The 111,516-nt window shown below is 37.8% G+C and overlaps 3 protein-coding genes across 4 annotated transcripts; all 3 read left to right on the forward strand.

The window, feature by feature from the left end:
- Nucleotides 1–21,843: 21,843 nt before the first annotated feature.
- On the forward strand, nucleotides 21,844–24,337 carry LOC129925762 (mucin-2-like). The gene is made up of 2 exons (XM_056026242.1): nucleotides 21,844–23,264; nucleotides 24,142–24,337. Exons 1-2 carry the CDS (start codon nucleotides 21,844–21,846, stop codon nucleotides 24,335–24,337), a joined length of 1,617 nt encoding a protein of 538 aa, XP_055882217.1.
- A 5,460-nt stretch (nucleotides 24,338–29,797) lies between these two features.
- Nucleotides 29,798–35,519, forward strand: LOC129926072 (uncharacterized). The gene is made up of 3 exons (XM_056028018.1): nucleotides 29,798–30,118; nucleotides 31,987–32,143; nucleotides 33,392–35,519. The coding sequence occupies exons 1-3, from the start codon at nucleotides 30,049–30,051 to the stop codon at nucleotides 33,564–33,566; spliced, it is 402 nt and encodes a 133-aa protein (XP_055883993.1). The 5' UTR covers nucleotides 29,798–30,048; the 3' UTR covers nucleotides 33,567–35,519.
- A 12,210-nt stretch (nucleotides 35,520–47,729) lies between these two features.
- On the forward strand, nucleotides 47,730–108,056 carry LOC106056608 (protocadherin Fat 4-like). Of its 2 annotated transcripts, XM_056027340.1 has the most exons (22): nucleotides 47,730–47,898; nucleotides 51,497–51,762; nucleotides 60,187–60,406; nucleotides 60,755–60,951; nucleotides 61,908–62,037; nucleotides 65,213–65,428; nucleotides 67,944–68,093; nucleotides 70,154–70,311; nucleotides 74,673–74,790; nucleotides 75,226–75,453; nucleotides 76,396–79,522; nucleotides 86,031–86,172; nucleotides 86,930–87,296; nucleotides 88,905–89,064; nucleotides 90,372–90,569; nucleotides 92,625–92,735; nucleotides 92,862–92,961; nucleotides 93,890–94,104; nucleotides 95,008–95,030; nucleotides 95,727–95,885; nucleotides 102,622–104,026; nucleotides 106,884–107,014. In XM_056027340.1, the coding sequence occupies exons 1-21, from the start codon at nucleotides 47,838–47,840 to the stop codon at nucleotides 104,013–104,015; spliced, it is 7,740 nt and encodes a 2,579-aa protein (XP_055883315.1). In that variant the 5' UTR covers nucleotides 47,730–47,837; the 3' UTR covers nucleotides 104,016–104,026; nucleotides 106,884–107,014. The 2 variants fall into 2 exon arrangements, with proteins under 2 accessions (XP_055883315.1, XP_055883316.1); XM_056027341.1 differs by lacking the exon at nucleotides 102,622–104,026 and having other exon boundaries at nucleotides 106,884–108,056.
- The last annotated feature ends 3,460 nt before the right edge of the window (nucleotides 108,057–111,516 follow it).

Below are 111,516 nucleotides of genomic sequence, written 5' to 3' on the forward strand. Positions count from 1 at the left end.
AGTATTATGCGAAAGACATTCTCGATAGGGCTACATTTAGCGCAAGGGCGGCTAAAATGGGCGTGATCTTTTTTTAATGTCATCTTCGTGCTATATGTCGCGGACCTTTTTTTCGCACAAAAGTGGATACAAAATAATCCAGAAGAATCACACTAGCGGAGACTTTTTGAACTCTTTTGTTTATGTTGTAACTCTAGGTTAGGCACTCAACGAAAAGGCAGGCCACTCAACACAGTTTAACAGGAAATAAAGACAGGTGTTTATTCACTAGGACAAACACATAACATCCTTCAGCTTCCTCAGAATCTTGCTACTAATTTACCAGTCCTTTAGACAGCAACCCGAATGTGGACCAACGACAGCCTTCCCCGCTTCGCTCCAGGTCCCTTCTACAACCTTCAGGCAGCACAAAAGCTGGCTTCTTAGTTTCCAAAACATTTAGACTCTTCACAATCCCTGATGCACTGTTATTCTCTCTCTCTCCTAGTGTCTTCCTGTTTACGTTCACTAGTGCGCTAGTGCGCATCTCAAGCACTGGTGCAAGGCAGGGTTACAACATTTAAAACGTTTTGACCTACATTGTTGTATACACTTCTGGTAAAAAAAGGTCTACATTTGACAAGGTCTTATAAGAAGATAAAATGGCGTCTCTCCTTAAGATACATTAGTAATGTATTTTTACTTATATTTAATCGCTGTTTTATGTATTTGTGATGTCACCATGTAAATGAATATCTGTTTAACGGAGTCAGGATCGTATTGTAATACCTTAAGTGAGGCAACTCAACGAGATATAGGCGTTTATTTACACGACATCACAGGTACACAAAACAACATCTATCTTAGGCACAATCTCTCCATATTGGCTCTCAACTTGGGCGGAAATCGTTCTCCTCTAATGTTGACATCCTTTTCAGTCCAATCTATAACTGTGCGCACCATTAGCACTAGCTTGGATGGCGGTGCGCACGCAGGGTTATAACAGTATTTCAAAATGACATCTTTGAAACGGCTTGACGAGCTGGAATTGAAGGAACTGAAAGAAGAGCTCAAATGGAGGCGTCTGAAACGCTTTGAAAAGAATAAAGACATTCTTAGAACACGTCTTCTGCAGGCTCTGGCAGACGAAGGTGAAGGTCTCGTAATTTTTTGTATGTGAATCCAGATATTGGCGAGCTTCTGATAAATACCTTTTCTCATGATGAAAAGCAGCACACTTTACGCAGACCACTCAAAACATAATTCAGAAAAAAAAAATACACGAACGATGGTGGGAACGTAATTACAGAAACTATTCATTTTTCTCATTACTAATGGTCAGCATTATCTCCTTTTTTTTTTTCTTCAGAAAAATTTCTTTAGTTTTTATCTCGCTTATATCCTCTCGTTCCAGTTTAATGACATACAAGTCTGGTCAAAATCATACACACGTTATTTCTCCAGAATTCCTATTCTCGGAATAAGTTAAAGCTTTGCACAATTAGTCATTGTTGATTAAAAAAATGACTAAATCAAAAAATTAAAAGAAAAGCATGTTTCCATGAGTAAAGTAGCAATTATTCATAAAACACGGAACCATAATCTTCAAATACAAAGCACAATTTAATCAAATACTCAGAAAGACACAAAGGCTACCCTGCATATATAGCTCCATGTGCTAGGACAAATTTGTACAAATGCTCTTTCTTCCCTAGCGCTATTAGAGCATGGAATGGGTTGCCTGAGCTAGCCAGGAAAACCAGTGACTTGGCAGAATTTATGTCATTGGTTAACATGCATGACGCGTAGGACGTAATCATCTTCTATTTTGAAGTAACGTGTGTTTTATATAAGATTTACAATATATTTAATAAATTAGTCATAATGAATTAATTTTGTTCTCTATGGAAAAACGTACTTTGCTAATGAGATTTAAGCCTTACAATAATGAGAGATATAGGAGCGATTGAACTGAGCTCTCTCCCATAAGCGCAAATGGGATTCTTGTCAATATGCAAGACAGCACACGCGTTAAAGTCGCAAGACCAGGAAAGTAGATCAAGCAATTGTATTTAGTTACGAATGATTCAAAATAGTTAATGTCATTTGACTCAATATTATTGTTGTAACCCTGCCTTGCACCAGTGCTCTAGATGCGCACTAGCGCACTGTTGAACGTAAACAGGAAGACACTAGGAGAGAGAGAATAACAGTGCACCAGGGATTGTGAAGAGTCTGAATGTTTGGAAACTAAGAAGCCAGCTTTTGTGCTGCCTGAAGGTTGTAGAAGGGACCTGGAGCGAAGCGGGGAAGGCTGTCGTTGGTCCACATTCGGGTTGCTGTCTAAAGGACTAGTAAATTAGCAGCAAAACTCTGAGGAAGCTGAAGGATGTTATGTGTTTGTCCTAGTGAATAAACACCTGTATTTATTTTCTGTTGAACTGTGTTGAGTTGCCTGCCTTTACGTTGAGTGCCTACCCAAGAGTTACAACATTATCAAGGTTTGTGTGTGTGTTGTTTTTATTTAATGTATTGTTACGACCCTACATTGCGCACTGTCATTAGGTGCGAGACTGTGCACCATGAGACACAGGACAGAGACACGCTAAAAGATAGAGGAAGTCGAAGATGGCCGATAATTAGATCTAGGGTGTAAACAAGAAAGAAGTGTTGGTATCACTGAGTACTCTAGTTGGATGTTTGTTATCGCACTACTGTTGTTCTGTTATTAAACTAGTGTTGTCTTATACTCCTTTCGTTGAGGCTCTTTGAGCTCGCTGTTGGCTAGGTTAATGCAGTATTATATCTAACTTATTCAAATACGTTTGCTCAGTCATTGTATTATAAAGTTTTAGAGCTTTGCTTTAGACATTCAAGTGCCAGACCTCGAATATTAACAAGCATTCAGACAAACCATTAATACTAACTGATGTCTGTAAAACAAAACAAACAAAGATTTTAAGTCTAACCCTACATGTCATGAGAACAAGGTCACAAAGTGACTACTTTCCTCTCTCTACAAGCGTTTCCTTGAACTTTTCATGCTTTTTGGGTCTCATAAAAAATGTTGAACTAGTATTTTTTTTTTTTTTTGGAAGCCTTCGTCTATGTATCTACGGTAGCTCGGTAAGATCATTTATTATATTTTCTTTGAAATTTCCCAACAACGACACTGAGATACCGAGAAGCTGTTTTTATGTACAAAGCTTATCATGGGCGTAGCCAGGATTTTTTGGGGGAGGGGGGTTCCCCCTGGCTACGCCCATGAAGCTTATATCAACTCACTCATCTGTCTGTCCTGTATAACGTGTGTAGACGTCATCCCTCCAACAACTATTCTCGGATCAAGTTGAAACGTCGCACAATTATTCGTTGACGTAGACTAAACATAAATCAAAGTTTTAAAAAAAAGGAACCAGACAATTAATTACTGGTAATTAAGTTATTTTGTTTAATTCCAACAAGGGAAACTAATACTTCAGTATTTACAGATATGGCTACATTTGTTTAGTTTAGTCCACTTAAATTATTGTTAACGCTATTTCTCCATTTACACATTCTCCGATCAAGTTGATAATTATAATGATTATTTATTGTACCTAAAAAAAAAACATAAACAAAAAAACTCAATTAGTCAACTATTAATTGGTAATTGATTAATATGCTCCGATATCGAATAAAGGAAATAACGTGTACATTATTGATATAGTTTAAGGGCGGAGTTCCTTCCCTTTATATAAGCTTCGTTACTTTTTTAAAATGAATTTTTAATATTTAGCTTGTTTATATTACATTCATGTGTTAAAACGTCAATACATCTTATAGCGTCATTGTGCCTTCTTTTATGAGGGCTTATTTTATTCATATGATTAGCCTTAGTCGTCTTCTACTTTTGCCTTTTTCGACAGAGGAGCTCATTTAATTAATGTAGCTTTCAACACTACCATCATTTCACTTCATTACCACTTTACTTTTATTTTATTACCTTCCTACTTTGATATCATTACCTTTATACTTTGACTACATTACCTTTATACTTTGACTACATTACCACTATACTTTGACTTCATTATCACTATTAGTCGACTTCATTACCACAGGACTTCGGATTCATTTCCACTATGATTTGACTTAATTAGCACTATAATTTGACTTCACCCTTACTACTTGACTTAATTACCACTATACTTTGACTTCACCCTTACTACTTGACTTAATTACCACTATACTTTGACTTCACCCTTACTACTTGACTTAATTACCACTATACTTTGACTTCACCCTTACTACTTGACTTAATTACCACTATACTTTGACTTCACCCCTGTTCCTTGACTTAATTACCACTATACTTTGACTTCACCCTTACTACTTGACTTAATTACCACTATACTTTGACTTCACCCCTGTTCCTTGACTTAATTACCACTATACTTTGACTTCACCCTTACTACTTGACTTAATTACCACTATATTTTGACTTCACCTCTGTTACTTGACTTAATTACCACTATACTTTGACTTCACCCTTACTATACTGTGATTTCACTACTTCTGTACTTTGGTTTTAAATCTACTCTTACTTTTTTTGTTTCTATTTCCAAACACTCGCTTTCATCTTATTTTTTGTTTGTATTTCGGCCATACTAAAGCCCCCAACCAAATGACCTACACTCAGTGTTACCAAACAGAAGAACAAAGTTGATGGAAATGTCAAGGATGTTGAAACAAATGAAGTAAAGGAGTCTCAAAATGTTTTGAACATTGACAGTTTTTGTACAAGTCTGGGTATTCTTGAACATTACGAGAAACACTGAGTGACCCTTTGGTTTGTAACATAAAGCATCTTCGGGAAATGGTTAATGTGTATCATATCTTATCTTATCTTATCTTATCTTATCTTATGAAATACAGACGTAACTTTAAAAGAAGATGATTACGTCCTACTCATGTTCCTAGGTCAAGCTAGTCATGCATGTTAACCAATGACTTAAATTCTTCCAAGACACTGGTTTTCATGGCTGGCTCAGGCAACCCATTCCATGCTCTAATAGCAATAGGAAAGAAGGAGTATTTGTACAAATTTGTCCTAGCATATGGGACGAGGAATGTGCCTTTATCTTTGTGTCTTTCTGAGTATTATGTATTAGATTTTGCTTTTTCTATTTGAAGATTATGGTTCAGTGTTTTATGTATAATCGCTACTTTACTTTTAAGTCTTCTATCCTAAGGCGTTTATAAGCTTACTTTATACAAAAGTTAGACAACATTGTTACATACGTCTAGCTGTTGTCTCTATCACCAACTTAAGCTCCAGTAGTGTTTGTACAAGCCCAGATTGAGATCCACCAGGTGTCAGGTTGTTTCACATTCAGGAAGTGACGTACAGATAAGAAGTTAGTACGCATGAATCAAGAGGAAAACGCACGAGACACACGTCTGGCTCAGGTTGACATTGATTAAGCAACCACTATCTGGTGATAGATTTAATTTTTTTTTTCCTGCTTTTTTTTTTCTTTTCTTTAACAAAAAAATTTTTTTTACGTACTCAGCGAAAGAATTCCGCTGCAATGACAAAAAAAAATGGTATCATCATTGTAAACCATTTTTTGTCTTGTTGCATAAAATATATAAGAGAAATCCATGTTTTCAACCAACAGTTGTGGTTTTAGCAATAATCAGAGTCAAGCGTAGGTCCATGAAATCCAGCGCGTGCTTCCATTGTGAGTACTGGGTAGACTTTTACATTGTAGAATGCCCAGTTGGTTTATTCTTCTAGATCTATTTATTGCCAGCTTTAACCAGTAGAGCTTCTATTTATTGCCAGCTTTACCCAGTGGAGCCTCTATTTATTGCCAACTTTTTTACCAGAGGAGCTTCTATTTATTGCCAGCTTTACACAGTGGAGCTTCTATTTATTGCCAGCTTTTTTACCAGAGGAGCTTCTATTTATTGCCAGCTTTACACAGGGGAGCTTCTATTTATTGCCAGCTTTACCCAGTGGAGCTTCTATTTATTGCCAGCTTTACCCAGTGGAGCTTCTATTTATTGCCAGCTTTACCCAGTGGAGCTTCTATTTATTACCAGCTTTACACAGTGGGCTTCTATTTATTGCCAGCTTTACCCAGTGGAGCTTCTATTTATTGCCAGCTTTACCCAGCGGAGCTTCTATTTATTACCAGCTTTACCCAGCGGAGCTTCTATTTATTGCCAGCTTTTTACCAGAGGAGCTTCTATTTATTACCAGCTTTACCCAGTGGAGCTTCTATTTATTGCCAGCTTTACCCAGTGGAGCTTCTATTTATTGCCAGCTTTACCCAGTGGAGCTTCTACTTATTGCCAGCTTTACCCAGTGGAGCTTCTATTTATTCCCAGCTTTACCCAGTGGAGCTTCTATTTATTGCCAGCTTTACCCAGTGGAGCTTCTATTTATTGCCAGCTTTACCAAGTGGAGCTTCTATTTATTACCAGCTTTACACAGTGGGCTTCTATTTATTGCCAGCTTTACCCAGTGGAGCTTCTATTTATTGCCAGCTTTACCCAGCGGAGCTTCTATTTATTACCAGCTTTACCCAGCGGAGCTTCTATTTATTGCCAGCTTTTTACCAGAGGAGCTTCTATTTATTACCAGCTTTACCCAGTGGAGCTTCTATTTATTGCCAGCTTTACCCAGTGGAGCTTCTATTTATTGCCAGCTTTACCCAGTGGAGCTTCTACTTATTGCCAGCTTTACCCAGTGGAGCTTCTATTTATTCCCAGCTTTACCCAGTGGAGCTTCTATTTATTCCCAGCTTTACCCAGCGGAGCTTCTATTTATTCCCAGCCTTACCCAGTGGAGCTTCTATTTATTCCCAGCTTTACCCAGTGGAGCTTCTGTTTATTGCCAGCTTTACCATGTGGAGCCTCTTTTTATTGCCAGCTTTTACCCAGTGGAGCTTCTATTTATTACCAGCTTTTTTACCAGAGCAGCTTCTATTTATTGCCAGCTTTACCCAGCGGAGCTTCTGTTTATTACCAGCTTTACCCAGCGGAGCTTCTATTTATTGCCAGCTTTTTACCAGAGGAGCTTCTATTTATTACCAGCTTTACCCAGTGGAGCTTCTATTTATTGCCAGCTTTACCCAGTGGAGCTTCTATTTATTGCCAGCTTTACCCAGTGGAGCTTCTATTTATTGCCAGCTTTACCCAGTGGAGCTTCTATTTATTCCCAGCTTTACCCAGTGGAGCTTCTGTTTATTGCCAGCTTTAGCCAGTGGAGCTTCTTTTTATTGCCAGCTTTTACCCAGTGGAGCTTCTATTTATTACCAGCTTTTTTACCAGAGGAGCTTCTATTTATTGCCAGCTTTACCCAGTGGAGCTTCTATTTATTGCCAGCTTTTTTACCAGAGGAGCTTCTATTTATTACCAGCTTTACCCAGTGGAGCTTCTATTTATTGCCAGCTTTACCCAGTGGAGCTTCTATTTATTGCCAGCTTTACCCAGTGGAGCTTCTATTTAATGCCAGCTTTACACAGTGGAGCTTCTATTTATTGCCATCTTTACACAGTGGAGCTTTTATTTATTGCCAGCTTTACCCAGCGGAGCTTCTATTTATTGCCAGCTTTACCCAGCGGAGCTTCTATTTATTGCCAGCTTTACCCAGCGGAGCTTCTATTTATTCCCAGCTTTACCCAGCGGAGCTTCTATTTATTCCCAGCCTTACCCAGTGGAGCTTCTATTTATTCCCAGCTTTACCCAGTGGAGCTTCTGTTTATTGCCAGCTTTACCATGTGGAGCCTCTTTTTATTGCCAGCTTTTACCCAGTGGAGCTTCTATTTATTACCAGCTTTTTTACCAGAGGAGCTTCTATTTATTGCCAGCTTTACCCAGCGGAGCTTCTGTTTATTACCAGCTTTACCCAGCGGAGCTTCTATTTATTGCCAGCTTTTTACCAGAGGAGCTTCTATTTATTACCAGCTTTACCCAGTGGAGCTTCTATTTATTGCCAGCTTTACCCAGTGGAGCTTCTATTTATTGCCAGCTTTACCCAGTGGAGCTTCTATTTATTGCCAGCTTTACCCAGTGGAGCTTCTATTTATTCCCAGCTTTACCCAGTGGAGCTTCTGTTTATTGCCAGCTTTAGCCAGTGGAGCTTCTTTTTATTGCCAGCTTTTACCCAGTGGAGCTTCTATTTATTACCAGCTTTTTTACCAGAGGAGCTTCTATTTATTGCCAGCTTTACCCAGTGGAGCTTCTATTTATTGCCAGCTTTTTTACCAGAGGAGCTTCTATTTATTACCAGCTTTACCCAGTGGAGCTTCTATTTATTGCCAGCTTTACCCAGTGGAGCTTCTATTTATTGCCAGCTTTACCCAGTGGAGCTTCTATTTAATGCCAGCTTTACACAGTGGAGCTTCTATTTATTGCCATCTTTACACAGTGGAGCTTTTATTTATTGCCAGCTTTACCCAGCGGAGCTTCTATTTATTGCCAGCTTTACCCAGCGGAGCTTCTATTTATTGCCAGCTTTACCCAGCGGAGCTTCTATTTATTGCCAGCTTTACCCAGTGGAGCTTCTATTTATTGTCAGCTTTACCCAGCGGAGCTTCTATTTATTGCCAGCTTTACCCACTGAGCTTCTTTTTATTGCCAGCTTTACCCAGTGGAGCTTCTATTTATTCCCATAGCTTTACCCAGTGGAGCTTCTATTTATTGCCAGCTTTACACAGTGGAGCTTCTATTTATTGCCATCTTTACACAGTGGAGCTTCTATTTATTTCCAGCTTTACCCAGTGGAGCTTCTATTTATTGCCAGCTTTGCCCAGTGGAGCTTCTATTTATTGCCAGCTTTACCCAGCGGAGCTTCTATTTATTACCAGCTTTACCCAGCGGAGCTTCTATTTATTGCCAGCTTTTTTACCAGAGGAGCTTCTATTTATTACCAGCTTTACTCAGTGGAGCTTCTATTTATTGCTAGCTTTACCCAGTGGAGCTTCTATTTATAGCCAGCTTTACCCAGTGGAGCTTCTATTTATTGCCAGCTTTACCCAGTGGAGCTTCTATTTATTGCCAGCTTTACCCAGTGGAGCTTCTATTTATTGCCAGCTTTACCCAGCGGAGCTTCTATTTATTGCCAGCTTTACCCAGTGGAGCTTCTATTCATTGCCAGCTTTACCCAGCGGAGCTTCTATTTATTGCCAGCTTTACCCAGCGGAGCTTCTATTTATTCCCAGCTTTACCCAGTGGAGCTTCTATTTATTGCCAGCTTTACACAGTGGAGCTTCTATTTATTGCCAGCTTTACCCAGTGGAGCTTCTATTTATTGCCAGCTTTACACAGTGGAGCTTCTATTTATTGCCATCTTTACACAGTGAAGCTTTTATTTATTGCCAGCTTTACCCATCGGAGCTTCTATTTATTGCCAGCTTTACCCAGCGGAGCTTCTATTTATTGCCAGCTTTACCCAGCGGAGCTTCTATTTATTGCCAGCTTTACCCAGTGGAGCTTCTATTTATTGTCAGCTTTACCCAGCGGAGCTTCTATTTATTGCCAGCTTTACCCACTGAGCTTCTTTTTATTGCCAGCTTTACCCAGTGGAGCTTCTATTTATTCCCAGCTTTACCCAGTGGAGCTTCTATTTATTGCCAGCTTTACACAGTGGAGCTTCTATTTATTGCCATCTTTACACAGTGGAGCTTCTATTTATTTCCAGCTTTACCCAGTGGAGCTTCTTTTTATTGCCAGCTTTGCCCAGTGGAGCTTCTATTTATTGCCAGCTTTGCACAGTGGAGCTTCTATTTATTGCCAGCTTTACCCAGTGGAGCTTCTATTTATTGCCAGCTTTACACAGTGGAGCTTCTATTTATTGCCAGCTTTACACATTGGATCTTCTATTTATTGCCAGCTTTGCCCAGTGGAGCTTCTATTTATTGTCAGCTTTGCACAGTGGAGCTTCTATTTATTGCCAGCTTTGCACAGTGGAGCTTCTATTTATTGCCAGCTTTACACATTGGATCTTCTATTTATTGCCAGCTTTACTCAGTGGAGCTTCTATTTATTGCCAGCTTTACACAGTGGAGCTTCTATTTTTTGCCAGCTTTAACCAGTGGAGCTTCTATTTTTTGCCAGCTTTGCACAGTGGAGCTTCTATTTATTGCCAGCTTTACACAGTGGAGCTTCTATTTATTGCCAGCTTTACCCAGTGGAGCTTCTATCTATTGTCAGCTTTACACAGCGGAGCTTGTATTTATTGCCAGCTTTACAAAGTGGAGCTTCTATTTATTGCTAGCTTTACCAGCGGAGCTTCTATTTATTGCCAGCTTTACACAGTGGAGCTTCTATTTATTGCCACCTTTACCCAGTGGAGCTTCTATTTATTGACAGCTTTAACCAGTGGAGCTTCTATTTATTGACAGCTTTACCCAGTGGAGCTTCTGTTTATTGCTATCACTCGCGTTTACCTGTAGTACAGGGGTTCTCAGCCTGTGAGTGGCGACCATCTTTGGGGTCGAATGACGATTTTCCTAATCCCATCCAAAATAAGGATTTCTTTTTCTATTTCAATTTGTAAGACTTGACCTTGTTCCATGTTTTTCCATTGAAAGTTTTTTTTTTCTATTATCTTTTGATGGTAGATGCTGCAGAAAAATTAATCAGAATAATTCAAAGATTTTACGTTTACAACATAAATGTTGTTTAACAGTTTAAATTAATGTAACTTAATGCATAATGCAACTCTAAGCCATTGTGGAATCATAGATATTATTTCTGTTGTAGACTCGTGACGAATTGGAAAAGACAAAATCGTTTATTGTTAATAACATGCCATCGTTTAATGCTCCATGTTATTGAAGGTAATATTTTCATCATGGAGCAACCCATGAAAATGTATCTTGCACAAAAGAAAGTAAAGAAAATATAAAAGAATATAAGTACTACTAGTCAACAGGGCTGGTAGCGTAATTACAAGCTCTTCATAGAAAGACCATCAGGAGACGGGTGTAACAATGCAAGAACTTCTCATAAAAAAAATACTAGTAAAAAGCTTAAAGTACAAATAAAAAAAAAGTTATCAGCTCTACTAGCTTCAAAAAGATGATACTGGATACTTATCCGATATTTGGAAACATCACCAGAAAGTTTCATATTGTTTTTTCATCTTCATATCTCGATATAGTGTAAATAGTTTCAGCAAGTTTGTCAATCTTATAATTGAAAAAAATCCGACATCACAAACCTAGATGTTTTAAAAATTAAACCTAACTAGATTGACGCTATATTTTGAAATTTTGTCAGGCCACTATTATGTGTTTACTTTTTGTTTGGTAAATTCATGTAATAAAAATTTTATTTTGCTTTGATTTAATTAGTTTTTCTTTAATCAATATATCCTACTTAGCAATCATCATCATCATCATCAAACTCCATTAGAGTGAGGGCTTGAGAGGCTCAAATCCTCTCTTACAAAAGCCCTGGACAGAAACCCTGCTGTCTTGCGTAGTGCATAAATGTCGCCATACAGGTCGAGAATTTTGGGTTTCCCAGATCTGTCGAGACGGAGATCAGCAAGTCTGGGGCAGTCAAACAGAATATGAGGCACGGTTTCCTCTTCTTCTCCGCAGCGAGGGGCACCGTGAATCAAAATTTGGCCATAGCCGCGAGAAATATGAGCCAACAGGTCAATGACCTGTCCTGCACTGTTCTATAATAGCTTGCTCAGGCCTGGACAGCCTCCACTACAGGGAAGTGCGGTCAGGGCGCCTCATGTGCTCCCAGACTCCAAGGGCTTTTTGGGACTTGTCCCAGCACTCAAACCACTTTTCCATTTCTGTTTTTTTGTATTATAGCCAGGGATTGATGAAAGCTTACAGCCTGTTCAGTGGGTGGAATTTGCCCTCCCTGGTGGGCCAAAGAGTCTGCGATTGTGTTGCCAGTCACACCTATGTGACTCGGTACCCACTGCATTATTACAGGGGTGCCATAGCGTTGCTTAATGTTATGTGAAGCCATGATGACAGTGTTGATATTAGGGGGCCATGCTCCGGGGCTTTGGAAAGCCTGTAGTACAGTTTGAGTCAGTGATCACAACAATCTGTGTTGCCCTCAAATGACCCTCGCCGAGTTGAGAGTCAATGACTTTTAAGACTTCTCAGACTGCCACTTTCTCCGCATCAAAACTGCAAACACTACCACATGGTCCAAAGACTTAGCAAATAGTCATTAACACATTTGAAATCAATGAATTTTCAAAAATACATAATTAGATAAGCAGTGGTCTACTAAAAACAGGAAAACACGGCAAGGGGTCTACGAGACAAAAAAGTTTGGGACCCACTGTTCTTCAGGAATATTTATTAATTTTCACACATTTAGTATTCACCAGACACAATAATATAGCTTCCTCATATTTCATAAGTAGTGTGTGTGTGTGTATTAGATGGGGTGTGTATATGTGTGTGTATATGTATGTGTATGTGTGTGTGTGTGTGTGTATGAGTATGTGTATTCTGAACGTCTCTGGAGAATGAAAGAAATGTTACTTCGCTCCAGGGCTGGACAAGAAGCAATTTTGTCTCTTATTTCCTTGTTTACAAGTATACTGTGTTTTGTTCTTTATCTGCTTATAATTAATGTACCACATAGACAACTGATGCATTCTGGGAACAACTTTTTACTTGGACTAACTTTCAAATAGACACGAAACTACCATTTAACAAGCAAACTATGAAAAAAAAAAGTTCCTTTTTTAAAAAAAACAACAACGTATCTAAGGGAAAGAACTTTACACTTAAAGCAATATATATCTCATAAATGTAGAAGTTATTTTCCTTAATCAATATCAAACGAAAAAATTAATTACTCATAATTAATTGGCTAATAGTTTGATTTTTTTAATTGGTTCATATTTTGTTAGATACAAATAATACAAGTTTAACTTTTCAACACTTGATCCTTGAATGGGTGTGTGAGAGAAATGACGTGTTTAAATATCTAAGGCGACGAAACCCTACATATTTAGCCGTGTCTGTGAATACTGAAGGATTCATTGCCCTTGTTGGTATCCAACAAAAAAAAAATTGTCCGTAATTAACTGACTAATTGTGTTGTTTTTTTTTAGATATAGAGTCATGTTTTGTCTATGCCCAGGTATAACTGTGCAAAGTTTCAACTTGATCAGAGTTTTGGGTCTGAGAGAAATCATGTGAGCAAACTTTCTAACAGTCAGACAGCATGAGTTGACATAACCTTTTTTTTTCAACATGCTAGGTACAATATTGAAATATATTGCCTATGTGTCAGCGGACAGGGTTTGAACCCGGGACAATCGAATAGCAATACAGTGCGCATACCACACGACCAGGCAGCCATTCATGCATACATCGTCCGAGAATCATAGTCGGTAGAATATTGCTTTAGAGATCATTTACTCAACAAACTCAAACTTTAGTTGGCAGCAATGTTCTCTAATACTCTTCTTGTCACATTTCTTTCTTACTTTTGTTACATCACAACGATACTTATATCGATATCTGTAATAATTTCTTTATTTATATAACTCTAACATAATCTTTAACGATACTTCTGTTAATACCTACAGCGATACGTAGAACGATACATTTCGTTATACTTTGCTGTATAAGTTATACAATATTTCGATGGTACTTGTAATGCTTGCTTATTAACACAGTCTACTTCATGAGATCTGAAAAAAAAAATTAATTGTGGTCGTCTGCTAAATGAACCAATAAACTTGCCCTTAATGTCAAGCTAGACTTGAATTTACATTGATATAAGCCCTAACTATCGCTAAAGCTTGGCTCTCTTCTTGTGAGACGCCGTCTCAGTTTTAGGTCAGGAGTTGATGTATGGAACAAGTCTTTGGAGGGTTCACCCAGAATTGGGGGGCAGGATTTTGTTGTCAGGCAGACAGGTGACACTGTCCTTTCGCTATCCTTTTGATGATTGTACTTTTAAAGTTGCTTAATATACTTTTTGGCTGATTCAAAGGACTCTAACTTATTGACAGAATACTGAAATACTCATGCCAAAACGTTCCAGCTACCTCGGTCTGGTTTAAATTGTCCTCCTGTTTATAAGTTGACTTTCTAAACGACTAGTTTTCACGTGTGATAGGTCTTGTCCTTGTAGCTGTTGATGGCTGTCTGACTTCGACAGATTACTCTGGAGATGTCTGGGTTTCTTATACGGGTGTATTTGATGTACTAAATTTAGAAAGCCTTCAGGACAGAAGACTCAAAAGTAAAGTAGCAATTATACATAAAACACTGAACAATAATCTTCAAATACAAAAACAAAATTTAATAAAATACTCAGAAAGACACAAAGATAAAGGCATGTTCCTCGTCCCATATACTAGGACAAATTTGTACAAATACTCCTTCTTCCCTAGTGCTATTAGAGCATGGAATGGGTTGCCTGAGCTAGCCAGGAAAACCAGTGACTTGGCAGAATTTAAGTCATTGGTTAATATGTATGACTGGATGCATGACGCGTAGGACGTAATCATCTTCTTTTTTGAAGTAACGTCTGTATTATATAAGATAAGAAGATAAGACCTACACATGTAACAAATAGAAAAGACTAAGTCCAAACCGTTATATAAATTCAGAAGACACTTAATATTGAAAAGGCCACAGTTGAGTCTCTGTCTTATAGTATCACGTTATTCCATCTGAAGTTCTTTAACACCAGCTGCCTATATTTACATAAATTATCTATAACCAACTAAGTCGTGACGTCACTAAATGTGGCGTTCAATGTCCGTCAACTATGGTGCGTCTGTATACAAACTAATAATACCAACTAAGTGTCTCACGCTGGCAAACGAAAATGTTTTCAAGGCGGTCAACACGAGAGGTTGGACAATAAATCGAATAGTTTTCACAAAGATTCTGATATCGAGACTTGTGGCATGAAAAAGGTTAGGGTTGGATGTCTTGGTCTCTGCTTTTTTAAACATGATTTAACTCTTTCTCTCCTAATTAACGATACTATCGTTGTTTTGACCCCCATTAAATTAAATTAATGTTTGATTTTATAAGCTTTAATTTGTGACTTATAAAAAGAGCATGCGTTCTCCTAAAACAAAAGTAAAGTTTTCTGGTTTACCATGGGCAAGGTATTGAAAAGAAATGGAATCTCGAGGAAGAAATGGTAATGTTCATTGAAGGACATTGACTGTGACTGTGTAATTAATATTTTTAATGAAGAGTGGAGACAGACTTTAAGTTTTCTATCGCGACCATTTCAATGTCTTTTTGCATATGAAAGCTTTCCCATTTCTCCACGCCGCAAGTGAAAACAGGTTTTGTCATTTCCTTTGCTAGATTTATTTGGATTCCTTGAATGTAGAATTTGAAAGCAAATTTTAAGACGTCAAGATCTTAGAACAAGTTTTCAATACCCTAAATTCACCATTTAGTTCTGAAGCTGATTCAGCGCCAGAGGACATACCTCCAACCAAATTATAATCTGAACATTTCTAGTCCGTTTTTCCAAGGGAATTTTATGGTTACTAGAAACTGTAATTTCACACTTTAAAAAACAACAACTTTGATGCCAAACTTTCACATTAGTTGGTTCCACATACATCTTTGAACGAATATTTGTATTTTTTTTTATAATTTTAACTAAACGTCGATGTTGACTGACTGTAATTTGTTATCAGTCACAAGGATAACAACTAGTAAGCTAGTACCACAGTTCGGGAGCATTAAGCCCGATTGTAAACAGATCTGAATACTTCACATTAGGTACAGCTACACAACTGAAATGTTGTGATGTAAAAAAAGACAATTATGAAATTTAAACAAATATTCGTAAAATTAGAATTAGCCATCTCTGAAGGGTTACAGACCTATTTACGAACGGAGCTGTAGGACCTACGTCGTAGCGAGTAAACCCGAAAGATACCAAAGTAAATATGTAACTTACAGTTAGGCTGTTTTAAGACGCACATTTCCTCAATGGGACATGATTTAACGTCAAGAAGTAGAAAGTAGCAGGAAATCATACAAAAAACGCGTGACTATAAGAAACTATAAGAAACGAAAAGTCCAAATAAATAAAACTTTGATTTATAAATATACACAACTACATGAAGTAAAAAAATCTAACTGGCTACAAATACAAGTGTTTTACTACTTTATTAATTTGTAGAAAAAGGCAAATCTGTTATTTATTTTGAAAATGAAGAGAAATAACAGAGAAGTAAACTAAAACTTTTAGTCTATGACAATGAGCTTTGTGAAAACGAGTTTTACAATCTCGAAAAATGCGGGATGTGAAACTGGGAAGCCACCCCGACTCGAGCAGAGTTGTGCTTGCAGAGCCTAGAGGCAGCACGGAAATCTTCCCTAAGATGCCCTCCCCCCACACCCCCCACTGGTCCACAAAAGAGAGTGCCATCGCATCCAGCATGATATTAGTACAGATGCTGCGCTATACAAAGGCACGTTTTTGAAAATTAGATCTGTTTTCTACTGAAATATTCTACTTTGAAACAAAAAAAGTAAATCTATTAAATTATTTTTTTTTAAATCATGCGATCTAACTGATATAGAATCACGAACTGAAATGTAGATGATTGACTTAAATTATGTGGACGCATATTTAAAATTATTAATAGGGTCACACTGTTAACTCTGAAAACATTGTTGATGCACTTGTTAATATAGTGTTTTTGTTTTCTGGTTTCAACATTGAGTAGACAGCAACCTGGTCATTTTGCACCTTAAGTCCAAGGTTCGTGACTAAATGCTCCGGGGGGGGGGGAACCACATAACAACACCTGTACAGCAGGGTTTAAAGTTTTACCCAAACACAAGGTGCTAAGAAACTGTGTCGTAGGTGTGGAAGTCCCTCACTCCCAAGAGTACAACTACTAGAGACACAAAACACTACATACGTCATAGGTCGTGACTGAAGATCTTTTCTCTACGGACAAAAAAAACAACTAATGTGTTTATAGTGTTGGTTGTTTTGATAGACTAGATGATAAACACTGCCCCATGAATAAACATTTCATTAACAACATGACCCATTGGTCATACTCTGCAGGTACAGTTTACACTTAAGGAGCTAAGCGGATTGTAATGAGGGCAGATGATTGGTTAATATTTTAAATGGTAATAATTAGGCAGCTTCGACAAACTGGTTGGTGGTGGCATTTTGTTTTAAACGTTAGTGTTATTACCGTGTTAAGGTTTTGGGCATTGAATCAAAGATATCAGAAATCCTCTCTCAAAAACCTGTGCTGCAACCGATAGTTCTTTCCAGAAGGGAATCGAAGACAAAATCATTTTTTTTAATTTAACAATTTAATTTATTATTTTTTTGCCACGAAGAACAAAGTCTACAAAAGCAGTCAAGATACGTGACTAGTCTGTTGTATTTATGTGTATTTTTATGTTATGTTGTCTTTATATGAGAAAAGAGTCCTTGTAATCACAACACATTTTAGTAAGGATCAATAAAGCAGTCTTAGTCTTAGTCTTAATTTCAGATCAGAATACTTACAACTAATTAGCAGGCAGTGGCGTAGCTAGGAATTTGGGGGCCCCGGAAGGAGGTGGAGGCTTGACCTTTTCTCCTGGGCCCTTGCATTTTGACATTCAACATTATGACATGAGATAATGTACTTAATAATTAAATAAGTCTAAATTCCAATTGATGCAGTAAATAAGTAAATCAACAAAAATTAATCATTTCGACTGTTCTAATGAGTAATACATTTTTTTTAGCGAAATAATGCTTATGATAATGAGTGAAAAATCTCTCAATTCATAAATCCTCACGTCGCGCTGTCTGTGCTGCAAAGGCATCTATATCTAGATCAGTGCTGCCTGTGCAGCAAAGGCAGCTATAACATTATCTAGATCAGTGCTGTCTGTGCTGCAAAGGCATCTATAACATTATCCAGATCAGTGCTGCATGTGCAGCAAAGGCAGCTATAACATTATCCAGATCAGTGCTGCATGTGCAGCAAAGGCAGCTATAACATTATCTAGATCAGTGCTGCCTGTGCAACAAAGGCAGCTATAACATTATCTAGATCAGTGCTGCCTGTGCAGCAAAGGCAGCTATAACATTATCTAGATCAGTGCTGTCTGTGCAGCAAAGGCATCTATAACATTATCTAGATCAGTGCTGTCTGTGCAGCAAAGGCATCTATACCATTATCTAGATCAGTGCTGCCTGTGCAGCAAAGACAGCTATAACATTATCTAGATCAGTGCTGCCTGTGCAGCAAAGGCATCTATACCATTATCTAGATCAGTGCTGCCTGTCCAGCAAAGGCAGCTATAACATTATCTAGATCAGTGCTGTCTGTGCAGCAAAGGCATCTATAACATTATCTAGATCAGTGCTGTCTGTGCAGCAAAGGCATCTATAACATTATCTAGATCAGTGCTGTCGGTGCAGCAAAGGCATCTATAACATTATCTAGATCAGTGCTGTCTGTGCAGCAAAGGCCTCTATACCATTATCTAGATCAGTGCTGCCTAGCATTTTTGACTCTTCGTGAATAGCATGTTTACATGGCAGTGGCGTAATATTTAATGTAAAAACAATGTAGGATATTAATTTGATGGGCCTCCCCCCCCCCACAACCCTAGCTCGCCACTGATTGCAGCCCTCCTTAAATAGTAATAGAACTACCTTAATTGATTCGTCCCATTCACAACAAGGAAAATGTCGGACAACATTACGTCACAATAACAAAACCTCTCAAGACAATTAGACAAATGCGAAAGACAAACAGCCAAAAAATCTCAACGTAACTATGTCGCCAATAAAGAAAAAAAAATGCAACTCGTAGCTTACAGTCAATTAGCATAAAACATTGACTAATTAAAATCTTAAACTATTTATTCCGCTGCGAGGACACACCTAGTCCTTCATGCATTTCTAAATATAATTGTGTAACATCTAGTCAATGTGTTTTTACATCCAGCCTGGCAATACATAAATTTTTAAGACTTTTTTGTTTTGGTTGTAAAACCAGAAACAAAAAAAAAATCTGGTACAGTCTCAACTTTGGACGTTTCCTTGTTGATTGTTGATGTGTTCCCCCCCAAACTGTTCCACTGCTTCCCCTGTCCACCCCCACCCACCCCCCATACAACCTAACACCATTTCATTTGTACAGACTTTTTTTTTCCTCCTGGCAAGGTAGACTGATGCTCTAGTCACAGAGGTTCTCACAACGGACAATGTCAAAAAAAATGTTTATTGGTTGTAATGCATCGTTGGTAAAGGAGAACTAGATCTATCGCAGTATGGAGGAACTTTGCTCAGCTTATATACTGTTACTGGCTCCTCTTTCTTGCCAAATAGATATTGCAAACATATTAACTCTTTCTCTCCTAATTGACGATACCATCGTTGATTTGACCTCATTAAATTAAATTAATGTTTAATTTTCTCAAACTTTTTTTGAGTGTGTTCTATATAAAAAGAGCATGCATTCCCGTTTAATTCTATACCAGATACAACATTTTCTGATAACAAACGACAAAGCAATTGAGGCTTAGTCATAACAGGGGAGTGAAATAGTATTGAGCAAAATGAAAAAAAATCCGTCGTAATGTGGAAAAAAATAATTACGGAGAGAAAGAGTGAATTCCGCATGAGCGGCCTCAGAGAATAAAATGAATGTTAAATGGCAAGAATAAATGAAAGATACTGAAGTCCTCGGAAAAGCGGGCCTGCAAAGCATTCACACTATCCTGATGCAGTCTCATTTGCGATGACCAGGCCACGACTGTAGAATGCTAGTCTTATGTAGCTCTAACAGAATATCCATCATAAGTGGGCTCGGTGGCTGAGTGGTTTAGCGCTTTAACAGCTGGCCAAATAAACAGATCACCTTAACAATTAACATCAATCGCAAGTTCTGAAAGGGAAGCGTTACTTTTATATCTATCATAATTGTTGAATTACTTCTAATCGTATGCATAGGATAGGGTACCTGAAAAAAAAACACAAAATAATAGATAGCAGACGTGAGCTGGATATATTTTTGTTTTCATAAACACGAATCAGTCAAAATTATCCCAGTATCACCAGACCCGTAGCACTGTTGATGCTTTTAAATTGTTTGTCTCCATTACTTCCCCATAGACCCCAAAATACGTGAGCCCCATGGAGCAAATACAATTGTTATAGCTAAGATGAAGATTAGGTCTACAATATAGAAGGGAAATAAATTAAATCTATTTGATCTGATTTTAAATTTAAATTGAGCAACCACTTTTGTTTTCGAAAATTGTGTCACTTCTTAGGCAAGTGCCATAGACATATATATATAGACTGGACGATAAAGAACAAATTATTATCGGAAATATTTGGGAAAAGATCAGTGTGTAGATCCACATCACAAACCTATATATATTTGCCTATGTCTATGATTATAAAACAAAGACAAAATATTGGGAATATGGCAGTTTTGCACTTTTCAAAACTAAAGATCAAAGGTATATATTGGCTGAAATGTTAGTCCTAGAATTTATAGCTCAATCGCCGCCATTTTTTTTCACATAGATATAGTACATAAAACATATTGACTCCCCCCAAATAAAAATAACTTCCTACTTCCAGTCTATATTTATTTATGTCTATGGGCAAGTGCAAAGTTTATTTCCTAGGGCCTTGCCTTTAAAAGGGAGTGTTCCTTCCACAAACTAAAACCAACAAAAAAAAACAGTAAAAGATATACAAACTTAACTTTTAAAAATTGTGGGAAATTAAATTCAATGCATAATGACTCTTATGTATCGTTGCCTAAGCAGTAATTTGAACATTTTGTCTTCAAATTAGTGTAGTCTTCAAAAAAAAAAATCCTACCCAGGACCTCCATTTACAGCCGGGCCTGGCCTTATTATCGCACTAGCTTTGATTGCCGGCTGGTTGTTATTGAGATGGCCAGAGATATTTGTAAATGAGAGCCAGAGGTGATCATACATTTGAAATGACGAGATGTACATTTTATGTTAAATAACTTTACTCTGACGTAGTAGCCATTTTGTTTTGCAGGAGATATGCTCGACAAATATGCTTGGCTTGCTCATCTTTGACCCGCAGGACTGTCTGGCAGGTCAAAGGTCAACGGTTACGTGTCTACTGTGCTTGTGTGTCTGTGTGTGTGAGAGAGCAAGAGAACAAGTGTGTGTTTGTGTGTGCATCTGTGCGTGTGTATGTGTGTGTTATGTGACAGATTTGATACTTCAGTCTTTCCTTATATATTCATCATACCAGAAAGACAAGTTTAAGCCTAGAGAGTACAGAAGCACTCGACACGTAACGCGTGAACTGAGAATTCTGGGATCAGGGAAAGGACTTGATGTATTAGACTTAGTGACGACTTCTCTCCGTAATGGGACTAAAAGTGTACACATTTATCTCTTTTATGTAAATGAAAATTATTAACAGAGAACAAATTTTAAAAAAAAATCGTTTATAAGTTAATAAGTCTAATATTTGCCTGTGGTCTCATCTGGAGCATTGAGCACTAACCAGCTTCCTCAGTTCTGTTCAAGTCTCTCCAACTGTTCACATGTCTTATAGTTCTGGTCAAGTCTCTCCAACTGTTCCCATGTCTTATAGTTCTGGGCAAGTCTCTCCAACTGTCCCCACGTCTTATAGTTCTGGGCAAGTCTGGATGGCTGCCTGGTCGTGCGGTTTGCGCGCTGGACTGTCGTTCGGATTTATCGACGGTCGAGGGTTCAAACCCTGCCCACTCCCATCCCCCGTCGTCCTGCGGGAGGTTTGGACTAGGAAGTAAACTATCTTCAACTCTGAAGGAACATCCGAAACATGTAAAACATTTTACAATACATTTTACAAGTCTCTCCAACTGTTCCCATGTCTTATAGTTCTGTTCAAGTCTCTTTAACTGTCCCCATGTCTTATAGTTCTGGGCAAGTCTCTCCAACTGTACCCATATCTTATAGTTCTGGGCAAGTCTCTCCAACTGTACCCATGCCTTATAGTTCTGGGCAAGTCTCTCCAACTGTTCCCATGTCCTATAGTTCTGGGCAAGTCTCTCCAACTGTACCCATGCCTTATAGTTCTGGGCAAGTCTCTCCAACTGTACCCATGTCCTATAGTTCTGGGCAAGTCTCTCCAACTGTACCCATGCCTTATAGTTCTGGGCAAGTCTCTCCAACTGTACCCATGCCTTATAGTTCTGGGCAAGTCTCTCCAACTGTACCCATGCCTTATAGTTCTGGGCAAGTCTCTCCAACTGTACCCATGCCTTATAGTTCTGGGCAAGTCTCTCCAACTGTACCCTATCCTTATAGTTCTGGGCAAGTCTCTCCAACTGTTCCCATGTCCTATAGTTCTGGGCAAGTCTCTCCAACTGTACCCATGCCTTATAGTTCTGGGCAAGTCTCTCCAACTGTACCCATGTCCTATAGTTCTGGGCAAGTCTCTCCAACTGTACCCATGCCTTATAGTTCTGGGCAAGTCTCTCCAACTGTACCCATGTCTTATAGTTCTGGGCATGTCTCTCCAACTGTTCCCATGTCTTATAGTTCTGGGCAAGTCTCTCCAACTGTACCCATGCCTTATAGTTCTGGGCAAGTCTCTCCAACTGTACCCATGCCTTATAGTTCTGGGCAAGTCTCTCCAACTGTACCCATGCCTTATAGTTCTGGGCAAGTCTCTCCAACTGTACCCATGCCTTATAGTTCTGGGCAAGTCTCTCCAACTGTACCCTATCCTTATAGTTCTGGGCAAGTCTCTCCAACTGTACCCATGTCTTATAGTTCTGGGCATGTCTCTCCAACTGTTCCCATGTCTTATAGTTCTGGGCAAGTCTCTCCAACTGTACCCATATCTTATAGTTCTGGGCATGTCTCTCCAACTGTTCCCATGTCCTATAGTTCTGGGCAAGTCTCTCCAACTGTCCCCATGTCTTATAGTTCTGGGCATGTCTCTCCAACTGTACCCACATCTTATAGTTCTGGGCAAGTCTCTCCAACTGTACCCATGCCTTATAGTTCTGGGCAAGTCTCTCCAACTGTTCCCATGTCCTATAGTTCTGGGCAAGTCTCTCCAACTGTAACCATGCCTTATATTTCTGGGCAAGTCTCTCCAACTGTACCCATGCCTTATAGTTCTGGGCAAGTCTCTCCAACTGTTCCCATGTCCTATAGTTCTGGGCAAGTCTCTCCAACTGTACCCATATCTTATAGCTCTGGGCAAGTCTCTCCAACTGTACCCATGCCTTATAGTTCTGGGCAAGTCTCTCCAACTGTTCCCATGTCCTATAGTTCTGGGCAAGTCTCTCCAACTGTCCCCACTTCAACATTTGAATGAGTGTAAACTCTTTAAGGGAATAATTGAACCTAAATGAACAACGTCATGTTAATATAATATAAACTATTTAGTCTTAACAAGTAACATATTTTTTTTTGTTTTAAATCGATCCTCCTTTAGGTCTACAGTCTCATGAGATATCTATTTCTTGTAATGCTTTAATATTGCAATGAGTCTCTCCAGAAAGCTTTGCATAATCAAGTTCTTCTATTGACAGTTCAGCTTATGATTAAAAGGGGGAGCAACTTTATGTGTACCTAAGAGCCGCTCTAAATATTCATGTATAAGTTCCCCTTTCAGATCAATAAGGAAGATGATGTTAAGGGCATCTGTTTCTTTGATCAACACTTAACTCTTTCTCTCATTAATTATTTACCACATTCTGATGGAATCAACGTTTGATTCGTCGGTTAGGAGAGAAAGAGTTGACGAGCAGAGTGTTATCTGGCCAGTACAACGACCAACTGCCTTTACTTTCCCCAATTAAAATCCGGTATCCATTAGAGTTGGATAGACTCAGGGGCTCCCTAAAATTCCCAAAATTCGAAATCCCAGCACCCACCGAGATTCAAACCCAGGACCCCAGGAAGCAAAGCACTTAATCACTCAGCCACCGCGCCCCAAAATACTCAAGTAGGCCTATGTCCTTTTATTTATTCAGCACTTGACTGAATACAAAGAAACCGTACAAGCCAAATTTAATTTAATTATTTTAAATAATTATATTTGGGAAAAAAAATAAAACGGTTCAAAACAAAGATTTCGCAGTGTGGTCAATAAGTTGTTTTTTTTTCCAAAGATGTCAAATTTCTTGGAAAATTGTTATGTCCTTTTTAGAAATGCTCGCCCACCCATGGAAAGAGTACAAGCTTATAGTAGCAATTCTTGTCACTCTCATTTCAGTCTGGCCAATATGCACAGCATCTATGGTCTTCTGACACTGAGAAGACTACGCAGGCTCGGATATGTCATCCGCATGCCAGATGAAAGAATCCCTAAAGACATTGATATGCTGAGCTTGCGGAGGGAGTAAGACCAAAGGGCCAACCTACAGAGATGCCTGCAAACGAGACGTGAGAACCACAGGCATTAACGAAAGTATGTGGGAGGAGATAGCCCAAGACCGGACAGCAAGGAGACAGACTCTACGTGAGGTACGAACCTCGCCGAGAGCAAATGAAACGAAGCTGCCTAAATCATGAGAAAGAAAACGAAAGCTGCCATATCAGCTAGCCCTAAAAACGGATGTATATACATGCATGAACTGTGGAAAACTCTGCCGCGCTCCAGAATCGGCTTGATAAGTCACTCCAGATTCTGCCCCCATCTAAAGACGAAACCAAACCCAGTGACTCATCAGGGAGCCTCCATCGTCTTTCGAGACCGAAGAAGCCTCAATATTAATTTGAGTCTAAACTACAACCTATGACTAATTACTGGCAGAGTATGTTTATGACATATGCACACAAAAAACAACAATTTTTGTTATAAGTCATGTTCCTTCCCTACTGTTAATTAAATTATTTCAAATTGGCTAACAAGTACTCTAAATTGTATAAACAAAGAAAAGCTTTAAACTGACTGTATGCATTCAAAACTATTGAAACTTTTATTTAATAGAATACTACTGTAGCATTTCCAACAAAAATAAGTATAATTAATGAATTTAGAAAAGCAAAACAAGTCGGAAAAACATTTTAATCATGCACTTGACTAGGACACAGGATCCAATCCAATAGATCTAACGTATAAGCGAGACAGACGGCAGTGTCATTGTACTGTTGGCGTGTTTGCCTTAACAACTGTGCATTATTTACTTGTAATGCTGATATTATTTTGACATGCATTATTTACTTGTGTGCTGATATTATTTTGACATGCATTATTTACTTGTAATGTTGATATTATTTAGACAACAACTTATTCGCTTATTTGTTTACTGTTGCTCTTGTTAGCTTGCAAACAAACTCGTCATGGCTGGAACATAAAACGTACCTGGAACCAGAGGCGTAGCTAGGCTGGGGGGAAGGGAAGGGGAGAATTTGAAAATCCCACGGGCCCCAACTTGAGGGGATGCCCCAAATGAGTGTTTTTTTACATTAAATATTAAATAAGCAAAATGCAGGGACCCCAAAGAGGTCAAGCCCCCCCCCCACTGGGCCCCCAATTAATGGCAATTTCCTAGCTACGCTACTGCCAGGAACCTGGTTGGACCGTGACCTCCGTATGTCGAAGGCGCCGGTTGGACACGGATCTTGAAAACGGCTTTTACGATTTTCCTAGCAATTTGAAAGTGTATGTATATCAAAAACAAATTACTAGCTAATTGGCCACACGGGGAAAATTCTGGTTTGATCGTTATAATTTTTAAAAAAAATTATCATCCTAAAATTAAATTTGGCTAACGATTTACTATTCTGGACACAAGTCAGTGGGAATTGCAAAATGTATTCAATAAAGAGTTGAATTTTAAAACATAGATGATCAGAAACATTTTTCGCACCGTTTTATGTAGAAATCATGGGCTGGACTGCTAACATTAATTTATGACAGTGTATATAATACTCAATTAATTGACAATATAAACCCTATATCTCAAAATAAATCCAGTATTCTAGTCTAGACTTCTTTTTTTTTTAATGTTTTAAAGTCTTGCTCTATACCACAAAACAAAAATTCTCTAAACTCAAGGTAGATGTATACATGGGCGGAACCATGAATAATTTTTTCGAGGGGAGAAAGGGTAATTGGGAGTCACAGTAAAAATACTTCTTTTTTTTTTTTTCATTCATTAGTTTTTAAGAGTGAAGTAAGCGCTCCTACAAAATGTCGTCAGCTGCATGAAGGAGAAGTGGTCTTCACACGCTACAAAGACCATGACGTATGTTTCTTGTTTTAAAGCCGACTACTCTGCGGCTTAAGTTTCCCAAACCAGACAGGCACAGTGAGTTTATATAAGCTTTTTTAAAAATATTTCTAATCGCACAGGTTTATAATTGTTAGTCTAGATCTATTACACATTTAATTACATGACTGATCCAAAGTAATTGAAGCAATTACCCTTTAAAGAAAAAAGCTTTAAAAAAAAAAAAAAAAGAACACTATTTTTTTTAGGTTTTTCTTGTTACCAATTGTTTTTTTAGCCAATTTCATGCTTTTAGCGTTTTCAATGCGCTATGATCCTATCACTTGTCTGGACCAGTTGCGAAAAGGGGGTATCAGCGTGAATGTTACCGTGATCGCATTTTAAATGCATACAAAATAAAATTGTACTTCTTTAAATCGAGCTCAAGCCTCCTCAAGGGAACTAATTCAAGTTATACCACCACATCTGTCAAGTACAATTTATTTCCCTTGTTCGTTACCAAAAATAATAATTAATTACCAATAGTTAATTAACTAATTGGTTTCCTTTTTTTTTCTTGTTTGAATATGTACAAGATATAATTGTGCGAAATTTTTCATCCGAGATGGGTGCGGGAGAAATAACGTGTACGAGCCTTTTACCAGACAGAGTGGGTTGATCTAAACCAGCGGTTCTCAACCTTTTATGCTCGGCGACCCCTTTTTACAATCCCCCACTCTGCCGCGACCCCCCCCACACACACACACACACAAACACACATACAGCAAAAGAAGAATAGACAATAACCATCCATATTTTCGATGGTCTTAGGTGACCCCCTGCCAAATCGTCAATCGACCCTCAAGGGGGTCGCGACGCACAGGTTGAGAACCCCTGATCTAAGCAGTTTGGTGCTTTTCATTTTGCGACCTCCATTTTTCACATAGATTGAAGCGAAATTATCGAAACCAAAATGCATATTTTAGATTGTTTTTAAAAAGTAAATATCAAGTATTAATAAATTACTTAACTAGATCTAATTCAAAATATTGCTGATTTTGAAAATACACTTAAAGATAAACAGATTGAATAACTGTAAAAAAAAACAAAAAACATGCTAATGTCGTAAATAGACACAACAGATGACTCTTATGCTATAAACATGCTAATGTCGTAAATAGACATAACAGATATGACTCTTATGCTATAAACATGCTAATGTTGTGAATAGACATAACTGATATGACTCTTATGCTATAAACATGCTAATGTCGTGAATAGACAGAAAAGATAAGTTGGTATATATACACAAGACTACTATGCTAATTGCAAAGCATTTATAAATGCATCTTTTTAACCAGGATTCTCGGCGTTAGAAAGAATTATAGAAGCCGCGCGTGTTTCACACATTCTTGACTAGAGCTTCCTCCTGCAGAGGAGTGTGAATTATTGGTATACACTCTTGACCAAGTAGGGTAGTGGGGGGGGGGGGTATTGATAGAGAAGGGAGGGCGAGACATGCACGCATGATTTGTATGAAAGGGAGGCAGACCTAGAAGGGGGAAGGGAGGGAAGAGAGGAAACACCAAGTGTGTGTTTTCATACAATCGTAAGTACTGTCATCATTAATTTAACCTGTCACCCCCTGACGGACAAAAGCCATATTATCCATCAGGTAACATTTTTTTTTATGTGTGCTGCATAGACTTTAAGCTGAATGGGGTCCCCCCCTCCCCCTCCCATATGAGAACGTTAGTTAATTCAGACGGCTCAAGAGTAAGCTTTTAATTTCGCTGTCTCCAGATCGTAATGTTCATAGTCAATTGTTCTCAAAGCCAATTTAGTACATAACACAATCAAGCGATTGGACTAAAGTCTTCGATGAAATCGTAATATCGTTCATCATTTAAATTGTAGTCTTCTTCTTTTTCTTCTTCTTCTTCTTCGTTCTCGTTTTACATGTCGGAGGGTTCGGATCAGTAATCCTATATCTGATTTGACCGCGCAGTGGTTTCCAGATCAGGCAGTTCTCCGTAATGTTTTTCTTCTATAGGAGGCTTTTTGGGGCCAGAGTCTTATTCTGGCTTCTTGATATAGTATACAGCTTTGAAGGACAGGGTCAGCATTCTCTGGTGATGCTCCACAAGGGCAGGTTTCGCTAGTCCCTACTTTTAGCGTCCGGAACATATGATGTCTCATTCTGTTGTGTCCCGAAAAATTATGCGTTGGTCATGTCGAGATAGCTTATAATAGGCGTTCTTTTTCTTGTAATTGGGATGTGAGCTGGTCTAATTCTCATTTATTCTCCACAAATGTAGAGCACATCTTGAGTTTTGCTATAATTCATGTTGAATTTTATTAGCCAAGTTATAATTATAAAACGTCTAGATGTAATGTTTTATAAATGCAAGGGTTCTTATTCCTAAAATATGGACATTTTATGATGTCTAATAAGAGACTCGAAATCCCTTATAAAATAATATATATATATAAATAAAAGCCCTATAACAAAAAGGCTTCTCTTATGTGTAATAGTATAGGTAAAGGTGTCCCTTTCAGACCTTGCGATCTGCGATCTTTGGGGGCAGATGAGTTAAAGATTATCTGTTTCTGTGGCCAGCACAAAGACCAGCCACCTCAACGTATGCAGTGTACCCATTAGACTTGGGTGGACTCAAGGACGTCCTGGTTCGAAACCTCAATCTTCGCCTGGATTTAACTCGTGATTCACTCAGACACCCCCGCCGGCCCCGTTTCTTCTGTCTTCGATATTTTTGTAAGTTGCAGTAACCTCTAGAACCATTAGATGAATGCCTTTAAATAGGAGACACATCACCTTATCATTTATAGTGTCTCATACGCAAACTCACACATCAACATAAGCAGGGCCGGTCTTAACTATTGCAGGGCTCTATGCGAAACGGATTGCGCGGGACCCAGTCTGGGCGGGGATAAGCATAAGGTCAAAATTAAGATTCTGTATAGGCAATAAATTCTTATTAAAGGAAAGCTGACAATGACTTTTTTTTATCGCGCGTGGGATACGCACCCCAAAATGATAATTTTGTCCATTTTTCAGGAGATTTTAATAATTTGAGGAGATTTCCAGGACTTTTCGTATATTTTGAAATTTCAGGAGATTTCTAGGAGGTCCTTGAAAATCAAAAAACCCTGTTATTATAGTTATTATAGTTATTATAAGTGATAATGGTTTAATTTAAAAATTTACACCTCGATTAAGCGCGGGGCCTATGAAAGTGCGGGGTTCACTTCGGCCGCATAGGTTGCAGTGGCATAAGGCCGGCCCTGAACATAAGCATCATTGACGTCTATTATCACTATACTTTAATTACAGAGAATAACATCCCTCTCTTTCTCATGATGAGATTTGAATTTAATAACAAATAACTCGTCTCCACATTTCTAGACATGACGGTTGATAGTCATGAACTTTCTGGGGACCACTGTCGATGACAAACCCCTTGACATGTACAGACCTGGTGGAGGTATTTTGCTGACCTTCTCTGTTGCAAAGGTAAAAGGAAATGCCCAGCCCTTTTCCCTCACGGGTCTGTTGTCAATGAGTTTTCACCTGCGTGAACTTTTGTCGTCCGGTATAAAACGCTGTGAACCAGCGCGCTAGCTAGCATACAGCTACTACACTTAGCACTGGACGGTGATTAATGCGTCTTTCAAGTTTTGTTTCGCCTTTTTAACGTCCGCCAACGTCATTCAGATTTCAGTAATCCGCCATACAGTCACAGAGTCGGGTCTCCGTCTTGAATCTACTGCCTTATGCCTCCAGCAACTCCAGATACAAACTAAAGGACTATAATTAGACATTTGTTCTAAAATTGTGTTTTTTTTGTTTTTTTTTACTTCGATCAAAATAAAAAAGAATGGCCAAAATGATTTTTGAAATTTTCAAAGATATGCTAAGGATTTATTTGGTTTTGGCTGCGTTATATGGTATGTATCAAATAGAAGATATTTGTATTTTTTTCTCATAATGCTTTATCTTTGATACGCTGTAGAAACATGTTTCTATTTTTAACTCTTTCTCACCGTAATTATTTTCTACTTTCCGATGAAATTATTCCTTTTGCTCATCAGTTTTACACTATCCCCTATTAGGATTAAACTTCCAAAACTTTGTGTATATCATCAGGAAATGTTATTTACGAATATAATTGTAGGAAAATGCATTCACTTTTTTATATAACAATGATTAAAGTTTATAAAAACAAAAAAAAATAATTTAATGGGGTTAAATCAACGTTAGATAGGAGAACCAACATTAGATAGGAGAGAACGAGTTTCCTGTGCCTATTAGCATTGGCTGAAGTTTAATCGTAAGATTTTAAAATTTCTAATTCTGAAGTAGTAGAGGTGTGCAAAATATAGCATAGAATAATTAGGCAAGAACCATTATAGAAAGGGCATTTAACTATTATTCTTTAAGTAGTATCATATGATTAACTAGAGACCTTTAAGAGTGGCCTTTCACGAAAGGTTCGTTCATTAAAACTCTCGTTCCCTGACCAGGACGGTTCAATCGGTAATTTTTTTTAGAGAAGGACAATATTTGAACCAAAAATAATAATAATAAGGCTTTTCTTCGAGTCCGAAGATTAATGAGGAATGCAGTATTTCCCGTGGCTTTACATCCCCAGCCGCGACCTACAACTAGCCCACAATTGTAAATGAACCACAAATAGTACTAGTAGTAATAATAAAAAAAAAAAGGACTGTTAAACCGAAGTAACATAAAACAATGCTTCGCGAGCAAAGACAAAACTGAGCTTTACAGTCGGAAATAAAAAACACTAATTACTTTTTGTCTTAGTTTTAAAACTCATATCTAGCCGGACTTTCCGTTGTGCTGGCCACTCTTTAGGAGCTCATAAATGCATAAATTACGTTCCTGTATTAGATTCTAAACTTTGTGAATAAATATTACTTGCACGTCATTTAATCGCAAAGAACACCAACCGGATGTAAGGAGTGTCTTGACAAGGGAAACTCCACTCTGACGTCATTGCTGAAAGAAATAGATGAACTCTAGTTAAACTAAACGCAGTGATTACACAGTGATTCAAAAGACAGTCTAGCGGCTTACATCAACGCCAAAAAATGAAATGCCACAATTAACAACAACAGAAAGTTTTCCCCCGACATTGTTGCATTCTGTTCTTATATTGGAGACCATGTTACATAAAGTTTCGTCCTCCGCCACTGATGGTGTTTATATTGAAGTATTTAAAGTATGTATTTTACACAATCTATTCTTACCTTGGTTTCAAATACTAGATCTATGTCTCTTTATTTTACAAAGCTCATATGGACTCACTCTGTCTGTCTGTACACATTATTCTTATCACTTCCCTATTTTCAGATCAAGTTGAAACTTAACACAATTATTGATTGTCTCTAATGAAAAATGAATCAATCAGTAATAAATTTACTAATGAAGTAATTAATTAGTGATAAGTAATTAGTTTTTTTTTAATCTAAAAAAAAATAAAAAGAAAAAATTGTACAGTACTTTGATATGTGGCTGTAAAGGCGCAGTTCTTTTCCTTATATAGGCTTCGTTAGTCTGATTTTTTAAAAGTTTTTATTTGCGTTTTTTGTTTTGTGGTTTTGGGTTTTCGAATTGTAGTGTTGACTAAACCGAAAGTATGTGCTAACATCATGACTTAAAAACCCTAAAATTAGCTATGCTCCAATGTCCAGCCGTATATATGCTTTCATAAAAATAAATATACATTTGAATTGTTTCCCTTGAGTGTTCTTAGCGTCAAACATTTATGCAGTTGTCTTTCTTTGTGTCACAGCTGCAGTTGAAGGCACTCGCTGCTCCTACAAAGTACTGCCACGGAACGACAAGATCGTTGGCGCCAAGAACTTCTACATGGCCACGGAAATGGCTCACAAGGACTGCCAGTGGGGATGCTGCTTTGATCAAAAGGAAGACGTCTGCTGCTCTTTCCCGTAAGAAGTTTCCCTAATAGAATTATTAGCTACTTAACGCTTAAGGAAATGAAAGGTGAAATGAAAGGTTTAATACTTAAACAACGCTATCCTGTAATTTAATCTACACTAAAACTATTATCTTTGGGCTTGATTTATATTATATTTCTAAGAAGGAATATCAGAATTGGTATAACTCCTGTAGAGAGCATCTTTCGTGCTAAAGCATGCATTGTCCATGGGCGCCCATGGCATTGTCCAATCCCTTTTGTGGATCTGTGGGGATTAGGGAGGTTGTATCTGGCACTAGGTTTCCATGCTACTTTTAGGCGCTAAGCAAACACAACTCAGCTCGAGTCAGGATTCGAATCGAAGCCGTCTAGAAAAGTAGCCAAGCGATGTATACCACTAGGCCGTACATTACTTATAAATGTGACGTCGTGCTATTTTTTGGATCACCTTTTTATTTCATTAAATTTAAAATTGAGAGAATTATCTTCATCACTGTTATTATCTGAGCTAATAATTATTCTCAACTAACATGTTAAAAATAATAATTTAGAAAGACTTTTACAATAGTCATTGTTTATTATTTTTAAACATGACATACCAGTCACTTTATTGCACTGCAAGGACATTGTATTCATTCTAAAAGGGGAAACAGAATTCATTGTAGTTTACCATTGTGCAATGAGACATTGTTTAATGATATGTCAAGTCTGCAGAACGAGTCTCCAACAAAGAATCTTATTAGATGTATTCAGGGCCACGTTGATCTCTGCAAGTTGCATGCCCCTGAATAACTGTATCTATGCTCTTGTAACAAACTCTTTCTAGAGACTGTGTTGAAGAGATAGCTGGGACTTCGCTCCCGTGCTGCATTTAAATGACCAGAAAACACAACGCAATGGTTTAAACCTCAAATAAAATATTCGTTGAGGAACTCTTTCACTTCTCTCCTCTTTTTTCCCGGTTCTTTTACATAAGCGGTTTATGTTTTTAAACGTCACATTCCCATACAGTTCGTTCCGTCACATTTGCACTGTTGCAATTTTTATAATGACCAATCCGTCAATTAATTGAAACAAGCCAATTGAAATGGAAGTTCATTTTTAAATGTGCTTTGTTATTGTTTGGAAAAAAAAAAGAGAGAACTAATTGAACTTGTATAATTACAGAAATGCTATGCAACAATAACTTAATTTTTAAGTTGTTTGTTTTTTTTAATCTGTCCACTCAAAGTGCGCTTGTTTATTGTTTTCCCCACAGAATGGATGCAGTCGTCTTCGCCTTCATCGCCACCATCGCCATCATCATCGTCGTCGCCTTGATCATCATCCTCCTGTGCTACATCCACTCGAAGAAAACCAAAACACACATCGAATGCAACGGACCAATCTTAATCAAGGACCGTGACCAGCCGAAACTTTTGATTCTCCCTTGAACTTTAACCCCGAGTGAAAAACTTTTTGGATTCAACTGCCGTCCTCTACAAAGCATCTCATTGTAACATCTGGCTGTATATCGTCATCTCAAACACGACAAATATTTGTTTTAAAGCTGACTTGATTTAAGTTACACATTCTCCATACATATGTCCTTTGAATGGCGTTGAAAAGAACAGTAGCATACACCTGTGGCTTTATACAACACTTTTTCAAAAAACTAAGGAATCAACTATTAGAAAGCTGATAAGTCCTATGTGACAACCAAACGCCATGGATGCTCAAAAAAAAAAGTTTAAACCTAGAAAACAGCTGACTTCATGTATCTATTTGCTACACCATTTTTTGAAAGTAGCCTTAGAGCTAAAAATAATTCTTTAACATTTATCGAATCTTGAAGTAATGTGGCTCTTACACTCAAGAATATGTATATATTATATAGTTCTCATATGTCATATACCAGGGCTGTAAAATTAAAATTTATCAAAGGATAAAAAAAGGAAATAAGGCTCTTCTTTCAGAACTTGCTATCTATGGGGCAGATGATGCAATGGGCATCTGTTTCTTTGGCCTATGGTAAACGAGGATGCTATGTGGCCAGCACCACGACCAGCAGCCTAAAATTTTTCCCAACTAATGTCAGTTACCCATTTGAACTGGGTGGACTCAGAGGCGCCCTAAAGATCTCGAAATTAAAAAGTTCCAGTCTTCACCAGGATTCGAACCAGGGACCACTCAGCCACTGCGCCTCACTTATCAAATGATGCCGCTACATAAATGTCAAGGCTTTCATCGTATACAAAACTCAACGAGATAACGCAGCTGTTAATTCTTTCTCTCCGTAATTATTTACCACATTCTGGTGGAATCATCGCTGGTATCGTCAGTTAGGAGAGAAAGAGTTAAGCAACTAATGGCGACCAAATAGGTAATGACACATGTACAAACTTGTACAATATTCAAACATTCTACTTTTTTTCTATTAAGAGTTCGGCCTTTTGTCATCTACCGCATGATTGGTTGAAAATTACCACGCATGCGCAATACTTACAGCGTCCTTGATTGTTTTAAAATTATTGATTGTATCGTTTTTTTTTTGTTATTGTTTCTTTAATTATTTCACCATTTCACCTATTTCAATGTCATGTGTCATTTCAATATGACATTGTGAATCGCCAACTTCAATTCCATGAATTGTATTCTATGCATTATGTTAACATAATTAGATGTGACCTCGCCTGGTTCATCTTAATAACGAATAATGTCTCCTAATTGTTTTCTCATCCTTTGAATGTGTAGAGATGATGATGTTGATGATGATGATGATGTTGCTTAATGAAATAAAAAATATTTTTTGGGTAAATAATGAAATGAATGGTGAAATAAATGAAAAAGTATTGAATGCTGTGGTGAATGGCATATGTTGTGAATGAAGCTGTAAATGATGAACGAGTTTTGTTGTAAATAATATGATGAATGGTAATATACATTTTACTTGAAGTAATGAATCAAAGATTTTCTGAGTGGTGTATTGAACAATACAAGACGTGAATTATTCAATGATGTTATGAACTTTTAAATATTTTATTAACGAATGATGCAAGTAATAATGCTACTGCTTCCAATGATAATCTGATTAAAACTTATCATCTTTATCATGCATTATTGGAAACAGTCGATTGACTCTGACACTTCTGATGAGTGTCCAGTGTCTGACCAACGTCCACTTTTCCATCTATACCGCTAGCCGTTTCTGTGATATTATTTAATTACAATATGTACGATGGCAATCATTTAACTTTAATGTACTTTAGTCATTTTGCCAAATGTGTAAAAGTTTACATCCAAATAACAGACCACGTCATCCAATGGAGTGTTTAAAACATAAATACACTAACAAATGATCCATTGATGTAAGAATGTCTAAATAAAACAATGTTTTGATAATGATATTTTTAAATTTTTGCTTTGTTCTTTGGAATTATTTAAGACTACCTACAATAGAAACTTTATTGGTATTGTTGCTGGTAGTGATTTTGTTGTTTCTGTTGTTTTTGTTGCTAGTGTTATTGCTGTTGTTTCTGTTGTTTTTGTTGCTAGTGTTATTGTTGTTGCTTCTGTTGTTTTTGTTGCTAGTGTTATTGCTATTGCTTCTGTTGTTTTTGTTGCTAGTGTTATTGCTGTTGCTTCTGTTGTTTTTGTTGCTAGTGTTATTGCTGTTGTTTCTGTTGTTTTTGTTGCTAGTGTTATTGTTGTTGCTTCTGTTGTTTTTGTTGCTAGTGTTATTGCTGTTGTTTCTGTTGTTTTTGTTGCTAGTGTTATTGTTGTTGCTTCTGTTGTTTTTGTTGCTAGTGTTATTGCTATTGCTTCTGTTGTTTTTGTTGCTAGTGTTATTGCTATTGCTTCTGTTGTTTTTGTTGCTAGTGTTATTGCTGTTGCTTCTGTTGTTTTTGTTGCTAGTGTTATTGTTGTTGCTTCTGTTGTTTTTGTTGCTAGTGTTATTGTTGTTGTTTCTGTTGTTTTTGTTGCTAGTGTTATTGTTGTTGCTTCTGTTGTTTTTGTTGCTAGTGTTATTGCTGTTGCTTCTGTTGTTTTTGTTGCTAGTGTTATTGTTGTTGTTTCTGTTGTTTTTGTTGCTAGTGTTATTGTTGTTGTTTCTGTTGTTTTTGTTGCTAGTGTTATTGCTATTGCTTCTGTTGTTTTTGTTGCTAGTGTTATTGCTATTGCTTCTGTTGTTTTTGTTGCTAGTGTTATTGCTGTTGCTTCTGTTGTTTTTGTTGCTAGTGTTATTGTTGTTGTTTCTGTTGTTTTTGTTGCTAGTGTTATTGCTGTTGCTTCTGTTGTTTTTGTTGCTAGTGTTATTGCTGTTGTTTCTGTTGTTTTTGTTGCTAGTGTTATTACTGTTGCTTCTGTTGTTTTTGTTGCTAGTGTTATTGCTGTTGCTTCTGCTGTTTTCGTTGCTAGTGTTATTGCTGTTGCTTCTGCTGTTTTCGTTGCTAGTGTTATTGCTGTTGCTTCTGCTGTTGCTATTTATTTCTGTTCTTGCTATTAGTGCCCTGGATGTGGCAAAATATGTAGGTCACAGCTGGGGCTGCGCATCCACGGGAAATACTGCATTCCTCACTAATCTTCGGACTCGAAGACAAGCCTTATTATTATTATTATTATTATTATTATTATTGCATCTGTTTCTGTGGTTGTTTGGTTGAACATACATAATTATATAGCTAGTCTTTGTCCATTAGGAATATAATGCGATTCATTGTAGGCTACAATGATATATGGTAAGCAAGGAACGGGTGGCCTGAATTAACCAGGAAGATTAAACTTAGCAGAGCTTGATATTTAATATGCACTACTACTTTAGCACACGGGAAAAGATTTAATTATCTTTCGTTTTGAAGAAACGTCTTTAAGATAAGATAAAAAAGTGTCGGATTTTTTTTCTATGTTTTTAACACTCGTCTCCCAAAGCATATTTCCTTGCTCTAGAACGGTGTTTCCTAAACTGGGTTCCGAGGAACATCAGTGTTCCGTGAGGCGTGAATAGGTGTTCCTTGAACTACTGGACTAATTAACTAGCAGGCCACCACGTGATTAACCTCTCTACAAAATACAAAGAAGCAAAGTGTTCCGATAAATACTCAAAATGTGCGAAGTGTTCCGTCAGGGGAAAAGTTTGGGAACCGCTGCTCTAGAGAAAGCTATGAGTGTATCTTTGGATGACTTGATCAAGGTCAATCGAACGTGAAGCAGTTGGGGCGAGGTGGTGGAGAAGGTTATTACATCTTTTTGAAATAAGACAAACGAACAAGGTTCGTTAGACGTCTTCAGTTTATGGAGATCATTTATGTATAAAGTTCGTCCATCGAGGTTCGATGATGACCACTTTGTCATCCAGGGGGCTGAGGGCTTTGCACTGGAGTTTTATGCCTCCTCATGTGGCTGGTGATTTCTTTGAATGTTCGGCCGCACACTAGGCAGGTTATTCCAGCTGGAGCTTGTGTCATTGGCCTTGCTTTTCTTCTCTGGTGTTTTTCTTCTGCCAGCGTTGTTTTCTTTTCCTCAGCAACCTGTGCGCCAGTTTTCACAGCGCGACGTCATGATGCTCTGTCATGTGCCTCTGTCTCCCAGGTGGCTGGGTCTTTGAGGGTGTCCCTGAAGCGTTTTCTCTGACCGCCTTGCGAGCGCTTTCTTTCGCTTAGTTGGCCATACAAGAGTCGTTTAGGGAATTCGGCGGTCTTTCATTCTGCAGACGTGTCCTGCCCATCGTAGCTGGGACTGCATCAGGTTTGTGTGGATGCTTTGCTCTTCGAATGACTTCAGTATCTGGTATTTTGTCTTGCCATTTGACATTCAGTATTTTTCATAGACATGTCATGTGGATGTGGTTCAGTTTCTTTGCATGTTTTCTGTACACTGTCCACGTTTCTGAGGCATAGAGCAATGTAGGGAGGATGATGGCTCGATAGATCCCTAGCTTTGTGTTTGTGGTGATACCTCGTCTGTTCCAGACGTTTTTAGAAGTCTGCCATAGGATGCACTAGCCTTGGTGATACGCAGGTCAATTTTATTATCGATCTTTCCATTTCTTGAGCCTTCAAAGTACTGACGAAATTTGAAATATATAAAGTATTGTAAGATTTAGTAAGTAACTGAAAGACTGTAGTTGATTCTTGTTCTTCTTCTTAAACTGTCAGGTAGAGTTGAGCCTTCGGCTCTTGGAACTCTAGGCCAGCAAAATTGAACAAGAGCTCCCTCTCACCGGCCTGAATGAGAACAGTGTATACTGTTCTGTCAGACGGGTGGGTCAGACTCGCGGCCAAAGACCGCGTACACTAAGACCCCCGCCATTTTTCTTTTCTATACCAGGCTAACCGTGCGGGACACGCCATTTATGTAACGACCCCTTAAGGAACAGCGCCTGGATTTTTGTGACAGGGTTGGTGGAGCTTTTTTACATATCTCGCACCCCCTTAGGCACCCCCACGGGAGTCTTGTTTTGCTACCCTTTAGCCTTATCGTTTCCTCTTACGATCGTTTCCACTTGGGCGCCACTATGAGGCAGGGCAGCATGTCTGTAGTTGTTTAGATTTGCTACGACTATTAAACTTTACATTACTTTCACGTATCCACTATCAACTGTTATAATATCAAATATGTTAAATAATATCCTATACAATAATTCACTAAGTACCAGTAGTCCTGTACTAGTTTTAGAATTGACATTTTTTTACAAATAAATTTGTCTTGTAAGAAGACGTTATTCAAGGTGAGATTAATCCCATTTTCGAACTTCATTTAATTGTTATTAAATTGTTTCCCTTGAATATCTAGATCACATATCATGTGCGATTAATACATCACAACGTTATACTATTTAAAGTATAACAAAACAAACCTGATTCATATGAAGTTAAGTCTGTTTATAATTTTAATTAAATATTATTATAAAATTTGCAATATCATTTGAATAAATGAATAAACATTGGGATTTTACATTTGAGTGAAAATCAATAAAAGTAGGTCATCAGCTCACTGTATTGGTGCAACAAAAAAACAACTAACTAGCAACAGTGTTTATTGGAACGTATTTGAAGAATGTTGATGGGGAGGGATGACACCCTGAGCTACCTCACTAGGTGCCACCGACACTGTATCGGGAGGTTTCCATGCAGATCTTAGGTGATCACTTAACGCTACTCTACTTATTCCAGAAGAGTTAGAAGAGTCTTATCAAAGACGTCGTGTTGCACTGTTTGCTTTTATGTAAAAAATAACGCCAAATTTTTTGTTTATTTATTTAAACGATCTAAACAAGACTATGGCTTGAATATATTTCTCATCCATTGGTGAATTTGATGGGGGGCGCCTCTGAGTAATCTTCTTTTTTTTTTAAATTGTTATAACTTTACTTGAAGGACTATGGTAAATTATTTAAATGTAAGCGGGCGTAGTCCCCGCCTCGGCGTTTATATACGTATACATTTTAATATAAAGTGTTATTGAAGCTATTGACAGATTAATGTAGAGACATACATCTCTGTATCCACCCATTTTAAGTCAGGTTGTACAGTCATGCGAGGGTCTAATCATATAGGCAAAGTAACGGACACGGTGTGGTAAATAGTGTAAAACTACTGAAGTTACTGTGAGACATTCAAGGGACAAAGAAAGGGTTAAAGAAATAGTCATCCAAAGCTCATAAGACATCTAATGATAAATCTGAGTTGTATGCGTCTTAAAGACACATTTGAATTAAACCTGTAAGCAGCCCTCGCTTTTTGCACGCATTGACCTAATTCTAGAGGGGGAATGAGACAGAACTCGTGAACCTTGACCCGAATCTACTGATTGACTACAAATTAATAATGCCTGTTTGTACCAGTCCCGAGTGTCAATGAACTTGTCAATCTCCTTCCAGTCGATGTTGTCGTGCTGACCTCTTTATCAAAACCTCATGAATTACAAATCAAATAACTTTTTAAATACTCTTTTAATATCAATATTTTCCTTTTGACAGACGTACGTTCTATATAAGAAAAAAGAAATAGAATATCGTCATAAGTAGATTTTTTGGAAGTCAACCTGCTTCTGTTCTAGTTCTATTGTGCTGCTTCGTTGGTTTTCTTGACAGGCAAAAGAAAGTCCATGCTGAAGAAGAACTTGAGAGAGTTCAGCCTTTATAAAAGTACATTGAAAGGTCAGTCGTATTTGTTGGAGGGGCTTGTTGTATACAGCGGGATTGTAGTTCGACTTTTATGAGATAAAAGTCGCTTAAAGTACATCTACTATGAGCTACTAATGTCAAACTGTGATTTCTGTTGAAGGGATGATTACTCTGATAATATCGAGAGATGGGATAAGTTGAATTAATTATTGAATATTACTGTATTTAGGTATTAAAACAATACTAATTTGTAATATGTGTATATGTTATAATTACTTTATAACTTATATTATTATACGGCCCAAGTTCAGCCTGGAAGACACACCATATAGACTCAGTTATATGTGAGGTGATAGACAATGTGCAAGATGATTTAAATTTAATTATAACTTTAATTTAATGATATTTATACAGTGGACGGATATGTGAATAATGATAATGATATAAATACAAGTATATGTATAGTATGATATAGTATAATATGGTTCAATGTCAATACTTAAATAGTATTTATAAGAAACCAATATTGACCTCTTTAATGTCTATTTCAAGACAAAGATTGTGTAATCATGTGTAGTTCATACCCCAGTGGCAACACAAGTAGATCTATCTTCTAACCAGTGGCAACACAAGTAGATCTATCCTCTAACGAGTGACAACACAAGTAGATCTATCTTCTAACCAGTGGCAACACAAGTAGATCTATCTTCTAACCAGTGGCAACACAAGTAGATCTATCTTCTAACCAGTGGCAACACAAGTAGATCTATCTTCTAACCAGTGGCAACACAAGTAGATCTATCCTCTAACGAGTGGCAACACAAGTAGATCTATCTTCTAACCAGTGGCAACACAAGTAGATCTATCTTCTAACCAGTGGCAACACAAGTAGATCTATCTTCTAACCAGTGGCAACACAAGTAGATCTATCTTCTAACCAGTGGCAACACAAGTAGATCTATCCTCTAACCAGTGGCAACACAAGTAGATCTAAAGAGCCAAAGTTCAAATCACAACTTCACAACATCACACCAAGTCTGGATATAGAACCCTGAAATCTGGAACCTCAGGCTCGAACTTCAGTCCCGAAACCTGAGACGAAAACCTCAGACAGAAAACTTGAGACTGAGACAAAAACCTCAGACAGAAAACTTGAGACTGAGACTGACACTGAGACCCTATAGAAATACAAATAATAGATTCTTCTAATCCTCTAATCTAATAATGAAAAAATACGAATACAATCGAATCCACATTAAAATAACTTTACAATGTGAAATAAAACTCAGCCTAAACAGGGGTCAAATAATCCAAGAATATATCCAAGGCAAACGCTAAGGCTGTCCAGTAACATAAGCACAAGGAGAATTCACGCACTCACAAAAATACCGCTTGGCTCTACAGCACAAGATGAAGTGTAAGAACCAGACGACCAAGAGAAAAAGATTTACGTCATAACAAAATAATCATGACGAAGCGACAAGGGGAGAGCAGCTACTACACAAGAAAAGAAAATTGCGCGAATGACGTCATCATCTATGGATGAAATCGGCGCTATTAAATAAAGAACAAATTAACTATACAACTTAATAGATAGTTGCGACAGGGATCTAAATTTTGTTTAAACGTTAGAACATAATGCACTTTTTACAAACCGTATATGAAGTCACTCTGTCTGTCTGTCTGTGCACGTTTTATCTCCCACACCCATAATCGGATCAGGTTGAAACTTTGCAGAATTATTCATCGACATAGGCATAGACACATGAGTAAATAAAATAAAATTAACCAATTAGTCAATTAATAGTTGGTAATTGGGTATTTTGTTGTATACCAACAAGGAAAAAAAGCTTTTCAGTATTCACAGATACGGCTAAATGTGTAGGGTTTCGTCCCCTTAGATAAGTGACCTCATTATTTCTCCCAACTATTCCCAGATGAAGTTGAAACTTTAAACAATTATTTATTGTGTCTAACAAAACAAGGATCAGTTGTTTTTAAAAAGTACAAATTAGTCAATCAATAATTAAGAAAAAAACGAGTACATTATAAAGAGATATAGTTGTAATTGCGAAGCTCCTTCCCTTAGTTAGAGTCATTTAAAAAAAAAAAAAAAAAAAAAAAAAAAAAAAATTTACAAAGCTTATATCAACTCTCTTTGTCTCTGTCTGTCTGATACTAATTGTCTCCCACTAATTGTCTCCCACTTCTCGGATCAAGTTGAAACTTTGCACAATCATTCATTCTCACTAACAAAACATGAAGCAACCAAAAAATTAACCAATTAGTTCATAGGTGGAAATAAATTGATTTTTTTGATATAAAAAAGGGAAAAATATTACAGTATTTAGATATGATTTGTAAATATGCAGTTCTTTCCCTTATATAAATAAACGATATATTCATATTTTTAGGTACATCTATTTTATTGATAAATTTATTATCTATATCATGTTCTAAAGTAATTTCGTTAGCATATTATAAAAGTCAAAGCTATATAATCAACCATGAGAATAATTAAAATTCTGTTTCGCTGGAAAAAAAATGTGCTTTTATTTTAAATTTTCAATTCTGCTTGGTTTTGTTGTCATGGCGATTACATGCCATGTCCTTCTTTTCTCTAGGAGATTTAGGTAACAGTACGTATCACGTGTTAATATTTCATTTGACGTCAGTGACTCATAAAGTAAAACCGATCTATTATTATGTCGAGTCCTCTTTCAATAGGGCTGTTCATCAACTCACACTTGACTTAACGTTCTGTAAGCATTCAATGGCTCTATAGAAATGTGTCTCTAAAGAAAAAAGGTTTATATTTATCTACATCTAGGCATGGGCATAGAGTAAACAAGTATTTAAATACTTTCTATTTGACCTAATAGTAACCATTTATAAACAGGCAAACATTTATGACCAATGCTGACATTTCATTCAAAAAAAAAAAAAAGGAAACATACTGTGTATCCTCCATACTTGCATCGGTGTATCGAATACACGGGTGATTGCAATGGATACAATGAGATCGATACTTCCCATAACCCGACTTCAATGAGCTCTGTTGCCCGACAAAATACTTTATGTTAACTCCCGGTGACTTCTGGTGAAACCAAGGCTGAACCTGGACAAAGCCCTGACGGATTGTCTTTTGAATAGTTCTCTCTCCTGCCTTTTTCTTTTCACTCCATTTGTAAGCTTCAAAAAAAAAAAAATCTCAAGTTATTTTTTTGGTCTCTACCGACAAATGAACAAAATTAATGGCACGTCTTTCAAAAAAAAAAATCTTAAAGCAAAATGGTTCCAGTAGAACATGCGAAGGGCCGTTTGTGTGAGGATTGTACGTTGCTGCACACAAAACTACATTCTAAATCTAGCCACTACTTTTCAGGTTCCATTCACAGTTTCCCGTTTTACGGCTTAAGCTTTTGAGTTTTGCTTTTTATTTAGGATCAGTTTATGGTTTTACGTTGTGTGATATAAATTATAAAATGACAAACAAAGAGTAACGTTTAAAGAGCCGAACAGAAGACATATTATGGAATTTCAGACTTTAAGAGTGTGATCTAACCGGATGACGTTATAAAATGTTTCACATTCGAACTTATAATTTCTTGTGCAGGAGACAAGGAATTGGAGAATTTCATAAGATCTGAAATCTGGAGTTAAGTCTCGATGTAGACAAGTATATTTGTGCTAAGTTATTCAAAATGAAATTGATTAATTGCTAATGTATTAAAATAGCAAGTTAGAATATGATTATTAATACTAAGGAGTATAACTCGAATTATTCTGCTGTGAACATTTTAAAAGAATATAATTTTTTATTTGAATTATTTTTACCGGTAACGTTTTTATAGATTAATGAGGTAGATAGTATTCATTTATTTGCAAGCTTATTCGTAAATATAAAAAATAATATAAAGTAGCGATATCTTTCATGTTTTGTGTTGATATGTTCTTCGAAAATTTGGATTATTCTATACCTAATTAGATATTTGAAAGGAAAACATTGTCGTGTACGTCAGTGGCGTAGCAACCATGGGCTTACGAGAACAGAGAAAATTGAAATGTCTATGCTTGTGGACGATTCAAAGTGTCCATTAATGTATTATGCAGACTCTCTGTACATATAAAAAAAATTGTGGGGTGTTTTTTTTTTGGCATAAATATAAAGAGAAAAATAAGTAAAATTTGTAAAAATACTTTAAAAAAAAAAAAAAAACAAATGTTGTATTGAGTGAAATTGCATCGATTATTTTGAATCAGTCCTGTAATTAATTTTTAGTAGATCTAGACTAGTAATAATACATATGTGCGATTGGAAATACTGCTTTCGTTCAGTGCAACCTCCGTGCCTGTAGCATGCTCAGTGCGACTTGGTCCAATCACTTTTGTTGACCAATCGGATTGGGATGGGGTCATCTGGAGAGGTAGGTCCGGATCCAATGTAGGGCAAAGGGGGGGGGGGCGCACAGACTCAAGAAATCCACAAGAAGGGGGCTCCACAAAAGAGATTAAAAAAAATATCCAATATTTAATGGGTCAGAGACTTTTTTAACAAATTTACACACATATTTTATTTTTACGTCTGGCAAATATGTGAATAAGAAGTTTGTTTGTTTTTTTGTAGGTCGTAATATAAAAAATACAGCTCCTGATTTACGACAGCGCGTCTACCAAAGGCCTTACCCTCCACAATCTCAAAATATACACTTAGTAAAACTAAAATATTCATATTAAATTTTTTTTTTTAAAAGGAAAGTGAGATTAAAATTACAAAACAAACATTTGTTTTTCCTTCTAAACTATAGCATGCGTTTAGATAGTTTTATTTTATTTATTGTAAGTGGATCTTTATTAAAGCTTACGAAAAACTGTTGGAGCCTCCACAATAATTCTGCCCCCGGGAGCTTCACATACTTATATCCTGCCCCTGAGAGAGGGTTTCCATGACGCCTTTTCGAAAGCAATTAGTTTCATTTTTTTTTTCTGTTTTTGCCAACGACCTAATTCTCTACAACGGGCTTAGCTAGTACAGCCTCTAAACACAACAAAAGTTGTTAATTACGTCTAATTGATCATGTTTATTACCACTCAGCCACCTAACCCCTTAATGTTTTTAGTTGCATTATAACTATATGTTGTTGGCGTGTTGGGATTCATGGCGTAGCATTAAAGCTCTTGTACACTAGTGCCATTTTCACTAATGTCATAATACTATAATTTTTTATTTTTTCTTATATTAAGTATTGGTGTAGTTACATCAATATCGTATACACACCACAAAGGACAACATATCAAAGTGTCGAGGACGTATGAAGGCGCAGTCGTCGGAATTGAATGTTCCACAATATGTGCTTCGCGGGAGCCCAAAAGTTTTGATTTATATTGTAGAGCGGATACTGTGAAGTCTAACTGCTAGAAAAATTGGTTGCATTAACTTTGTTATACTCAACACCTAGGACAACAAACAGTGTGTCAAGGACTTCCGAGATAATAGTATATATCCATTTATAATGCAATTACGTTATAATTGCCCTTAAAAATATAAACAAAAAATAAAAATAAACAAGATTACAAAGACAGTTTGTGTGGAAACACAAACTCAAAATCGGCCCCCGAAGTTGTCCACCCAGACAGGCTTCAATATTTTCAGAGAGAACATCCATAAGAAATTATATCAAAGACAAATGAGAGATAAGAATGGAGAAAGAAGGTTGACAAATCTTGTGTAGTGCCCAAACGGTACAGCTGATCAAAGGATAGGTGCACGTGAATGCAAAGTTAGATGTGAACCTGACCTTGTGGTCTATAGGGCAGATGATGTAAAGTTTATCTGTTTTTGTGACCTACGGTTAACGAGGGTGTCATGTAGCCAGCACATCGACCAACCGCCTTTACTTTTCCCCAACTAATATCAGCTGGAGCTGGGTGGACTCAGAGGCGCCTAAGGATTCCGAAGTAGAAAATCCCAGTCTTCACCAGGATTCGAACCGGGGGCCCCCGGTTCGGAAGCCAAGCGCTTTACCGCTCAGCTACCGCACCTCTCCTGGCCTGACTGAAGTCTTATAATTGATGTAATTGTTTTGAAAAGGCTCAATCTCTTATTCGAATGCTCAAAAAAAAAATAATAATTTTCGCAATAAAAAAATGTTCACGAAATTGACGTTTACAAGATTACTATTCGTTTTAATTTAGATCTAACTTATAATATTGTGATGTCGGATTTTCAATAACTTTTCTAGTTAACGAGATCTAAACGGGACGGACGGACAGACGGACAGACGGACAGACATTTCGCACAAAACTAATAGCGTCTTTTCCCCTTTCGGTGGCCGCTAAAAAAGATGAGCACTTTCATTTCGTAATAAGTAGATAAAGAAATATCGAAAATTAATAAAATTGAGAGTTAATATCTTTTGATTAAATAAACGTGGATGTTAAATCTATTGTATAGTTTTAATTATAATTAAATCTATATTTTTGTTGAACAGTTCTTAAGTACTGTCAAAGCCGGTTAATCGAGCTAGCGGTTAAAGGAATGAGCCGCTTATTCTGACCGTTTCTTAAAGAACCTATCCAAAAGTAAGAAAACAAATCCTATAACACAATTGGACCAGTCGGTTATTATGACCATCATTGAACTTCCTAAAGAGGGGTCCGACATAATTTTTTTCTAAAACTGGTGTTGTGACACGGTTACTGTGTCTGGTCAACCGTGACACACGGTCAAGTGTTTGGGTATCGGAGAGTTAGGGGACTCGCGGGAAGTGACGAGTGTGTAAACAAGAAGAGAGGAAGTCAGCGAGTAAAGTATGAGATCTGTATATAGTGACTGCCGTGTATATATGTTATGTTGAAATGCTTCACAATTAAAAGACACTTTAAATGTAAAAGGACTTGTTTGTAGCCTACCTTGCTCCGCTACTGCTTTAAACATAGCGTTCCGTTGTATCGACTTAGCTTCCCTTACTTTTGATGGGTAGCTTCCCTTACTTATGATGGGTAGCTTCCCTTACTTATGATGGATAGATAGATAGATAGATAGATAGATAGATAGATAGATAGATAGATAGATAGATAGATAGATAGATAGACAGATAGACAGATAGACAGATAGACAGATAGATAGATAGATAGATGGATAGATACAAATCATAATAACAGTTTTTTAATTTGTTTATTGAATAGCTTTGGAGTTATAAAAAAAATTAGAAATTTGTTTACTGGAGAGTTAAAAAAAAAAGTTGATAGATAGATAGATAGATAGATAGATAGATAGATAGATAGATGGATAGATAGATAGATAGATAGATAGATAGATAGATAGATAGATAGATAGATAGATAGATAGATAGATAGATAGATAGATAGATGGATGGATAGATAGATAGATAGATAGATAGATAGATAGATAGATAGATAGATAGATAGATAGATAGATAGATACGAATCAAAATAACAGTTTTTAATTTTGTTTATTGAATAGCTTTGGAGTTATAAAAAAAAATTAGAAATTCGTTTACTGGAGAGTTCAAAAACAAAAAGTTGACATTTCGTTTTGAAGCCATCACGTGTACAATGACCAAAAGCTCTGTGCAATATGCTTAGAATAAAAGTTCCCGTGCTTCTCCTGGTTTATATATCATGTTTCTACTACATAGGTAAGTCCAATACTCCATTTATGTATACTATCTTAATTTTATGTCACTAATATAATATATAGTAGAATTAGAATTTGGTGATCCCTCTTAAGCCTACACAAAAGTTAATAACATTAATACGCTTACATATTCCCATATCTGTTGTAGGCATGGTCGACGCGCGAGCACGCTACTCTGCCTCATCGTGGCGCTCGTGTGGAAACGACCATTAGAGGAAGTGGTTAGGCTAAATGGGTAGCAAAACAAAACTCCCGTGGGGGTGACCACGGGTAGACGAGAGTCCACCCATTGCACGGGCGGGGTTGCAAAGGAGTCCCCATAAACCTGTCACACATCCATGCGCTGTTCCTCAAAGGGACCGTTACACAAATGGCGAGTCCCCCACGGTTAGCTTGGTATAACGAAGGAAAATGGCGGAGGCTCCCGGTGTCCTCGGCCTTCGGCCATGTACAGCCAAGCATGCGTCGGGGGCCAAAGGCATTGGAAACAGCAATGCTTTACATAGGCATTGACTCGGGTCTCTCGCAAACAGAACTGTGTTCCCACAGGTTTGTTTTTGTTTTACTGTTTGGCGTCCAAACAGGGTTTTTTTTCAAACTTAGAGCTCGAAGAGCCTTCGGCTCAGCTCTTAAGACGATCAAACAGAATGGACCAGATGACACAAGCGAGACTGTAACTATGGACAGGGCGTAAGAAACTCCATTTATGAAGAAATGTCAAGGACGGACTTGCCTGCTACCACGTAGTTCAAGCATCAGAAGAAATTTCATTTATTGGAGATATTCTCGATACATTTCGTATGATAGGCAATGTCAAGGACGGTACCTTAAAAGGTCATTGTTACCAACTATACAATTTTTAAAAAATTGGTTTGTGCTGTACGCGAAGAGCTGCTATTGTACAGTGCGAACAAATGCACTCACACAAAAAAAGTAATAAAATTATCGTATACATTTTAAATACATAGATTTTATTATTATTCTGTACTCCGGCTACACCAAACAGCTATTACACCAAACTGCTATTACACCAAACAGCTATTAAGCCAAACAGCTATTACACCAAACAGCTATTACTCCAAATAGATATTACACCAAACAGCTATTACACCAAACAGCTATTACACCAAATAGATATTACACCAAACAGCTATTACACCAAATAGATATTACACCAAACAGCTATTACACCAAATAGATATTACACCAAACAGCTATTACACCAAATAGATATTACACCAAACTGCTATTACACCAAACAGCTATTACACCAAACAGCTATTACACCAAATAGATATTACACCAAACAGCTATTACACCAAACAGCTATTACACCAAATAGATATTACACCAAACTGCTATTACACCAAATAGATATTACACCAAACTGCTATTACACCAAACAGCTATTACACCAAATAGATATTACACCAAACTGCTATTACACCAAATAGATATTACACCAAACAGCTATTACACCAAACAGCTATTACACCAAATAGATATTACACCAAACTGCTATTACACCAAATAGATATTACACCAAACAGCTATTACACCAAATAGATATTACACCAAATAGATATTACACCAAACAGCTATTACACCAAACAGATATTACACCAAATAGATATTACACCAAACAGCTATTACACCAAACAGCTATTACACCAAACAGCTATTACACCAAATAGATATTACACCAAACAGCTATTACACCAAATAGATATTACACCAAACTGCTATTACACCAAATAGATATTACACCAAACAGCTATTACACCAAATAGATATTACACCAAATAGATATTACACCAAACAGCTATTACACCAAATAGATATTACACCAAATAGATATTACACCAAATAGATATTACACCAAACTGCTATTACACCAAATAGATATTACACCAAACTGCTATTACACCAAATAGATATTACACCAAACTGCTATTACACCAAACAGCTATTACACCAAACAGCTATTACACCAAATAGATATTACACCAAACAGCTATTACACCAAATAGATATTACACCAAACTGCTATTACACCAAATAGATATTACACCAAACAGCTATTACACCAAATAGATATTACACCAAATAGATATTACACCAAACAGCTATTACACCAAACAGATATTACACCAAATAGATATTACACCAAACAGCTATTAAGCCAAACAGCTATTACACCAAACAGCTATTACACCAAACAGCTATTACACCAAATAGATATTACACCAAACTGCTATTACACCAAATAGATATTACACCAAACTGCTATTACACCAAACAGCTATTACACCAAACAGCTATTACACCAAATAGATATTACACCAAACAGCTATTACACCAAATAGATATTACACCAAACTGCTATTACACCAAATAGATATTACACCAAACAGCTATTACACCAAATAGATATTACACCAAATAGATATTACACCAAACAGCTATTACACCAAACAGATATTACACCAAATAGATATTACACCAAACAGCTATTAAGCCAAACAGCTATTACACCAAACAGCTATTACACCAAACAGCTATTACACCAAATAGATATTACACCAAACAGCTATTACACCAAACAGCTATTACACCAAACAGCTATTACACCAAATAGATATTACACCAAACTGCTATTACACCAAATAGATATTACACCAAACAGCTATTACACCAAATAGATATTACACCAAACAGCTATTACACCAAACAGCTATTACACCAAATAGATATTACACCAAACAGCTATTACACCAAACAGCTATTACACCAAATAGATATTACACCAAATAGATATTACACCAAATAGATATTACACCAAATAGATATTACACCAAACTGCTATTACACCAAATAGATATTACACCAAACAGCTATTACACCAAACAGCTATTACACCAAATAGATATTACACCAAATAGATATTACACCAAATAGATATTACACCAAACAGCTATTACACGAAACAGCTATTACACCAAATAGTAGATATTACACCAAATAGATATTACACCAAACTGCTATTACACCAAACAGCTATTACACCAAATAGATATTACACCAAACAGCTATTACACCAAACAGCTATTACTCCAAATAGATATTACACCAAATAGATATTACACCAAACAGCTATTACACCAAACAGCTATTACACCAAATAGATATTCCACCAAACTGCTATTACACCAAACAACTATTACACCAAACAGCTATTACACCAAACAGCTATTACACCAAACAGCTATTACACCAAACAGCTATTACAATAAACAGCTATTACACCAAACAGCTATTACAGTTATCCATCAACTAAATCTGTTCATTTTCTTTTTACATATTTCGGATGTTCCTTCAAAATTGAAGATGATTAGTTCCTAGCCCAAACTTTTCGTTGAACGGCGGGTTTGAACCCGAATCCATCAAGACGATAGTCTAGAGCGCATAACACATGACCAAGCATCCCTCTCCCAAAAAATCGCCAATACTGTCAGATTCACCAACTATAATTTCGTTTATAAACAAATGTTTACCTAGAAAGACGTTATCGTCTGTTCTCACGTATCTATCTACCTCAGCGGAAGGCGCCAACTCACGTCCGGTCTGCTCCAAAGGATACTACACTGCCAATCTTGTGGAAAACGACCCGAAGTCCAAAAGTGTGATCAAAGTCAGCTGCACTGACCCAGACAATGACAAGCTGACCTTCTCCTTCGACGGCGTGGGGGGAAACATTGATAGCACCTTCACGCTGAACAGCAGCACGGGAGAGCTGAAGCTTAACAAGGTTGCCGACGCTGAACAGATCGCCATTCAGCAAAAGACCCTTGTATACCCCTTTACGGTAAATACTTTAGACCTGCTAATAGCATTGTTCAAAAACATCTAGTCTTTGTTAACGATATAAACGCGGCTCTAATGTTAACCTTTATACTTACCATAAAATTAACCCCGTTAAACATTCCGTTATAAAGCATAAAACCACTATGCAACTCATTCAACTCGGCTCTAGTGTTAACCTTTATATTTATCCTAAACTTAACTCTAACATTCTATTACCAAGCATAAAACTCACTATTCAACGACCGTTGTATCGCAATACTAAGGTTAACCATTATTATTGTACAAGCATATAGCTATATATATATATATACCTTCTTATTGTTTCAATTATTTTATGCCAAATTCTCTGAAAAGGACATAATTTGTTTCCAGTCGATAATATTTTTAAACTTTCAGTTTGACAAACTTAATAAAGAGTTGTGTGGTATCCGCCTCTGTCTCTCGTCACCATAATCCGGGACTCTAACTCTGCCTGCTTTACAGTAGGAATATTCAATTGGATTAGACCAGTGTTTCCCAACTTTGTCCTTGTCGGAACACTTCGCATATTGTGATCAATTAGCGGAACACTTTACTTATTTTTTTAGAGACGTTAATTCACATGGTGGCCTAACTAGTTAATTATTCCAGTAGGTCGCGGAACAAATATTCAGGCCTCGTAGAAACACTAGGGTTCCGCGGAACACATTTTTGAGAAACACTGGATTAGAGTAACACCATTAGTAAAAATCACTAAAGTTGGAGACCCTTCAGGACAGAACGGATATAAAAGTAAAGTTAGCACTAATACATAAATCACTAAACCATAATTTACAAAAAACAAAACCAAATAAAATGCTTAGAAAGACACAAAGATAAAGGCATGTTTTTTTTTATTTCATATGATAAGACGTATTTCTAGTGTTCATTCTTCCCTAGAGCTATCGGAGTATAGAATGGGTTGCCTGAATCAGCCAGGAAAACTAACGGCTAAGAAAAATTACTAATTAACGTGCATGACTACATTGATACCTGAATACGCCTAGGATGTAACCGTCTACTCTTCTGAAGTTAAGTCTGTAATGTATAAGATAAGAAGATAACATTAGATAATCTAGCTCAGTGATAGGCAAACTACGGCCCGCGGGCCAACTCCGGCCCGCGACATATTTTGTAATAATAATTTAAAAATAACAAATTACAGTTACATTTTACGTTTTCAATGTCAAATCGAACCGTTGCGGAAATATTTCGAATTTTAATTTGTGTGTTACTAAGTTGTTATTTCACACTGGAGTCGCTAAAACTGAAATTTTGTGTGTACGTTCTAGAACGACCATTAGTCCACCTAAATCTAATGGGTACCTGTGTGACAAGAGGGACAATAAGGGTAGCTACTTTTAATACTAATACTTGGGACAATAAGGGTAGCTACAGTTTTTTTTTCAATAAGAGTTAGTCCCCTTTAGTACTTGATTTAAGTCCCTGCTAACTGTTTACAATTGCCACTCTCTTGAGTCCTTGAGCTGACCAGTGTAGTTTGAACTAAGTCTCCTTAATGTTTAACTGATACTTGTGTTGTTGTGCTCTAACTGTGTTACTCAAGAGGAGTGTGCCACTGTTATGGGTAGAGAGATTCGGTAATGAGCTAAGTAGACTTTATTTATTTGTCATTAATAATTTGGTTTATGTAAATAGTATAGTCTACTTATTCTCTTATCCTCCCCCCCCGTATATATATTTTTTAAAGACATCCTTTGTTTTAATACGAGACAGTAGTGTGTCTCATGGATGACGTCATTTAATTGTCATGACATGTATTATATTATTGTAAACCAGTGATTCCCAAAGTGGTCTATATAGACCCCCAGGGGTCTACGAAGACTTCCAAGGGGTCTACGAAACTGAAAACATAAATTGGGGGTCTATGAGATGTCCACGGGGGTCTACGATAATACATTTCATTAAAACAGGTCCTGACTTATAATAATTTGTACATCCCATTTATGTAATTCTTTCATACATTTATGTGTGATTTGTTCCATCATTAATCTTTTAAATATTTATCCTGCCATACAAGCGAAAAAATGTTGTATTTAATATGAAACCAATTACGCTATAGGATCATCCGAGACAATGCCATACTGACAAAAATAGATAAAGATTTGAAAAATTTTCGAACACTCAAAGATTAGGTTCAGAATTAGACCCACAAAATCTCTCTTCGACATCATATAGAGAAGTTGATGGTTTGTGAACGTCTTACAAGATCTCTTTGATCATCATCATCTCTTTACTTATAGCAAAATACGTAAAACACTAGAAGCAAAACATTGATTTTACCAGCCGTTGTTGTTTTAAAAACTGCTTTACACAAACCTACATCTGATATTATTAAAAGAAATTCTTTAAGCAACAATATAGTTTAAGGTCACTTTGTGTTATGAGTTATTAAAAGATTCTTATATAACTCTTTGGAAAACGACATATATACAGTCTGGGAAATGCGGCATAGCGCTGAGTGCTGTAAACTGCCTAAGGGTCGTCTGCTCCTTAGTTTTCCTCAGGATAGAGCAGTGGTCTTCAACCTTTTTTGGCCTACCGCCCCCTTTTCGTATTTTTTCTTTTTAAAAATTGGCCAGCGGTTCCCGCTATAAAGAAGCGTGAAAAGGCTAATTTGAACAAAATGTCATCTTTTTATTAATTTTTATGCTGTCAAATTCTCCCCCCCTCCTCCACCCACCCTGGCTTCGCCACTGTGTGCCTCCTATGTTTACATTCTTTTTTACTGAAGACATAATTTTGTAAATCTATTTTTTCCTGCAAATCAATTTTTAAACATCAGTAAAATTTGTTTAATAATTGTCATTTATAATTAATTTGTTTAAATTTTAGAAGCGAATCGTAATTTCTTCATAGAGCATTGTTATGTGAATTGCATAGATATCGGTGTCCTTAGGCAGTAATTCATTTGTCAACAAACAAGTTATGTGAGATTGTAAAACTCTTTAAAATAGAGTTATTATTTCGATAAAAGATGAAATATAATCAATGAAAGTCCATTTCTTTCCTAGCAGTCGGAGGTTCGTTTCATTCATTTGTGTTAGATGCCTACCGTGTAAAACAATTTTTTATCCTGCTTTAAGTCATCGCCAACTGTTGAATATTCCTGTTTCTCAAAAAAAAATCAAAATTGTATTTAAGAGCTTAACAAAACGAGCAATCACAAAACCCCTTTCGAAATCCAGCGAACTTCAGTTTACAACAAGAGTCTAACATCATGTTCATCATTTGTTTCACAAAACTGTTGAAATAGGAGATTAGTTTCGGCATGTGTTTTTTTTAAATTTACAATTTTATAATTAGATTCTTGTGTAGTGTGGTAGTTGTAGGTCTATTTCTGCCGTTGAGGATGGTGGGCAATAGAAGTTTTTGATGATGTACTTAGTTCCTCCCCTCTAAAGAAGTATTTCTTGCATGTCGATGTCTGTAGTGTTCTGTACGTGTTCTACTGTGGCTTGAGTGTCGTTTCTTATGAGGGTCATGATTCCCTGACATTTGGTGCAAAGGCATCTGTACTGTGTGTAGCCTGTGATGTTTATTTTTTTCTTGGGCAGTAGTGTTTCTTGTAACAACCTGGTTCAGATGTCCAAATGGTTCGAGGCAAGCACGCCCCTTTTATGAACCATGTGACTCGATAAAGGCTTTTATCTCGTGGCCAGGATGAGAAATTGGTTCTTCACCGATCTCTCTGTCAGGAGGCCCCCGTCGACTAAGTGATCATTTATTCACACCCGTCTTGGCATGTTGCACGTTCTTCCGAACCTCTGCATGAATTCCTCCTTTCATGTGTGGCTGGAAGCTCAAGCCCCAGGTGGGGGCCATCCTTATGCCTATGCTGTCCCATCATACCCGTGGGGGGATCATCACCACACGTATGGGCCCCTTTGGGAAATGGGCTGATGGGGGTTTCGGACTGGTTTAGCGAGCCTTTTTTCTATCCCTACCCCGTGTAATGTACCCTCGCTAGAGGGTACGTGTGGCAGCCCACTGAAAGCTATGTTTGCTACCGTACTTCGTTTCCACCGGAGGGTCAACGCTGGGGTGACGGGAGCATTCCTCCGGTCTTGTGACAACCAGATAGACCTGTTAACTACCTAACCCTAAGATCTATGTAAGTCAACAAACACAAAGAGGAGTGGCTCAACCAATGGGCATCAGGAAACACAGGCAGAGCCATGTACAAAAGAAATGACCATACCTAACAAACTGGACAGTATTAACTTCCTCCCCCGCAAAGAGCAATCTACAATTTTCCAACTAAGAACAGGACACACCTCTGTTAAATTACCATCTGAACTAAATAAGTTCCCCTCAACTCCCCCTTTGTAGACACTGCGCCCACCCTTATGAAACCGTAAACCATATCCTCTTTGAATCCACCTATTCCACCTTAGGCAGACCCTACTTCCACTCCAGCCCAACATAACCAACACCCTGTACGGCAGTGCTGAACAACTGAAGAAAACAGCACACTTTTTTTATTGGCACAGTCTGCAAAAGAGCTCACAGCTCAGCAGCAATAGAGCTGGCTAGAAGAAGTAGATAATTAGATTCAAATAGAAATGAAATTGCGAGCTAAACTTTTCTTGTGTATCATAACTCACAAGGTTAATAGTGAATAGATGTGTTCTTCATTCTATATTACCTATGAAGTCATTGAAGCTTCCAACCACTGATGGTTCCCTATATGTCGTCATAAGCTGCATAACTAGACTATTTTGAATTAATATTTCATCACTAAAGGAAAAAAAAAGTCGTTTTGTGTAACATATGTTTAAAAAAAAAATAATAATTTTAGTTTTAATCAATTTTCAAACAATATCATAAGACTTTTAAAAAAAGCTATGCATTTTTCTAAGAGACCACTAAAACATATCTTGCTTTGACGTTTTTTGTTTTTAATAATGTTTTAATAGCAGATTTGTATAATTGTTCATGAATATTCTTAAATTATTTTTGGATATTTCTATATGTTCGTGAAGCCAACTTGGTTTCATAACCTGATCTGAAATGCCGTCATTCAAAGTAGAACATTGGGATACTTTTTATCTCGTGGTAATTCACTAAAACCCTTAGCAATATACCTTTACATACCAGCGAGTGTTTGTAACAACACTTTTTCAATGTTTTTTGTTTTAAAAAAAAATAAATTATTTTATTTGAATGTCAGCTTTGACGTTTGTTTCAGTTCACATTTACATATCAACATATGAACATATGTAGATAAAATAAACTACAATCTAAAAGGCGTATTGCCTACTTTGTTTATCAAATCTTAAACGCTTATGCTCGCAAAATCTAAGGACACTAGATACCCTACGGTACAGAAAAAAAAATAATTTAAAAATAGAAAATGGGATTCCTGAACTCAATTTCTAACGCTGTTTCTGTTCTTAAATTAGAAGCAATCTAACTATAATTTGTTTGCCAGCTTTAATTTTTAAGAATTTTAAATGTTTTGTTTCAGTGCCCTTTTAGTTTCTTCTTTCCGCCTTTATGCCCAGCGCCCCCTTACCACCCCCTTTTGTGTCTAGCGCCCCCCTACCGCCCCTTTGGCTCCCAGCGCCCCACAAAATCTTGAAAACGCCCCCTAGTGGGCGATATCGCCCCCGTTGAAGACCACTGGGATAGACCCACAAAACCTTCCCCAAGTTTGGCTATAGTTGCAAAGCATCAGAGGTTTAAATTCAGTTTTTTGCTGGGTAACCAGCCAAGGCTAATGATCCCTTCCCGCTCGAAGCTAACAGGCGACATTTACTCGCCTTCGCCCCTTCTCCTGTTAGTAAAAACAGCTCACGCGGACCCAATATTTGAGCCACACTTTAAAGATCAAGAAATAGTCGTGAAACTGATCTTTGCGAAAACTTTTACAAATTAATTAACGAATACCTTAATATTTAATGTTTGAAGGACTACTTCATTGAACAACAAATTCCTACATGAAACAAAATATCCATAGCAACGGATGATTCACGAGCAAAAAGAAAAAAAAATATTTTAATTGGTTTAAATTTTTTTTTTATCTCTATAACTATATATGTAGCTTTAAATCACTTTTTCATTATTCAACTCACTACAGTTAGAAATTTGCTTTAAAAAAATGTTGATGAATTAGCAAAAAATGTGTGCAAGTTAAGCAGGGGGTCTACCGAAAACCAGAAAACATTGAAAGGGGTCTATGAGACAAAAAAGTTTGGGAACCACTGTTGTAAACCATCGTTTTGGTTTTTGAGATGAGACACTATTGTTCCTCTGTGATGCTGATTCTTTGATTATTTTCAAACTGAACCTGTCCTACTATTTTGATTTGTTTCATTATTTCATTTTCTTTTGATAGCCTTTATTTCTGTTTTTTTACATGATCTATTTCTTTTGTTTCTAAAGCAACTCTTTTGTTTTGTGTTGCAACTGAAATCTCAGTATTATTACTTGTCTGTCTCTGTAATTTTGTATATCTAGAGGCTATAGTTAATAGCCTAGATAATATATTTTGGGACACAGAGTACCACTGGACTAACTTGTCAGTGCAGCAGAGGTCACTGGTCTTATGACCTAATCAAAATACAAGGTCACAACCTGACATTAGTTGGGGAAAAGTAAAAGGCGGTTGGTTGTTGTGCTGGCCACGTGACATCCTCGTTAACCGTGGGACACAGAAACACGGATTGCAAAGTCTGAGAGGGATGCTTCACTTTTTTTTTATTCAAACACGTAAAAAAATATTTCAATGGCTAAATAACTTAAAACAAGAAAAACATTTTTTAAAAATACATTTTATCAAAAGTCAATACCTCCAACTTAGAATAGAATGAAAAAACTAAACGAAAAAAATTTTGGTTCTTACCGGGCATCGATCCCGTGATTCTGACTCCGGCAGTTGCGTTAGAGTATTGTGAGAAATATTTACCATTTCAGCTACCGGAACTTTGTATTTTGGAGATTATTTATTGATAGTATCAGTATTATCGTTCTAGAGATCAGTTGTCCATGTTTCTGGTTCCAGGTTTCACCCTGGTCCAATTTCCTGGATCCAGGTTCCATGAAGTTCTGACTTGAATAGAGAGAGGTATTGTAAAAAAAAACAAAAAAACATAGAAGTATGAATGTAGAAATACTTTTTTTCTAAGTATTTCACATTTGCCATTAAATCGTGACGACTAGGACTAGATCTATATATCTAATATAAAAGGACATTTCACTCTCAGACATAAAACTCTTTATGCATCAATGATCGATGAAGAAAAAAAGTCTCCCAAAAGGAAGCTGCTACACATGCAAGTCATTCTAGCGTACAATTAAAACTTGTTATTTAACCATAACCCTAACCCTAACCAAATTAATAAAAACTATTACCAAAACATTCTTAGCTCCATACATCGTATTAGTTAAAATTTGATATAATTAAATTCAATAATTAGTTTTCATATTTTCTTAATTTTTCCTTTTAATTTTTGGCCCGCTCTTCAAAAAGTCTAGATAATAGTATAGATTTCAGATCTAGTTGTAGGATTTTAAAATTAGATAATTGGAAGAAAAAAAAGGTTTCGTTTATTTCAAATGAAGCAGTTTACCAGATGTCCAGAACAAGACACTTTATAGCGGATCCAGTTGGCATGCCTCAAGGGTTCACACGTCTGTCACTGTTTATTGAGTCTGCATTTGACCCTTCCATTCAACTTAATCCTTTATATCCAATGGTTTAAACACACCCACCCACACACTAATATTTAAAAGAAAGATAAGTTTTGGAGAATCCTAAAGAAGATGACATGACTAGATTGATACATGCAATGCGTTGGGCGTAATCTTTTGAAGTAACGTCTCTAATTTAATAGATAGGACGTAATAACGTCATGTATAAGGAAATTCTAAACTTTTACAAGTTTAAGTCAAATTAGATGAAAAGATGCTTTTCCCAAGCTTTATGGAATCCGGTATTTTGGCTGAAATCATCGTTGTGTGACTGCGAAAAAATTTTGCATGAGCACAGCACTTCACGTGCAGGTCATACAAAATTCTTTATCAATAAATTTTTTATCCGTTAAATCTATGTATATTTCAATAGAAGGAAAAAAAATATTAATTAACTTCACAATTCTGCATCCTCGTTTCTTCCATTTGGATAAATTATTTAGCTAATTGTTTATTTACGCGTTTTTTTTTCGTGTTTTCTGATTTCCATAATAGGAGACTTCATATTTCAAGAAATAAGATTTTAGTTCTCTTCAGTCGGAGTCTTCTGTGAATCTTTATCGTTAGATAAATAACTAGATATGCTCTTGTGGTAATGTACTATTCTAATCAGCGAGAAATGGCCAGTGTCGGCTTTCTATAAATTGTCAAATGATTAGTAATAACTCTTTTTTTTTTAAAAATCAAACAGCTGAGAGTTCTGGTCGATGATGGAGTCACCACGCCAGTGGTGCTTACATACTTCATCACTATCACGGACATCAATGACGTCAGACCGACCATTACCGGACTACCCTCGACTATTTTCGTACCGGAAGACAGCAAGGTCGGAACGAAGTTAGCCACTTGCAATCTAACGGATGGGGACTTTCCAGGTGCTGGGAATGACGTAGCTTTCGTCAAAATTAAAAGTACGTATTAATGTATCTATCTATCTATCTATCTATTATCTATCTGTCTATCTATCTATCTATCTATCTATCTATCTATCTAGCTATCTATCTATCTATCTGTCTGTCTATCTATCTATCTATCTGTCTATCTATCTATCTATCTATGTCTATCTATCTATCTGTCTATCTATCTATCTTTATATCTATCTATCTATCTATCTATCTATCTATCTATCTATCTATCTATCTATCTGTCTGTCTATCTATCTATCTATCTATCTATCTATCTATCTGTCTGTCTATCTATCTGTCTATCTATCTATCTGTCTATCTATCTGTCTATCTATCTGTCTATCTATTTTACAGGTGGAGATCCTCTCGGAATGTTCTCTATAGACTACATCTCTTGTGATCTGATGTTAGTCCGAAACTTGGACTTTGAAAACACCACCAAGTACGTCCTAGTCCTCATGGCCTATGACATTGGACAGAACAACCCCAAGTCTATGTCATCGTCTGTCACACTGACAGTGTCAGTGACTGATGTCAATGACAATCAACCAGTAAGCAGTGCATACTTTGTTTTAGAAATAAAATCAGCAGTGATATTAGAATTTTAGTTGAAGTAATCTTAAGTCTGAATTGAAGTAAATCAGACTTTAGAAGTAAACTAGACCTTAGAAGTAAATTAGACCTGAATTAGAAGTAAATTAGACCTGAATTCGACGTAAATTAGACTTGAAATGGAAGTAAATTAGACATGAATTAGAAATGTATTTAAAATTGAGTCACCAGTAAATTAGACCTGAATTAGAAGTAAATTAGACCTTAGAAGGAAATTAGACATGAATTAGAAATGTATTTAAAATTGAATTAAAAGCAATCTTAAAACTGGATCAAAATATATATTCTGAATTAGAAATAATGTTGGAACTGAATTAGAAGTAATATTAGAATTGAATTAGATGTAGTTATGAATTAGAGGTAGGTTATTTTTTATAATTGAATAAGAAGTAATATTAGAACTGAATTAAAAGTAATGTTAGATCTGAGAACTAAGTACTTTAACTCTTTCTCTCCTAATTGGCAATGCCATCGTTGATTTGACCTCATTAAATTAAATTAATGTTTAATTTTATAAACTTGACTTTGTGTTATATGAAAAAGGGCATGCATTTCCCTTTAATTCTAGACCAAATAAAACATTTTCTCATAACAAACGAAAAAGGTAGTCAAGCTTAATCGTAACAAGGTAGTGAAATAGATCTTAATTAAAAGTAATATTAGAGAACTGAGTAACAAATAATGTAAGATCTGAATTATAGAATCAGAGTTCACATTTACTTTTTTTTTGTTTGTTAATTAAATTTGTCTAGATTTATTTTAGTCGAGTGTTACGCTCTAGATTTACAAATCATTAAACTAGAAATATTTCGATTGTACGTATTCAGAATGGTACAACAAGGGAAAAGAAAGTATTTATGCTAGTAAGTCAATGGTCACTTTACATCCTTTTCAGGCGTGTACTTCCTACAACCTGATGCGTGACGTAGTAGAGACGGCCAGCGTCGGGTCTGTCTTAGTGCAGTTGAACTGTACGGACAAAGAGTCGAAAGCTTCACTCAGTTACACAATTCTTAGCAGAGTCCGTAAGTGATACTAATCAAGATCTGCCTGTGATATACAGTGTAGCTGTGTAGGAGAATGTCTTTATAAGAGAGAGTATCTTGGCGCTGGACAGACTGAAAGAGAATGTGTGAGAAAGAGAGCTGTGGTTAGAAGCAGTGGCGTAGATATTGTTGTAACTCCAGTGGCGGACTGAAAGGGTTAATGTGTGTGCGGCCTACTGATACACACGACTCAGGCCAATCACACAGGTCAACGGGTCAACGGCTGTTGAACAAGGGACATTACTGCTAATTCACGCAATATGACCAATGTTATGGTCATGTGACCATAAGGCCTTTACAGACGAGAGACAGTGTGTTAGAAAGGACAGTCGAGTCCAGAACAGCAAGGCATGAGGACTGTGGTACTTTGTGAGTCCTCGAAAAATGTAGCTGTAGGAGCTAGAGACACTAGTAAAGTTTAGTTAGGCAGTTCTGTAGTGTAGCAAAGCATTTGAAGTTAGTGTAGCCAATTGTGTTTATTGGCTGTTGTTGATGTATTTGTCATTAAACAGCTACATTGTTTATTGAAGCTCTTGTTGTCAAGTTGATGTCTTAGATGTGTTGTTGGTCAGTGTTTTGCAGAAGGCCTGATAGAGATCATAACAATATGAATTTGGGGGCCCGGGCCACTTGAACTCTTTAGGGACCTCTGCATGTTGACATTCGACATCATGACATAAGTGGGGGCCCGAGGATTTTCAAATTTTAACACCCCTCCCCCTCACCAAACCTTAGCTACGCCAGTTTGGGAGTATCTGTGTTTGCGAAAATGTGGGTATGTGATAAGTATGCGCGATTTGTAAGAGTGTGTGGAATTGTAGGCGTATTTTTCATGTGGGGAATGTGTTGCAGTGAGCGGGCGGTTACCCAAGTCATATGTACTTGTGGCGACATCACAACCTATTAGAGCAGCGGTTCTCAACCTTTTATGCTGGGCGACCCCTTTTTACAATCCCCCACTCTGCCGCGACCCCCACCCACACAGCAATAGAAGAACAGACAATAACAATCCATATTTTCGATGGTCTTAGGCAACCCCTGGCAAATCGTCAATCGACCCCTAAGGGGGTCGCGACCCACAGGTTGAGAACCCCTGTATTAGAGGCCCCTGACCGCTTGTCAGGTTAACATTGCAAAAAAACTAGAAACCTATTGCAAATCTGATATTGTATGTTAGATCTTGTCAAGTTCTGATGTAAGGATTACTTTTATTTTCTGAAAGTGAACAGTTATTTTTTTTTTAATTAATTATTTTAAAAAAAGGCATTACTTTTTTATCACGCATCCTGCATTATAATATGCACTTGCGTCAATCTAAATGGATGGCTGGCCTGGTCGTGCGGTTTTGGATTTATCGATGGTCTCGGGTTCAAACCCTTTCCTCTTCCATCCCCTGTCGTCCTGCTGGAGGTTTGGACTAGAAAGGAAACTATCTTCAAGTCTGAAGGAACATCCGAAACATGTAAAACAAAACATTTTAAATGGAACCCAGATCTAGATCTACTTTGACTATTCGAAGCAATTTTGTGATTACACATACTATTATGATTGTCTTGTTGAAGACAAAGACTAAGATTGCTTTATTGACATTTGTTGTGATTACAAGGACTCTTGTCTTATATATAAAGACAACACAACAGAGACATATACATAAATAGAACAGACACAACATAAAGAGTTCATTGAGCGACTACACAGGCATCTTGATCCTTTTCATGTTTCCTGTTTTTCACTATTGCTAGCAACATATTATGTTTAGCTGTGCGTGTGTGTGTGTGTGTGTAGACCCCATGCTTCCTGACTGTGTGTTACACGAGGAGTTGTAAAGAAAATATCTTTTCCTGAACCTGCCTGCACTTTTCCAGTTTCGAATAAAGTGTAATACAATCAATCAGTTCTTTAAATGTTCGATCTCCTTAAGCGTGTAGAATGCCAATATCTGAACCAATCGATCCTCAGTGCAATGGGGTCTATTATGAAACTCGGGCTACACTTAATAACGTGCTTAATTTTTTGACAGGTATATGATAGACAGTGTCTATACTCCAAAAAGGGTCAATATTTTGACAGGTAAATGATAGACCAGTGACTATCTTTTAAGTGCTCAATGAATGGTATGCTACATAAATTCAGATTAAATAAAACTATAATGTAAACAGAAAATTTATATTAAATTGGGCCTTTATATTAACACATAACCCTGCGGAGTAGTTCGTAATTTAAGGCAAGATAATATCAAATATTTGATAAAATAGTTTCGTTCTTTTTATTTCCCATATTTTATTTTCAATGTTCAATATTCTTTTCCGATATTTTTTTACTGTAACTCTTATTATGATATGAGGCTTGGCTTTTGAACCTGGTTTCGAATCTGAGCGAAGACTAGGATTTTGAAATTCGGGATTTTCGGGCGTCAAGACTGAAAGGAGCACTTTACTATCATTATTTTTTACTCTACATTTTAATTTTTATATTTTAGGGATATCAGGATTTAAAAAAAAAGTAAGAAAAAAGTATCTCAACTAACTACGACTTTGAAAACCGATTTAGAGGCAAAAAATAACAACTTTACTTATAGTGTTATTTTACGTGCTCGAAAATCTTAAATTAAAATAAAATAACATTATTTTTCCCAAAATTAAAATTTATGTCTACTGGTCAAATATACGTGGAAGCGCGGTGGCTGAGCATTAAAGCGCTTGGCTTCCGAACCGGGGTCCGTGTTCGAATCCTGGTGAAGACTGGTATTTTTTAATTTCGGGATTTTCGGGCGCCTCTCAGCTATAATGGGTACTTGACATTAGTTGGGGAAATGTAAAGGCGGTTGGTCGTTGTGCTGGCAATGTGACACCCTCGTTAACCGTAGGCCACAGAAACGGATAACCTTTACATCATATGCCACAAGGTCTGAAAGGAGAACTTATGCAGAGTTTAACAGAAATCTGTGTAGTTTGACTGAAATTTCTATAGATAGTAAGGAATTGTTTTAGATGGTAGGAGACTATTATGCGTCAAATATTTTGTACATGATTTGGTTAGTTACGTGCCAATTTATACTAAGACAATCTGTTTCGACTCATATAATTGAAATAAGAATTTCCGAAGACTCACGGCATACACTATCAACCTACTTTTTTCTTCTCTCCACAAACAGCTAGCACTGACGTCAGGTTACAGGTGAACAGCGCCACAGGGGCCATCACTCTAAACGGCTCTCTAGACTACGAGAAAAACGACCGGAAACTGGAAGTGAAAATCCAGGTAGCAGACACTGGCTTCAAGACCGTGATGAGCACTATAGTGACCGTGGTCTTTCGAGTGACCGACGCTGATGACAACCCACCTGTGTTGATCTCCTTATATCTCGGGTGTAAGTAACATCGTTACATTGGCCTCAGCTGGTCAGTACAAATGTAGTAAGTAACATCGTTACATTGGCCTCAGCTGGTCAGTACAAATGTAGTAAGCAACATCGTTACATTGGCCTCAGCTGGTCAGTACAAATGTAGTAAGTAACATCGTTACATTGGTCTCAGCTGGTCAGTACAAATGTAGTAAGCAACATCGTTACATTGGCCTCAGCTGGTCAGTACAAATGTAGTAAGCAACATTGTTACATTGGTCTCAGCTGGTCAGTACAAATGTAGTAAGCAACATTGTTACATTGGCCTCAGCTGGTCAGTACAAATGTAGTAAGCAACATTGTTACATTGGTCTCAGCTGGTCAGTACAAATGTAGTAAGCAACATTGTTACATTGGCCTCAGCTGGTCAGTACAAATGTAGTAAGCAACATTGTTACATTGGTCTCAGCTGGTCAGTACAAATGTAGTAAGCAACATTGTTACATTGGTCTCAGCTGGTCAGTACAAATGTAGTAAGCAACATCGTTACATTGGCCTCAGCTGGTCAGTACAAATGTAGTAAGCAACATTGTTACATTGGTCTCAGCTGGTCAGTACAAATGTAGTAAGCAACATTGTTACATTGGCCACAGCTGGTCAGTACAAATGTAGTAAGTAACATTGTTACATTGGCCTCAGCTGGTCAGTATAAATGTAGTAAGTAACATTGTGACATTGGTCTCAGCTGGTCAGTACAAATGTAGTAAGTAACATTGTTACATTGGTCTCAGCTGGTCAGTACAAATGTAGTAAGTAACATAGTGACATTGGCCTCAGCTGGTCAGTACAAATGTAGTAAGTAACATTGTTACATTGGCCTCAGCTGGTCGGTACAAATGTAGTAATTGACATTGTTACATTGGTCTCAGCTGGTCGGTACAAATGTAGTAATTGACATTGTTACATTGGTCTCAGCTAGTCGGTACAAATGTAGTAATTGACATTGTTACATTGGTCTCAGCTGGTCGGTACAAATGTAGTAATTGACATTGTTACATTGGTCTCAGCTGGTCGGTACAAATGTAGTAATTGACATTGTTACATTGGTCTCAGCTGGTCAGTACAAATGTAGTATTGCGCGGTGTTACGACGTCGTTTGAAGAGATTTGACTTAAGGTGTATCTCCTTCTCACTTCATATGACATGCGGAATCGGAGGTGCCATTTTATCTTTTATATTTACCTTTACCTATCCCTTAGTCTGTTGGACCGTTTGGGCAACATACAAAATTCGTCAGCCGTCTTTCTCCATTACTCTGTCCTTTGTCTTAGTTAGAACCTCTTTCAATGGCAGGCCCGTCCTTTCTTTTATGTTGTCCTCCCATCGCTTACTCTGTAGGCCTCTTCTTCTTTTTCCTGGTTTTGTTTCCTGGAGGAAAGTCTTTCCGAGCCCCGAAGATATTGTAATATGGCCATAGATTTTTAGCTTGCGTTTTTTTACGATAGTTAGCAGGTCATCATGGGGTCCAATGGCTCCAATAACCCTGTCTTTAATCTCTTGGTTTGTGATGCGGTCTTTGAATGTGATACCTAGGATCCTTCTGCAGCATCTCAACTCTATTGCTAGGATCCTCCTCTCTAGCTCTGCAGTCAGCGTTCAAGACTTACAAACATATAAAAATGTGGCCATGACCAGGGAGTGCATCAGTCTGATTTTGGTGCCGAGGGCTAGACCTTTGTCTTTCCAAATTACTTTTAAGTTTACAATGGGATGCTGTGGACTGTGCAATTAAAGCCAGTAGTTCAGGTTTTTTTCCCTCATCTGAGACATATATATATATGAAGCAAACACTACTAAGATGTCATAAATCACAGAGTATATACTATTGAGTTTAATTCTTTTAACAGTAACAGACCCTGACTGTGACTACAACCGAGATTATCTGTTATAGAAGGCCTGAACACCAAGCTACAACGTCACAACCAGTGGGCAGGATAGACCAATAGCTCGTTGCCTAACAGACCTGTGACTTTGCATAAGTTTTCATAGCTAAATAAAAAGAAAAAAAAATTAACATTGGCTAGAGAAGGAGAAAATATTTATCTTGAATAAACTTTTATGTCTTCGCATATTTCCTCATATAAGCGTTATATTAGAAGACGATGCGTAAAATGTTCCCGAACATTAGTTTATAAAACTCTTGAATAATATAATGCTTATAATAATATAAAGTCTAGATCTAAAGGTCAATCATTGGGATGTTTTAATGTCTAGTAGACCTAGATCTTTAAAAGAAATATAATCGCTCTAAAACTTGTATAAAGGCGGTATTATCTTTTATTTTACATAAAGTATTCTTAATATTTTTCTTCTTTTCTAAACAAAAAACGAAGAACACAATGTGGATCTTGGTTTTCCTTTCATAAGTTTTTTTTTTTCTTTTTCCTATTGGATCCAAATCTTTCTTTTAGCCTGACAATAATTAATGTATTTTTCCTTTTCAAATGTGTGTTTTTATTTTCCTCTTGTTATCTCCCAAAAGATATATCAGAAGATGCCAACATTGGTGCCTATGTCATGACGGTGAATGCCACAGATGTGGACTCACCAAACACCGCCCTCTCCAGGATCACATTCGGATTTGAGCAGAGCTGTTCCCAGCCCAACTGGTTCAAGATCGACTCTTACACAGGTATGTAGATCTAGCTCCCCGTATCGATTTAATAACGCTGTTAAGTCAACTTTCTTTTTGTCACCATGAATAGCGAAGGGAAGAAAACGAAGGAGGGGGAAAATGTGTAACGAGGGCGAAAACACCAGGTCACGTAGCGGACTGAATCAGTCCAGTGACTTTAGTAGCTTGTACTTCTACACTTAGACACACAGACCAACATTGTGTTTAATGGAGTGTTGCGTTGACCCGCAAAGATTACGACAAACGTTAAGACACGATTTTCTTTGCTATGATGTCGTCAACTAGTTATCAATGCATTATATCGAGATAGCCGCCAGGTCGTGTGGTATTCGCGATGACTGCCGTTCGGTCGTCTCCTTGGTCCCGGGTTCATACCCTGCCCGTTGCAAACTTGCCATCCCCCGTTGTCATGTTCAGGATTTGGTCTCTGGTAGAACGCCCTAACCATGTAAAACATGTGTATATTAGTATATATATTTAGATATATGAAAGGTTGTATGGTAATAGAAGACAACTGGAGTTCACTTGTTCAATTCCTACAATGAACTCAACAGTTTCGTAATGGTAAACTAGCAAAGTTTAACTAAATATAATTTTAAAAAAAAAAACTTTTAAACTAAATAAAGCTTATCTAAATGGGAAGAACTTCACCCTTAAGACTATATCTATCAATAATGTACAAGTTATTTCCTTTATTCGATATAATACAAAAAAAAATTAATTACCAATAATTAATTGACTAATTGAGTATTTTTGTTTATTGATTCATGTTTTGTTAGGTAAAAAAATGTTGACTTGATCGGCGAATACGTGAGGGAGAAATAGCCTTAACAATTATTTAAGAGGACTAAACCCAACACATTCAGTCATATCTGTGAATACTGAAGTATTAGTTTCCCTTGTTAATATTAAACAAAAATAATTAATTACCAGTAATTAATTGTCTAAGTGTTATTTTATTTTTATTGATTTATGTCTTGTCTATGCCAATAAATAAATGTGCGTAGTTACAACTTGATCCGAGAAAGAGTGTGGGTGAAATAACGTGTACACACTTTTTACCAGACAGGCAGACGGACAGTTTGAGTTGATATAAGCTTTGTAGGTATATAGTGCAAGTCATTTATTTTGGCAACTTTTCACTTTCCTATCCCACTTTCAATATTTTCAGTATACTTGAATATAGATATTCCTATTAGTCCCCAGAATCTTTCAGTCTCTCTCACTCCTCACTTTCTCTCTCTCTCTCATTCTCTCTCTCTCTCATTCTCGCTCTCTCTCTGTCATTCTCGCTTTCTCTCTCTCTCTCTCTCACTCTCATTCTCGCTCTCTCTCTCCCTCTCATTCTCATTCTCGCTCTCTCTCTCTCTCATTCTCGCTCTCTCTCTCCCTCTCGTTCTCTCTCTCCCTCTCCCTCTCATTCTCGCTCTCTCTCATTCTCGTTCTCTCTCTCTCCCTCTCCCTCTCATTCTCGCTCTCTCTCTCTCTCTCTCACTCACTTTCACGTCACGTATCCCACGTTCAATACAGAAAGATTTACTTAAATGGAAATATTCGTATTAGTCCTCTGAATCCTTCAGTCTCTCTCTCTCTCTCTCTCTCTCTCTCTCTGCCTCTCGCGCTCTCAGTACCCACATTGATAAATACTCTCGGGGATAGCGCTAACAACCCAGCCTACACAAAATATCAACTGATAGTTCGATCTCCTCATTGCAACGTTGACTTCTTGGTAGTACCTTCCCCCTGACTCTTTTATTTCATGATCCCAACGAATAAAAAAAACATTCCTAAAAAAGATTGACTATGAGAATATAAGCTACTGAGGCACTGTGGGCGCGGCCATCCACCTGGTTTCAAAACAAGATTTCTATAAGCTAGTCATGTGTTGCCTGGCCGAGCCTCGTTTCAGTTGTTTGCGCTTATCACATGTCCAGGCACCCATCCAGTAGTGAGTGAGCTAAAACAGAAAGTTAATGAAATCATATCTTTCCTGAACCTCAATGGACCTTTTTGAAAAGAAAAAAAAACAACAACTAATTATATATGTGCTTTCGTAGGGTCCATTCTAGTCAACACACTCCTGGATTGGGAGACGGCGCCTAATGTCACGTGCAAGGTGTACGCTTACTCATCCAATCAGATAGCCAGCAGACGAATCAGTGACGTCAGGATTGTACTTACTGACGTCAACGACAGGGCTCCAGACTTTACGCAGGTATAGTTTATGAGTCGCACCCATTTTAAGATAGTCAATCTATGGTGTGGTTCTCTGTGGGTAACACACAAACTCATTTTCTTATATGCACACATTGAATCTTTCTATCACACACAGTGAAATACACATATTAGCACACACACACTACCTCAATCACACATACTTACACACACTCGCGCACTCAATTGATAGGTGACGGGCGACCGGTGACGATTCTATTTTGAATCATTAAAAATTAATTAAACGATTGATTCAAAATAATTGATGCTATTTCACTCAATGTAATCTTTAAATTTTATAAAGTTTATTTTTATTTAAATTTGTTTACTTACACGCTGAACATACTCACTGGCACAAACACACACACACTCACAAAGATTCACACTTCCGAAACCAAATCTCATATGCATTATGTATAAATCTTCTTATAATATAAAGAAAAAAGTAAGGCGTATGTATGTATGTATGTTACGCATAGAAATCAAAACCGTTTCACAAATCTTGATAAAACCTGGCATAAATGCTCCTTGGGTGCTAACTAGAACTGTCACGTATGTGTAGTAGCCCTAAAATAAACTTAAGACCCTCAAAAAAAAAGTTGCCCAACTCTATAAAAGTATCACTATTTCATGAATCTAGGCCATGTTTACACTAGAGAAGATCGAAAAGAAACTTTATCTAGATCTAATTTTCAAAACTACACTTTCACAGATAGTTTTTTACTTTGGCACATGAAAATACAAAATATAGTCTATTGATTACATTATTTAATAAAATTAACCTTCAAATTTGTGTTTCAAAAGCATTTTTACATAAATGTGTCCTCATATCTGCGAATTTAGACTCCTGACGTACTTTATAATCCCATTTATTTAACAAATCGGGTAAATCCGTTTTAATTGTACTTAATATTTCATTCATGTCGTGCTACTTTCGTTTTTAATAGATAGGGATGTATCGGCTTAACGGGTAAACCTATTTTCACAAAACTACTTTTATTTTCGTGACAAATATAAATCCAATCCACTAAATTAGTAATGCACAAACTAGGACCCGCAGGCCGCGGGTAATGTCCAGCTAGTGGGCCCTATATATATATATATATATATATATGTTATTAAAGGGTTGCTTTGGCCTGGCAATGGGTATCGAATTTCGACCTTATAAGGCTATAAGCTATAAGTAATGATGTCATAAACTATAATGCTATTGAGATTACATTGATTGAATTCCAATCAAAGAAAGCCTCCCATGGTTTCGTATTGTGAGTTGTAGTACTGAGCTTGACTTTCCCTTACAATTGCTTTATTATGTGTATAAATTGAATAAGACTGGTGAAAAACCTAGGCATTCGAATCAGATCTCAACTTTTTTAAATCCTTTTTTCCCACATCTAGTTAGGATAAAATAAATCAAAATAAATCAAAATAAATCAAAATAAATCCAAAAATAAATTACATGGATGTTTTCTTGGATGATCTAGAATGTACAAAATATAATTTAACTGAAGCCAATGAATATACTTTTTATAATCTCCCTTTGCGCTACGAAAACAAAACCATGAAGACCGGGTATGTTCACGAGGAAAAAAAAAAAGAGTATAATAATCTAGTTAGGAAAACGTAATGTTAGAATATTAAAGTGTATAAAAAGGGACTTAACCACATGTAATTTTATTTGACTGTCTTTGAGTTTGAGAATTGGATGACGTCCCTTTCAAGACACGTTTGTAAAAAGATCATAACTTTTCAGGGTTAATCATTTTTAGCAATATTACAGCCCATACTTAGATCTAGATATCCATATCTAGTATAAAGTTTTATGATCATATAGTCTTAATTTATAAAAAGAAATTTATACTTCTTGTAACTATTTCACAATACGAAAATCTACATATATTTGCTCCCCATAATCGGCGATAATATGATTATATCCCGCAATAATTATTATGCTATCAACGAACGAGTATCTTTAAAGAGAAACAAAATTCATTGTAGTCCCTTTAATGGTGTTCCCTGAGAAATCCTGTGGTGATTTGGCAGGTCTGCAGCAGTACCGTCCTCTGACAGGCAACGAGAATCTTCTTAGGAACTCAGAACACTTTCCCTTCTGCTCATAACCTTGACCTAATTGGTACACTATCTTATAAGAATTGAGCCATTTAACTTTCTAGTCTTGTTCCATTGGTTCTTCCATGGGCGTAGCCAGGATTTTTTTTCGGGGGGGGGGGGGTTTTGGGGGGGGGGATTTTTTCTCCCCCACCCCCCCCCCCCCGAGGAAAAAAAATTATGTGTATTTATGTGTGTGTGTGTACATACTCTTTATTACATTATGTGCCCTAGAATAGATTCTCCCATGAGTTAGTGGAAAAATTGTAGATTCCCCGCCATTACTAGCAAGGGAGTCTGGGGGAGCGCTTGGAGCTCCCCCAGCTTCGCCCCACCGCCGAGCACTATTTCTGGTATTGAAAGCCAACAAAATGCATATTCTGAGGTATATACTCTGCATTTTCCTGCTATTAATACGTTTTATTTCAAAAACCTAATGTGCTATTCTTACTGATTTACACCCTCCCGCGCCGTTCGGCGCATTTGCTGTTAAGCTGTTTCCATAAAATTGTAGATTCCCCGCCATTACTAGCAAGGGGGTCTGGGGGAGCGCTTGGAGCTCCCCCAGCGCGGGGCGAATCCCCGCCGCCAAGCACTATTTCTGGTATTGAAAGCCAACAAAATGCATATTCTGAGGTATCTACTCTGCATTTTCCTGCTATTAAAAAGTTTTATTTCAAAAACCTAATGTGCTATTCTTACTGACTTAGATCCTCCCGCGCCGTTCGGAGCATTTGACGTCAAGCTGTTTCCATAAAAATCTGTCACTGGTAATGTCTGAAGCCTCATGATGAGTGGCGTCTGACCCTTCATTATTTCTACTCTAAAATAGGTACTTTCTGGAGTTAGTGAAAAAATTGTAAACTCCCCGTGCTTGCTAGCAAGGGGGTCTGGGAAGCGCCGGAAGCTCCCCGAGCGCGGGGTATATTATCCAGCTATTTCAAAAAACCTAATCTGCTATTCTTACTGACTTAGACCCTCCCGCGCCGTTCTGCGGATTTGGCGGCAAGATGTTTCCAAAAAAATCTGTCACTGGCAATGTCTGAAGCCTCTTCCCACCTGCTCTGAAGACCTCGATGAAAGTGTGGCGCTAAATTGTACTGGGATATCATTGCAACTCTTCTTATGCGCAATTTATTTTGTCGGAGAACATGTCCAGCAAACCTCATGCGTCGCTCTCGCACAATCTTACTAAGAGGTCGACTCCCAGTTCGGCATAGGATTTCCTTGATTTAGACCCGATCTCTATAACTGACTCCTAAAATCTGTCTTAGCCATCTTTGTTGAGCCACATTTAGTGTTTTTCAATTTCGGCAGATGACTATTCACTGCAGTTTATTAATGGAGCCCAGCCACTGGTAAAAATGTGTAACCACTCTTGAATATGCTCTTGGAATTAAGTGACTGTAGTTTGCTTTAGATTTTATATCGAAAAGAGAAGTTTTATCTTCAAAATCATCTGTTTGGGGTTTTCCACCTCAAAATGCTCTTTAGGGGGATCTTAACTCATAACCATCTGGAGGGGGTTTAAACTTTAAAAAAAAGCCTTCTGTAGAAGAGGGGTTTAAACTCAAAACCCCCGATTGGATTGGCTACGCTCAAATAATTTTAGTGTGTAATTTGCTTTTTTTTTATATTGAAGAGGTATTTTTAGCATCAAACCCCTCTGAATGGGGGTTTAAACTCAAAACCCCTTTTGGCAACGCTCATAACATTTTGAGTGCGTAATTTGCTTTTTTTTTTCTTACACTGAAGATGTATTTTTTTTCCTCAAACTCGAACCCCTCTGGTAGGGGTTTTAAACTCGAACCCCCCCTGGTAGGGTTTTTTTAACTCGAACCCCCTGGTAGGGGGTTTTAAACTCAAAACCCCTTTGGTTGTGCTGGGGCAAGTGATGGTTTAGTATTAAAATCTCAACTAAAATAAACAAAAACAAAGCAAAAAATCAGTCACTAAATTCCGACTCCCCCCTTCGGGGGGGGGGGGATTTCATTTCGGGGGGGGGGTTGAACCCCAAAACCCCCCCCTGGCTACGCCCTTGGGTTCTTCCCTAGTGCTATTAGAGCATGGAATGGGTTGCCTGAGCTAGCCAGGAAAACCAGTGACTTGGCAGAATTTAAGTCATTGGTTAATATGCATGACTAAATGCATGACGCGTAGGACGTAATCATCTTCTTTTTTGAAGTAACGTCTGTATTATATAAGATAAGATAAGCATGAATTTCTGACGTCATTTTATTTATTCATTTGCAGTATTTTTTTGAAGGGTCTGTGCTAGAAAACTCAGCACTTAGTGTTTCTGTTGGCAAAGTCAGTGCACATGATGCGGACAGCGGCATGAATGGACAATTTAACTTCTCCTTGCCATTTAGTAAGGATTTAACATTTCGGGGATTGATGGATAAAATATTAAATTAAAAAAAAAATGTGCAATTTTTTAATCATTGGCTGGATTATTGGGTGCTTTTAGAATGATGATTGGCTCATTAATTCATAGATTGATTGAGTGATCGAGTGATGTTTTGATAATTGATAAATTGATGGATTAATTCATTGAGTGATTGGCCTATTGATTAAATGACTGATTAATATATTAAGTAATTGCTTGCTTGATTTAACGATTGATTGGTTTAGTGTATGATTGAGTGGTAGTGATTAAATTATTGCATGATTGATATTGATTGTTTCTATTTTGGGATAATTAATTTTTTAGTTTAATTTATATTCAGACATAGTTATTTCCTTACTATTGCATGATTGATGGATGATCGATCGAGCTATTGATTGATTGTAAATATCATTGCAGCCGAACACTTTCTGATCGATCCAAACACGGGAGTATTAACCCTCAATGGCGATGTGGATTACGAAAACGAGACTTCTTACTTGGTTCTAGTCGAGGCCAAAGATTTAGGCCTACCCACCTTCTCGTCACGCACCTACGTCAACATCAGAGTACTTCCGGTCAACGAGTACCCTCCTGTCTTCACCCAAATCGTTGGAACACAAACTATCTCAGAGGCAAGTGAGCCAGGTAAGATATTTACAAAGCTTATATCAACTCTGTATTTCTGTTTGTCTGGTAAAAAGTTTGAACACGCTATTTCTCCCACATCCATTCTGGATCAAGTTGAAACTTTGCACAATTTTTAACTGGAGTAAGCAATACATCTTATCTTATCTTATATGATACAGACGTTACTTCAGAAAAGATGATGATTACGTCCTACGCGTCATGCATTTAGTCATGCATGTTAACCAATGACCTAAACTCCGCCAAGTCACTGGTTTTCCTGGCTAGTTCAGGCTACCCATTCCATTCCATGCTCTAATAGCGCTATGGAAGAAGGAGCTTTTGTACAAATTTGTCTTAGCATATGGGACGAGGAATGAATCAATAAAAACGAAATAGTCATATCAATTGGTTATTACTTACTAATTATTTTGTTTAATACCAACAAGGGAAATCAATCTTTCAGTATTAACAGATATGTTTAAATATGTCTGGGCTCTGACCCATAAATTATTGTATACAGTATTTCTCCCTAACCAAGAAAATAAAACTACTTGTCTAGAAATTGACCCCCAAAAAATGTACATAACAATAAAGGTTTAGCGAGGGTTGGAAACTAAAACGTAATGAGTGCAGACGTGTGCGGCTTACGTTATTGGGATCAATTCAGTTATAACTAATTTCCATGATCAAACTTCTGAAGTTGATGATATTAAACTTTTTTTTAAATTTGTATTTCTATTATAGTTTTAGTTTCGTTGTTCGACTTATTTTTATTTCGTTGTACGCTCTTTTCCATTTTTTCATTGTATTTTTATTTCTATTTCTGTGTATGTTATTCTTTATTTTTATTTATTTATTTATTCTATTTGACTTATAATAAAATAAAGCAATAACGTATGAACAGAAAAGAAAGAGATTACAGGAAGCATTCCTTTCAGAAAATGCAAAATTTTTTTTCAGGTTCTTTTGTAACCAGTATTGAGGCTACTGACGATGACCATGGGCTCGATGGTCAGATTGTGTATTCACTTCTGGACAACAACGTACCTTTTATTCTTGAACCGGTCACTGGTCGTCTTGTCGTGGGTCTTGGACTAGACGCAGAGAATATTACGCAGTACAATCTCACGGTCATCGCTTCTGACCAGTCAGAGACTGAGGTCAAATCGGTCACTATGTCCCTGTTGGTTAATGTTTTGGATGTAAATGACAACCCACCAACCTGTGACTTTGTTCATCCCATCAGTTTAAAATCACCCCTCGTAAACACGCCGTTCGCAAAACTAAACTGCCCAGATGCAGATATCACTTTGACTGTACTCAGATATGAGATAATGGACTGTAAGCCTTTTAACATTTTCAGCATTGACCCAAACACTGGCGAGATAAGCGTGGTCAGCGTGGACGGTAACCCCCAGGGCGTGTATCAACTGATTGTCAAGGTTTCTGACAACGGCGTGCCCCAGTTGTATACAACTTTCTCACTGGAGGTACTATTGGAGGTCAATTTGCAGTTCAAGGACTTCCCATTACTTCCGGTTCACCTGAACGAAAATGAAGATGCCAATAAAGTTGTTGCTAATGTGACAGCCACTGGGGCATATGATCCAGTAACGTATAACATTGTTGGTGGAAATGACAACGAACAGTTCAGCATGGGTCACTACTCTGGTACACTGCGGCTGGTCAAGGGCTTGGACAGAGAATCTATAGACAGATTTAATCTGATCATCCAGGCCTCAACGCTTAGTGGACAGGTCATTACAAAGACGCTGGACATCATAGTGGACGATGACAATGATGAGATGCCCACTTTTCCCAATTCTCGTTATGAGCGGAAGGTCTTGGAGAGTGTAACACCGCCTCAGAGCCTTGGTTTGATCACAGCGGTCGACAAGGACACGGGCAATAACTCATTACTTACTTACAGCATATGTTCCGGAAACGATGAGGGAGTGTTTGATATAGATGCGGCTTCCGGAGAACTCTGGGTAAGAAAGAACTTAGACAGTGAGGCAACACAGGCTTATAATCTGGAATTGTGTGTCAAGGACGGTGGGAGTCCATCTTTAAACAGCTCCACCGTTGTCTTCGTGAGTGTTGAAAACATAAACGAGTTTAAACCGGTTATAACACCATCAGTTGACATCATAAATCTCACACTTTCCGAAGATTCTGTTATTGGATTACAAGTTCTCGTCATCAGCGGGTCGGATCCAGACCGCGGTTCAGAAGTACGGTACTCCATCTTTGGCTTGAGTTCACCTGAATACTTCTCTATAGGTGAACTCACGGGGGAGGTGTACTTGACCTACCCTTTGGACAGAGAAACCTTATCAAACTTTACATTCGGGGTTCGTGTCATCGACACCGTTGGTCAGTCTGCCACTACAACTGTCAGTGTCACCGTGACTGATGTCAATGACAATGACCCAGTGTTCGATAAGTCTAGCTATGTGTTTACGACAGCTCATGAAACCAAGGCTAATACTTATATAGATTCATTTACAGTAACTGACCAAGACAATGGACTCAACGGCTCGGTTACGCTGTCTATATCATCTGGTAACACAGGAGACACGTTTAAAATCATAGGTTCAAATTTACTATCAAACGCGGTGCTTGATGCTAACGACCAGAACCAATATGATCTAATAGTGACTGCTACTGACCGTGGAAATCCTCCTAGGAGTTCGTCTGCTTATGTAACTGTTCTCGTTGGTCCAGAATTCAAAAAACCTTCTTTCCAGATTGACAGTTCAAACCCTATCACTTTGATCGAAACATTAGCAGTAGGAAGTTTGGTCAAAGACCTGGATGCAACAGTTTTGGGGGCAAAAGAGGGATCAGGTGGCGACCTCCTCTATTCTATCACAAGCGGAGATCCTCATCAACATTTCTCTATCGAGCCTTTCGAAGGTGCTCTAACGCTTGTTTCTCCGTTAGACTATTCTGCTACATCATTCTTCTCCCTGCAAGTGATCGCCCAGAATAAATACAAGTTTTCGTTAAATGACACCGTCTTGGTCAACGTGACGCTCATCCAGGTGAATGTCCGCACTCCGCAGTTCACGTCTGATGTCTACAACTGGACAGTCAATGAAACCGCTGGTGTTGGCTCCTCTGTTGGTAAGGTCAGCGCCGTGGACCAAGATGCCGGACAGTTTGGGAAAGTGAGCTACTCTTTAAAGTCCGGGGCTCCATTCCAGATCAACTCGAGCACGGGGTTGATCACGTTGTCTGGTACTCTGGAGTACTCTCAAGCTAAGAGCTACAGTTTCTACGTCACCGCCATCGACAACGCAGGAGCTACAAGCAAGACGTCATCCGCTGTCGTCATCATATACGTCATTGACTTCAACAATCACGCCCCAACTTTTCCCAGCAACTTTTACAGCGTGACACTACCGGAATCTTTCCCTTTGCATCAAGAGTTTCTCATCACCTCAGCATTCGACCTCGACTCTGGTTCTTTCGGATCTATTCTTTACAGCATCGCATCCAGCAATGCAGGAAGCATGCTGACAGTAGACTCACATACTGGAGCATTGTCTCTTCAGCAGCACTTAGACTACGAATCTTTACAGACGATACACTTGACAATCATGGCGGCTGACGGAGGCAGCCCACGGCTAAGCAGTACTGCATCTGTCATCATCAATGTGGAAGACGTCAACGACGAGGTTCCTAAGTTCCCCAGTGAGACGGTGGAGCTCAACATTCCGCAATCCACCCCGGCACTTGCATTAATCTACTCGGCGTCAGCCTCGGATAAAGATAAAGGAAATAACGGCGAGGTGATATACACCATCGCGAGCGGCAACGATGCCGGGCTCTTCACCATCGACACCTTAAAAGGAGATCTAAAAACCTCGAGATCTTTGATGTCCGGCAGTGGATTTTACACTTTGGCGGTGGCGGCCGTAGATCAGGGTCGTCCTTCACTCACTGGCACCGTGATGGTCAGCGTGGCCGTCAGCCCCATAGCCAACCTGCCCGCTGATGCCTCCGTCAAAGAGAATGAGCCATCTGGCACACTTGTTAGTGGCCTCCCGCACTCCTCTTCTGTCATTGGATACAGCATCACGTGAGTACATGTCTGTGTACTTTAATCTGTATAGTAATTTTACCTTTACCTATCCCTTAGTCTGCTGGACCGTCGGGGCACCAAGCAAGATTCGTCCACCGTCTTTCTCCATTCCTTTCTGTTTTTTTGCCTAAGTTAGAACCTCTTTCAATGGCAGGCCCGTCCATTCTTTTATGTTGTCCTCCCATCGCTTTCTCTGTCTGCCTCTTCTTTTTCCTGGTACTGTTCCCTGAAGGAAGGTCTTTGCGAGCCCCAAAGATATTGTAATATGGCCATAATACAATAGCATTTGATAATTAAATCTTCGCGATTAAAGTCATTGCTAAACTAGTAGTGAGGTTGGATACAGTATCGCAGATTTCTTTTAAGATCATTTCTGGGTTACTCTGGAGAAATAGAAATGGCTAGTGAGAGGCAATGCCTATCTAGGTGTTACGTTTATTATGGGGTGAGACTCTGTAGCGATGAATCGACATATGAGCTACAAAATTATAGTTTATAAATGCTTTAAATTTTATTAACACTGAAACCACTATCTAGTTTCTATTCCTCCATTTTGGTTCTCCCCCTTTCAACATGCGTTCGCACCGTTCCACATTTACACTAGTATGCGCACGTAACAGCCGGGCATCGACATGTCACTTCTGCAAGTGTTTGTATGTGCCACTTCTTTCTGTGTTTGTAGGTGTCTCCACTGACTGTTGGTATGTGTCACTTTTGGTCTCTTTTGACTCTGTATGTATCTCTTCTTCCTGTGTTTGTATGTATCTCTTCTTCCTATGTTTGTATGTATCTCTTCTTTCTGTGTTTGTATGTATCTCAATCTCAAGCTCAATCTTGTGCCGACTGTGGTAACATAAGAGGACTATATGAGGGCATGAGAAAAGCCTTTGGACCTCACACCAGCAAGTGTGCTCCGCTCAAGTCAAAAGATGGCTCAATCATCAGCGATCGTGCGCTGCAAATGGAACGATGGGTAGAACACTATGCAGAACTCTACCAGATTGAAAACGCCATCTCACCAAATGCTGTTTCCAACTTCCCATCACTTCCAGTTTTGACGGAATTAGACGAAGCGCCCTCAGTAAAGGAGCTGAGCATTGCCATTGACATGCTTGCACATGGGAAAACACCCGGAGGAGATGGCATTCCTGCTGAAGTAATTCAGGCTGGAAAACATGCCCTAATCAAACCACTCCATGAACTGCTAAGCTTGTGCTGGGAACAAGGAATGGTCCCCCAAGAATTGAAAGACTCCAACATTGTTACAATTTATAAAAATAAAGGCGACCGCTCTGATAGTAACAATTACAGAGGCATCTCACTGCTTAGCATAGTCGGAAAGGCTTTTGCTAGAGTATTACTAAAGCGATTACAGATCCTGGCAGATCGTGTTTATCCAGAGTCGCAGTGTGGCTTTAGGGCAGGTAGATCTACAACAGACATGATTTTCTCTCTGCGGCAGCTACAGGAGAAGAGCAGAGAACAAAAGCAGCCCCTCTTCATAGCTTTTATTGATTTGACCAAGGCCTTTGACCTTGTTAGCAGAAGCGGTCTGTTTGCTGTACTAGAGAAAATCGGCTGCCCAAATAAGTTAAGAAAACTAGTGTCAGCTTTTCACGAAAATATGCAGGGTACCGTTCAGTTTGAAAGTTCTTCCTCCAGGCCATTCTCCATTAAGAGCGGTGTAAAACAAGGATGTGTACTGGCCCCTACACTATTTGGCATCTTCTTCTCAGTCGTACTATCCAGTGCTTTTAAATCCCTGGAAGACGGAATATACATCCATAGCAGATCCGATGGAAGGCTCTTTAACCTGGCACGTCTTAAAGCCAAAACGAAAAGGCGTCGTATCTTGATAAGGGAGCTGCTGTTTGCAGATGACGCGGCACTCGTATCTCACTCACAAGGAGGTCTACAGAAGCTAGTGAACGCCTTAGCAGCTGCTTGTCAAGAGTTTAGCCTTACTATAAGTCTCTCCAAGACCGAAATCCTGGCACAAGACGTCGCAGAAATACCTATAATACAAATTGGGAACCACACCCTTTCAGTGGTGCAGGAATTTACCTACTTGGGTTCAACAATTGTCAGTAACCTAGACTTAGACATCGAGCTGACAAAAAGGATAGAAAAAGCTACCACAGCATTGGCAAAACTCTCCAAGCGCGTCTGGGAAAATGGTAAATTGACCACAGCGACCAAAATCCTAGTCTACAACGCCTGTGTTGTGAGCACTCTCCTTTATGGCAGTGAAAGCTGGTCAACATACATGTACCAAGAGCACAGATTGAATAGTTTCCACTTGCGCTGCCTGAGACGCATAATGGGCATCTCTTGGAGGGACCATGTCTCCAATCAGGAAGTTTTGAGATTGGCCAATATGAACAGCATGTATGCTCTCCTGACACAAAGAAGATTACGCTGGCTCGGACATGTCACCCGAATGCCAGATGGTAGAATCCCGAAAGATATCTTATATGCTGAGCTTGTGGAAGGAGTCAGACCCAAGGGCCGCCCAAGACTAACATATAGAGATGTCTGCAAGCGAGACATGAGAGCCTCAGGCATCAGTGAAAGTATGTGGGAAAACATAGCCAAAGACCGGAGTGCATGGAGACAGACTGTGCGTGCTGGGACAACCCTTGCTGAGAACAAAAGAATTGAAGCGGCTTTAATCAAGAGGGAAAAAAAGAAAGCTGCCCTGTCTGCTAGCCCTAAATCAGAGGCATACACATGTACGAATTGTGGCAAAGTCTGCCGTTCTAGAATTGGCTTGATTAGCCACACCAGATTCTGCCCCGTCTCAAGATTAAGCCAAAACCAGTGACTCACTTGGGCGCATCCATTGCCTTTCGAGACAAAAGGAGCCATATATGTATCTCTTCTTCCTGTGTTTGTATGTATCTTATCTTTCTGTGTTTGTATGTATCTCTTCTTCTTGTGTTTGTATGTATCTCTTCTTTCTGTGTTTGTATGTATCTCTTCTTCCTGTGTTTGTATGTACCTCTTCTTCCCGTGTTTGTATGTATCTCTTCTTCCTTTATCTGTATGTGTCACTTCTGACTATGTTTTTATCTTTTCTGCCTGTGTTTGTATGTGTCACCTCTGACAGTGTTTGTATGTATCTCTTCGTATTATTTGTGTGTTTTACTTCTGCCTGTGCTTGTATGTACCACTTCGCATCCTGCCTGTGTTTGTATGTACCACTTCGCATCCTGCCTGTGTTTGTATGTACCACTTCGCATCCTGCCTGTGTTTGTATGTACCACTTCGCATCCTGCCTGTGTTTGTATGTACCACTTCGCATCCTGCCTGTGTTTGTATGTACCACTTCGCATCCTGCCTGTGTTTGTATGTACCACTTCGCATCCTGCCTGTGCTTGTATGTGTCAAAGCTGTCTGTATGTGTGTGTGTGTATTGAATTATATTTCCAGTGCTGTAGAAACGCCCTGAATTAAGAAAACGTCCGCAAATATCGCGACTGTCCAATCTGAGATTATTTTGGAAAGAAAAAAAAAAGATAAAAATGAATAAACATATTCTACAATAATTTAACAAATGCCGACAGCCGAAATATATTCTACGAGTGACCCAAATAAGATTATATAAGCAGTAAAGAACGAAAGAGAAACTAGTTACTTTGAAACACAGACCGGAATGTTAGTGTAACTGAGTGTAACAATAACAATCTTACCTATTTAGTCACGTGACTCATGACGCAAAAAGAAACCGTTAAAAACACACAGGTCCTGGCTTGCTCATAGGGCAAGGTCAACGTAAGGCAGACGTGAGCTCAACCCGTCATTTGTCTACACACACATCAAGTCACTGCTAAAGAGTGTCAGATGTTCAGTCAAATGTGTAACCAAGATTACCCCGTTGTCAAACTGGGTCACCACCTTACCTGGGGCTTAACCCTGAATGAGTCAAGGTGTGGAGTGGACTTGAACGAAGTAGCAAGTACCCGGTGAGAGGTGACAGTTCGAAGATATTTTTTACCGGAACAAGGTAACAACCATTTAGCAAATTGGCAAGGAAGTTATAGAATATAGACTCTACATAGGGCCCAGATAGCCTCGTCGGGTTAGATGTACTTTTGGCGGCCTTTATTCGAGTCCATATCACATTCTTATTCATCTGTTTGCAATGCCTGTCCTAACTTGATTTCAAAACAAGCAATATAGATATATGCAAAGTTTGTATTGAGTGAAGGCAGAAGACCTTTCAATCGCTATCATATTTCTAAGTATTGCATGGTTTATCTCCTATATAAAACAAAAGCTTCTTGGTTATTGTTATTTTATTGATTCGTGTGTTGTCATTAACAATGAATAATTTAGCAAAAATTTCAACTTGTACGAGATTGGGTGATATAGAAAACGCCCTGATGGAATCAGACGGCGGTGTAAGTTAATATAAGCTTTGGGATAGTCTGTCATTCTGAGATATTAGTGGACATGTAACTAAAACGATTTTTGTAACTGGATTTTATTTATTTAGTCAAACTATTTATTTGATCAGGGATCTTGGAGGCTTGAATGTTTATCAATTTAAGTTGCTTTTTAATTACCAATACACTAAGGAAGAGCTTCTTGTGCGCTTAACAGAACACCGTTGGCATCATTCTCTTGTTTGTGACCCCAAAACAATTTAATCCTTTTTGAGTTGGGCCACATCCGTAATAATCAATCTAAAACAGTGACGTCCTCCTGTGGGCCACATCCGCAATAAACAATCTAAAACAGTGACGGCCTCCTGTGGGCCACATCCGCAAAAAAACAATCTAAAACAGTGACGTCATCCTGTGGGCCACACCCGCAATAAACAATCTAAAACAGTGACGTCCTCCTGTGGGCCACATCCGCAATAAACAATCTAAAACAGTGACGTCCTCCTGTGGGCCACATCCGCAATAAACAATCTAAAACAGTGACGTCCTCGTGTGGGCCACATCCTCAATAAACAATCTAAAACAGTGACGTCCTCCTGTGGGCCACATCCGCAATAAACAATCTAAAACAGTGACGTCCTCCTGTGGGCCACATCCGCAATAAACAATCTAAAACAGTGACGTCATCCTGTTGGCCACATCCGCAATAAACAATCTAAAACAGTGACGTCATCCTGTGGGCCACATCCGCAATAAACAATCTAAAACAGTGACGTTCTCCTGTAGGCCACATCCGCCATAAACAAGCTAAAACAGTTACGTCATCCTGTTGGCCACGTCCGCAATAAACAAGCTAAAACAGTGACGTCATCCTGTGGGCCACATCCGCAATAAACAATCTAAAACAGTGACGTTCTCCTGTAGGCCACATCCGCCATAAACAATCTAAAACAGTGACGTCATCCTGTGGGCCACATCCGCAATAAACAATCTAAAACAGTGACGTTCTCCTGTAGGCCACATCCGCCATAAACAAGCTAAAACAGTTACGTCATCCTGTTGGCCACGTCCGCAATAAACAAGCTAAAACAGTGACGTCATCCTGTGGGCCACATCCGCAATAAACAATCTAAAACAGTGACGTCACCCTGTGGGCCACATCCGCAATAAACAATCTAAAACAGTGACGTCATCCTGTGGGCCACGTCCGCAATAAACAATCTAAAACAGTGACGTCCTCCTCTGGGCCACATCCGCAATAAACAATCTAAAACAGTGACGTCCTCCTCTGGGCCACATCCGCAATAAACAATCTAAAACAGTGACGTCCTCCTCTGGGCCACATCCGCAATAAACAATCTAAAACAGTGACGTCCTCCTCTGGGCCACATCCGCAATAAACAATCTAAAACAGTGACGTCCTCTTCTGGGCCACATCCGCAATAAACAATCTAAAACAGTGACGTCCTCCTCTGGGCCACATCCGCAATAAACAATCTAAAACAGTGACGTCCTCTTCTGGGCCACATCCGCAATAAACAATCTAAAACAGTGACGTCATTGTGTTGGCCGCATTCTATTCCGACATCTTTGTTATTGGATGTATCACAGCATTAAAACTAATGAGTCTAATGAAACTTAACTTCTACTGCTTAATTATACACAATAAGCAGACGTTTCGAAGGGGCCGGCTAGCACCGCATCATGGACTGATTTGACTCGAGGGTTGTAGTTCTGGTATCACTGTTCTAAAATGTAAATGCTTTTTCTTGTGTAACCTTTTAATAGCAAAATAAATGTAGTCCTTTTATTTCCTTTGTTTGTCTTTAGTCTTAAGTTTTTGGCCAGATCTCATTTGTTAGATCAGTGTTTCCCAAACTTTTCCCTTAACGGAACACTTCACACATTCGGAGTATTTAGCGGAACGCTTTCATCATTTTTTAGAGAATTTATTTACCCGGTGTCCTACTAGTTAATTATTTCAGTAGTTCGTGGAACACCTATCAGGCCTCGCGGAACTCTGAGGTTCCGAGTAATATAGTTCGGGAAACTCTGGGCTATATATTCTGTTTATATATATATATATTTATTTATTTATTTATTTATTTTGTTTCTAGGGGAGGTAATTACGGAAATAGTTTTTCAGTCAATAATGCAACGAGATCTTTACTGACCACCAAGCCACTGGACAGAGAAGACTACGCTTTATATCAGCTGACCATCACTATGTGGAACAATACTGGTAAAGCTGGCGAAATAGTAAGTCACATTTTATGTTGTTGTTTTTTTATCTAGAAGTATAATAAACTTAAAACATAAGTTTCAATATATAGTAAGGTCTTCGATTGAGTACGGTCATCTATATTACTATGCAAACCCAGTTTTGAATAAAGTCAGTGTCACAAGCTAAGCTTTATAAAGAAAAGGCAGAATTTAAGTCTTTGGTTAACATGCATGACTAGATGCATGACGCGTAGGACGTAATCATCTTCTTTTTTTGAAGTAACGTCTGTATAATATAAGATAAGTTAAGAAAAATAAAAATACAGTGAGTTTGTGAAAGTTTGTGTTATACACAAACTCGAATTCAGACCATTTTGCTTTGCACACAAAACGAATAAATTACATAAATGCTACGGAATGTGAAGAACTGCTTTTTTTTTGCACTTTTAAATTTTAATATTGAGGACAAAAGATTTTGCTTTCATAATACCAGAAGTAGAAGGCTGCTTTATCTAGTGGTATCATGGTATGTGTTCTGGACTGTCTTTCGTTGGTCTTAATGTTCCAGGGTTCAAACCCTGCCGTCCGCATCCCACTCTGTCCTGCCAGAGGTTTTAGGTAAGGATGTCGTTGCATCTACTTCAAGCAAGAGGACCGCTGAAAACTAGAATAGCAACAGGGAAGATTTGTAAAGGTGTTAAATAGAGGACTTGTAGAGCCATGAAACGCCACAATAGAAAAAAAAGATATAATATCAGAACATACCATCACAAATTATTTCTTTTTTTTTCAGTCATTGAATGTCAAGGTTCTAGACAAAAACGACAACAAACCCAAGTTCAAGGACCCCGAGCTGACCATACGTATCGTTGAGAACATGTTAACAGGGGTCAGTATTGGTCAGGTGACTGCTGAGGACGCTGACGAGCCGGGCAGCAACAGCCACATCACTTACACGATGTCGTCCTTCCAAGGCAATAGGTACATCGCCCTGGACAGCTCCACTGGGCAACTCAGCCTGAAAGAGTCTATCAGCTATGAGACGGTGTCGTCTTTGACCTTTGAGGTCATCGCTAAAGACGGTGGATCCCCTCAGCTGTCGTCGACGGCCACTGTTAATTTAGTGGTGTATGATATCCTCGAGACTGTTATTGAACGAGGTAAGTGACCAGGGTTTGCATGACACCAGTGCCTAGTGCGCGAGTTACAATGGTATGGTTCTAAACATTGATGCTGTCACGTTAGGTTGCCATGGGATTGTGTCGTTAGTACACTTCTTAGTTACCTTTCATATATTTATTCCAATGACACAAATACAGGTGTCTTCCGAGAAATATTAAAACTCTGTGACGTATTCCCAATATATATTTCCTCCCTTTAATACTATTTCTTTGACACACACACAAATAATATATTCAATATAAGGCTTGTCCGAAAATTAATGAGGAGTGCAGTATTTCACGTTGTTACGTAGCCCCAGCTGCAACCTACTTAATTTTCCCCATCCAGCGAGGACAAAACCATTATCCGCCGGTGGCCGATTAAGATTCTCTTTTTGCAATCTACCTCTGTCCTCGGCAGTGGATTTTCTTTTGGTCTCACTTGTGTATCCCGCGGCCTATAAAAGTGATCTCCACCTGTCTCGTTTGAAAACCGCCAGCAGCCAAATGCTCTCTTCTATGTCAGTTAATGCAAGTTGGCGCCTAAGCTTGTCTCGTTCGCTTGGGGCACCTCTATTACGTCGATCATAAATTCACTACTATGAACGAGTTCTCATTTAGTGTTTTTTTTTTGTTTAAATTCTTACAATTACAATGAATGAATAAATGCTCTAATATCCAATAAATTAGTTTCAACTGAACTCATTTTTCTAGTTTTAATTTTACTTTTATTACAGCTTCTACAAAACTGAATAATATATCGACAAAACAAATTTTCTTGTATTTACACTTTTATAATTACACTTTTATAATTGTATCTTCGGAACTGAGATTTTCTTTCTCAATATTTTTCCTCTTTTTTGTCAGCGACTTTTGACTTGACCTCCATATCTGATCGGCTCTGTAATAATTTTACTCGTGAATAATGCTCGATTTTTTCCTTGACATGAAATTTCTAGAATAAGGTCACGGCTAACTGCTGTATAGATTCGTGACAGCTGCCAGATTTTTTGATGATGATAGAAAGACAAATTGTGGCTTTTTTTGTTATATTACACAGATTATCAATCTTTATCTGCCAGATTAGATATCAGTAATTTTTTGAAATAAATTAACTTGACAGAACTGTGACTTGTTTAAACAAATTGTTAATTAATACATTAAGCCTTGTAGCACTTCGGGGAAGGGGGGGGGATGGGCTTTCTGTTTCGCTGTCCCTCTTTAAGCTCGCCAAAAAAAGATCACCTTTGGCTTGCGGGATAAGCATCAGACTTCTATACAGTCCACACCAGCCTCCAACAGAACTTGGTTATCTGTAAGGAAGTCTTGCCAGCGTAAGCTTATTAAGGATGTGAAGGTGCCTTAGAAGGAAGTGTTCGAGGAACCCTAGATGCCTTCTATAGAGCACCCAGATTAGATTTTACGAAATATCCAGGTTCCAACTAGGTTTGCGTAGTCACACAGGAAAGACTAAAGAGCATTATAATATACCATTTTATTCTATATTTTCTTTCTGTAAGCTTTAAAATAATGTTATTATACTCTTATATAACAATATAAGTCTTTCTATGTAAAAAGTATCACATATAATACACTATACCACCCCAGGTTTCAATACTACGTACTTCATCTCTCACGAGTTCCCTCACGACGCTGCAAAGGGTGAAGTTGCATGTACGCTGATACCAGAAGACTTTGGTTTGGATCCTACTGTTACTAGGACAAATGAAGTCACATCTGTGGGAAACAATGTTTTTGAAGTGTCCAGGTAAGCTATTTTTAAGGGTGAAGACATCAAAGGCAAATCATCCTTGCAGGCCTATGATGGTAATCAGTGTGGCTATCAAATACACCTCCTTTCGTGAACAAATATTGTCTTTCCTTGATTGAGGAAATGGTACACATATTTTATTTTCCCATGAAGCCAGTGGTGCACATATTTTATTTTCCCATGAAGCCTATGGTGCACATATTTTATTTTCCCATGAAGCCAGTGGTGCACATATTTTATTTTTTCATGAAGCCAGTGGTGCACATATCTTATTTTCCCGTGAAGCGAGTGGTGCACAATTTTATTTTCTCATCAAACCAATGGTGCACACTTTTATCTTCTCATGAAGCCACTGGTGCACATATCTTATTGTCTGATAAAGCCAGTGGTGCACATATTTTATTTTCCCATGAAGCCACTGGTGCACATATCTTATTGTCTGATGAAGCCAGTGGTGCACATATCTTATTGTCTGATGAAGCCAGTGGTGCACATATCGTATTGTCTGATGAAGCCAGTGGTGCACATATCTTATTGTCTGATGAAGCCAGTGGTGCACATATCTTATTGTCTGATGAAGCCAGTGGTGCACATATTTTATCGTCTGATGACGCCAGTGGTGCACATATTTTATCGTCTGATGACGCCAGTGGTGCACATATTTTATCGGCTGATGACGCCAGTGGTGCACATATTTTAGCGTCTGATGACGCCAGTGGTGCACATATTTTATCGTCTGATGACGCCAGTGGTGCACATATTTTATCGTCTGATGAAGCCCATTACACGTTTATGTTTGGAGACTATTTGGTGACCCCAATCTATTTCCAGATTCCTCTCATATTAGTGCAGTTTCTTTTTCTGTTTTCAAATCTCAGCACTGGTGCATCTCAATTCACTTCAGCTTGCACTGCAGCTTAGCAATAATTTTATCTTTAATTTAAGCAGAGAAATCCTAAACCTAATCCTTATTCTGTAATGAAGATAAAGTCTATGTCAATTATCGAATCTATTTAGGTTTACATATGCAATGTATATTTGTAACTGTAATTGCACCCCCCCCCCTCATTTTTTTCTCATTAGCTGAGCGATTTCCGCTTTATCTTCTTGTGTGAGAATTAAATTTTTGTCAAATACGTTATTTAGTCTCTATAATTATTTAATTTCTGAAGAAGTAGCAAGAAAACATTGAAGCTTGATTATTTAATTAGTGAGAGGAGCGTTAAAGTCCTACCTCTTCAATCTACTCGCTACTCTAATTAGAAGCAAAACAAACCCGATCCTATGTCCAACTCATTCCTCAGTTCCGGTGACGTCACGGTCAGTATGGCTGAAAAGATTTTTGAAAACGGGCGTTACTTTCAGTGGATGGTGCTGACCACCAGTGAGACAAGTGGCACCAAGTCCATGGTGGGACTAGTACGACTGGACACTTTCAACAAGAACAAACACCTGGTGGCTGTAATAGTCTCACTGGACGAGGTGGACCTAAGGTCCAAAGTGTAAGTAGGTCTATTGTTTTTATTAAGTTTTTTATTCCTTGACCTTCACCTTTATCTTCCCTTAGTCTTTTGGACCGTTGATCTGGTGATTGTCCTAATCCATTCCTCTCTATCGTATGCCTTGGATAGAACCTCTTCCATTCCTCTCTATCGTATGCCTTGGATAGAACCTCATCCATTCCTCTCTATCGTATGCCTTGGATAGAACCTCATCCATTCCTCTCTATCGTATGCCTTGGATAGAACCTCATCCATTCCTCTCTATCGTATGCCTTGGATAGAACCTCATCCATTCCTCTCTATCGTATGCCTTGGATAGAACCTCATCCATTCCTCTCTATCGTATGCCTTGGATAGAACCTCTTCCATTCCTCTCTATCGTTTGCCTTGGATAGAACCTCTTTCAATGGCAGGCCCGTCCATTCCTTTATTGTCTTTCCATCGCTTTCTATGTCTGCCTCTTCTTCTTCTTTTTCCTGGTACTGTTCCCTGAAGGAAGGTCTTTGTGAGCTCTTTGTGAGCAATGACGACCTAGTGATATGGCCATGGAGATTTAGTCTTTTGACAGTAGTTAGCAGGTCATCATGGGGTCCAATTGCTGTACTAATCCTGTCTCTAAACTGTTTCGTTTGTGATGCGGTCTTTGTATGTGATACCTAGAATCTTATTGCAGCATCTCAGTTCCATTGCTAGGATCCTCCTCTCTCGTTACAAATAATTGAATAAAATAAATTCAAACTTAAAGCTGCTTAGAACTGATTAAGGCGTAGATATTACTTAATCAAAAAAATAGTAAATAATTATTAGTTGAATATGATATAAAATCATAGGTAAATTACATTTGACGTGCACAATATTTAGACAACGGAGATTTTTATACAAGGAGGCAAATTATTATTATAGTTTTTATATAGCGCTACTTTCATGCTTATAGCATGCTCAGAGCGCTTTGGTCCAATCTCATTTGTGGACCAGTGGGGGGGAGGGGGTATCTAGGAGTTGGTTTTCCGTGCTACCTTTAGGCGCTCAGTAAACACAATTCTGCCCGTGTCGGGTGTCGAACCTCGAGCCGACTTCTAGGTAGCCAAGACAAGCCAAGATCAATCGCACTTAGCCTCTCGACCACGCTTCCCACTGACTGCATTAAATAGATAGTTTTTTGGTATATCAGTTGTACAAAATATGGAATGATTGATAATCGAAGTGTTTTAAAAACTATAATTTCATTTTTGTGCACTTTTAAGCACTCTCGAGCCAAATTTCGAAATTTATTTCACAAAGTATTTTATATCTCATAGTTGGCAACAATGAACTTTCAGTATGTCGTCCTTGACATTGTTTAGTTAGTCTTTGTTGTTTTTTTTTTCAAACTCTCCCCAAGTCTTTGTCTCCTTTATGTGTCTACGTTTTTCTTTTGCTTCTATTCTATCACCACTACATTTCTTCGTATCGCCTTCTATTTTTTTTCTTGTAACTTTATTTTATTGCTCGAAGGAAATAACAGGGGTCTTAGAAATCAAAGAGCAGGTTACTGTGAAAAACTTTTGCTTTGAAAATCCCCAATATCAGTTTGAAAATGGATTAAGTCAGTCTTTCATGGCTGCTTGGTCATTTTGGTATGCGCGATAGACAGTCGTTTACTTATTTCAATGGTCCCGGGTCTGTTCCCTGCCCGCTACCATCCACCGTCATCCTGCTTGGGATTTGGACCGAAACCAATCATCGAAGAAGGCCTGAACACTGACCTGCGACGTCGCAACCTGTGGGAAGTGGAGACCAATAGCTCGTTGCCAACAAGATATTGGTCTCCACTGCCCACAGGTTGTGACGTCGCAGGTCGGTGTTCAGGCCTACTCTAACGAGGGATCTCGTTTAAATTAGAATTAGATTGGGAAGCGTGGCGTGGCGTGGTGGGGCGTGGCGGGGCGTGGCATGGCTTGGCTTGGCTACCTATGAAGAGGGCTCGAGGTTCGACACATTTTACAAACAAACATTTCACTTTTGCTTGCAACATATGAACTATATTTCACTCTCTCTTTCTCTCTCTCTTCACAGAGAATTGCTCAGACATGATTTACAAGCTAAATTTCCGGCTCCAAATAAAGTCAAAGTCTGGCAAGTTCAAGCTACAAGCAGAAGTTCTAGGCGAAAACTTCTGGCCACTGAGTTAGTTTGGTTATGGGATAGTACTTTGGTTTTAAAAAATTGTGTACCAACCCTTGACCATGTTTAAAAAAAAAACAACCTCTGACGAATCTAAGTCTCAACTAATCAACTCGCGTCCATTTTCAGATCTGCTGCATTCACTGTTGTTCTGGCAGATGGCGCTTCTGACAGTATTAATAATGTAGATCAAAGCAAAACATTTCTGACCCAAGCTGAAATACTTGCAGTAAGTCTTGTGTTGTGTACAGCCAATGAAATTATACGCACGTATTTTTTTTTAGAAAAATTGTGTCTGAGAATTGTTGAAATATATCATACAGAAAAAAACATTTCAGAATACTCTTCATAAAAAGACAATACCTCCTTTTAATATCTTATAGAGCGATAATTTTGCTCTAGATAACTAATGATTTTTTTAAAAAAAAAAGGTTTGAACGTTATAATTTTTCAAAGTTAAAAAAAGCTAAATTTGGCTAGAGGCTGAATCTAGGTCTAGATCCAACATCGATTTTGAAAAGACTATGACGTTCTTGAAAGAACTATCGCGTTCGGGAATTTCCGAATTATTGATTTAAGAGTATTTAACTTTTTTTTTACTTAATAAAATGTATAAAGGTCAAACTAAGAGTTGTCCAAGTGTGTGGCTAACAAGCTAGTCATGTTTTTCCCAACGATATACAGCAACTTTCAAACTGCTAGGAAAATTGTTGGAGCCTTTTTCAAGAATCGCATCCACCCACCTAGGCTTTAGTTTCCACGAGGTTACCACATTAAATAGAGGTATTGTTAAACATCTTCATTTAAAATGAAGTCACGGTTTTCTTTATTACACATCATAAAATACAAAGAAGCTTTTTCGGAAATAAAATATATAAAAGAAACCAAAGGCATATAGACAAGATCTTTATTTGAATGGATGCTGGCCATATAGTCTCAATATTCTAACCATACCATTTAATATGGCGACTCAATTTAAAAAAAAAATCTGAAGATTCTGTTGGAACGCTCTTACTTTTCTAATCAATTAGTGGTAAACGTTGGCCACCGATGGCCAGTCCGATAAATCTTCCTATAAAGCATCAGTCTGTAAATCGATTTTTTTTCTCATGTATCTTTGTATATACCTTTATGTTGAAGACTGCTTTGTTTAACAGAATCTACAACAGTCTCCTGATGGCACACCGGTCAGTGGGCTGTCCAGCAATGTTCCAGTGACTAAAGTTGTTCCTTATGAAGACGCTTCGACCAACAGCAGTGGCCTGGACACCTCCACGATTATACTCATTGTGTTCGCAATCCTAGCTGCCCTCATCGTTATAGGTGTAGTGGTCATTCTAGCTTACTACTGCTGTTACAGACGACGGAAAATGTACGTAAAATAACAACAAATTTTTGTTATTAAACTAAATGTCTTTGTATTAGTAAGTATTAGATCTACAAAAAAAACACAACCTTTTAACTCTTTCTCTCCTAATCGACGATACCATCGTTGATTTTGACCTCATTAAATTAAATTAATGTTTAATTTTTAAACTTGACTTTGAACTATATAAAAAGAGAATGCATTTCCTTTGAATTCTTTACCAAATACAACATTTTCTGATAACAAACAACAAAGCTATTGAAGCCCAATCATAACAAGGTAGTGAAATAGTAATGAGCAAAATAAAGAATTCCTTCCAAAACTTACGGAGAGAAAGAGTTAATACATAAGGCCTATTTATCTTGTAAATTACAGACGTTACATTAAAAGAAAAGACAATTACGTCCTGCGCATATTCTTGTGTCAATCTTATCTTATAAATTACAATTATAATTATAGTGACCTCTCCATTGCTGGGGGAAAGCCTGTGTGGTGAACTAACGAGTGCCCACATCTGTTTATCAAGAATTGGCCTTTTTAGTCACATGACAAGTTGTAAAGGGAAAACATTGTCTCAATAGATGCTATATGCCTGCTCCATATTAAGCCCCCAGCCCCACTGCTAAAGTCAACAACGCTAATCATTTAACAACATCTGACCCCTAGTTGGTAAGGTCTGAAAGGGAAACTTCATTAAACGTATTTGATTTTTTTTCTGAGGGGGATTTAGTTATCCAGATGAGATCCACACAAAAACATTTAATTTTGTATATCAGTAGCATGATAGGTTTACCCAAATACTTGCAATAAAAGCACTGACATCAGATGAATTGTTCTACCGTATGTAAAATTAATATTTAAAATTATGTTGTAATAAAAGTAATAAAAGGAAATATTTTTGTCTTTCAGAAGGGACGACACATTGGGTCTAGGTAAGACCTTGTTAGTTTAATGTTGTTATTATTTAATACACTTGATATACAATGCTTTCTCTTTTCTTTCCTTTCCTTCTTTTTTAAACTAAGTTTTCTCTTTTCTACATTTATATGTTCTAAATTTAGAGTTGAAAAATAATAAGGGAATTCTAGAGAGTGCTAGTTGGGTATAAGGTGAAAGGTGCATACTTTTGAATGGAGGGCAGTTATTGTCAAAAGGGGTGAAAAAAACAAGCCATTATTGCGTGGGGAAGCTGTGTTGTTCTTCCTCAATCTGTCATATAATGACTTTGGTTCCTTTCGTAGACACACGTTACTGTGAGGCCCTATTCTCGTAGACTCACGTTACTGTGAGGCCCTATTCTCGAGAGACTTTCCCGTCCACTTGTATCACACGTTTGGATGGTACCCAATCTGTTTGCGCTCCACTTTTTTAACAGAGCTGAGGTCTATGTTTTTTCGCTAGCTGTAGCTTTCTTGGTCATTATTTCTCTGCATAGAGGCATGGGGGAAAATTACTTAAAGAAAACAACTAAAACAATTACATTTGAAATCACGTGACTGCACCGAAGTAATGCAAATTAAAGGTAAAAAAAATTCCGTCAAAATTTTTTTCTAGGAATGCTTTTTTCTTTTTTTTTTTCTTTTACTTTAAATGGTTGGCTTATTTTATCTTTTTATTTTGCATTCCAGTAAAACATGGGGAGACAAGTCACAAGATACTGGATTCTCCAGAACATGAGAAAATAATCTACGATAACTTCCCTCGAGATACAGGAACAGAAGATGACTCGACAGACGATGAAACCTCAAGTATTTTATTGTCTACACCTGAACCACAACCAGATACAGGTAACATTTCACTTCAATCATGTCTTACCGCTCTGTGTCATGGTGGTAACAGTTATCTTATTGAAGATTACAACATCCTAGCCCAACCCTCCCGCAGGATGACGGAGGTTGACGACAGTCCTGATCACCTACCACACGAGTTTCAAGAAAAAAGTTTGTCAGTGGTCTGAATTTGACAGCGAGTTTAGGAAGAATATAACTAACCAAATAAAGCAGAAAGCAGAAAAACAAGTATATCCAAAAGCAAATGTATTTATCAAGAGTTAAATTTTCAATTTTTTTTTTTTTTTTTGCATAGCAACAATAGCTACTGTTTTAAGTTTGGGAGCAGTAACAGTCCTAATTCCTTACCAAAACTAGTCGAATTTATAATTAGAAAATGTACCGTTTTATTAGTTTTCGCCAGGTAACTTAATGGCTTCATACGTTTCCAAATAGATCCTTGTTTCAATCTAATATTGTATTCATTGAAAACAAAGTAGCTCATTACAATTTCACCCACTGAGTTTACTGATGGTCTAAAATGATGTTAGAGCTCTAACTGCCACCATGTCACTCCAATGCGTTTTGTAAAGACATTTTGAATCTAGTTCATCAAGCTAGTCTTTTTTTTTCTTTTTAGAGGACTAGTCAACATATGTACATTCATTATTAACAAGTTTATTTTTATACTTTTTTGTTTACATTTTTTCTGGCTAATAACAAGTAGTAACGTTTCTTTTTTTTCCACTCATTTTAAATCATAGACTCTCTATTTACAATCAACAACTTGACTGTGTCAGATGACTTAGTGACAAAACATTTTGGTTTCAAGCGTAAACATTTCTTTCATTTTGATCTACATTAAATCAGACAATTAAAGTGCTGTTACAGTGAATCTACATCGGAAACTTTTTTTTTCACTATACAGTGGATCAAAGTTTATTGTACTGTAGGTTATTGAATGTAGATCTAGATAACATTACTAAGGGGAACTTTGAACAGTGATTGGATATTGTCCATAGGAAAGATTTTTGTTAGTTTGTTTATATTAACTTTTGTTTAAAATACCAGTAATGTAAATAGAGCGTTCGATTACAAGATATTGACTGTGTGTGTGAGATATTGACTGTGTGTGTGAGATATTGACTGTGTGTGTGTGTGATATTGACTGTGTGTGTGAGATATTGACTGTGTGTGTGAGATATTGACTGTGTGTGTGAGATATTGACTGTGTGTGTGAGATATTGACTGTGTGTGTGAGATATTGACTGTGTGTGTGTGTGTGATATTGACTGTGTGTGTGAGATATTGACTGTGTGTGTGAGATATTGACTGTGTGTGTGTGTGATATTGATTGTGTGTGTGAGATATTGACTGTGTGTGTGAGATATTGACTGTGTGTGTGAGATATTGACTGTGTGTATGAGATATTGACTGTGTGTGTGAGATATTGACTGTGTGTGTGTGTGATATTGACTGTGTGTGTGAGATATTGACTGTGTGTGTGAGATATTGACTGTGTGTGTGTGATATTGACTGTGTGTGTGAGATATTGACTGTGTGTGTGAGATATTGACTGTGTGTGTGAGATATTGACTGTGTGTGTGTGATATTGACTGTGTATGTGAGATATTGACTGTGTGTGTGAGATATTGACTGTGTGTGTGTGATATTGACTGTGTGTGTGTGATATTGACTGTGTGTGTGTGTGATATTGACTGTGTGTGAGATATTGACTGTGTGTGTGTGATATTGACTGTGTGTGTGTGAGATATTGACTGTGTGTGTGAGATATTGACTGTGTGTTTGAGATATTGACTGTGTGTGTGAGATATTGACTGTGTGTGTGAGATATTGACTGTGTGTGTGTGAGATATTGACTGTGTGTGTGAGATATTGACTGTGTGTGTGTGAGATATTGACTGTGTGTGTGAGATATTGACTGTGTGTATGTGAGATATTGACTGTGTGTGTGAGATATTGACTGTGTGTGTGAGATATTGACTGTGTGTGTGAGATATTGACTGTGTGTGTGTGTGAGATATTGACTGTGTGTGTGAGATATTGACTGTGCGTGTGAGATATTGACTGTGTGTGTGTGAGATATTGACTGTGTGTGTGAGATATTGACTGTGTGTGTGTGAGATATTGACTGTGTGTGTGTGAGATATTGACTGTGTGTGTGTGTGAGATATTGACTGTGTGTGTGTGAGATATTGACTGTGTGTGTGTGAGATATTGACTGTGTGTGTGTGAGATATTGACTGTGTGTGTGTGAGATATTGACTGTGTGTATGTGAGATATTGACTGTGTGTGTGTGAGATATTGACTGTGTGTGTGAGATATTGACTGTGCGTGTGAGATATTGACTGTGTGTGTGTGAGATATTGACTGTGTGTGTGAGATATTGACTGTGTGTGTGTGAGATATTGACTGTGTGTGTGTGAGATATTGACTGTGTGTGTGAGATATTGACTGTGTGTGTGAGATATTGACTGTGTTTGTGTGAGATATTGACTGTGTGTGTGTGAGATATTGACTGTGTGTGTGAGATATTGACTGTGTGTGTGTGAGATATTGACTGTGCGTGTGAGATATTGACTGTGCGTGTGAGATATTGACTGTGTGTGTGTGAGATATTGACTGTGTGTGTGAGATATTGACTGTGTTTGTGAGATATTGACTGTGTGTGTGAGATATTGACTGTGTGTGTGAGATATTGACTGTGTGTGTGAGATATTGACTGTGCGTGTGAAATATTGACTGTGTGTGTGTGAGATATTGACTGTGTGTGTGTGAGATATTGACTGTGTGTGTGTGAGATATTGACTGTGTGTGTGTGTGAGATATTGACTGTGTGTGTGTGAGATATTGACTGTGTGTGTGTGAGATATTGACTGTGTGTGTGTGAGATATTGACTGTGTGTATGTGAGATATTGACTGTGTGTGTGTGAGATATTGACTGTGTGTGTGAGATATTGACTGTGCGTGTGAGATATTGACTGTGTGTGTGTGAGATATTGACTGTGTGTGTGAGATATTGACTGTGTGTGTGTGAGATATTGACTGTGTGTGTGTGAGATATTGACTGTGTGTGTGAGATATTGACTGTGTGTGTGAGATATTGACTGTGTGTGTGTGAGATATTGACTGTGTGTGTGAGATATTGACTGTGTGTGTGTGAGATATTGACTGTGCGTGTGAGATATTGACTGTGTGTGTGTGAGATATTGACTGTGTGTGTGAGATATTGACTGTGTGTGTGTGAGATATTGACTGTGCGTGTGAGATATTGACTGTGTGTGTGAGATATTGACTGTGTGTGTGTGAGATATTGACTGTGTGTGTGAGATATTGACTGTGCGTGTGAGATATTGACTGTGTGTGTGTGAGATATTGACTGTGTGTGTGTGAGATATTGACTGTGTGTGTGTGAGATATTGACTGTGTGTGTGTGTGAGATATTGACTGTGTGTGTGTGAGATATTGACTGTGTGTGTGTGAGATATTGACTGTGTGTGTGTGAGATATTGACTGTGTGTGTGTGAGATATTGACTGTGTGTATGTGAGATATTGACTGTGTGTGTGTGAGATATTGACTGTGTGTGTGAGATATTGACTGTGCGTGTGAGATATTGACTGTGTGTGTGTGAGATATTGACTGTGTGTGTGAGATATTGACTGTGTGTGTGTGAGATATTGACTGTGTGTGTGTGAGATATTGACTGTGTGTGTGAGATATTGACTGTGTGTGTGAGATATTGACTGTGTGTGTGTGAGATATTGACTGTGTGTGTGTGAGATATTGACTGTGTGTGTGAGATATTGACTGTGCGTGTGAGATATTGACTGTGTGTGTGAGATATTGACTGTGTGTGTGTGAGATATTGACTGTGTGTGTGAGATATTGACTGTGTGTGTGAGATATTGACTGTGTGTGTGAGATATTGACTGTGTGTGTAGATGCATTGCTTTTTTTTTGTTTTCCCTGCTAGTCATTAACAGCTAACAGAAAATGTAATTATTTTACAGAATGTTTGAGACTGTTTACTGAAGCGTAACATTACCTTTGTTAAAGAACAGTGTTGATCTTTAAAAAAAAAAAACAAGTTCATGGTTGATAAAGAGAACATGATGCCTTACTTTCTTCACACTCTAAGTTTACCTACACTTTTAGAGAATTGGTCATGTTAATAAGACTTCTGTTTTAATCTGACTATACAATCGACTTAATACAGTGCTAGAAAAAGCTATCACGTCCTCTCTCGCTCGCTGTCTCTCTCTCTCTCTCTCTCGTGGATATATTTCGCCCTCGCTCTTACTATCTTTCGCCAATCTCTCTCTTGATCTCTCTGTTTCTCCCTTGCTCTTTCATATCCCATCTCTCCTCTCTCTCTCTCTCTCTGTCTTCCTCCCTCTTTTCATCCCCTTTCTCTTTCTCCATCTCTCTTTTTCTCCCTCTCTCTTTCTCTTCTCCAACCTTTCCTCTCTATTACTATCGAATTTTATTCAATATTTCTGCGTCTAATAGCCGAAGACTAATGCCGATGATAAGATAGATACATTTTTCTTCGGTATAGCTTATGAATACCAAATGTGAGGGGAGGGGGGAGGGCGGGGTGGGAGGTCCAATTTAAAAAAAAAAAAAAACTTTAATCTTTCACTTTCCAGTCATTGCGAGCTACTTTATAAATCTGTAAACTGACCAGACGTGGATGTTTTAAAATGAAGTATACTTCGTTGCTAGTGACGCCATTGAAAGTTGTTTTTTTTTTTCTTTCAAGTTCGAGGAGTTACTGTCACAATAAATTAGGTGGGAATAGAAAAGGGGGGGGGGGTAGACGGAGAAAACAAGTGACCAGCTGAAATAGTGACCCATCAGGAAATAGTCAGCGTAGTCAGTGTAGCAGACGACTGGGACGTCTCTTCAGTGCATGTGTGCGTCACTTTGTCTAGTTTGTTTTTTGTGTCAGTGTGTGTATACAAAAAAAAAACAAAAAAACGAAGAAAGTTTTTGTGTGAAAATCAAAATCTCTAGTTGACTTCTACATAGATCTAATCACATGATTGTTTATCATTAATGCTCTTTTATACTTGGTCGTGTTAAGGCTCTTCCGCGGTGTCGAATACAACCAATGAAATAAACAGGAGGTAACCTTCAAACTAATTCAGTAACACCGGCGAAATGCCGAAAACAATCAATATAGGTAGTCGACGCTAGTGTTGAACATCAAACACGTTTAATACTCAAGAAGGGAACCGTCGAATGTCATCTACTTCTAGCCGTCTATATAATGCTTCTTATTCCGACTGTGATAAGAAAAGCGACTTGTTTATAGCGTCTCCTAGACTGTTCTTACTTTTTAACAAACTTTACGTCATCGTCGCTAAGTAAAACTCCCCATCTCCCTATTTCCGAAACAAATAACTAATTCCTAATCGTGCCGTAACAGTCGCTACAAAGTTTTACTCACTTATCGTAAGTTATAACGATTGACGTAATGTTAAAGTCTGTAGTTTCCTCTCTTGTCGTCTCTCCTCTTACGTCATACTGTTAAAAAGAGCACGCACACAAAAAAAAATTAGAATAGCCGCTGTATCGTTTGTATTTCTTGTTGTTTTTTCTCCTCGGCTTATTGACTTCTCTGTCATGTTGATTAGCTTGTGTCCCTCTACTACCATCAAAAAACCCGGAAAATCGATGAATTCCCTCTTTTTAAATTATTACGTTGTGCCCGTGGCGGGGGTTACGAGGGATGGGGTTGGGGGCGAGACAATTTGTTATAGAAAGATTTAAAACACTGACCTGCGACGTCACAACCTTTGGGCAGTGAAGACTTACAGCTCATTGCACACGTCGTAATGAGCCGTGACGCGGCAACGCGTTAACGGTCTTCACTGCCTACAAGTTGCACGTTGCACGTCAGTGGTCAAGCCTTCAATGACGACTGGTCTTGGTTGGGGAGATCAGACTAAATTATATTATTACAGACTCTCAGAAAGCATTTCAATTAATTTATACATCTGAACCTTAACCCCCTTATATATCTTTTTTTTTTTACTGAAAAATAACTTTTGTATCGACAACTTTCTAATGAAGCATTTCTTTTAAAAATCATTACATTTATCTAAACTTTATCTTATAGTACTCACTAGCTCTAAAATAGATATATCTGATAATATATAATAGTTAACTGATAGTATTAAGTAGTTATCCGATAATCCCTAATAATAATAATAATAATAACTCAATATTTTTCTAAAAAACTCTATGTATTATAAAATATCCGATAATAGGCCTATATAACGGTCAAGTGATAATATCTATTAATAATAATGATTGTTGTAGTCATCAGTTTTCTGATAATTTCTAGATGTCATAAAATAGATTTATCTGATACTATCTAATATTCAACAGATAATATTTAATAGTATCTCACAATTATCTAAAAATATCTAATTATTCTGTTTTTCTATGGCTTGGTTAAAAGAAAATAGAAAGCATAGATAAGATCGCATGAAGATTTATGTTTTAGCTCTTTGCACGTATAACTATAAATAGCATCATAAGAATTAGCGTTATTTTTTAACTTTAGAGGCTTATGCATGCATATCTTTTTCTTAGAGAGAGATTTCATCTTTTAATATTCAAGTTAATTTTTTTTCGGCATTTTTGTCTGCACGAGTAGAACAGTCTTACCGGATTACAAACAGGCACAAAATATATCTCTTGTATGGTTTTACTTCACAGAAGTAACTCCAACCAGAGGACCTAATGGTCAACCGATTTCAGTAAATCACGATGCTGATGGTACCAAGGCCGGACTATTTCGCCCCACGTCAGTTTTAAGCATCGATACTTGCATTTCTATCAAGTACACGCCCAAGGGTGGATTGGAATCCAGACGACAATGCACGTCTGCGTATTTTGCAGGAAGTGACATCAAGGAAGAAGATCATGACAGGATCGACCATCTTGGCAACATCATAGATAGTTTTGAAAACGCCCTGCGTCGACTGAAGAGCCCACATTCTGATAGGCTGCACGAAACTCTTTGTGCTGATGATGAGAATGACGTAGAGCTCACTAGACGCTTCTGTTTATACGCAGAAATCAATGACGACATCCGTTGGGCAAAACGCCCAAAGAAGAAAACAAATACTCTCAAAAAAGATCCGAAAGCTTCGTCTTCAAAGTTAATGAAACATTTATCGACTCCGTGTGACGAACTAGAGAGATATGACAGGATTAATTCTTACTGTGAGGAACTAGAGAGAAATAACAGGACTAATTCTTTCTCGCTGCAGGAAAATGACAAAAAAGATAAATCTAATTTCACCCTGAAACGTCCCGTCACGTTTAGTGTTCTAGAACATCCAGTTACGAAATTTCCTAAGAGCTCAAAAATTGCATTAAGTACAATTTTTCAACCAACATTTGATAAGTCAACTTCCAATGAAGTTCTCCAACAGGAATGGCAGAATGCTGAAGGTCCTCACTTCTGTCACCACCATCCAACTCGTAAAAATAGCAAAGACTTATCATTGAGTTTGACCAGGGCAGAGATGCTGGAGAATCTTCAGAGGAAACAAATTGATAACAATATTGAGTTTCTCCGTCTGCAGAACATCAAAAAACGCCACAATTCCTTAGAGTCAGTCCCTAACAAAACTGGAAGACATTATCTCCACTATACATCCTATAGAAATATTAGCCTTGTTGATTCTGTGCGCGAGAAACATCATCCCGATGTAGCAGAAGGTAAAGACCAGGCCCAGAGTCGAGTTTTTAGTTTCAGCCAGTCATCGTTCTACTCGTCACACGTATTACATGACGTCAGCAGGTCAGAGTTCAGCGCGCCAATATTACCTTCCGATCCGAAGTACGTCAAATGGCTGAAACATCAGAGGAAGCGCTGGAGGAACACGCAGTTCGAAAACACGCCCCTGGGAAAAGCGTGGCAATGCTACAGCAGTAAATCTGACACTCCCTGGCCGCCCAGGTTCCCCAGGCTTCTTATGGCGAATAACTTCAATCCCAGAATTCAAGACAAGGAAAAGACCAATCCCTTTGCGGCTTTTGCCAAGAGAAGAAAACTGCGTAAAGCTAAATCTGATAAAGACATGAGTGACGTCGATGTTTGACGTAGTGCAAGGTGAGAAGGACGTCAAGTCATACGCTTAAATTATTTTGACGATCTATCATTAGTAGAGTAACAATCAAACATGAAAAACATTAAACATACTTTTTTTTTAAAAAGACAATACCTCCTTTAAGCAACTTACAGAGCGATAGTTTTTCTCTTAAAATTAATCAATCTTAGATTAAAAAACAATTAGTTCTCCTCCCCGAGAACTAATCCTGGTTAAGCGAATGTATAGATCTAGTACACTTTATAATATTCCAATGATAAGTATTTAGATCTAAACAATGCGCAAAATTTTCATGAACATTAATCTATGAAAACTCTTGAATCAATAAAGCCTCACATTTGGAAATTCCCAAAGCGATAGTCCTTTTAAGAACGCGATAGTCCTTCCAAAACAAATCTAAATCTCTAGCCAAATTTAAATTTATCTAATTTTTTTATTTATTATTTTAATTATAACGGTGAAACTAGAGTATTCCCCGTGCGGCCAACGAGCTAGTAATTTTTTTCTCAGCGATATACATTAACTGTTAAATTTCTTGGAAAATCGTTAAAACCATTTTTGAGATCAGCTGTCCATGCAGCTTTCTAGCTGGTTCCAGGTTACATGAAGTTCTGACTTGAATAGAGTTATTGTAAAGATGTGTATGTATGTGTGCGTTTTTTTTTTATGTTAAATGTGCGTTTCCGTTATTTTCCAAAGATTACTTTATACCATTAATTTCCTCTGGCTGCTGTGACAAGTACCATAGGCCTATGTCGCACTTCTGAATGTTTAAATTATTGACTTCACCGTAGAAACGTGGGTTTTTTTTAGGTGTAGGATATTGAGAATAAAAGAATATCGAGAGGAAATGATACCTGCATTTCTCTTTCACTTTGAAGGATTTTCTCGATTGATGTTAATCAGTTATCTGCTCCTTATTTACATTTTGTTGTTAGAATAATATCTACATGCTTTAATGAGGCGCGGTGGCTGAGTGATAAAGCGCTTGGCTTCCGAACCGAGAATTCCCTGGTTTGAATCCTAGTGATGACTGGGGATTTTGAATTCCGGGATCTTTATGGCGCCTCTGAGTCCACCTAATTGGTACCTGACATGAGTCGTGGAAAAATAGTGATTGGTCTTTATGCTGGCCACATGACACGTTAACTGTTGGCCAAAAAAAAGCAGATGACCTTTACACCATCAGCCCCATAGATTCCAAGGTCTGAAAGGGGATACTTAACTTACAAGTAAAATATGGAAAGACTTTTCATTCAGTGTCGGATTGGAAGGCCTAATTTTGATTTTAATTGAAGTACTCCCAGGTTAGTCGTGACTCCTTGTTGATTTCTTCTTGGTGTTGGTCGATTGTTGCTCCACACAGCTGGTATAACTAAACTGAAGTACGCGTGTTGTTTTCTTAATGTTTAACTTTAAATAAAAAAAAAACTTTAGCAGACAGCTTTTTAAACAAACTTTAATAGAACTTTTCTTGATAAATATACCTAGATTCAACTCGAAGTGAGATATAAATCTAGTAGTTACCGAATGGAAGGATATTTAACCAAAATCTAACTTAATACGAATACACGTCGTCATTGTTTCACATCTCTGTTATAGCGCCTGTTGTTGTTTTTTTAAATCGCCAATTATATTGACCTTGTTCGACTTATTGTAAAACAATAGAGCAAAATAAAATTTAAAAAAAAAAAAAGCTTTTATAAGGGAAAGAACTGCACATTTACAGTCATGCCTTCACTGCTTCAAAAATTATTTACCTTTTCTATATCAAACCAAATTAATTAATTGTCGCTTATTAATTAATTGTTAATTTTTCCTAATTGATTCGTGTTTTGTTAGGGAATATTTGTGCAAACGTTTCAGCTTGAGCCGAGAATGGGAAATGGGAGAAATAACTTGTCAAAAATTTGTACCAGACAGACGTAATGAGTTAGATAAAAGCTTTGTACACATATAGTATAGTTAGCACTATCTTGACCTTTGTGCCTATTTTGTTTTTCAGTAGAAGTAATTAATCTCGTTTCAGCTTTTGTATCAGAATAATTAACAGAAAGAACAAATGAATAAAAATATTTAATTAATCCAAGACAATGTGTGGAAAAATATACAGTAAACTCTTTTTAAATCAAGTTACATTACACATGAACGATGATTATTGACCTTCTCATGTGACGAGAATATTTCCATCCATGTATAGTGTATATTTTTTTATAGAACATGACAGGCAAATTCATGTAGCAGAATCTTATATTCGGTGGCGGAGCTGAATTTTTTTTTTATTTTTGTTTTACGGTTTTTATCAGGAAACGAAAGGAGCATGTTGTATTTCACATTTCGTATTGTCCACTTTATATCCACCGCATCTCGCAAATTCCTACGATGTCCAGCCGGTAGGCCTCAAGCTCTTTTAAAAGTTGGGTCAGTTTACCGCATTGGTTCAGGGTTCTTACATTCCGGCATCGGGGGTTGGCCGCCTTCGCCGCATGTATAATTTTCTTTATGTGTCAAGTTTGCTGTTTGTGTTGCAATTGTTGTTTTACAGGGTGGGGTTGCTAGCCCCACGCCAAACCCTCCTCCTTTTTCATACTGATTAGAAACAGGTGGATGGAGGATTGTACTATTTCATAAATAAAAGATGAACGTTTTATTACAATGGTTTTGACTCCGCACTAACCGACTCAGACATCCCTTTGCATACCGACTTAGAATCTTAACTTCGAATATTATTACACTTGAGAATTCATAATAATATTTTGTGTGTGTGTGTGTGTGTGTGTGTGTTACTTATCTTCAATAATAACTGGGGAAAAAAGCCAGAAAAAAAAAGTAACAAACATAAATGTTTATCTTTCGCAGAACTGAATTTCCTTCATCCTGTAAACTACGAAATTGATCAAACATTGGAAGTCAATAACCTCAAGGGAAAGAATCCCATATATGCACAGTTTATTTCATCAACGCTATCTTCACATAAAGACCACAGCGACAGAGATCCTCATAAAGACTACAGAAACAGCGGTCCTCATAAAGACCACAAAGACAGCGGTCCTCATAAAGACCACAGAAACAGCGATCCTCATAAAGACCACAAAGACAGCGGTCCTCATAAAGACCACAGAAACAGCGGTTTGAAACCAATCGAAGTAAAGAATGCAGAAAACCCCAGACCTTTAAGAGCCACCTTTATCTCCAGTACGTACACCGCCTCCAGGGATTCTCAGTCAGTTGCGTCAGACTCGTACCAATTGCAACCTAGATTCCAGGATTCTGTGGCGTCCACTCCCAGAGCAGTAGTGGCAACCTTTATCTCTTCTTCATATACTCTTCCAGGCAACAAACAGCACGCTCTTCCAAATGTGTCAGAAAAGTGACACACTGGTCCTCAGAAACAAACGCTCCTATTCACCCAACACAATCAAAATGTGTAAATAGATTCATTGAAACGTTATTGCTACACACAATTATCTTATAATCTTTGTTCTGTGGCTTTATATCATTTTTCTGATTTTTTCTTTACAATGGGGCGGGGTGGGGTGGCTCAAATCTTGCTTCTTCCCCCTTTCGATTTATTGCCAAACGTTTTAATTAGATACTTTTTCATTTTGCTTATGTCATGTCATGTGGCTATTACATTGATTCAGAGCAGGATTTACAATGGTATAAGATTGTGCAGGTACCCAGCGCCTCGACATTAAAAAGAGGGAGAGGGGGCGGGGGTTTCCACGTTTCAAAAATAAAACATTTTAACATAAGATATAGATGGAATTTACATTAAATTAAATTTATAAGTAATATATCTTTCTTTACAGATAAAAAATACGTTTAGATTTATTCATATTATAAAGTGCATTTATCTTGAAGTTTGAAGAGGTCAGGGGCCTACACCAAAAGTAAAAATCCAGACTAGGTCCTTTACTTACTAAAAACTAAACATCGATTATAGAAGATGGATATTCTTCATACTATGTGCCCATGACAAAGCAAAGACAAACAGACATAAACAGTCTTTTGTTCCCCTGGCAATCAAATCATTAAATAGAAAAAAATTGATATAAACTTTGTCACATGTAAATTATGAGTGAGTCTGGTGTGAATGTACACTTTGGTTTTTTATAGTTATAATGTTTTTTGTTTGGTGTAATGCACAAATTGTAAGACAAATTTCCTTACGGACAATAAAGATTATTATTATTATTATTATTATTATTATTATTATTATTATGTCTTGGATCAAGACCATTCTTTATAGAAGACATCAACACTGACCAGAGACAGCGGGAAACAATGGTTCGTTGCCACGTCGTACAGACCTGTGGCGTGGCGAACGAGCTATTGGTCTCCACTGCCCACAGGCTGTGACGTTGCAGGTCAGGGTTCAGGCCTTCTTTGACGACTGGTCTCTCTTGGCTCAATGAGGCCAGACAAGTTGATCTGTTCTCTCAACTCCTGTCTCTAGTACTTGCGTTTGCATTCTTGGAGAGGACGTGAATTCCTTGGCGTCTTCCCATCATTCAATTAGTCAGCATTCCTTCTGTTTCTGTGCCCTGTAGGAAGATCTCACTAAGTCTTGCTGCTTTCGTGTGCTGGTCGATCTAGTACTATGAAGAATTCAATCGGCAGAACATGAGCTGTAAAATATCTCAATAATAGTATACTCCAGCGTGATACACACACTCCATCTCTATTTTACAAAGCTGAAGTTTAAATGAAAAGTTTATTGCTTATATCATTGAGCGTTGAGCCGGAAGCACAGTGCCTATTGTGTGCATTAAAAGTTGATTTAATAAAAGAGAAAAAGTTGTGACTTTACTGAGTTTACTTCCATTTCCATCTTTCAACATAATCTAACATATAATTTACATATAATTTACATATAATTAACGTATAATTAACATATAACGTATAATTAACATATAATTAACGTATAATTAATACAAATAATTAATTAAAGGACGCACATGTGCAGATTTGTAGTTTTCTCTCTTCGTTTGTTAGAAACGGGCCGCCTATAGCTGTATTTTAAATTGTTTTTTTAAAGGTATTTATTCTTTTAATATTGAAAAAACATAAATTGTATATTATTCTGTATTCATTCAGCCACTCTGTAAATTACTCGTGGTTTTCTTTATTGCGGCAATTTAATCTCAGAACGAAAATATTTACATAGACATAATTGTTATTGTTCAACATTTGTATTTATTTTTTTAATTATAATTTCGCCATATTCTTACGTTCACTGAATGATTTTCTGTATGTATAAACAAAGTATTCCACTGCAATGTATTTATATATATATATCATGGGCGTAGCCAGGATTTTTTTTCGGGAGGGGTTTTGGGGGGGGGGGATTCCCCCTGCTTCCCCCCCCCCCCCCCCCCCCCGCGGAAAAAAATTATATATATATATATATATATATATGTGTGTGTGTGTACATAATTAATCTTTATTACACTCTGACCCTTTCGGAAGACATTTAATGTGCCCTAGAATAGATTCTTCCTGGAATTAGTGGAAAACTTGTAGACTCCCCGCCCTTGCTAGCAAGGGGGTCTGGAGGAGCTCGCAGCGCTCCCCCAGCGCGGGGCGAAGCCCCGCCGCCGAGCACTATTTCTGGTATTGAAAGCCAACAAAATGCATATTCTGAGGTATCTACAGTGCATTATCTTGCTATTAAAAAAGTTTTATTTCAAAAACCTAATGTGCTATTCTTACTGACTTAGACCCTCTCGCGCCGTTCGGCGCATTTTCCGGCAAGCTGTTTCCGCTACTCTTATTTTGCGTAATTCATTTTGTCGGAGAACATGTCCCGCAAAACCTCATACGACGCTCTGTCACAACCTTACTAAGGGTTCGACTCCCAGTTCGGCATGTGATTTAAAATTATTTGATTTAGACCCGATCTCTATGACTGACTCCTAAAATCTGTCTTAGCCATCTTTGTTGACCCACATTTTGTGTTTTTCAATTTGGCAGAAGACTATTCACACTTTATTAATGGTGCCCAAGCCACTGGTAGAAATTTGTAACCTTTCTTGACTACGCTCCTGGAATTACATACCTGTATTTCGATTTAGATTTTATATCGAAAAGGAAAGTTTTTTCGTCAAAATCATCTGTTGAGGGGTTTTAAATTAAAAATCTCTGGAGTTTTTTGTTGTTGTTTTTTTAAATTCAAAACCTCATTTAGCTACGATCATAGAATTTGGTGACTGTAGTTTGCTTTAAAATAATATTGAAGAGAGAGGTTTTCAACTCTAAACGCTCTGTAGGGGAATTTTAAACTCAAAACCATCTGGAGGGGTTTTAAACTTTAAAGAAAAAGCCATCTGGAGGAGGGGGATTTAAACTCAAAACCCCCTTTGGCTACGCGCATTTTGAGTGCCTAATTTGCTTTTTTTTTTTAATATTGAAAAGGTAGTTTTCAGCTTCAAACCCCGCCCGCTGGCAGGGGGTTTTAAACTCAAAACCCTTTTGGCTACGCTCATAGATTTTATAGTGTGTAATTTGCTTTTTTTTTATATTGAATAGGTACTTTTTAGCTTCAAACCCCAACTGGAAAAGGGGGGGGGTGAAATTAAACTCAAAACCCATTTGGCTACGCTTATAGAATTTTGAGTGTGTAATTTGCTTTTTTTTATATTGAAGAGGGGGTTTTAAAATCAAAATCTTCCTTAACTGTGCTGTTAGAATTTGGGGATTGTTGTTTGCATTTTTTTGTTTTGTTTTATAGAAGAGGGGGATTTAACTGCAAAAAACTCTGGTAGGGGGTTTTAAACTCAAGCCCCCCTGGTAGAGGGATTTGTATCTCAAAACCCCCTGATAGGGGTTTTTTAAATCTCAAAACCCCCTGGTAGGGGTTTTTTAACTCAAAACCCCCTCGGCTGTGCTGTGGTAAGTGATGATTTAGTATTAAAATCTCACCTAAAATAAACAAAATGAAAGCAAAAACCAGTCACTTAATTCCGTTCGCCCCCCCCAGGGGGGGATTTCATTTCGGGGGGGGGTTTGAACCCCAAGAACCCCCCCCTGGCTACGCCCATGATATATATATATATTCATCTGATTGTACATCTGTTGTATGATCATTATTTGTTATTAAAAACATTTTTTTTTACATACACATTTTTTTACGTACAGGATTTTTTTTATGTACAAAAATTGTGCACAGTCGAAAGAAATTAAAAAAAAAAATTAAAATGCTGTTTTTCAAATGTAACTGAGATGTTAATGAAATCGTCACTCGCACCTAACTAGTGTGCTCAATGAGTGCGTCATTCGAACCTAACTAGTGTGCTCAATGAGTGCGTCACTCGCACCTAACTAGTGTGCTCAATGAGTGCGTCACTCGCACCTTACTAGTGTGCTCAATTAGTGCGTCACTCGCACCTTACTAGTGTGCTCAATGAGTGCGTCACTCGAACCTAACTAGTGTGCTCAATGAGTGCGTCACTCGCACCTTACTAGTGTGCTCAATGAGTGCGTCACTCGC

This window comes from Biomphalaria glabrata, chromosome 4, assembly GCF_947242115.1.
Source record: "Biomphalaria glabrata chromosome 4, xgBioGlab47.1, whole genome shotgun sequence".
In the NCBI taxonomy this organism is placed as follows: Eukaryota; Metazoa; Mollusca; class Gastropoda; family Planorbidae; genus Biomphalaria; species Biomphalaria glabrata.

Excerpts from the sequence above, each read along its gene's own strand:
- LOC129925762 (XM_056026242.1), top strand. The coding sequence starts at position 21,844 with ATGTCTTATAGTTCTGTTCAAGTCTCTTTAACTGTCCCCATGTCTTAT. Across the intron at positions 23,265-24,141 it reads CCCATGTCCTATAGTTCTGG|AAATGCTCGCCCACCCATGG; the intron begins GCAAGTCTCTCC and ends TGTCCTTTTTAG.
- LOC129926072 (XM_056028018.1), top strand. The coding sequence starts at position 30,049 with ATGGCCAAAATGATTTTTGAAATTTTCAAAGATATGCTAAGGATTTAT. Across the intron at positions 30,119-31,986 it reads GGTTTTGGCTGCGTTATATG|CTGCAGTTGAAGGCACTCGC; the intron begins GTATGTATCAAA and ends TTTGTGTCACAG. Across the intron at positions 32,144-33,391 it reads GACGTCTGCTGCTCTTTCCC|AATGGATGCAGTCGTCTTCG; the intron begins GTAAGAAGTTTC and ends TTTTCCCCACAG.
- LOC106056608 (XM_056027340.1), top strand. The coding sequence starts at position 47,838 with ATGCTTAGAATAAAAGTTCCCGTGCTTCTCCTGGTTTATATATCATGT. Across the intron at positions 68,094-70,153 it reads CAAGATCGACTCTTACACAG|GGTCCATTCTAGTCAACACA; the intron begins GTATGTAGATCT and ends GTGCTTTCGTAG. Across the intron at positions 79,523-86,030 it reads GTCATTGGATACAGCATCAC|GGGAGGTAATTACGGAAATA; the intron begins GTGAGTACATGT and ends TTTTGTTTCTAG.